This window comes from Patella vulgata, chromosome 3 (assembly GCF_932274485.2).
Source record: "Patella vulgata chromosome 3, xgPatVulg1.2, whole genome shotgun sequence".
Classification (NCBI taxonomy): Eukaryota; Metazoa; Mollusca; class Gastropoda; family Patellidae; genus Patella; species Patella vulgata.
The window spans coordinates 79,637,168-79,781,346 of record NC_065881.2 but is presented as its reverse complement, the minus strand read 5'-3'; the positions used below and the strand labels follow the sequence as shown (position 1 = coordinate 79,781,346).

Genomic DNA, 144,179 nt, shown 5'->3' with positions numbered 1-144,179 from the left:
TTATTCGGGGGGAAGCACTGTAGTCATGCAAGGATGAACCCTATCAATATTAAGCGACTTTCCGTTCCACAGTACCCTTCTCCCCCATCCCCCAGGTCCCTTTGTGAACAAGTATAAACGGGATATTACTCCACGTGGGATATTAAATGAGTTGTGTTTCTATTTTACCATTGTGCACACTCTCTATTAAAGATCAATAAACCATTCAATTGGCTGCAGTCCTTGGTTATTTATATGTCTCTCCCTCGCGGTTATCGTTGTATTAAAGTAGCTAAGTCTCTAACTCAAAATCATCCAATTAAGTCTTCGACTTTGAAATCCCGAATTATATGTCAGTTTAAATCGACATTGATGTTGTGATCTTACCGGGAAAAGGTGGGCTTTTGATATCCAATATTTAAGACAAAATAAACATTTTACCATTGGTACACGAATCGTGTACCATAATGCGTTCCAGCGCCATATGTACCAAGGGACTCGAAGAACAAGGCAAGACATATTCCACAAGTCATGTCAAACAGTGACGTCATATTCTTATCCGGAGTACATGCGCAATAAATACTATGAGTGTAAGCTGGAATAATCAGGCGCTATAGAGGTTGCCATTCAATTGAAACTTCTGCCGTATTTCGCCGAACATAACTGATCAGAAATTACAGTAAAAACAAAAACGATTGAATGTAAATCCGTTTATATACATTCATATTACATTATATGCGTTGCGACCCATTTGTGTCAATTTCTAGATCCCAAAAATTAGCGATTGAGCTCCTTTAAGCTTGTCGTCCTTTGTAACAGTTAATTTGAAGTAATTGAAGTCATTGACACATTATTTAACTTCTAAATAGGATCTTTGATATAACTTTGTTATTGCAAATGATTGGATATGTAGAGAGAGAGAGAGAAAGAGCGAGAGAGAGAGAGAAAGAGAGAGACATTTCGGGACTAACATATGGTTCAATTTTATTTCAAGAATTCGCTTACGCGTAGGGGTCATTAGCAGTGGGAGGAAACCGGAGGACCAGGAGAAAAACCCTCAGGTTGGACAGGCGACCCTACTCCTTGTCACGTACAAACGGGGAATCAAAACTACGCCACTTGACTCAATGACAGACTCCATGATACAGCGCGCACGTGCTAACCATTCGGCCATCCAACCACCCGTGTAAAGTAGAGAGCAAAAATTCGACCAGTTCATTAATAGGCTTCAAAAAGTGAAGTATGTGCACTAAAATATTTACAAAATATGCTTAAGATCGCGAACTATTTGTATTTACATACTTCTAGAATGTTTCAGGGTGCCTGCTTATAATCTAATTTCGAGCTTGACCCCACCTAATATTTATATTCTGCTTCTTGGTTTGATGAATAAACGGGCCCAGGACTGTCGGGATATATGTAGGAATTACACGTCGTTTCCCGAATTAGAAAAGTGTGACGTTATCGATATTCGCTTCCGGACGAAGTTTTTCGGGGTAATTCATCGCATTTTGAAGAGTAAATTCCCAAAAACCCTAAGTGGATTTCGGTGGATGTTTAGTATGGTGTACAGGGAAAGGTCATCTATAAGTTGGTATCAAAAAACCTTCTAAAGGAATTTGTGGTGGGTCTTTCTGTATTTTGATAAGACTGTTATGATTTTATTGATATTAGACTCTCTATTTCAAAATCCAAAACCAAATGGACAATTACACACATGTCCAAAAATGCATATGAACAAATTTACAGGCATTGGTAAATGGTGTGCATGCGAACAGGTTATATAACATTTAAGGCATAAAGAATGACCTAATATAGGCAGATTTAGCTCTTGAATAATGCATATTTATGTATACAAATTTTATTATTAAGAATCCGACAGTCAACACTTTTCATAAAAGCAACGCATATGGACAATCAGTGATTACCAACAAAAGATGAATTAGTGCAATAGGACGTGTATATTACAAAAAAGCTAGGTGTAGCCAAACCCTCTCATTTATGTTTAAATATTTGAGTATAAGAATTAAAAATTAGACAGTAAACACTTTTCATCAATACCAATCATGAAAGCAGCACACAGTAGTAATTACGAACAAAGGATCGAGTAGTCTTATGTTTAAATAATTGAGTATAAATATATTATTAAGAATCACACAGTAAACATAAAATGTATGCAGTTGAATACCTGAATAAAATGAATGGTGAAGAGTAGACGGATCGGTTATAAATTTTTAAATATCAGTTTGAATGAAATCTGAAATGTATGGTGTTCTATTTAAGCCACTATTCGCTTCGCGTTTACAAAGGCGACCTAGGACGCAAATGGCGACACCGCCTTCTGTGTGCGCTTTTGTCAGTCGTATAGTTTATTTATAGATTGACGTCTTATGCTTTTTAAGATTAATAGCACAAAACCACCCCCCCAATAACCCAAAACGTCATTCAGGCTTTCATCGTAATTAATTTCGCCATGTTTCTTACAATAAGAATAGTTTTAAAGGCGTGCCATCAATGAGCTGAAAGATGATAATGGTTTCATCTATGGATCCAACGTATCAATGGCAACGTGCCTTTCAGGTTTCCGTTCCATAATTTCTTCAATATGGATTTTCATTGGAAAAGCATAGGGCGGGAAAAATGGTTAATAATGCCCAGAGTATTGAAATTATTGACCAACAAGGAAACTCTTATGTTATAGATATGCATATTGTACATTTCGTGTGCAAAATTTAAATGATTTTAAATTTTTTTTGACAAAGCTGTGAAATACCGATAATTATGAACATTGTTTTATGAAGACTCATTATTCAAAAGATAAATCTGCCTTTTGCGGGTTTTTAATGGTGGCTTCAAATGTTATATATATTATTATTTAGACATTCACCTGACAAGCCTATAATAATCAACTCTCTAGACCACCCGATGGCAGTGATTTAAACTTATTGTAATGCGATCGCCATAATTTAATGATTTAATTTATAAATGGAGAAGCGAGGCTGAGCCTCGATTGACAAGTGACGTTGCTACGGTAATAAACAATATTTGCCAAAACTTCAAAAAGTGATAACTTAGCCAAAAATAATGTCATATGAATGAAAGTTTCAATATATTAATTTTGAAATATCTATTTTGGACATATTACAGAAAGAAAGACGGCCAACTCTTTATCTAAATCTTACATAATGCATCTATATGACTCCTTGTCGGTCACTTTTGTTTGCAATACTGTATACGGTAACGACTCAGTTCGTGTGACACCGCACTGAGATACGTCCGTTAAGATTTCAGCCCCTTGTTTTCCTTTTATTGTGCATTTTGTATTATAGGCCCGTGATACAGGTAACGTGAATATTTATTTTGGAATTGATGATGTCACAATGACATCAAGAATCTATTTTTAGACATAGTTCGAAATGCTATAATGATCAGCAAAGTTTTATACTTGTGACATGGAAGTGATACGTTTTGACGTTTTTATTTTTAAAAAAAAAAGAATTTCCACTGACTACCGGATATGTAGCTTAGAAAATCATTGTAATCTTCACACTCTCATCAATTAGAAAATTGCCGAAAGGAAACATTGTGGGAATGGAATTTCCTGCAGAACTGAAGTCTTTAAAACGTGTACACGATCAATGCACCCCCCCCCCACCCCTATATAGTTCAACATTGGCTGAAATAGAACACCATAATGTTGGCGTTTTGGGTATCATGTAGGTCAAAATCATCACAAAGCCCATACCCGGGGTTGTTTTCATTCAGAGGTTTGTTGACCTGTCTGACTTTTTGTCCTTTTTGAAAGAAAGTTGAACACAATATGATCGTAATTAAACAATGCACGGAAGTCTGCAAATGATTTTGAAATCGTGAAAGACAACAGAACCCGCTGCACTACAAATATGGTTCGATTTAGTATGCATATAAAATGTATACGATTTATTAAATGCACTAGCCAGTTTAACAACGAACATAGTAATAACGTGTAAAGAGACATTGAGACTAAAGACTAACGGTAATTGTATATAATGCTAGTTTGGGCTACCATAATATGTCCCTTATCTAACTAAAATCATTTCGTTTTGGTTGCATAGTTCTGATTTTTTACACTATATACCATTTAACGGTATATGAAAAACGACAACCGTTCAATGGTCTGTGTTAGGTACGATACCATAGTGGGTTTATAAATAGATCTGCGGTTTATTGTCTTAACGTGTACATTATAACGTCTACAAGAGTACACTATATACCATTTAACGGTATATGAAAAACGACAACCGTTCAATGGTCTGTGTTAGGTACGATACCATAGTGGGTTTATAAATAGATCTGCGGTTTATTGTCTTAACGTGTACATTATAACGTCTACAAGAGTAAACTTTGTGTCCTGTAAGATATAAACTACGGAGCAGAAGGTGGCAAAAAGCCGAATTAAATCAAATATACGGTTAATATAAAATATATAGTTATCAGTTGACAAACAGAAATACCTGTGTTATTTCTTTCAATACCGGTAATAATTACATTATTTATAGTCTAACGCATGAAATGAGTTACTTAAAACTTTATTTCTGGCGACGTTTCGATAAAAGTTCTCTCATCTGGATCGGGAGCCACAGTGGCGGAGTAGGTAAGGCGCTGGCTCGCTAGCCTGGAGGTCGGGTGTTCCATCCCTGCATTGGTCGAGCAAGTTCATCGGGATTTTCCGACGTGGTTTCCCCTTGTCAGTGGTACAGGACGGAGGGCCTGACAAGGACAGCTGTCTAGACACAAAACCGAGGTCCCGTGTATATGTTGAGCGCAGATTACCCTCCTCGGACAGATTACTCCCGCGCATGCGCGAATCTCCGCTGAGTAATCTGCGCGCGCGAAGTGAACTTTGTCCGGACTAAAATGGATTACCGCAATGATAATCCGCCTAATCTTACTCGGTATTCACTATGGATCAGTGAGTTAGTATTAGTCATTTTAATGATTACATTTTAATGAATTTTGTGACCGTCAGTTTACTGGTCGAGCAAATCCGAGCAAATCGATACGGAAAGAAAAGTATCACCGCATTTGACTACCAGAAAAGATGAAGTAGTAGAAGGACGTTTGAGTTATAAAGCAGTTTCCGTCGAGAGGTATACATGACTTACTTTGTGAACCTACATACGGGTCTCTAAGACTTCGTTACTAAAGTAACTACGATCGGTCAAACTATTATTACACTACAGCAAATATTTTTGACATTCAGTCACGTGGTCAGCACCGATTATGAGATACTGCTGACTAGAATTAAACATCTTATTTTCTAAGCATACACGCTAATTATGCAGTTATTTTGAAAATTATTTCACTACAAAGACCACAGAAGGCAGATGATATATAATATAATATATAGTTGCGTCAGACACACTACAATATCTCTAAAAACATCGTGGGGTAATCGGCGCAAAGTTGGCAATCTGCGCGCCAGATTGCAATCTGCGCGACGGGTGAAGATTGCGTCTAACAATTCGATATAAGAGTAGGCCATAGTGCCGCTGCTCTGCCAAAATGTCCCTCATAGCACACTGTATGACCGTCTTCATTAGCCAAGTTGGAGCAGAACAGTGGGAAGTTAAACCCCATTTCATTTCATTTCTCATCTGGATCAAACAAGAATCGTATTTAGACATATTGTATGTTAAGGATAAATTTAGTCATAATTTAAGTTAAGGTACACTTTAGAGCTTCGAATGAGGAACCCAATTTATTAACCCCAAGGAAAGATATCTTTTAAGCGGGGTCTATAGGTCGCTAGTTGTCAATGTTTGCAGATTTAAGCCATGTAATTATAATTTATAATTGGGTTGGGCCAGCACACATAATTTTTATGCATCACCTGGACAGTCCAAGAAGCTTTGTAACTTCTTATCCGTATTAATTCAAAATTATTGTTCCTTTTAACCGAGTTAGAGTTTAGTTAGATGCTATAAAATACACCATAGTCTTCATTATACCAGCTTTTCGTTATTTTTTCATTTTCAATAATACGCTTTTAAATCGATGATTTGTCTCTTTTATGTTGATAACTAGACAAAATGCTCGCTGTATTTCGTTAGATACCTTTAGATCATTGGAGAAATGGGGACTCTTTTAACAGGAATTGGAGCTTTTCTAGTGATCCGAGGTAAATACAATGTCTGGGGTTTTTTTAAAAAAAAATAATTCGTGACCATATCCATAATGGTCTAAAAGCATACTAAGGTGAATAATGTGGATAATAAAGACTAAAACAATATTGCAGCTTTAAATACGTGCACGAAAGTGGAATCAACGTTTCTATGAAAAAAACAATCTTATTCAAAAGTGTATCTGGAATGTTTTTGTTTCCGGGAGTCACCATGCCTGCGATAATCACAATAATGTAAGGAGGTGATGATTTCTGAGTGGGCAAAGGACACGTCCATCTAAGCGCAGATGCATTCGAATTTGAACGAGATCCGGTAATCATTCACCATTCACTGCCGTTGTAATAAAATGAAATTTCGCATGTGGATATTGGTGTTTTGGAGTTCGCGCGCTTTTCTTCGTTTAACGTCACAGTTAGCTTTGGAGTTCGAAATATTAAACAAAGTAATCATTATCGCTGGGGACTAACTTTGCCCCTGATTTAGGGATGTTTCTTTTGCAAATCTGACTTTATACATTCGGTCTGAAACCTAAACCACCAAATAAATAATTCCAAATTTAATGCTAATTTACACTAAAGAGTTGAGGAGTCAATTACGAAAATCTCCAAAATGACATCGCGGCGTCTTACTTTCTTCATACATTAAGAATAAGTCATGTCCTTTGAAAATGCCATTGTTAAAATTTATATGCAATTTTAGCATATAAAATATAAGAATATCGCTCCAAGGTCTTAAATCTGTAATGGATTCTTCCAATATATTTAATACGATTCAATCGTTATATCGATATCTTCCCAAAACAGGGGCTAAAGGTTTACGTATAAAAATAGTTTCTGACAACCTTCTATCTAGTGATAGATTTTTAATTCAGCGCGATTAATTCAGGTGATCATAAAACAAGCACAATGACGGAAACAATATGTCGTTCCAATTAGTAGACAATAAGTACATATTTTATAAACAGTATAAATTATTATTGAATATCTCCTATGGTTAACTGTTACAGTTCAGCAACTGATATTTCTTTTAAACGTGGCGTATCTATATTCCAACCCTTAACATTAATCGCTTTTTTGTTTTCAGTTTGTTGTTGTCTACGAGCTTACAGTCCTGATAACAGTTACCATTTTGTTTCACTGGCTAGTAAGGGGTTTGACATCACGAATGTTAGAAGCCTTAAGTTTAGATTAAGGGCTTGTGCAAACGCTCACGTGGTCTTACAGGAAGGCAAATTACCTGCTTTAAATACCCCAGGCACATGGATATTTGTGATTGGATCTTACGACAATACCAAAAATGAAATTGCAGATACGCTTGCATCGGCAACGACAAGATATGCTGAACACACAGAAGCTCTCCTTGACTGCACTGAGTTTCGAACGTTTTGGATCAGTTGGGAAAATGGGTTGTTACAGTTAGGGAAAGGTGATAAAACTGATCGCAATGTGGTATCGGCTCATCAAATCTCTCCTGTAAAACAGTTCAACTACGCCTTCGTATTTACTGGATGGGGAAGCTATGGTTGTTGGGATATAGGTAGGTTATTTACATAACACAGTCAAAAGACTGCTTTTCTAATGTCATCGCCTATATATCCATAATAATTGTAATTAAGATGGGGCGTTGACTCATTGATTTCAAACTGCCAGTGGATTTTTTTACGTGTGTTATCAATTGGTTTGCAGGACTTAGGCTCTTCATGCAATCCAAACAAATAAGTGAGAAGAGGGGTTTAAAGATCTAGAATTGTTCTCTCCTCGCCACCCAACCCAGCGCAAATATTAGTTACGATATACCACATTGATCAGCAGTGAATATTCGCTAGGCCGCTACAATCACTGATCGGGATGACATCGGTACGGGTTACTAAGCTTGCAATATTAAATTATAGAACGTTTTTTAGAAGAATTAGAAAAAGAATAAAGCTGTTTTAAGTATATGAGGTAAAAAATATGTCATGATTAGTGTAAATGGGTATATAAAATTAGTAAATGGCACCATTCTTTCCGGACTGTAGTTTTATACTACAACATCTTATGTTAACACTTTACGCGCCATTGAGCCAATGGTGGGCGACCGTGGTGTGACGTCACATGTAGAAACTAATCATCTTATACAGAGTTATAAAAAGACCATCGCAACACCTCTGTGAAACAGATTGATGATATACATGTAAATATTCCTGAGTTCCGTGTACATCACCATGACATGGTACAATCCACAAGCCTCTATAACTACCTCACCGTTTTATTAATTTATATTCACAAGTGAAACCTGTCACCAAGAAGTTATAGTTATTTGCGAAAGTTAACGTCGGGAGCACATGGTTATTTCTGGACTATTCATATTCAAGCCCGACATTACATGTAAGCTGTTTAAAGACAACTAAAGAGCTTGGTGAAGTGCTTTGGGCACTTACGATTGTGGAATTGAACCCATTGCTTGCACTGATAACAGACCTTCGACACTTTGATGATTCATACATAAATTCCGCTTCTCATGTAGATAGCCAGATGGCCAAAATATAATTAATACAGGAGGGTGGGTTTGGGTCCACGTGGGCTTACGTGTGAGCTTTAGCTCCCATGTGCATGGTTTCGACCAAAGAAACTAGTTTGTGATTAATGGGCGTTAATCCCTATTTTCTATCTTACGAATACTTACAGATATTGGGTCGGCTGTTCTTGACACCAAATGGATAAATTTACCAGGGAACAAGAAACTGCAGGGATTAAAGGTGAAGAGTTACCAAACCAGAAGCCAAATGGAATGTAATCTTAAATGTGTGACACCTACTGAAGATTTACCATGTGGTTGTGTAGAATATAGTTATAATAAGTTAACTAAACAATGTTTAGTTGTTGATGAGGGCGATGAAGGCACCGTGGTGGATGCAGCAAATTGGAAAACCTGGAAACTAATCTAAATACAAACGTAGTCGAACGTATATTTTCACATGATGTTATTTTGGAGTTGCTTTCATTAATCAGATCAATGCGAAACATGCATTTCATGGGAAAACAATTTCATTTATGCCATATTGAGCTTGAATGATGTGATAAAAACAGTTTATTCCTTGTTATTAGCCGCGCTATTTAATAGAAAAACACACATTTTTAACAAGTTTGTAAAAAATTACAAAATAACACCTGACTAAATTTCATTTATGCCAGATTGAACTTGAATGATGTGGGAAAAAACAGTTACTTCCTTGGTAGAAGCCGCGCTATTTAATAAAAAAAATCATTCATTTTTAATGATAAGTTTGTAAACTTTACAAAATAACACCTGATTAAATTTGTAATGCTGTTATCTCCCACCCCTGTGTCGTGAATATTCACCAAAATCTGACAGAAAATTAAAAAGATTTCAACTATTTTCACCCATTTCAGGCCAAAACGTCATATCAAAGGGTGGAAAGAGGCAGGGAGGGAAATAGAAGGGCAAAGGGAAGTAATTGGTTATCTGTACGTGATATAGTTTGAAAAATTCATATATGAGCTAACATTCCAACACTAGTTAAATAAAACAATGCCAGGTTTAGAAACAAAAAAGCGTTCTGATTATACCAAATGCTACGTTTTTAAGCCCAGCATCTCTCAAAATGTGTTTGCATAATATCATGTCCGAGAACATAACATTCTACAAGCCGAGAAATTGCAAATTGGATGCATTAAAAGTAATGTTCTGGTACCTTACTGAAACGTGTACGTAGCGCATTTTTAAAGCGGAATCTGAAGGACTGGAGCATAGGTAGACTAAGGGAGATTGTCTCCCTGTGGGCGTGAGAAGTCTTTTGAAGTTTATTATAAGGAGTTAGAGGATGTGAACACTTTGTACTTTGTATTACATGTGTGATGCTATTTTGCATCTCTCAAATAGTAATTAAAGCGTGTGATTTTCATTTGACACCATCGATATTATGCAGGCCACAATTATATGGCTTACAATTACTTCTTACTGAGATACGTTATTGGATACTGTTATTAGCATTACCCTTATCAACCTTGATCACTTTCATACATTACTTTATATTTCCTTCAAGGTAATTAAGGGGATGTCTCTGGTATTGTTGTTTACATGTATATACGGTCTTGTTAAATACCATATTTTATCATTGCTAGAGAAGCCTAGCCGAACGTCGCTCGGTAATAAGAGCTGGTAATTGTATTCCATAGAATTGCGACCTGTATATTCCAGTTCATTTGTAGACCGGCGGCTCAATGCGTGGGCGGCAGGGGTGTCCATCAAATGGGCACAAAACCGGACCCAACTTTTCTATAGTAAAATTTTGCGTAGAATACGATGCCGAGTGATATTCAGTGTCAAATGAGGTCATTTTCACTGAAAGTCAATGCGCAACCATTCTTGTATCATGAAAATATGCTGAAAATGATCGAAAGTAATCACTTTTTCCATAAAAATGTAAACTTGCTAAATTCACGTTCATTCTTAGTGATACCGGAGGTCAAAAGGTCAAATTTTCCGTTTTTGCACTAGGAAGATTTAAAGTAATAAAATGTCAGCGTTAAATATAAAAACTAAAGCGAAACCTGTTCTAATTAATAGTAGTAACATTTAAAACTTATTTTTAGGTGGTCTTAGCACCGTACATTTACTTTGGAACGTCTAAAAAGATCTTTCATAACAGAACCAAAACACTTCGAAACCTGTTTCAAAAATACGTAAAAACTGTCAAATCGAAATCTCCCCGATTTAGTTTAACAATGATTGTTTATCTATAATGAAAACTAGTTGTCCGAAAAACAATTGAATAGTTTCATGGTTGTACAGACGGCCTGACAAGGGACAGCGTAGAGTTGTTCAGATGGGACAAACAACCGAAGTCCCGTGTAGACATTGGCGTGCATTTAAATCATCCTTGGCAGTTGGAATTCGATATAATAGTAGGCCGTCTGTCCGGGCAAAAATTCCCTCATAGCAGACTGTATTGCCGTCTTTATTAATTCAGTCAGAACAGAATAGTAGGACATTAAACCCCATTTCATTTCAATTCATTTGTTATTATTTGACATAGCAGTGGGGCAATATTTTTCATATGCCCCACTATTTTCTATTCTAAAATGTGCGCTGCGTGTATGCACAATCCATAAAACTGCCACTGTCTAACATCAGCGTGTAATAAATCACTAAAATAAATCACTAATGGCTATAACTAATACGATATAAACACTATAAGGCATTCGATTAAACAGACTACAAAAGACTTTATTTTAAAATTTATGGGAATATTGAAGTGTTTGAATCTGTATACCAGTCTACTGTTAAAATGAAAAAAAGGTGAAAAAAGCAGTTACGACAAAGTTCACAGTGCAACTAACTGGTTTACATCCAGGATGTGCAACATTAATCTATAAAACAAACACCATACATACAATAACCCGAACTAAAGTAATGACCTGCCCCAATTGAATACGTGTAGAGTTACATCCCTTCTACGACAATAATAATATTCAATCTAAATAAGTATGTGACCAAAATGTCTTCTAATAACCCCTAAATGTATATATTAACCCAAAACTAACAAAATGTATTTTACACTCATACAATTTTAAAACAAATCCATCTGTTTGAAGGATATCAGAATACATTCCCGGGTACAAACTGGGTGATTTGGTGATATATTTGGACCAAAAACATATTTAAACTAATTAGTTTATCATAATTTTGCTTCAAATCATGTTTGTGTCACGTGACTTACCTCTCTCGGTACCTAACAACGCAAGCGAAGTCGGAGGAAAATTCATCGCCTACACAAGACGATGTTGTCTTTAATCGCTGACTATTTATTACAAATATCGAAGCCTAATTAAATTTTCGGATTATCCACTGCCCGCGTCTTTTTCAGTGATTTTTTTTATCTCAGAAAGTGTTGTACGTCTAATTCTTCATGAAGTTTATCAAAATGTACATCAAGCGCTCAATCTCCGCGTGCAACCTTTTGAAGTCACGCGCGTCGGGCTGTTGATTAGAAAACCCTTACATTTTTATCTTGTATGCGCTCCATGTGTGTTTTTCATGAATCCAGTACTTTTCTAGTAAGATTTGATATTTCTACTTTCCATATATACCAAAATTGCCATACTTTTATTGGAAATAACAACCCGATAAATACTTTTCTGGGAACGTAGCTTTAAGTATTCATTTAATTATATTGTTAAAGTTATTTATAATTTATTACTTCGAAGTTATTTATAATTTATTACTTCGGGCCATATTTTCGGGGACCCCTAAATTCGTGGGACCCTGTGCAGCTGTAGTGGGTGTACTGCATAACATTTAACATGCTACAGCGCATCTATTGTTAACAACAATCAATAGCGCAACACATATTCATTTGTATTTTGTGTCATTTATTGGGCTATTTGAACCATTCAAATTCATGCAGTTCAATTTTATTAATCTCGAATCAAATATCAGGAATATGACACATTTAAGGATTGATTTCGTTGATCAATAAATCCTGAACATAACACACCAAGGCTACACGAAAATACCAAATCTAATTCGCCCATTTCCGGTACTGAACACATTTTTCATTATAGCAATATTTATATATATTTTGTACTTTAGTTGTAATAGATGCCGCCATCGTTAAGACAGTACTTAAAGTCGGTCCAATACTACTTAACTCCTAGTTATTATATTGATACATTGCCATTTATAACTATTTCTGTTTTACTCTCTGTTTGTATGGACTTTGTGGCTTCTATGATACTTATTGTGATTTATAAAGTACAATTTTTTATAATAACCATAGCGGCCAGGATGGTTGAGTGGTAAGGCAAATGACCCGATGTGGAGTAGCTAAAAGATTTGTTTTTTCAATTTGGGTAGTAAGCGTATGAACCCTATCGATTTCCAGTGTTCCATGACCTGCAATTCCAGCGAAAGGGAGTTGGGTGGTCTAGTTGTGCGCGTTAAACCATAAGGTCTGTCATTGAGTCAAGTGTGTAGTTTCGATTGACCGCTTGTACGTGACAAGGAGTAGGGTCGCCTGTCCAACCTCGTGGGTTTTTTCCGAGTCCTCCGGTTTCCTCCCACTGCTAAAGACCCCTACGCGCAAGCGAATTATTGAAATAAAATTAAACCATATGTTAGTCCCGAAATGACCCTGTTTTTGTCGAGTGGACGTTAAACCCATCTCTCTAAATTATTTCGGTTATTCGTTATTTCGTTTAAACGAATTAATATTTCGTTTAATCGAATTAATATTTCGTTTAAATGAAATAATATTTCGTTTAAACAGATTCATATTTCGTTATAACGAATTAGTATTTCGTTTATACGAAATAATTATATAAGTGTGGAATCGTGCACGAAAAATGTATATAGGAGTTGAATGGTGCATGCAAGGGGCTCCGTACACTCGCAATCTTCTACTAAAGCGTTATATTAATTTGAACAGTTTCTGATTTTGACCATGGAATTATTTTGTTAGGTATTGCACGATATTATTATTATAACCTGGACAATCAAAGCTAAGATTGATGAGAACAGACTTGTTAATTCAATTGACACCCTGTTAGAGCTTACTGACCCTTATATCCACCTTTCGCGTGAGAATATTGTCGCCTCTTTACATCAGTAAACCAGCATCACCGACAGGACGATATACGCTTCATAACGTCAACAGGGCTTTTCTAAGCTGGCTTTCGATTCGGTGATGTGTCTCTTTAAGATGAATGGCATGACTAAGGAAAACGCTCACAGTTCTCCGTCAGATGCTTTGAAAATAGTAGCGAAATGGGTATACTATTAACGGGGATTGGCGCTTTTCTACTAATCCGAGGTAAATACAAGTATATCTTTAATCTAATCCCTGTAGCTCTTTATCACATTCAGACATATTTAAAACCACACATACTAATTAATGATACTAATTTTGTTTATCTGTTAGTAGTAGATTGTCTTTTATTTGCCGAAAAAGTACAAAAAGCATTGCAGCTATGGAAAAGATGTCAATCACAATAGTTTAAGAAACAATCATTTCAAACAGGGAAATAAGTATTTGCAAAACTATTTGCCGCATTTCAATTCGACACTTTAATGAAACGTGTAATGTGAATATAGATCCATTTAATCTTGGATGAATGCGAATTTGAACGATTTTCGGCAATTGCCTTCGACACAAATACTTCTTGAATGTCTATATTTCTATAAAGCTTTATATTCATCAAATAAATAAATATGCATTGATTGTCAATGATTTTAAATTGCTGTATGGTTCAATTTTAATTATACTTGGTATCTTCAGAGATCAGACATTTCATCAAGTAATGAGTTTCGAAGCAGTTACTAACTGCGCCCTTCTACTGAATTATTGTTTTATTAAAAGTCGGGGAATCACAATCAAAAATATATCTTTATGTTTTATCAAATTTTGACACAAATCATAACTTTATGAGGGATGTTTTTAATTGAAAATGTTTGCTTTGAAAGTAGAACGTAATCAAACAATGTAAGAAGCCATCTTCATTAACCCGCTTGGTTAACCCATAAGTGCATGGCTACGGCCTACGCCGTAGAGTAAACAAAGGCTGAAATTGCATGGCTACGGAATTTCCCGTATCGTTTTTAACCGCTTGAATTTACCGCGCTACGGGTGGTTACACGGGATATCCGGTTGTGACGACATTGTTTAAAACCAGCATGGCCGTCCTGGCAATGTTTTGAGTAAAATTTCTGTAATTTTTCGCGAATTTTCTCCGATTTAAGACAAGACTTGTACAGGATCCCATTCAGTCATTCATAGTTGCCAAGGACTACTGTGTGAGTTGGATTACGCTACATTTGTGTGTTAATTTTACGCAAAATAGCGATATTTTGTCCAGTTTTCTGCTTCACGTAGAAATCGTAGATATTTAAAATTTGTGATTCAGTTTAGTTTGATGAGTGTTCAAAATGTATAACAGCAGCAGCAGTGACTCGGATGATGATATCCCCTTAGGCCTTTCCAAAAGGATTTATGACCAGAATAAGAGGGCTGCTACTTCTCTGAACCGGGGAGAACTTTCTGGGATATTCTCAGATTCAGGTTCTGATTTGCCATCAGATGACGATATTGATAATGATATAGGCCTAGACCACGATTTTGATAATGATGATATCGCCGTAGACCAAGTAGCTGACAATACTACTACTAGGCATAATACTGATAGTGCCAATCAAATGTCACCCACTGAGGCGTTGAGTACGGGACTTGTGGGTGGTCGATCATACCGCAAACACTCTGATGCCGCTCCACGTAATGATGACCAACGCCGAGATCACACTCTGCAACATGCCCCTCAAAAAATGACAACTTCTGTAAATTGTAGAATACACATGCAACGTTGTGAGACATCATATATTTGCAGGGTATGTCAGGTTAGAATGTGTCCTGATCCCTGTTTCTTTAGATACCATTACTTGGACACGTTCGAGTATGATGATCCAAATCGACGCAATAAACCAAAAGTCCGTAAGAAAATGAAAGTATAAGTAGTTCTGCTTTACTCATGATAATAACAAAGGAACCATTCATTCATACTTAGAATATAAATTAGTTAGTGCATTGTATTTTGTGTATTTTGTAAACGTTGCTTTTTGTGAATGGTGGAGGATTTTTGTTGTGCTTTGGCTAGCTGTGTCGTCTATTCTATTCGTTGTTCTATGTTCTTACATGTAGATTAGTGGATATTTTTGTAGCATCACAATTATCTTGGAAATTTGGATATCACACATTAACATTTATCAGTTTTGTAATTATTCACTTTGGATTTGAATATGTAGTACCAAAAGTCAAGATTGGGTGAGTTTTTTTTAGTTCATACCATTTATATTACATTATTTCAGATTTTGTTGATGCACAATTGGTCAGAATGCATTTTTTTATGTCATTTCATTGTTATTCATGTATTCAAATGATTTTGAAAGTGATATAGCCTTTTCCAGAATGGTTGCCATGCATTTTTATATCAGTAACTAACTACATGTAAATTTGACAATTTATCCAGAAAAATTTGGACCACCATATATTTTTCAAAAGTCTGCTGTTGTAAAGTTATTGTATATTTTCAAAAAAAAATTACTGTATTGTTGTCCAAAGAGATGCCTCTGACAGTAGCATACTTCATTTCTATCACTCTGCATCAATAAATATTTTTTATTGCACTCAGAATTGGGAACTTTTTTTTTTTTTTTTTTTCCTGATTTCAAGTTGTCAATTCTACCTCCACCTACATTCATGTAAAAAATATTTCCCTTATTTTCTTTAGAGATTCAGAAAGCCCTTTTTATACTCTTTCTAAATATATATACTTTGTAGGGTCTGTCATTGTCAGAAAATACTTTTTTCCTCAATTTTGTATTTGGCACCAATTTCCGCTGCAATGCCAGGAATAAGGCTTATGCCCGAAAGGGGTTTGGGAACCAAAAATGGTTATGCACTTATGGGTTAAACACCATTTATTTTCATTTCTTTCAAATACACAAATTATTTATCTACGTACTGGTGTTACTTTATATTTGTGTTGCATGTAAAATTTTACAACAGTTCTACAGAGAATAGTTATTACTGAAACTATCATATTATGAAGATTTCCCACAATCTATTTATATATCTGTTTTCAAATCAACGCAAGTAAATGGAAATTTCCAAGGTATCTAATACACTTTAATCGTGTTAGGCGGAATATTAATCTTCACATTCTCTTTACCAACAAAAGTTTACTTGGTAGATAAACGTTTATAATTGAAAACCCAACGGCTTAAAAACTTTAAAGTAAAATGTGCAAAATACATATAGGTAATTGAATTACATGTTGTTTCTTTGACGGTTTATCCATGGTAAATGCTATATCGTCTCCAACATGTATTGTAGGCGGATGTCTGCCGCATGGTTTCAGTCCTCCACCGTTTTGAAAATTTAAATCTGTAAGACAGTCGTTGAATATATTTAACATGATTCGATCATTACCTCCTCAAAAGTCTTATTAAAAGTGCTAAGTGCCATAGTGACATTGTGCATTTGGGTGTCATTTTATACGTAATCATAGAATATAAACTCAATTTTAGATATTACATGTCATTCCAAACGGACAAGCCAATCTTTGAAATTGATTATTCAATGTTTCCAATTGTTTGCTTTTTCGAATTCAAAATGTGTGGCTTATCCGATATCATTATTCATATTCTTTAGGTTTATTATAGGCTTTCTTTTGGTTTTCAGTTTGTTTTTGTCTACGAGCTTACACTCCCGATGACAAGGATCATTTGGTTTCACTGGCTAGTAAGGGCTTAAACATCACACATTTTCAAGGCCTGAAATTACGATTAAAGGCGTGTTCAGACGGTCACATAGTCCTACAGGAACGCAAAGTCCCTGCTTTACGTACCCTAGGCACATGGATATTTGTGATTGGATCATACGGCAATAACAAAGGTGAAATCGCAGACTCTCTTGTATCGGCGAGTACAAGATATGCTCAACACACAGAAGTTCTCCTTGACTGCTCAGAGTTTCGGCAGTTTTGGATCAGCTGGAAAGATGGACTCTTACAATTAGGGAAAGGTGATCAAATTGGTCTCAATACGATATCCGTTCATCAAATCTCTCCTGTAAAACAATTTAACTATGCCTTCGTATTTACTGGATGGGGAAGTAATGGATGCTGGGATATAGGTAAGATACTTAAACGATAAATAATTTATTGGCAGTATTGGGATTAAAAAAAGAAACATCATGGCGGGCAGTTCTAGTTATTTTGTATTATCTACTCTAATTATTTATGTTCTCACGCTTAACACTCGATGATGTACTATAGTAAGAGAGAAATGGGGTCATTTCGGGACTAACATATAGTTCAACTTTATTTCAATAATTCGCTTGCGCGTAGGGGGTCTTTGGATGTGGTAGGAAACCGGAGGACCCGGGGAAAACCCACGAGGTTGGACAGGCGACCGTACTCATTGCCAGATACAACCCGGGAATCGAAACCACGCCAGTTGACTCAATGGCAGACTTTATGATACAACGCACACGCGCTAGCCATTCGACCCCCCCCCCCGTACTATAGTTACTTACGTTTGTTCTTGAAAGACGTCATCAGTACGTGTAAGTCATTTCGGGACTATTCCTTTTTTTTATTACTGCATTCACGCACAGAACACGTCAGCCACGTGCTATAGTGTGGGACTAAACCACACTTACACTGATGACAGATCGTCGATGATTTGACCATTAGGAGACTGACCGACCTCATATTGGGATGAAGTTGTTTCGTGTCATTCTTGCATTTGTCATTTTTAACCCATATTACCATACCATAGCGAGAGCCTCTAGAAGAATGAGAGAATGGTTTCGATCCAAGGTTTGTGCGTCACAGTCACCGTTTTGTATATAACCACATGGGTGTTCTTTGTGTTTTCCAAAGACAACTGTGCACATACTAATTATCAAAATACAGATATGCCACATTAGTTTGTGCTTAGTGGACGCTAAACCCCATTCCACCCTTTCTTTTATTGTTACAGATAGTGGATCGTCTGTCCTAGCCACCAGATGGATAAAATTACCAGGGAACAAGAAACTGCAGGGATTAATTGCGAAGAGTTACCAAACCAGAAGCCAACTAGAGTGTGGTGTTAAATGTGCGACACCTACTGAAGATTTACCATGTGGATGTGTGGAATATAGCTATAATATGGTAACTAAACAATGTTTAGTTGTTGATGAGAGTGAAGCTAGCACCATTGTTACAGCTGCTGGCTGGATAACCTGGCGACTGATGTAAACAGAAAGTTAAGTTAACGAAACAATGTGTAGAATATATTAACAATAAGTTAACCAAGACAATTTGTAGTATATAGTTATAATTATATAGAACCAAACACTGTGTAGATTATATTTATAACAGGTTAACTAGTTACACCACGTTAATCAAACGATGTTTTGAATATGGTTACAACTGGTTAAACATACATTATGCAAGAACTAAATCTGTCAATTGCAGGTCTTTCTTTATGCCTGAAATGTTATATAAATTATATAAAGTAGACTTTAATTAACTTATCCAGACCATAATCAACTCTCGATGACATCGCTAGCCTGCGATATTTACTGGATTAGAACCCGGTCTGCTGCTTCTGATTAAATAAAAAACTGGAGAATCGAGACTATGTTTTTTATCGTACCGACTTAATGATGATTGAGGCTAAGCCCATAATTCAATCGCTAAATTCCCGATTCAGGGTGGATCAATTTGACTGAAATTTTCAGCAAATTCCCTTTACATTACCTAGTTTTTTCTAACTATTATAGTAAGAACTACCTGGTCTTTATCTAACAAACAATGTGCAAAATATGGTATCACTATGTGTTGAATATAACTACAATAAGTTAACCAAACAATGTGTAGAATATAGTTACAATAAGTTAACTAAACACTGTGTAGAATATATGTACAATAATTTAACCAAATACTATGTAGAATAGAATAGAAGTTTACGAAACAATATGTTGAATATATAGTTGCAATACCATAACCAAGCAAATTTGTTGAATATAGTTTCAATAACTTATTCAAGCAAATGTGTTGAATATAGTTGCTATATCATAACCAAGCAATGTGTTGAATATAGTTTCAATAACTTAATCACGCAATGTGTTGAATATAGTTTCAATAACTTACTCAAGCAATGTGTTGAATATAGTTGCTATAACATAACCAAGCAATGTGTTGAATATAGTTTCAATAACTTAATCACGCAATGTGTTGAATATAGTTTCAATAACTTACTCAAGCAATGTGTTGAATATAGTTTCAATAACTTAATCAAGCAAATGTGTTGAATATGGTTGCAATAACATAACCAAGCAATGTGTTGAATATAGTTTCAATAACTTAATCAAGCAATATGTTGAATATATGGTTTCAATAACTTAACCAAGCAATGTGTTGAATATGTTGAATAAAGTTCTAATAAGTTCATCAAACAATGTTTAGTTGTTAATAATTGAACTTTTAAGTTTATACGCTACCTTCTGCCCATTGACCCATTTCTGAACTTTGATTCCTTTTTACGTTAGTTAATATTTGAGTTTCAAACAGGTAGCGTCAAATGTCAAAAATACTGGTATCCGTGTAAACATGGACTAAATCATCGCAACCAACTTCATAACGCCGTTATTTTTCCGTCCATAAATCACGAATATTCACCAAAATCAAGTGAAAAATGTCAATTCACACCCGCCTCTTTGATTATAGACCAATAAAATCAACCAAAATCACCAAGTAAACTTGTCAAGACAGAGGAAGAGCGTTGCATAACATTGCCTAAAATGTTGATCAGACCACACTTTCCACACAATTATTATACATGACAATGATAATATTTCAACTCTTGTATCATCCCGTCATTCTTTAAAAGACAATGTGTAACGGACTAATATCTTCTATATATATACTAATATTTGTGACTGTCGTTTGTCTGCAGTGCCGGACTGGTAGGCCGAAGGCCCACCTGTCAGGTCATTCACCAAGGCCCACCCAAGTACGCACCGAAGGCGCGTTACGAGCCCGAGGGGGGCTTTGGGGGATCTCCCCCCAGGAAAATTTTGAAAATTGACAACTGCAAAGACATTTTCCAAGCATTTCAGACCAAAGCAGATGAAGGCAAATTTCTGATTTCCTGATACAATTAGATAACAGAATGACCTAAGAGCTCTATCATTAGATGAATTTGAGAATTCTCGTCAGTGTCAAAAACAAAAGATGAATTACACGGTTCTCAAAGTTCTTTCCCTGTAGTACACTTCTATTTTTGTGTTGTTTGTCAGTCATTTTTTTTCTATCTTTTCTTTCTCCTGTCCTCTTCTTCCTGTTCTCCCCCCCCCCCTCTCCTTTCTTTCTTTTTTCCTTCTCTTCTTTCTTTTTTTTTTTACAGGCTTAGGCCCACTTTTTTTAATGAGCTTAGGTCCACCTGTCACCTGTGCCCAGTCCGGCACTGTTTGTCTGTCTGTCTGTCTGTTCGGGGTTGGCGGCTACACTAGGTCTGCCCCAAGTCTGAAATTTGGGTTATATGGGTAGCTCGGACCGGGGAGTAACATAGGCCAGGTGGCGTTAGTCTACCACTTTCGGTTTCGGAGTTATGACCCCTGAGCGAAGCCGGGTATCCTGCTAGTATCTTATATTAAAGTCTGAATGTCACTTGAATACTAATGATGATAACACAAGCGAAATTACCAACAATCAAGCTTTATTTTCCATAGCCTACACAATGCTGGAAAACAAAACCCACCTATTAGAGCATATAAAGGTCCCTGTAGTCTCCGTAAATCTCGAATCTTAATCAATCCGATCTACTGTGACCTATTTAAATCTTGCGTATAACTGGACGTGCCTCGAGGAAATGGAAATTTTATAACGATTTATGTATAACGATTTATGTGCAACGATTTATGGACATATAATGGCAGCCCAGTCGTGCGGACAATTTGTACTGTTCTGGGGGAGAGAGAGAGTGGTTAACGTCCACACGACACATCTAGGTCATTTTGGGTCTAATTACATATGGTTCAATTTTATTGCATTAACTCGCTTGGCCGTAGGGGTCTTTGGCAGTGGAAAGAAACCGGAGGACCCGGAGTAAAACCCCACGCGGATGTACATGCGGGGAATCGAAACCACGCACTTGACTCAGTGACAAATCTTATAATGCAACGCACACGCGTTAACCATTTTTGGGAGCCATGGTGACTGAGTAAGACGCTGGCTCGCTAGTCTGGAGGTTCCGTTTGACTTCTGAGATACACTTGAACGATCGGACATGAGGTACCTTTAACATTTAGTTACTGTTTGTTTTAAACTGTAATGCAGTAACAAGTGTTTAATAATAAAATTTCGAAGACCAATGACATTTTCGCATATTTAGTATGCCTATACAGAATGTTGAATCCATTATAATCATTCCCGCCTTTAAAAGCCGAATTCACTAATAAAAATATATAGGCAGAACACCACAGCTAACCCTACTATTTGTGATTCTCGTCAAGCGAATCACCGTGGCATATAACAAACAAAAAGTTTTCAATCCAACCAGTAATTGATATTTTAAAAAATCCAGACTAACAGTGACACAAATATACTTCATCAGAGATTCTGGCGGCAGGTCCACATACCCAAGTTCCATCGAGGTAAATGAATATTTTCTGCTTTGGTTAAGAATAAGTAATTTACTCAATACAATTTAAAGATGACACGTGTATTTAGTCTGGGATTATGATAGGGGTCATCAGGTGCATTGTTGTCTTGGATATATTTGAAAAATTGAAGCGTTCCATTATCATAGCTTGTTAGATATGTTGATATTCGATCAAGATATATTTCCCAGTAGTTTGGTGGATGTTGTCGCCAATCGATGGCCAAGTTAGTAGGTCGTCGAACGTTTAATGATGTATTCCCATTTACAAACTGTCTGAGTTGGTGATATATTTGGATTAAAACATAATATTGAAACCTATTTATCTATCAAATGATTGCTTCAAATCTTTTTTTTAAAAACATTTTGATCGCCCCATGAGTGTTTGTTCGAGAATCCAATATTGTCCTAGTAGAGAGAGGGAGGAATGATGTTTAACGTCCACTCCACACAAACTAGGTAATTTCGGGACTGAGATATGGTTCAATTTTATTTCAATAATTCGCCTGCGCGTATGGGTCTTTAGCAGTGGGAGGATGGACAGGCGATCCTACTCCTAGTCACGTACAACCGGGGAATCGAAACCACGCCAGCTGACTCAATGAAACAACGCACACGCGCTAACATTTCGGCCATTCCCCTCCCCCCATTTTCCTAGTCAGTGTGTGAGTCTCTACTTTTCATATATACCAAATATGCCATGAAAATAACTATTCTAATACTTTCGTCGGAATGCATCTTTTTTGCCCTTGGAATCGTCATATTAGTATTTTCATGGAAAATATTCTGTACGTAATAGTTGTCGATTTTAATATTTATTCTTTAAACAATGTTTATTTCGTAAATATTTTGCCATTTAAAACTATTAAGAATAGTATAGAAAAACAAAGGATATGCTTTCAGAATAAAAATATTATTTGTTTGAATAAAACACACAAAATATCTATGTATCCAATATTAAGCTTTACCATACAGGCTCAATGTAATCGCCATCATATGCAGTGTTGTCGTAAAAGTTGGTCTGCGGCAAACATACTGTTCCCGATTTTTCGTTGGTTCTATAATGGCCAACACACTGACCAAAAGCATGATTTTGTAATGGAGATTGTTCAAGTGAGACTACCATGTTCAGTTTTATATAAACCAGTGTTTGTATGGTTAAACGCATAAATAAGTATCGCTGTGTAACCTTGGGTGCCGTGCAAAATTCTGGTCATTAATAGGGCCAAACAAAACATTGCCAACGGAACTTCCGCTGACATGCAATCTGATATCTGATAGTTGAGTACCTCGTGACTTTGGTTATTTCCTGAAACGAGTTGTCCTACACATCACATAATGTACTTGTATAGAGTCAATTTACTAAAACAAAACGTAAAGAAAGTTAGTGCCTAATTCCGCTTATAGAATGTATATATCAAGGGTCAAAGGACTAAAGACCGAACATATTTTTGATTGTTTTATTTGATTTTATCGAAGATAAGATAATAGATATTTTTAAGAACGGATATACTGCTGAGTAGTTTAAATATTGGGATTTATTTAGGGTACATGACAAGTATAAACCTGTACAATTGTTTGGTATTATTTTCAGTACTCTGACACTAAACATTTACCGCAGAAGAATGCTTGCTCAAGATGATAAGCATACAGGCCTAGATATTGTTTGTTTATATGGACTAAGACTAGTAATTATAAATAGACAATTTTTCCCTTAATTTTTTTCTCCCCTCTTCCTGCATTTTTGGGTTGACGTTTTGGTCTAGAATCGGAGAAAAGGGATCAAATTTGCAATTTCATAGCAGTTTTGGGTAATACTGGTGATATTACAGCGGAGGGATAGGGGGTGTAAAGTGTCTTTCTGCAGAGCAATCATTGTGTCGGAAGTGAGATTTTCACCCCAGTCAACTTCAAATCCGTGTAGCAAAACATCTAAACGGTCAACCCCCTACAAAATTATGATGAGGAGATTGCCAAATGTTGTCCCCATTGTGCCTATAAAGATTGGAACCAACGGAATGTTAAAAAAAAAAAGCTACAGCCTGTGATGTTACAGCCATTTAACATTGAAGTCAATGGGCAAATAATTGCTAGTCTGAGCCCTGATAAAGTTTATTAAGTGGGAATTACCTCCCTTTAGTATAAAAAACATAGGGCGTACTCGATTGAACGTTCCGGAATTGAATTCTCTCAACCCCAAAAATAGTGACAATCGAGTGAAAATGGGTACTTAGGGCTACAACGCATGCGTCGACTGGATATATAAATATCTCATCCAACCATGCAGCCGAAACCCGTTCGTCGTGTTTAATTACGTCACAATTCTACTCACACCACCTCGGGACTGACAGAACTTAATTCCGCGTCACTCGATTGCAATTCTGTCAATGCGGGACGTTCCGGACTGTGAATCGAGCATCCCCAATATGTTTGGGGGTGGATCATTAGTTATTCGATTTATATTATTATTCGAATAAATAAAGATATGGATATTCAATAAAACTACGTATTTGATTTCGTGACATGTATATATTAGCTAGCACACGTTCTCAATTCCTCCCATAATTGGCTTTCTAAACACCGAACGTTCTCTTACCCGCACCGCACTAAAATAGACGGTGAAGCAGATGCCAGACATGGAGAAATTTTTGACGGGAATCGTCGCTTTTTTTGTGGTGCAAGGTAAATACATATTATTCATTAATCCAATACCGTTGTTTCTTACCGGATATGGGAATGGCATAATTATCGTTATTACTCTTATTAAAATTCAGTTTTCAGATATTACATTATAAAGTAATGTTATAATCTTTGAAAAAGAAATATAAAACCCCTATATTATGTAGTCAAGTTTACCCTGTTAAACAGAGAGAGAGAGAGAGAGAGAGAGACGGGGGGGGGGGGGGGGTGACGTCCACTCGACACAAACTATGGACTAATATATGATTCAATTTCGCATAGGGCTTTAGCTGTGTGAGGACCCAAAGAAATCCCACTGGGTTGGGCAGATTATCTTACTTCCTGTCACGTACAAGCGGGAAATTGAACTAACCACTTGACTCTATGAAACGCCTTCTGATCTAACCGAAGTGGGGATCACGGTGGCTAAGGGGTAAGGCGCTGGCTCGCTAGCCTGGAGGTCGGGTGTTCGATCCCTGCATTGGCCGAGAAAGTTCATCCAGATTTTCCGGCGTGGTTCCTCTTTGTCAGTGATGCAGGACGGAGGGCCTGACAAGGACAGCTGTCTAGTCATTCGGATGAGACGAAAAACCGAGGTCCCGTGTACACATTGGCGTGCACTGAAAAGATCCCTTGACAGTTGGAATTCGATATAAGAGTAGGCCGTAGTGCCGCTGTCCGGGCAAAATTACCCTCATAGCACACTGTATGGCGTATGCCCGTCTTCATTAGCCCAGTTCGGAGCAAAACAGTAGGACGTTAAACCCCATTTCATTTCATTTCTAACCGAAGCCATCGATTGTTGCAAGAATTGGTAAGCGCAAAGTCCGATTGCAAATTGTGGCACTGTGTGCATTGGATTCATTATAATTTTAATACGGATACTGTCGAAGACAATTTATGTTAGAACATTTTATACATCAACTTTCGATTCTTGTAAAAAAACACTATAAAAATCTGAGCAATCACATCGAATCAACCAATGGGAAAACATCGACCATAAAACGAATCGCGCAAAAATGTTACAGTATGAATGATTTGGGTCGAAATGGAATTAGTCTGGAGGCTCAGCGCGGGGGGGGGGGGGGTCCATCAAATGGGCACAAAACCAGACCCAACTTTTCTAGAGTAAAATGTTGCGTAGAATACGATGCCGAGTGGTAATCAGTCCACCGTTGGGGCGTTTTCGAGATATTCGGGGTCAAATGGGTTCATTTGCAATGAAAGTGAATGCGCGGTCATTCTTGTATCGAGAAAATAAGCTGAAAATGATTGAAAGTAATCACACTTGCTTCGGAGCCTGTTTCAAAAATACGTAAAAACTGTTAAATCAAAATCTCACCGAATTACTTTTATAACAAATGTTATACATAATGATACTAGTTGTCTGAAAAAAACAATTGAATAGTTCCATGGCTGGACTCCAGCCTGCAGGCCGCGTCACAAAGCCTGCCAAAATTTTCCCCGCTAACATTTACCAATACGACATATATACCCTGTAAACTACTATGTACAATGCATTCGTCGGTTTTATCTGCGTCCATGTTCCGGCGAAATTCGTAAAAAATTTCCAAACTTTTAATATCGTCGTCAGATACGTGTTTTACCGTCACAGATTAACGTCGGTTTTCCTAGACTGATTCTTGGAAATCCACGCGGCCTGCTGGCTGGAATCCAACACTGAAACTATTCAATTGGTTTTTATATAACTAGTATCATTATGTATAACAATCGTTGTGAAAATATATCGGAGAGATTTGGATTTGACAGTTTTTACGTATTTTTGAAACAGGTGTCAAAGTGTGTTGGTTCTGTTATGCAAGATCATTCTCGACGTTCCAAAGTAAAAGTTCAGTGCTAAGATCACCTAAAAATAAATTTTAAATTTTCCTATTATTCATTAGAACAGGTTTCGCTTTAGTTTTTATATTTTATGTTGATATTTTATTGCTTTAACTCTTCTTAGTGCAAAAACGGTAAATTTCACCTTTTGACCTCCAGGGTCACTAAGACTAAAGGTGAATTTAGCAAGTTTACATTTTTATTGAAAGTGTGATTACTTTCGATTATTTTCAGCTTCTTTTCACAATACAAGAATGACTGCGCATTCACTTTCAGTGCAAATGAACTCATTTGACCTTTGAAACCGAATATCTCGAAAACGCCCCAACGGCGGACTGATTACCACTCGGCATCGTATTCTACGCAAAATTTTACTCTAGCAAAGTTGGGTCTGGTTTTGTGCCCATTTGATGGACCCCCCCCCCTCCCCCCGCGCTGAGCCTCCGGTCTAAATGTGAAATGAAATGGGGTTTAACGTCCTACTCTTCTACTCCGAACTGGGCTAATGAAGACGGGCATACGCCATACTGTGTGCTATGAGGGAAATTTTGCCCGGACAGTGGCACAACGGTCTACTCTTGTATCGAATTCCAACTATCAAAGGATCTTTATCTTTTACGTGCACTCCAATGTGTACACGGGACAGATGTTCTTGCCCTGCATCACTGACAAGGGGGGAACCACGCCGGAAAATCTTGATGAACTTTCTCGGCCAATGCAGGGATCAAACACGCGACCTCCAGGCTAGCGAGCCAGCGTTTTACCCACTTAGCCATTGTGATCCCCGAAATGGAATGTAAGATGAATTATACAAATACGAATGTTGATATGTATTAAACTGCTTTTATATTTTACAGTTTGTTTTAGTCTACGGGCTTACACTCCTGATCATATGGGATATGCTTTTCCACTGGCTAGAAAAGGATTTAACCTCATCAATTTAACCAGTTTCAAATTTAAATTAAAAGCATGCTCTAACGGTCATATAAGTTTACAGAAAGATGGTTTAGTTGATTTGTATACGGAAGGGAACTGGGCTTTTTTAGTTGGGTCTTCTGGAAACACCAGAAGTGAAATTGCAGTTTCTGTATATTCATCAAAACCTCGGTATGACAACCATTATGAAGCTGTTCTTGATTGCTCAGAGTTTCGACCATTTTGGATCAGCTGGAAAGATGGATTGTTACAACTAGGGAAGGGAGATAAAATTGATGTGAATGAGATATCAGCTCATCAGATACATGGACCAAATGAATTCAACTATGCCTTCATATTAACTGGATGGGGTAGTGATGGCTGCTGGGATATAGGTAAGAGAGAGAGAGAATTGCTGTCTAACGTCATTTTTAATGACTATTTTCCTGAACGTGCAGGGTTGCTCGGCATAATATGTTTTAGGTTTCTTCCCACGTTAACCGTTTTAGCGGTCAAAGTTTTCAACTTTCGTTTGAAAATTGATTCGAATGACCAGCTTGACACAAGGAAGATGGCGCTGAGTCATGGAACAAATTCGTGTTATACTCATCACTTTAGTTAAACAATTTAACACAGTGTCTTTCTTGGGTGCATTGACAAGGTTCCTGGTGGACGAATATTCACTATATTTCAGTGCTATGTTCAAAGATAGTTGAGACATTTCGCGTTATATCTATCCTTTTCATGTATTTTACGATCACAAATTAATGTGAGAATAAACTTGAATTATAAGTATCACGATCTTTCTAGGAAGCAGTGTCGATCGACTGGAACCAATTTCCAAACCATATTTAACTGTTTGGCAACGACACGTTTCCTCAGATCAAAGCTTACAAGATATCTGTTTGGACAATAATTCAATGGATAAACTGGTCGTAGCGCGAAGGGCATGCCATATGGGTGGATTCAAGGCATCATCAATGTACATATTTATTATCATTATGTCCCTCCCTTGTGTGATCTCTACGTACAGTATCTCTGAATTCGGAGATAATATTTTGCAATAAAAGAGTCAATTTCTTCTGTATCAGTAGAGTAGATATATTTACATTAAAATCGATTTCTTTCATATGGGTGTTTGTCTTACAGATACTGGATCGGCTGTGATGGCTTCACAATGGAAGGAAGTACCAGGGAACAAGAAACTGCAGGGATTAAAGGTGAAGAGTTACCAAACCAGAAGCCAATTAGAGTGTGGTGTTAAATGCGTGACACCTACTGAAGATTTACCATGTGGATGCGTGGAATACAGTTATAATATGGTAACTAAACAATGTTTAGTTGTTGATGGAGGTGATGAGGTCAACCTGGTGGATGTGCTAAATTGGAAAACATGGAATCTTGTGTAGATAGACTCAGTAATATGGTTTAAAAACGTTTCGGAAATTGTTATTCTGTTTCGTTCAAATGACTGCATGGCTCATGGCTATTGAATTATTGTTTAAAAACGTAAATTTAATATGTCTGACTCCCCGAATTATCCCAATACAGATCTAAATATCGTTTCTTTACTTTCGTTGGCGGAATGTGGTGCGCTTTGTTTTTTCTGGGGTCAATCTGAATGAATGGCGTAAACTATTTTATATACTATTCAAAAAAAGTAGGGGATATTTGATTTTTAAGTGTTATTAAAGTCACCTAATGAAACTGACGAAGAAACAAATGACAAAATGAAATGAAGTTCACATTCATCGATTTATTCCAAATGATCGTTAGACTAAGTAAGGCACAGACTGACCATTATAAGGGTAAAATGATACCCGGGGTCAAACAGCAAAGTTACCACAGCATCACAACCAAGTCAGTAACGGGTAAATCCTCCTCTGTTTGCCAAACAAGCATTGATCCGACGTGGCATACTCCTAATGAGACGTCTAAGGTCATTTTGGTCCAGATTGTCCCATTCCTGTTGCAACGCAGCAGCAAGTTCTTGGACATTGGCAGGACGTTGTTGACGTTGACGTAACCTCTGTCCAAGCATGTCCCAGACATGCTCGATGGGGGAGAGGTCGGGACTCAGTGCTGCCAAGGTAATGTGGTGATGTTCTGTTGTTGGAGGTAACCTGTAACGATCCTGGCCCTGTGACATCTTGCGTTGTCATCCTGGAAGATGAAACGGGGGCCATGACGTCGTGCGAACGGCACAACATGGACTGCCAAGATGTTGTCCCGGTAGTACTGGCCTGTAACACGCCCTGCAACAACATGTAAAGCCGTTCTTCCAGCAACAGTGATGCCTCCCCACACCATAACAGAACCACCCCCAAATCGATCATGTCTGATGACGTTAACGTCTTGGAAGCGCTCGTTTCGACGACGCCACACCCTCCTACGTCTGTCCAAAATATCAACAGTGAACCTTGACTCATCTGAAAACATCACATTGCTCCAGCGTCGATTATCCCAGTGTTGACGATCCCTACACCAACGACGTCTTGCCTGAATGTGATGATCTCTCAAACAAGGGATCACACGAGGACGTCGGGCGCGAAGGTGACCCCTATGCAGTCGATTCCGAATCGTCTGGCCACTCACTCTCACACCAGTGTCTGTTTGAAGACGAGCGCTGATCTGATTTGCTGTGATGACACGATTTCTCAAGGCCAAGGTACGGATAAATCGATCCTGGGCTTGAGTTGTCGCCCTTGGTCGACCTGAGCGTGGTCTGTCCTGTACAGATTGTGTATCACGGTATCTGGACCATAGCCTGCTTATGACAGACTGAGAAACATTCATCGTCCGCGCCACAACCGCCTGTGTTGTGCCGATCTGTAGCATGCCAAGGGCACGTAACCTTTCATTTTGGGTAAGCCGACGCATATCAAAATTTGTTTACTGGTCACTAAAACAATTAAACTGATGTTTCCACCCTGGAATTCAATGCCACAATGACTGTAACATTCAAAGTCAGAGTCGTGCAAATCTTGGGTTGGACCCCCATGATGATCCCAAGCATCACCTGCATTCCATGCGGTAGCTATTGGTGCGTTTGGGCGTCACATGTAACTGGAAATGTTTCTTCTGTTAGGTCCTATAGTGACTTTTTTCGTAGTCATTTGCATATTTTAGTATTATGCCCCCAAAATCAAATATCCCCTACTTTTTTTGAATAGTATATTTAACTTTTGTGTAGCTTTGTTCCCCGTGGAAATATATAGCTCGACTAAAGACACAAAAGATCCTAGAACTCGGTTTATTTTAAATTCCGTCCAGATCCGGAAGCAGGGGCACATTGGGCCATCGGGCGATCGCCCGAAGGGCCGGTCGGACAAAAAATGAAAAAAATAATGTTGTCCAATTCGTCTAAAAAACCTTTTTTCTGCTGAACATTATATGGGGGGGCGGGGGTATTGGACCGGCCATGGAGCGATGATGATCATGTTGTATGTGGCCGGTGGCTTTAACGGGCCGCCACGCCATCACTGGAGTCTGGAATGGGCTGGTATAATAGACTTTCTGGGCGGGGTGTGCTGGGTGTGGGCCGGAATTCAGAATCTTGCAATGGGGATTCCGAATTTCATCCGAAAATTTCATCGGATTCACCCGCAAATTTACTAATTATTAAGTCAAGTGCACCCTGTTTGTGGGGATACGCCAGACCTCAGCAAAAATTGGTGATAGCTGGTCTGCTGGCTGAATTTGACAGAGATTATAATCAGATATGCCACCAAATCGCATATTTGGGGTTCATTTTTCAAAATGTTTCCGCGGGAGAGCAACCGATACCCCCCTCCCCACCCCAATCCGCCCCTGCATGGGGTCAACACGGTAAGCTCCGCTCTCACTGAAGAACTGTGCCCACGCCTGTAACACGAAATATTTTAGGGCATTTCGGGTTCTGTCCCGCTAACTGTTATCGAACTTGTGCGCCTAAGGGCATTTTTCAGCATGCGACCGAGTTCCGATTCTAGCGCCATGGTTAATAATTGGAAAAGGTAGTCCCCCAATTTGTTGTATAGGTGACCAATGTTTTATAGTCAGCATAATGGTTAATGGCTGTTACACATGGTTCAATAATTTGCTTGCACTGGGAGGACAAGGCAAAACCCCAAGAGGTTGGACAGGTAACCCTATTCCTTGTCACCTACAAGCTGGAAATAGAAACCACGCCATTTGATAACACACGTTTTTACAATACACAATACATTATGGCGTGCTAAAATAAACCTTTCCGAAAAGGATATTTTTAAATATTGCTACATTAGTATGTTAATCATAATAACTGAAATCACAAAAATAATCTTTTTTGTGTATAAAATATCATTTCTATTAAATATCACCCTAAGGCAAAAATAAATTATAATTTTGGGGCAGCTGGTGACAAAGGCTGTGCGACTTTTCTTGAAGAATTCGAAGGATGATGGATTTCATGTAAATTGATCAAATTCATGTTGACATCAACACATGTGGGTAATCCCATCTGAATACCATGTTGTGCCCAGTTATACAAAAAAACAACTGGGTGAGTATGATTATTCCCAGCATGGATACAATATTGACCTCAAATTGACACATTAATAAGGTCGGTTCATAAATATGATTTAGTTGTTCTCTATAATACTATTATATATGGCAGTAAAGTCTATTTGCCTATATAGTGTTGTGTTCGAAGATCATATAGGTCCAGATATGGGAACTTTATGGTATTGCCGTTGCCCACATCCCATTTTGTCGTCGTTGTATATGGTTTCCATACCTGTAAATTATCAACTGTGTATATAGACAAGCACAATTTTCGTCTTAATTTAGTGCCCATATTCCAATGTGGGGTACCTATAATTAATTATTAAGTGTGTCTTTAGACTAGTACAGAAAGGTAGGAAGTTACGCCCCATTTTATTTATACTGTATATAGGCTATAACTATTGAATCAATTATTCAAAAATACGTTTTGTTCTAGAAGATCCGTAGGATTTGAAGATTCTGAACATTTTCTCCGCTGGTGCACATTGTATTCAGATGCACGAAAAAATGCAATACATCTTTTACCATCACACTAGCAATCAGTTAAACCACTTTTTTTGGCATAGAAAATCAGGCTGCATCTAATAACATCTTTAAAATAGTTCATGAATACTTCGATGTTACCAGACGCTTCAATATCTGATTCTATTTGTAGAACCCTTTTAATTATCATGTTATAAAACAGCACTTCCTCTTTTTTTTCATTTGTTTTAAATAGTATGTATATAAATTATTTAATTTATATGATTTTCACCATTATGTTATAATATGTACATAGGAGATCTGTATATTATATGTTTTATATTCCTTGTATGAGGAGAGGGGTGATATAGGCTTTGCCTGTTCCCTGATCCGTTTTCATAAATTTCTGAAATAAAATATTGTTTACACAAAAAAATCCGTAGGAACAGAACAATAAGGTTAAACCCGATTTAATTTATGTTCTGCAAGATAAAGAGTTTTTGTTCCTTACAATTTTTTCGATTGTTGATCGAATTTGAAAGTCTGTTTAATTATTCTGTAGAGATCAAGTATATAGAACAAATTTGTAAAGTAAAGATATAAATAATGTATATTTTATATTCATTACATCAGACATGTTTATTTACAGACCTTGTTTTCAATTGATTATTGAATTCCCAGATGTGCATAGATGTTCTGTTGGGATTAGGTATTCAAAAACACAAAACAAATATCCTATTGTATGTAGCACAAGTATCAGTTCTATTTAGCATACTTGTATTACAATCAACCACATCATTCTCTGTGATACACTCAAGGAAGAAAGGTGGACATGGAAACACCCTGGACGGGAATAGGCGCTCTCTTTTTCTTTGAAGGTAAATAACTCAAACAATTTCTGATTTCGATTTACAAAATAGGTTTTATGATAAACTTATATATTAATCTAATAGTAATCATGAATTTTCACACTTTCCATTCGTTCGTTCTATCTTACATGCAAGAATTTACTTAAAACTAAGAAGTGAGCAGATTTATTATTTAAGGAGCTTTAATCTTCAAGAAACATAAGTAATAATTATTTGACGTCGAACTGGTTTTATTAACTAATGAACATGTCTAAATACAATAATGATATTCGAGGCACCGTACACAGATTCTTGTCAAAAATTTATATCTTTATGAAAGCTTCTAGTGGAATTTCATGGTATTTCTCAATCAAATTTTAGGATTATTTTATAAGGTTTTTAAAATATTTTTAATACATTTCATGACTTTTAATGTTTTTATACGCCCACATTTTCATGCGGACCTATATTGTCGTCGCCCCTGTCTGTCCGTTCACAATTTGTTAGAATGTTTATCCGAGTTTGACGAAACTTGAAATATAGGTCTATCTCCCAAAGATCTCGGTTCCGTTCGAAATTGACATGTATCGGGCCCCTGATTGTGCGAAAAATCACGGTTTCAGCTTGTGGACCGAAACCGCCGGCCAAAATGGTCATTCCCATACGCAAATAGTGTAAAAGAATGAATGCCAAGACTGTGGACCCACTAGAGTTGTCCCATTTTGATGAAACTTGAAATGTGTGTTTATAACCCAAAGATCTTGGTTCCTTTCGATCTTCGAGTATATCGGACCGTATTACCAAATTCCGCGGATATCGGTTATAACTACCTGAATTATGACCCCTGAGTGTAAAAAATCAAGGTTATGGACCCTCTAGGTCATAATTTTGATCCGATTTTGATGAAACTTTTTAAATACAACACCGTTAAACCTTTATGGAGGTTGAGTTCGAATTTCGTAAAAATCCTACCGAAACTGCCGCAGAAAATGGCCAATTTTGATGAAACTTGACATGTACGCTTATAACGGAAAGATCATGGTTCCTTTCGATATTCGAGCATATCGTACCGTCAATTCCTGGATTATGGCTCCTGATTTTTAAGCTTGTAGAACCTCTACGGGTCACGATTGTTATCAGATTTTAAAACAAAACGTTTACATATATCACTGTTACACCTTAATAAAGGCTGAGTTCGAATTTCGTAAAAATCCTACCGAAACTGCCGCAGAAAATGGCCAATTTTGATGAAACTTGACATGTACGCTTATAACGGAAAGATCATGGTTCCTTTCGATATTCGAGCATATCGTACCGTCAATACCTGGATTATGGCCCCTGATTGTACGAAAAAATCGCGTTTTTTAGCTTGTAGAACCTCTACGGGTCACAATTGTTATCAGATTTTAAAACAAAAAACGTGTACATATATCACTGTTACACCTTAATAAAGGCGGAGTTCCAATTTTGTAAAAATCTGACCGAAACTGCCGGGTAAAATGGTCTCTCCCTGTACGCAAATAGCGTAAAAGAATAAATACCAAGGTTGTGTGGACCCACTAGAAGTCACAATTTTTAACCGATTTTGATTTTAACCGATTGTAAAACAAAAATCGCATTTTTTCTTTAGTTTGTTCCCTGTCCATTTCTTGCAAAATGTAGGCGTATCTTGCCTGACAACCACTACTGGTTATCATTATCAAATATTATGATTTCTTTTATATAACTGCTCTTAAATGCGCAAATATCAAACGGGACTGAGCCTTTTGGAATATAAAGATATATTTTAAGTTTCATCAAAATTGGATAAAAATTGTGACCTCTAGAGGTCTAAAACCTTTGTATTACATACTTATACACAATTTGCGTACAAAGAGCGGCCATTTTGTCGGGCAGTTTCATGTCGATTTTCCCAAAATTCCAATTCAACCTTCATTATGGTGGAATGGTGATATATCTAAATGGTTTTTAAAATCAGAAAAACAATTGTGACCTCTAGAGAATCTACAAACTAAAAATGCGATTTTTCGACCAATCAGGGGTCACAATCCAGGACGTTACGTTCGGATATATGTGATTCTCAAAAGGAACCAAGATCTTTATGATAAAAACATATATTTAAAGTTTCATCCAAATCGGATAAAAACTGGCCTCTAGAGGGTCCACACCCTTGATATACCATATATTTACACTATTTGCTTACAATTTTTGTCCGATTTTCACGAAATTCTAACTCAATCATCAATAGTGTATGATTGTGATATATTCACACGTTGTTTTTGTTTTTAAATCGGATAAAAATTGTGACCTCTATAGGGACCAGAAGCTCAAAACGCGATTTTTCGTACAATCAAGGGCCATAATTCAGGAAGTTACGATCCCATATACGCGAATATAGAAAGGAACCAAGATCTGTGGGGTATAAACATGCATTCCAAGTTTGATCAAAATCGGATGAAAATTGTGACCTCTAGAGGCTCCACAACCTCGATATAACATATTTTACTCTATTTGCGTACGAGGGGTGGCCATTTTGTCCGGCAGTTTTGGTCCGATTTTCACGAAATTCGAACTCCACCATCATTAGGGTGTAACGGTGATATATTAAAACGTTTTTTTTAAATCGGATAAAAATTGTGACCGCTAAAGGGACCACAAGCTAAAAACGCGATTTTTCGTACAATCAGGGCCCATAATTCCAGAAGTTATAATCCGATATGCACGAATATCGAAAGGGAACAAGGTATTTGGGTTATAAACATGCATGTCAAGTTTCATCACAATCCGATCTAAATTGTTAACTCTAGAGTGTCCGCAAGCTAAAAACGTGATTTTTCGTACAATCAGGGGCCATAATCCATGAAGTTATGGTCCGATAATGCGAATATCGAAAGGAACCGGGATCTTTGGGAGATTAAGTCCATTTATGACCTTGTCTTATTGCAGTTTGTTTTGCTCTACGAGCTTACAGTCCTAATGACCACTATTATGCATTTCCATTGGCAAGAAAAGGATTCAACACCATGAATGTAACCAATTTTAAATTTCTAGTAAAGGCCTGCAGCAACGCTCATGTAGTTTTACAAGACGATGCTGTGGTTAATCTGACAACTCCAGGAAACTTGGCATTTGTAATTGGGTCTTACGAAAATAATAATAGTGAAATCAGAGCTGCTGTATATCCACCAATATCGTCATATTATTATGCCTATCATGAGGAAGTTCTCCTTGATTGCTCAGAGTTTCGTCCATTTTGGATTAGCTGGAAAGATGGATTGTTAAAACTAGGAAAAGGAGACAAAGTTGATATAAATGCGATAGCAGACCACCTGATGAATTCCTCAATCGAACCCAGCTATGCCTTTCTATTATCTGGATTTGGTAGTGATGGCTGCTGGAATATAGGTAAGATAATTTTCATGTTGGTTTGATAAGATATTTAATGCAACTCAATGTTGTTATATGGCCACTTATTAATAATGTCGTGCATTGTCGGTGGAATCACACTTCGGATATATTGTAATGGGCGCATGTGTTGATTTGTTGAGAGATTTGAAGATCCATGCGTTAACGCAGACTGTGGTGATATGTTTATTGTTAAAACTTAAATAACCTCTGGTCCCATGACTAAAGAGTATCAGCATATGGCGTGACTTGTTTCAATAAAATAATACCAAGTACGAACAATCCAAACCATAAGACAGAATTCGAAGTCCTAAAAAACGTTATATGCAAAATAGTAGTCTGATCTCTTATGTATAGTGGTGAATGAACGCCCACAGACTCGATACACTGAAGGAAGTATATGAATCGAAACCTTTAAATACTTTTAATTTCGGATATGATGAAATGTGGTGCCAGTGTGCAACTGTTTTTATACGCCCACATTTTCGTTTGGACGTATATTGTCGTCATCCCTGTCCGACCGTTCACATTTTCTTTATGGACACTTTGCAGGTCACAATTATTATGATGAAACTTGAAATATAGATTTATCACCCAATGATTCCGGTTCCTGTCGATATTTGCGCATTAGTCCGTAACTTCCCGATTTATGGCCCTTGATTGTAGGAACAATCACGTTTTTAGCTTGTGAACACTCTATCCGATTTTGACGAAACTTGAAATGTATGTTTATAATCCCAAGATCACCGTTCCTTTCGATATTCGCGCATCTCGGACCGTAACTTCCTGGATTATGGCCCCTGATTATACAAAAAATCGTGTTTTTAGTTTGTGAACCCGTTAGACGTCATAATTTTTATCCGATTTAAAAGAAACATTCGAAAGTATCACCGTTAATCCCTAATGACGGTTGAATTCGGATTTCATGAAAATCGGACCGAAACTGTCCGATGCTTGTACGCAAATAAGGTAAAAGTATGTACTGGTAATACCAATGTTGTGGACTCTCTAGAGTCACAGTCTTTTTCCAATTTTGATGAAAGTGAAAATATACGCTTATCATAACAAAGATCTCGGCTCCTTTCGATAATTGCCCTAACTTCTGGATTATGGCCCCTGATTATGTACTAAAATATTGCTCTTATTTTAGTTTGCTCTCTGTCCATCTCTTGCAAAATGTAGGCATATCTTGCATGGCAGCCGCTGGTTATTGTCAGGAGCTGTTATAAGTTTTATTTGTTGTATTAGTTGATTTCATTGCACATTTAATTGTTTTGGTGGTGTCAATGTACACTGTCAAGCTTAATCCAGTGGACGTACTCGCGTTCACGAAAGTAGGTGCAACAGTTCGAAAACGGCCTTGGGTTGATTTGAGTCAAGAGTTGCGTAAGGGGTGGGTAAAGACGTCAGTGGCAATGCAAAGTCCTTCTCGTTCATTTATTTATGTATATAATGCTATTTCACAGACACTGGTACGGCGGTGCTGGCTTCTTCATGGAAGGAGTTGCGAGGAAACAAGAAACTCCTTGGTACGAAGGTGTTGAGTTACCATACCAGAAGCCGGGTGAATTGTAATCTGAAATGTGCGTCACCTACAGAAGATTTGCCATGTGGATGTGTGGCATATAGTTATAATAAGTTAACTAGACAATGTTTAGTTGTTGATGAGAGTGATGACGTCACCATGGCGGATGAAGCAGGCTGGAAAACATGGAACCTAGCGTAGAAAGAACAATTGTGACGTGATGTCCCAGTTATAAAAACACATATGCTTATGCTTAAATGTTGACAATTAGTTGCTCGAACAAGAACACATGTGCACTGACATGGTGGACATTTCCCAAATCAAAACACAAAGTTTCGTTTTATTTCCTAATTTTAACTTTTTAGTGACTGCACAACTCACAGAATCCATAATCTATAACCAAACTGAATTGTTGTGCTACCACACAAGTCGACTAGCTTACAACGTCACAAGATATAATATGACACTGATCAGCAGTGAATATTCGCTAGATCGATAATGTCGATGTGCAGGTTAATGAGGTCACAGAATCCATAATCAAACTGAATTGTTGTAGTTTCAAATCGATTCGTACTCTTGGTCACCCAGAACCTCCTAGTCTTTAACGTACTGGGGGTCTGGAACCGTTGTCAATATTTGACGAAAAGTCCATTGCCCATGCGTAACCGGGGGTTTTGTTTTTAATGTGGTTGAGTATCCAGTATCTTTGGCCAAGTCAAGTTGCGCCCCTTCCTACTATAAATCCCATAATTCTTGCATTAATATAAACAAACATGAATCGTGACGAGGAATTAGGATTAATTTTTTAAAAAACCTATATTTGGCCCATGAACAGAAAAAAATTTACAATAAAAGAATTAAGAGTTTTGTTTATTGATCTGGCAATGCAATTAAATGGATTTTTTGCCATAATTCTCAAATGTTGACAACGCATCCAGACTAATATTCGTAGAATATTTCTCTGGATGGTAGAGACTAATCGATTCGGAACACTACGACTCAAGATATAACACGACACTAATCAATGGTGAATATTTGCTACACCGCTAATATCACGGAGAGGGATTACGTCGGTGCTGGTTAATGAACTAATAATATTAACCCTTTTCCTTCTTCAAATTTAATTCTTTGAAGTAATAGAAACATAAATCAAGGTGTATGAAGTATATCTGGATAAAAAATATTTACTAATAAGTGTAAATTAGTATATGTAATGATTAAAAGACACTATTCTGTCCAGACCATGTTAGGTTGTGTAAACACTACACGTAGAATGCATATGCGCTTTATAAAGGTCGGCCATCTTACACAGAGTTATAAGAATAACACTGTAAAACGTTAGAATTATCAACAAATCAATAGATAAAACAACCCATATCAATTTCAACAAGCCAACAGTGTCTTGATCTCAATACAAGACACCCGGTAATTATTCCACATGTATTTTTTAATAAAGGTTGAGCCATGTAATTATGTAATTACTATTCAAAAAAAGTAGGGGATATTTGATTTTGGGGGCATAATACTAAAATATGCAAATGACTACGAAAAAAGTCACTATAGAACCTAACAGAAGAAACATTTCCAGTTACACGTGACGCCCAAACGCACCAATAGCTACCGCATGGAATGCAGGTGATGCTTGGGATCATCATAGGGGTCCAACCCAAGATTTGCACGACTCTGACTTTGAATGTTACAGTCATTGTGGCATTGAATTCCAGGGTGGAAACATCAGTTTAATTGTTTTAGTGACCAGAAAACAAATTTTGATATGCGTCGGCTTACCCAAAATGAAAGGTTACGTGCCCTTGGCATGCTACAGGTCGGCACAACACAGGCGGTTGTGGCGCGGACGATGAATGTTTCTCAGTCTGTCATAAGCAGGCTATGGTCCAGATACCGTGATACACAATCTGTACAGGACAGACCACGCTCAGGTCGACCAAGGGCGACAACTCAAGCCCAGGATCGATTTATCCGTACCTTGGCCTTGAGAAATCGTGTTATCACAGCAAATCAGATCAGCGCTCGTCTTCAAACAGACACTGGTGTGAGAGTGAGTGGCCAGACGATTCGGAATCGACTGCATAGGGGTCACCTTCGCGCCCGACGTCCTCGCGTGATCCCTTGTTTGAGAGATCATCACATTCAGGCAAGACGTCGTTGGTGTAGGGATCGTCAACACTGGGATAATCGACGCTGGAGCAATGTGATGTTTTCAGATGAGTCAAGGTTCACTGTTGATTTTTTGGACAGACGTAGGAGGGTGTGGCGTCGTCGAAACGAGCGCTTCCAAGACGTTAACGTCATCAGACATGATCGATTTGGGGGTGGTTCTGTTATGGTGTGGGGAGGCATCACTGTTGCTGGAAGAACGGCTTTACATGTTGTTGCAGGGCGTGTTACAGGCCAGTACTACCGGGACAACATCTTGACAGTCCATGTTGTGCCGTTCGCACGACGTCATGGCCGCCGTTTCATCTTCCAGGATGACAACGCAAGATGTCACAGGGCCAGGATCGTTACAGGTTACCTCCAACAACAGAACATCACCACATTACCTTGGCCAGCACTGAGTCCCGATCTCTCCCCCATCGAGCATGTCTGGGACATGCTTGGACAGAGGTTACGTCAACGTCAACAACGTCCTGCCAATGTCCAAGAACTTGCTGCTGCGTTGCAACAGGAATGGGACAATCTGGACCAAAATGACCTTAGACGTCTCATTAGGAGTATGCCACGTCGGATCAATGCTTGTTTGGCAAACAGAGGAGGATTTACCCGTTACTGACTTGGTTGTGATGCTGTGGTAACTTTGCTGTTTGACCCCGGGTATCATTTTACCCTTATAATGGTCAGTCTGTGCCTTACTTAGTCTAACGATCATTTGGAATAAATCGATGAATGTGAACTTCATTTCATTTTGTCATTTGTTTCTTCGTCAGTTTCATTAGGTGACTTTAATAACACTTAAAAATCAAATATCCCCTACTTTTTTTGAATAGTATATCACAATTCATCTCTCTCGCACGTTTTACCTTGCTTTATAGCTAGCCGACAATGAATGAATGAATAAATTAACATGTAAATTCTGCAATCAGAAGCTAGCTATAAATTTCTTCAACCTATTTGTTTAAAATATTGGGAGAAGAAGGGTTTCGTGTATAATTGTCCTATCATATGGAAAAACGTGTTTTGTACTTTAAAAAATCCTAAATGTATTGACCTCGATTTTAAAATTGTACATAATATATTAATGGTCAAAGGAAAAGCTATTTAAGATAAGTAAGTGACGAATAATGCCCTGTCTGTAAATCAATGCACGATGATATTGAACATTTATTCATTAGATGCTAACATTTGACAGATTTTAAACTTTTGATTAAAGCTATACTAGTTGATATATTGAAAATAAATATAAGTATTAATCATATTGTGGTCAGTCGGTTCATAAATGTAATACCATTATATATGGCAGTAGAGTCTATTTGCCTATATAGTGTTGTGTTCGAAGATCATATACGTCCAGATATGGGAACCTTATGATATAGCCGTTGCCCACATCCCATTTGACCTATGTTATGTTCGAAGATCATATGGGTCCAGATATGGGAACCTTATGATATAACCATTGTGCCCACATCCCAATTTTTCGTCCTAATTTGGTTCCCATATTTCAATGTGGGATACCTGTAAATTATTGACTGTATCTATAGACTAGTATAGAAAGGCAGGAAGTTATGTCTCATTTCATTTATACGGTATATATAGACTGTAGTGTTATAACTGTCTGTATAAATCCAGCAGACACTTAGGAATAAAGTTGAGTATGCGTTGATTTAATTATTCAAAAATACGTTTTGTTTCGGAAGGTCCATATCGATTAGCCGAATTAGAACAGTAGAAGGAATGTTACCCTCCACTGCATTTCTTGTCAGGGAGATAATATTTTTTGCGCTTTATAATTTTTCGCGATTCTTCATCCAATTTGAAAGTCTTTTTAAATATTCTGTAGGTTTGAAGCAAATAAAACAAATCTATAGCTACAAAGAATATCAAATGTATATTGTATTTCTATTATTGTTCGGTGTGTTAACAAGAATTTGTTTTTAATTGATTATTGATTTCCCAATGTGTAGATGCTCTGTTGAAATTAGGTGTACAAAACAAACAAATATCCTATTGTAAGTATCACAAGTATCAGTTCTATTTGTGATATGCTCAATGAAGAAAGGCGGAAATGGAGACACCCTGGACTGGTATTGGTATAGTAAAAACTTACTATTTACAAAATAGGTAAATACTGTATGATTTATGTAAATAATGTATATATTTCTTATTCATTTATATTTAATTGTATTATCAAAATCTGTAATATGTATCGATAATTTCAAATATGTCTAACATCTATTTGTTTGACTTTTGTTATTATTATTACTATTCGTTCTTTGTCTGAAATGTTGTATTAATATTGCTAGAATTTTTGCTCTTATAATTAATGATAGCATTATATTGTATTAATTAATATCTCTCGCAAGCTAGTAGATTCACATATTTGTACTCAAATCAAGTTAGCGAATGAGTGACAGATGGTTACATAAAAAAAGAGTAATAATGTGGTAAACATTCAATTCTAGGTTGATAACAGATATCTCATGGGAAGTTTCTCCGGTAAATTTACCAATTTCTTTGATTATTTACATCATATTTGACCAATTAGATAATTGAAGGTCCAAAATCCAAAACTAGAAAACTATCATATTTGTGAGCAATCGCCAGACAACAGAGAGATTCTAGAAGGGAAAAAATGTAGCAATTTCTATCAGCAGACTCGCCCATCGACTTTAGTATTGTAATCTATACTATGCTTGTATCCATGTATCCGGCTATGATATATAAAATGTAAAAACGAACTGTTGCATTGTTATTCTTGGAAAGATAAACGTCTTAATAAAACAGTAAGAAAGTAAATACACACCGTGAAGGGGAAGCAAAGACAGCTAGCGACAAATTCTAGACGATCATAAGGCTACTAAGATATGTAGTAAGAAAAGATGCATGGGTCGTACGTAGGATGTGGCGACCGGTTTGAGAAGTTCTGCTCTAACAGAAGACCCATGGTGCTACAATGTTTCATTCTGTTATGTTTATTATTATTAATAAAACCCTTGTACCTTAAAAAAAAGGTAATCTTGAATATTCATACTTTCCATTCCTACGTACTATCTTAAATGGTTGTTACTCTGAAGTATATTAGGACCTCTTATGCTGGGTGCGCGTTGTTCTATAAATACGTCGAAGCGGAGCTTTCTCACACTATTTATTATTCAATGAGCTTTAATCTGTAAGACACATAAGTAATAATTAGTTGACGTCGAACTGGGTTCATTAACGAATGAACATGTCACAAATAAAATACTACAAACATATTGAAAAATCACCATTAAAACATCAATTACAAATTATCTATTATTATTCAATTAATTTAAAAAATTAATATTAGCATATTTTATGTGAACAAGTGTAATTATGAGTTATTTCATATTATATATTATGCATTAAAGAAACATACATTAATCAATAATTGAATATAAAGTATTATCATACTATGTGAATAAGTGTAGTAAACTATTTCACATCATAATATTATGCATAAAATAAAACATATATACTCAATGAATTATTAGGCGACACAATTATAATCTAACTCACCTGTAAGAAACAAAAGTAATTATTAATAACCTGGGTTTATTAACGAATGAACATAATTGTCCGTATTTCGTCTCTAATCTCTAAGAGACATTTCTTTTCGGAAAAGGTAACAGTTCGTTGGGATTAGAACGCTCAAGGTTCGAAGTAAAGATTAACTTACCCGCTTTAAAGCAATTAGTCAATTTAGATACGTTATATGTAAACTAAAATATGTACTATTAACAATAATAAAAAAGAATTCATTAAAGAAAATAGAATACCAAGGTTTGTTTATTAATATTATGGTTTCAATCAGTTGTTCCAGCGAGATATCTTCGTTTTTCGAATTGCTCAGCATAAGGCCCTATATACTTGAGTCTTGAAGGCATTCAATCCAGCAGTTGGTGAAGGGCATCACCAGATCTGCACACGCCACTGCTTCGAGGCATTGACTGGCGAACATATATATAAAAGGTGTTGTTTTGATAGAGAAGGAATTCACTAATTTGACATCATTCGCAGAACTGAAATAAACCACGTCGTTCCACAATTACTGCAAGTTTTTGTGGTTTTACGGTTTATGGGTGAGGTAGTTTCGAGCAAGTGCAGTAATATCGTTGTTGCGACATTGTTTTTAAATTTATAGACAAGGAATAGAGATATAGGATGGTTAAAACAATATTTGTATCTTTACAAATTATTCTCTATTGTCGGTATATTAGTTTATTTAAAAAGCAAATTAATTGTTTATGAAATAGCGTGAGAATAACAGGAAAGGGGGTCTAAGTTCAAGGTGAATTGTGTCAAAAAATGTGACTGGAAATTTACCTATTGCGTCATTTGGTTTCGTTTGACCAATCACATGATTAATTACATCATAATTAGCCAATTGAATAATTAATGGATGTTAATCTGAGAATATATAATTAATAGAATGCGCGTTCTACGGTAGACAGCCATGTGGTTCTTGTAGGGAGATGTAGGAATTTCCATCAGCAGACTCGCCGCATGAGAGCGACTTAGAGAGAATGTCTTTATTCTACTACGCATTGTACCATATGTAATCAATGGTATATAAAATCTAAAAACGAACTGTTGCATTGTTATTCCTGGTAAGACAAACGTCTTACGAAAACACTAAGAAGTAAATACACAACGTGAAGCAGAAGCAAAGACAGCTAGAGACAAATTCTAGACGATCACAAGGCTACTATGATATGTAATAAGAACAGATGCATGGGTCGTGGCGACCGGTTTTCCCACGCCTGCTCTCCACGTCTGACGAAAGGCCCATGGTGCAATCTGATCATAAAACAGATTGCACCATGGGCAAAAGTTATTATTAGCATACAATATGAAATAAGGATTTTTTAGGGGAGGTGGGGGTAGAGAAAATGTTCAAACTACGTCTTCAAATCGGTTTCAGAGACTTCACAGCGCTTTGCGTTTCAGGTCGCAGTTTGAATGCCAGTCTGATTGCCCGTGGGTGTTACAGGGGTTCCAAATATTGAATAATGAGAATGTTGAAACAACAAACAGTACCTTAAAATATTACCGTCGTATATAAAATGTTCAAACTAGAATGTAGAAACAAAATTATAATATTGTTCCATTTGGCCTTCTGTATTCAAAGTGAACGGTACAATAATTCAACAGCCCCTTGTCAGTGGTGCAGAACGGAGGGCCTGACAAGGACAGCTGTCTAGTCCTTCGGATGAGACGAAAAACCGAGGTCCCGTGTATACATTGGAATGCACGTAAAGGATCTCTTGGCAGTTGGAATTCGATATAAGAGTAGGCGATAGTGCCGCTGCCCGGGCAAAATTTTCCTCATAGCACACTGCATGGCGTATGCCCGTCTTCATTAGACCAGTATAGGAGCAGAACAGAAGGACGTTAAACCCCATTTCATTTCATTTCATTTCAATAATTGAAAAGGGACATAATTCTCACAAACTACTTCATTGATTTTAATTAACCTGCACGGGCTATTAATGAATACTGTTTAATTTCTAAACATTGTCTATACATAATACACGTTGCTTAAGAGCAATGCTAACGTATAATCTAATGGCAAAAAGTTTAATTAATAAGAGACCTAGAATTTCGTAAATAAACGGTACCAGTTTAACAGTGTTAAATGCAACCCATTGATCTACGCTTAAGCCCATTTATGTTTTTGTCTTAAACGCAACTTAAAAGACAATATTGATGGGTTAAACACACTCAAAGTATAATTTTAACACAAAGATCATCGCTACGGTAGATGCGTAACCAAGACTTGAAGAAAGGGAATGGAAGATTAACTGAAGTGACAGTGATAACAGATACACGGCCGAATTTCTGCTCACTGACAGGGGCGGATTGGGCCATCGGGCGATGGCCCGAAAGGCCGGTCGGACAAAAAATGAAAAAATTAATGTTGTCCAATTCGTCTAAAAAACCTTTTTTCTGCTTAACATTATATGTGGGGGGGGGGGGGGGGGGGGCGGGGGTATTGGATCAGCCATGGAGCGATGATGATCATGTTGTATGTGGCCGGTGACTTTCACGGGCCGCCACGCCATCAATGGAGTCTGGAATGGGCTGGTATAATAGACTTTCTGGGCTGGGTGTGGGCCGGAATTCGGAATCTTGCAATGGGGATTCCGAATTTCATCCGAAAATTTCATCGGATTCACCCGACACTGTCGCCCGCAAATTTACTAATTATTAAGTCACCTGCACCCTGTTTGTGGGGATACGCCAGAAACGTCTGCCAATAGTTCGTATATCCCAAAAAAATTCAATTTTAAGACCTCAGCAAAATTTGGTGATAGCTGGTCTGCTGGCTGAATTTGACAGAGATTATAATCAGATATGCCACCAAATCGCAAATTTGGGGTTCATTTTTCAAAATGTTCCCACGGGAGAACACCCGGACCCCCCCCTCCCCGTCCGGGCTCCGCGGCCAGTAAAAGGGGCCTCTCCGACACGGGAGCCCGGACCGGTTCCCGGCCCCAATCCGCCCCTGTCCGGAAGACTACTAAAACGAAATCTGAATTATAAAAACGAAACGAAATACGATCAGATTGTGAAAGTCCAGGCAATGAATTTGCAGATTTAGTCTAGATTACCTTGCTCGATATAACCGTCAAATCGAAATTTAATTCTATCTCTAAGATCTTAAAAGCACTAATATTTTCTTTAATAACACAGCAATTTCTATTGCTAAATATTTATGTTGCTATTGTATGGTTATTTGTTGTATCGTATTTATATGGAAATATCAAATGATAATATATCTAATTACATGTTTATGCTATGTGTTGGATTTATATTGAAATAGCAGCCAATTACATATATGCTTACCAAAACAAATGATGTATTTATACTGCCATTATATGTTTATGCTACGTGTGGTATCAATATGGAAATAGCATCTAATAACATACATACCTTTTAAACCAAATGTTAGTTTGTCCAATCACTAACAAAAAAACCCCATTTACTGTTCCGTCAATTAATCCAGCCCAATGTAAGACACGCGCCTCATCCCTGCAAAATCTAGACTTTTAGCTCACACCATTTCTAATTTGCCTTCATATATAAAACTCAAAGACAAATAAGTGTATTTTTTATAAAGCCAGAATGAAAGGTGTGTTGGATTCCGGGGTCTACTATGGTATTTGAATGTTCTTTTGGATTACAGTAGTTTCTCTTTAAAACGCAAACTTCACAAATAAGTTGAAAGTACAATAATTATTTGACCATTTTCTTATCTGTAAAACTTGGTAAAACCTACAAATATAACATTGATCTTTTACAAACAGAATAAGATAGTAATACAAGGATAAGGATAAGGACATGTACATGTATATAAGTAACCATTCTAATGAGAATGAAGATAAGCAGCTGTCAAATTAAATAAAAGGAAAGTCGTATAACAATTCTTACTAAAAAAAATAACTTCACATTTTACGTTATTATTTTCAAAATAAATGATAAATATTGGCCTAAACATTTTAATTACTCACTTTTCCTGGTAAATACAATTTAAGAGGTAGATAGATATAAGATAAATTAGCAGATTATTGAAATAAGCACATAAGCAATATCAGAAAACCGAATAGACAATTAGACAATGACTCAGGGTCATTGTAAGATGCAAGTTCAAGGCCAGGTCTATTAATAGACCACAATATTTTACCTTAAGCATACACATAACATTAGCAGTGAAATACAATCATAATACAATAAATGAGTCTGTCAATAACTTATTCCAACTCAACAGTGCAAGTCTAGCCATATATTTCAATAATGATATCTTGTTTTGGGGTTCTAATCGTTTTCATTTTTACAATGTTCCAGATATGTCAGAACTATCTAATAGAAATATTGATGGGGGTTTGCGGCCTGAAATGTTTAACAAATCAAGCCGGGCTGTACTACTGCTCTTGCCGTCAGTTGTGACACAATTTCCAACACACTAATCCTTCTGGCTATCGGCGAAACCCTGATCCCCACCAAACCTACACCAACAAATCAAGAAAAAGGAAGAAGAAAGATCCTTAACATATATTCGCAAGTTCCAGAAGAGGTACACATCGCGGAAATAAGCGTTGATTGTTGGGCTACTATGGTGCAGTGAGTAATACGCTGGTCAGTCAGGGTTTTACAGGGAACAACGTATAGTCGTTAGGGTAGGACGAAAATCGAGATCCCACGAACACATTGTCTAACGCATGAATTCAATGGAGAGTAGGCGGAATTGTATGACGCATGCGCGACTTCATTATCTCGGTTAGTACAGTCAATTAGTATGTAAACCCTTGTTTTATTTACAGTCTTTTAAGCAATTTGTAATAAGTCGTGAACTTTAAATGTTTTTGGATACTCTGCAATCACTACATATCATAGCGTGAAAAGAATTGTTTTTAGAATTATTAACGTTCGGTTAATCTCGATAACGGATTTGTTATTTGTAAATTCGATCTCCAGATTCCCCTTTATCTAATATTGGTTGTTTGTCTCATTAAAATACAAGTCAAGTACATTTAATAACAAGAGTGTGGCACGTGGAATTTAACTGAAAATCGTTTATTTTGAGTGTCAGTTATTTGAAATGTAAAGGTTCATCAAACTTTTAGCCTATTACAATACACTGTATCCATTTGAGTCTTAAATATACTATTCTGTATATTGTGCTTCACAAGATTTTGCGTCCTTTCATCAAATTTTCGGTCGTTCTGTGAAATATAATTGCAGAATGCAGTCATTTCATCCTCCTCCCTCTGCTCATTAATTGGTTCAGATAAAGATTTGGCTAAACCCTAAAGCATTTCAAACCAAACTCCTGTTCTTCTCGTTTAAGTTTTGCAATCTTAGTAGGTACTTTCTGTGAAGTGGGTCGCCTTGTTGATCGCTTAGGGTCTTCAAAATCACTCTGGCTGCTAGAATTAAGTGTGTCATTCTCAATCAAAGAATCGTCACATTGAATAGCATCTTCATCAGATTTCGATTTACATGATTCAGTAGATAACTGAAATATAAATATGACTGCATAAATAATTTCAGTCGCCAAATACTGAAGACGAATGGAAATTTGTTGCTGCGAAATTCTCCGATAAATGGAACTATCCTTGCTGTGTAGGCGCACTTCCGTTTAATATATGTTGATGTTGGGGCAAGTGACCGTTGTGGCGATGCTGTGGTTTTTTTCCAGTCATCTCTTTAAGAATGTTATGGATAAAAATGTCTTGAATTTCCCTAGCCGCAAAGAGCTTCCTGAACACAGGATAAATGAGCATTTCACATAATTGGTGATGATGTCTTCCCCTTGCGAATTGATGTTATGAAACCTCTCCCTCATCGTAGACAGACAAGAGAGGGGAAAATGTTTAACTATAGAATAAGCAGAGCAAGGTATGTAGTCGAAAATTTGGCATTTTGGCAAATCGATTTCGTGTGTTTTTGACTACTATCGCAATGGGTCCCAAACGTGCAGACATTGATTCTTGCAGTGTATTGTTTGCAAAATTATCTCATTGAACACCAATCCCGTCATTACACGTCGTCTGGAATTATGGATGTCAAAATGCACTGAATATAATGACATTCCTGGTGTATGGAGAAGTGATTCAGAACTTACAGGTTTAGCATCTACAAATTGCAAAAATATTTCTTAATGTGCAAGACAGCAAAGATCTACACTGATGTCTTATTTCGTGTCTGAAATTGGGTCGGTTTCATGGCAAGAACAAATGATTGGTTAGAGTGATCACATTTAAACGATTCAATTAAATATTGATCTACTGTTTTGGTCTATACTTTCTTTCAAAATATATTACAAATATTTGGAATGGAGTATAACGTTCTGCTGATCTGCACCGACTGGGTTAATGAATACGGGCATACTCCATACTGCGGACAGCGGTTTTACGGCCTACTCTTTTATCGTATTCCTTGCCAGGCTAGCATGAAAATCTCTGTCAACACTGGGATCGAACGAGGGACCTTCAGGTTAGCAAGCCAATGCCGTACTCACTGAGCAAGCGTGGCTCCCTTATTTTACAAATAGGGTGGACAATTATCTACCCGGGGCCATTCAAAGGGTATTGTAAATGACTTCCACTAATTGAATACATTAAAAAACACATTAGCACCCCCCCCCCTCTAAGTTAGAGACCGTGGATCTAATTCCAATAAAAACTGAAGCTTATCAAGTCACATGCCTCCTAGGACTCCCACTGCTTGCTGGCTTTTTCAATTTTACATACTATACTAGGTACGAAGAGATTTCATGCGCCTTTGTATTTCCACAACTGGACATTAATTAGAATTCTAGCTATATCAAAGATTTAATTTCGGTACAGAAAAGATCTATTGTGACTAATGTATCACAATATACCTTCAAATGTAAATACTATTTTATCAAAAATACATGACAGCTAGGCTTAACGAGAATAGTATGCCTACTTGGCACCCAGAAATAATATTAGAATTGTAACTACTAGGCGGCATGTTGATCAGAGTGACATAATAGAGTAAACTATAACTTCTTTTGGAGTATACTCCGGACAGCTAACCTTGGTGATATACAATCTAGGCCTAGGCCATCTCGGTTGAATAGAGGCAGATTATCGCAAGCCTAGGCTATAATAACTTAGACTATGATAATTTGCAGATAAGCCTATCTTGTCGAATTGGCTGCGATCAAGCAATCTTCACTTTGGTGGTTGGGATGGGAACGGCAAAGTCCAGTGTCAGTACAATGGCTTGGCCTGCAACGATCGACGAATTTTACCTGATATTTCCAACCTATCGGCTATTTCGTCCAGAGCACTTGTCTTCACAACTCTTTTTGAATTCCCTGGACACGCAGTGTCGTGCAGGCACGGTTCCTGCGACCACAAATCAGTCAATAAACTCTCTTTTTCATCTGTTCAAACTGCCTCGTTTTGCAAAGCCATATTGTGTGTTTATGTCACATAAGACAAATAACCCAAAATGATTCGTTATATTGGTGATTTGGGTTTCTTGACTGTCGCAAAACCCATCGCCGAGGTAACCACACTACAAGATTGATCGCCGACGAAACGACGACTTCAGCGATCATATCACACGTGTCTGATGGTCACTGGCGACGAAAAATCGGTTGCGATCAATGCGCACGCTAGGCTAGTTTTTGATTTTTCATCGTCGTGTTATATACACGATTTCCTCTACAGAAAGTCTCATATAATGTTTTTTAAATTTCCCTAAAATGGCGACACATCTTTAAATTTTGGAGTTAACTTACCCTATTCACAAAGTTATAAAAATATTTCCCCTAAAATGGAGACATTGGGGATACTCGATTGAACATTCCAGAATTCAATTCTCTCAATTCCGAAAATAATGTCAAGCGAGTGAAAAGCAGTATTTCGGAGTACAACGCATGTGCAGACTGCATAAAAAATATCTCAACCAATCATGAGAGCTGAAACATATGTGTTACTTAAAATACGTCACGATTCTACTCACACCACCTCAGCTGTCGGGACTGGCAGAACTGTGACAGGACTGGATTCCATATCACTTGATTGCAATGCTGTCAATTCGGGACGTTCCGGACTGACAATCAAGTACCCCCAAAGCTTCCCCTGGCCTGATGGTACGAATGTAGTGCGTCTATATAAAACAATTTCCTCTTTCTCCTCTTGTGCGTGGCATTTCTTGTTGACCTTTTAGTCTAGAATCGAAGAAAAGTGCATGGCATTTGTCACTAATCTTTTAGTCTGCGATTGAAAAAAATGCGCTTGAAGGTTAGTGCTAAATGATAAGGCCAGCTCAATTTTTCGTCATAGGTCACGAGATGTAAACAGGGCTAGCGCTAATCCCAACCCTAACGCCAATGCGTACCCTACCTACAATCTCACCAACAACCACGTGCCCTAACCTTATTTACATCTGGGCGACCATGACAAAAATTGAGCTGGCTTTAACAGATTTAGCCGTGCTTGAATGTATATGTTCTTCCAGGATCAGGAAGTAAAGAAACATGAATTAGGGGAATCAAAATTTGCTATTAGAGGATTGTGCCATGTTGGGTTCGTTTTGGGCTTAAAGATTAAGATGATTGGAATGTCAAAAAAAAAATGTTATAGCACAAGAGATGTCATGGATTTATGGATTTAACATTGAAGTCAACGAGAAAATTACTAACATTAATTTTGAAGTTATCTCCCTTCAATATCAGATGGTAAGCCACCCGCTTCCTAATATAGCTGATCCCCGTTATCCATTCTGTAATGAAACAAGGGTCTACGGATAGATACTTACACCCACATACAGTTTTGTCGTCTTCAGAAAAATTTCACAATACATGTATAGCTGTCTGTCTAAAACAAGTATGATACTGCAAATAAATATGAACATTTCTATGTCCGCGAAAAGTGTATCATGTAACTAAGTCATCAGATCTGTACGGGATTTGTATGATAAAGAGAGAGAGACGAGAAATGGGGTTTAACGTCAACTCGACACAAACTAGGTCATTTCGGGACTAACATATGGTTTAATTTTATTTCAATAATTCGCTTGCGCGTAGGGGTCTTTAGCAGTGGGGGAAACCGGAGGACCCGGAGAAAACCCACGAGGTTGGATAGGCGACCCTACTCCTTGTCACGCACAACCGGGGATTCGAAACCACGTCAGTTGACTCAGTGACAGGCCTTATGACACAGCGCGCACGTGCTAACCATTCGGTCATCCAACCCCCTTGTATGCAGGTCGCGTTTCACAAAGCACATGTAAAACTGAACATTCTCCTATGCAATATAATACCGTTGATTGCCGAACCGCTATGGCTCAGTGGGCGAAGCGCTTGGTCTCAAAACGGGATTCCTTCGTTCGAGATAGTTCCCCCTGTCTGAGGTGTAGGGCGGGGTCTTAGCAATGAACAGCGTTGATCGTTCGGGGACACACTGTCGTACACGTACAAGACCATTGGAATTCGAAATATACTCAAGTAGGTTGATATTCAGAAACAATACAAAACTGCGGAAATGCACTTCTGTTTTAACCAGTGTATGCTAATAATAGGCCAATTGCCTACACATGAACATACACAGTTCATATGGGCGGCTTATCTGACGGCACCATTTCACTCGCAAAGAGATACACTGTCAAAAGTGAAAATGGACGTTTTTGATTTTTGTCTTAATAATGAGCAATTGCTCCACCAATCCTCAGACATTCAGCAATTCGTTGTGGCATGCTCCTAATCAACCGTCCAATCACGAGATGTAAACAGGGCTAGCGCTAATCCCAACCCTAACGCCAATGCGTACCCTACCTACAATCTCACCAACAACCACGTGCCCTAACCTTATTTACATCTGGGCGACCATGACAAAAATTGAGCTGGCTTTAACAGATTTAGCCGTGCTTGAATGTATATGTTCTTCCAGGATCAGGAAGTAAAGAAACATGAATTAGGGGAATCAAAATTTGCTATTAGAGGATTGTGCCATGTTGGGTTCGTTTCGGGCGTAAAGATTAAGATGATTGGAATGTCAAAAAAAAAATGTTATAGCACAAGAGATGTCATGGATTTATGGATTTAACATTGAAGTCAACGAGAAAATTACTAACATTAATTTTGAAGTTATCTCCCTTCAATATCAGATGGTAAGCCACCCGCTTCCTAATAGAGCTGATCCTCGTTATCCATTCTGTAATGAAACAAGGGTCTACGGATAGATACTTACACCCACATACAGTTTTGTCGTCTTCAGAAAAATTTCACAATACATGTATAGCTGTCTGTCTAAAACAAGTATGATACTGCAAATAATTATGAACATTTCTATGTCCGCGAAAAGTGTATCATGTAACTAAGTCATCAGATCTGTACGGGATTTGTATGATAAAGAGAGAGAGACGAGAAATGGGGTTTAACGTCAACTCGACACAAACTAGGTCATTTCGGGACTAACATATGGTTTAATTTTATTTCAATAATTCGCTTGCGCGTAGGGGTCTTTAGCAGCGGGGGCAAACCGGAGGACCCGGAGAAAACCCACGAGGTTGGATTGGCGACCCTACTCCTTGTCACGTACAGCCGGGGATTCGAAACCACGTCAGTTGACTCAATGACAGGCCTTATGATACAGCGCGCACGTGCTAACCATTCGGTCATCCAACCCCCTTGTATGCAGGACGCGTTTCACAAAGCACATGTAGAACTGAACATTCTCCTATGCAATATATTACCGTTGATTGCCGAACCGCTATGGCTCAGTGGGCGAAGCGCTTGGTCTCAAAACGGGATTCCTTCGTTCGAGATAGTTCCCCCTGTCTGAGGTGTAGGGCGGGGTCTTAGCAATGAACAGCGTTGATCGTTCGGGTACACACTGTCGTACACGTACAAGACCATTAAAATTCAAAATATACTCAAGTTGGTTGATATTCAGAAACAATACAAAACTGCGGAAATGCACTTCTGTTTTAACCAGTGTATGCTAATAACAGGGCAATTGCCTACACATGAACATACACAGTTCATATGGGCGGCTTATCTGACGGCACCATTTCACTCGCAAAGAGATACACTGTCAAAAGTGAAAATGGACGTTTTTGATTTTTGTCTTAATAATGAGCAATTGCTCCACCAATCCTCAGACATTCAGCAATTCGTTGTGGCATGCTCCTAATCAACCGTCCAATCACGATCTGGGGCAATCTGACCCACTCATCTTGCAGTGCCACGGCCAATTCTTGCAATGTTGTCGGTTGACGTTGACGAACAAGTCTCCCGATCATGTCCCAGACATGCTCTATAGGGAAAAGGTCAGGACTCATGGCTGGTAAAGGCATATGGACAATATGGTGACGCTGCAAATCATTCACGACACGAACGCGGTGGGCACCGACGTTATCATCTTGAAAGATGAAACGTCGACCTGCACGTTGAGCAAAGGGCAGAACTATTGGTGCCAGGATGTGGTCACGATACTACACATCAGTGACCCTTTCTAGAACAATAAGCAAGTCCGTTCTGCCAGTCATGGTAATTCCTCCACACACCATAACAGACATATGCCTGAATCTGTCATGCTGTCTGACGTTAACGTTAGCATGACGCTCATTTACAGGCCTAAACGCGAGCAAGCCTATCGGTGAAATCCAGAGTAAATCTGGACTCATCTGCATCTGTGAACATTACACGCGCCCATCGACGATTACCCTGCCTACTAGTCCGGGGGCTGAGGGGGGTCCTGTGTGCAATCATATGCCCCTAATTTTAACTCTTGATCCCTGTAGGGTACCCATAGGAGATTGAAAAAAACTTGGGTGGCATTCCAGATATGGGGCAGAAAGGTGTAATTCAAGATGGCCGCCGTACCCTTATACCCGATATAACTCCATCTGGATTTGTCCTAAAGTGATGAATTTGGTGTCTTTACCTAGGTTTTTGGGGTCAAGGAATCCATTGAAATCATTTTCAGAGTGAAAAAAGTAGCGGGTAATGGTGAATTCCAAGATAGGTGCTACGCCCTTTCGGCTAGCCTGTCAAGGTGCATAAATGAGCGAGGAGAATAAACTTGGTGTCTTTTCTAGGGTTTTAGGGGTCAGGGATTTCACAGACCATTCACTCTGCCGGAAGAACAATTTATCATTGTTAATTTCAGTATAGGGCAGCCAGTTGATCAGGATACTGGTTTTACTCAACCAAATTGTCAGAAGGATTTGTCTGACTATGTGACAGAGATTGGATACTTTATTAATATCTAGAGATATAAACTATCGTTTTTTGACAAGCGTTTTTATCTTGAACAATGCTGTACACAATATTCACAAATCTACAAATGTTCACCGTAAATAAGTATTACAGTTAGGATCACTTTTCTGACTATCATTTTTTATGAACCACACCTACTCCTGTACCATCCGTATGTCACTTGAATGACTTTGGGAGGGCGCATACGGATGTACAGGTTTGTGTGCAAAACACTGAGAAGTTCCTGGTACAAGTGATGAACAGAGGGAACCATGGCATTGAAACGATGGATAATTTACGTTTCAACTGGTACCATCACAGAAAGTCAATGGCAATTATTGACCTTCCCCCAACCAGTTATGCTACAGAAGGTCATATTCAGAGGGCATTCTATGCAACCTACATCCAAGTCAATTGCCTGGGAGTCTTTTCACTGAACCCACAAGACTATGGGTTTACCATGGAAAACGAATGTCTCGTCCCAAAGAAATACCATCGTAATTTGCCAGATGAAGTGTCTTTGAAATGTAACTGTGTGAAATGTGCCACTCGCTCCTGTCCTTTTAGAGAAAGTAACATCTGCTGCTGCATATTCTGTAAATGCCAGGCAAACAGTCGGTGCAACCAATTGACAGAGTAGGTGTGGTTCATAAAAAATGATAGAAAAGTGATTCTAACTGTACAACCTATTAATGGTGAACATTTGTAGATTTGTGAATATTGTATACAGCATTGTTCAAGATTAAAACGCTTGTCAAAATATGATAGTTTATATCTCTAGATGTTAATAAAGTATCCAATCTCTTGTCACATAGTCAGACAAATCCTTCTGACAATTTGGTTGAGTAAAACCAGTATCCTGATCAACTGGCTGCCCTATAATGAAATTAACAATGATAAATTGTTCTTCCGGCAAAGTGAATGGTCTGTGTGAAATCCCTGACACCTAAAACCCTAGAAAAGACACCAAGTTTATTCTCCTCGCTCAATTATGCACCTTGACAGGCTAGCCGAAAGAGCGTGGCGGCCATTTTGGTGGCCATCTTGGAATTCACCATTACCCGCTACTTTTTGCACACTGAAAATGATTTCAATGGATTCCTTGACCCCAAAAATTAGGTAAAGACACCAAATTCATCAATTTAGGACAAATCCAGATGGAGTTATATCGGGTATAAGGGTACGACGGCCACCTTGGACGCCATCTTGAATTACACCTTTCTGCCCCATATCTGGAATGTCTACCCAAGTTTTTTTTCAATCTCCTATGGGTACCCTACAGGGATCAAGAGTCAAAATTAGGGGACATATGATTGCACACAGGAACCCCCTCAGCCCCAGGACTGTACACCATTAACGCATGTTTGCCTTGTGCTGATGTGTTAATGGAGGCACAACACGCGGTCGTCGCGCATGCAAATGGGCTGCACGTAACTCGAATTCCTGTAACTTGGTACAAGTTTACAGAAAGCTGATTGGCCGTTTGTCCTCGCAGGACCTGTGTACGAATGTATCGATCCGGGACTTGTGTAGTGGCTCTAGGACCTGAACGAGGTCTATCATCAACACTGTGTTTGTTGGTACCGATTCCACAGATAAACTGTGACACATTAAGCATGTTGGCTACTGCTCGCTGTGTAGAACCGGTTTGAAGCATGCCAATAGCACGTAGATGTTCATCATGTTGAAGACGTCTCATTGCAAATGAAATGAAATGAAATGAAATGGGGTTTAACGTCCTACTCATTGCAAATTAAACATAACACACTAAAGTAAAGATATGCTTAACATTAAATCTTATGCAAGAACCGATAGGAAAGCAAACATGGATAGGATAAACAAGCACGCGGCAGTCTTCATCAACCCTTCCTTGAAGAGTCAAATTTGACAATGAACCCCTTCCTTGTGCATGGCGCTATTGCGTGTCGCACGTGCAGCTCAGTGGTTCTGATGGGGCAATAAGTTCTTCATCCGTGAACATACTCTTCAAGTATGTCAAGTGGCCATGACTTTACACACTGTATGGCGTACATGGCAGTCTTTGTAATCCGATTATGCCGAAAAGTGGGACGTCAAACCCCATTTCATTTCATTTCATTGACCCCCGGCCTTTCGAAGAAAGCAGGGGACTATTAAAATGGGTTCGTCTGTCTGTCTGTCCGTCACACTTTTTGAGTCACAGTAACTCTTCTTCTAATTGAGCTAGAATGTTCAAACTTGGTGTAGGTGTTTATTATGTAGACGCCTTTATGGAGTTCAAAGATGAGCATTTTCTATTTAGGGTAAGCAGAGATAAGCAATATTATTGGTTGATGCTTTGGGACACAATAACTTTAGTTCTCATTTAAAAGTGAGAATGATCAATCTTTGTGTATAGTTTCATTACATCAATACCTTGACTAAGTTCGATAATGAGCATTTTCTGCTCAGGGTAAACAACAGAGCGATAAGACATTTGATTGGCCGAGACTTTGGAACACATAAGGTCTCCTTCTAATTTAGCAACAATGTTCACACTTGGTGTAGGTTAGGAGAATGCCTTAATGGAGTTCGAAGATGAGGGTTTTCTGCTTAAGCTAATGAGCGATAAGCAATTTGCTTAGTCAAGACTTTGGAACATAACAACTCTGCTTTTAATTGAGGTAGAATGTTTAAACTTGATGTTGATGTTCATTAGGTGAATGTCTTAACTGAGTTCAATAATTAACATTTCCCGCTAAAGATAAGCAGAGCTAAGCAATTTCTTTGACTTTGCTTCTATCTGATAGGGAGTGATGAAACTTAGTGTACAGTTGATAATCAGTTTGATTGCTCGATTATTTTCAAGAAAATAAACATGCAATTAATTAGTATGTGTCATCTATTTATATCAGGATTTCGGCGGGGTACACCAGCCTCACTGTGGGCTTGTTTATTTTCAGTGAGTATAAGTATATTAGAGTGTTATTGTTCTATTATTAGAAAAATTGAATCAATAGATAGAGTAGCTGATATCTCACGCTCCGTTAATCTTGATAACATTACTCCAGTTGGTCGACTATTTATAGTAACTAGACTTGACTCACGGTTACCAGAGACCTCTACCGACCAAATTGATCAATTGTAAAATTACTTCCCACACCGCTGCGGGGGTGGAATTGATTTCTAATTACTAGGATGTGGTGTATGGTTTTAGACACACACATTCTGTTATCATCGGGGTGTTTACTTCCGTGAGACTAAATCATATGACTAACGAACGTTCTACTATGTTATCCGCCATCAGTGTTATTAGACAAGAAGACCAAGACCAGATGAGCGTTTCTGTGACCGAGTGGTCTAACATGTGCACTTTAGATCCTGGTTTAGATCTCTGGCCAATACGTGACGATTAGTAAGAGAGATAGAGAGATTTAACGTCCACTCGACACAAATTAGGTCATTTCGGGACAAACATATACTTCAATTTTATTTCAATAATTCGCTTGCGCGTAGGGGTCTTTAGCAGTGGGAGGAAACCGGAGGACCCGGAGAATACCCAAGAGGTTGGACAGGCGACCCCACTCACGTACAGGCGGGGAATCGAAACCGCGCTACTTGACTCAATGACAGAACTTATGATGCAACGCGCGCGCGTTAACCATTCGTCCACCAGACACCCCACAATTAGTAAGGTCCCTTCTCTAATTTATGGGGTTTACTCGGGTTTCGTATCACTACCATGGAAACAAAAACATACCATATATTAGTTATGTAAGTACCCAGTATGTAGTTGAGTTGACTTACCCCCACCCAACCCCCACTCTCAGGATTATATTAGATCGTTAATCTAATTCTATTCAGTAATAACGTTTCATAACTTTACAAATAATTTCTAGGTGCCCCCCCCCCCCACACCTTCCTCGATCTCCTACCACCCACCCTCATAATGACACATGAAGTGTCGATACTAGCAGGGATGCCCCTGTCACAGTATTACTTAATGCCTTCCACAGTGACATTTGGTTTCTTTTAAGCAGTACATGCAATAGATGCCGGGAGTATTCTGATACAACCTTTGTCTTTGACCTTCTATAACATCTGTCACTGATTACTGAAATAGTCAATCTAATCCATCAAGACTGAAGAAAATGAGACATTTAAGGCACCCAGACGGATAAATTTGAGTGTAGTTTAATGGTCCAGGGCACGACATTAAGTTATATATTGATATTGCACAAGTGCGTTAGCACGATGTCTACATCTATATAGTACGCAATGTCTTACGTGAGACACCATTAAACAACTTAAAATACAGACACTATGCAGCACATGCATTTCAATGAAATACCTTCACGCGGGTTCAATATTTCCACCAATATAAATAATGCATGCTTGCCATATTGCTCGTAGAATTATTTGAAATAATAGTACGCCAACATCAAAGGATGACGTCACATCTGTATTTTAAACAGACTTAAATACCCGGATTTACGTGCTTAGGGATTTATAGACACCATTACGAACATCTTTACACTAATACAAACATCAAAAATCTTAATTCAACAACACTTGGCATAAATATAAGCTCCTCACTATACGAGTAGGAGAAATAAATTGATTACAGTCTAATAATCGAATTAGACAAGAGACAAATTCTTCGAGAACCTTAAGCAACACTTGTCATAGTTGATAGAGCAGGCTCTTTACAACATAATCTGATTATTGTATGTCCTTGGCCCTTGTGCAATCTGGGAGTTTGCTGGAATTAAAACACGATGACAAGGATTAAGTAGTTAAACAAAGTCTACTTCATATAACAAACAGTGCTACTGGATAAGCTATCTATTCAGATTTTACGAGGACATCTGCTTATTAAGTGTAATTGTGTTTAGTACCGCCATAAACTCATCGGTGAACCTCTTTCAACCGACAGAAGAAACTTTGAGACATTTAAAATTACAACAAAAATTGTGAGTTATACAAAATTATCATGTAAAGATCACGGTAGAGGGGAAATGTGGGCGGACTGCAATTCAGCAATGTCTTAAGCGAAGTGAGGGGGCGGGACATCGATTTATGGACTTCACAATTGGAAAGCCTTTAGTTCGGATGACCCTATAAAGTGAGGAAACGGGGATTGTTTACAAAATAGAAACAATTTATTTTATCTGAAAAAATACTGTTTTGAAGAATTGTGGGGAGCCGCTGTGGCACAGTGAGTAATGTATTGGCTCCGTAACCGTATCTTCCAGTGTTCGATCCTGGTGTTTGGCCGAAAAAGATCATCTGGATTTTCCGGCAAGATTCTTCCTTGTAAATGGTGCTGGGCGGAGAACTGACATGCACGTAAAAGAACCCTTGACAGTTGGAATTTCGTAGTGCTGTCCGGACAAAATTTCCCTCATAGCGTTGTTCCAATTGCTGTATGCATTAATGTAATTATGTACGAATATCATAGTGCAATCAAAGAGAGAGAGAGAGAGAGAGAAATGGGGTTTAACGTCCATTCGATACAAACTAGGTCATTTCGGGACTAACATATGGTTTAATTTTTATAATTCACTTGCGCATAGGGGTCTTTGCAGTGGGAGGACCCGGAGAAAACCCACGAGGTTGGACAGGCGACCCCTTTCCTTGTCACGTACAACCGGGGATTCGAAACCAGGCCAATTGACTCAATGACAGGCCTTATCATACAGAGCGGACGTGCTAACCATTCGAAATGCCCCCTTCCCCTCCCCCCCCTCCCCCGCAATCAAAGACAATTAAATCCTCCAAATATAAACGAAAGGTAAAATGGAGATAAAAGTAAAATGACTTCCTAATATTAATATTATAAGCGTTATTATACTGAACAGACACGGGGGAACCTATTTAATTAATAGAATACTAACAAAACCATGTCATATACAAACTGAAGTAGATTATTTGTATGTGATAGGAACACTTCCTCTCTAGATATTGATGTTTTATTGAGTGATTGTTTGTAATAAAAACAACCGGTCAATTAAAAACCTGACCTGAGGCTACTTCTTTCGCCGATCAATAAAAAAGCAAACACAGACCTTCAAAATAACTTGCTATCGTCCATTCGTCGTGACTGTATCTACTTAAAATTAGGTATAGCTCATATTAACCTTAAGACTAGCTCGTGTCAAAATAACATCAACAAAAACCCAAACTGATTTCAACAGCACAGTGCATATAAACTCCGTTCTCGTCGACCCGAGTTAATTATTTTGTAAGCTCACCTATTGGAAACCCGCCGATTCCTATAATAGTCAACTCGATTCTAAGATCCTATCTATAGATATCCATCTATTATTCCTGGGTAATTCTAATCATGTTTTTTTCCAGATTCCAAATCCGTTATAAATCCGGCACAGGGTTACAATTTATGGTCATGTTTCATCTTGAAGGGCCAAAATCATACTCCCCATTCTGTATGCTTTCAATATTTTTAAACAAAGCCCAAAGTTCTCTTACCTAACAACAACGTATTTTGACGGACAATGTCGTATGTTGCAGCCCTGGGTCCTGTTTCTCGAAATCTTAACTAAAGATAAAATCCAATTTTAGTAGATACTTCAATTTTGATTGGCTAAGCACTACAATCAATCTACTATTATCCAATCAAATTACTAAAATTTGGATTTTATCTTAGTCAAAATTTCGTGAAACAGGCCCCTGTATCGCAATATTTAAAGATATGCACCTCAAATTGGTTGTAACATTTGTATTTAACCATAGCCACCTCAAATTGAATACAAAATTGAATGTTGAGCTGTAGATTAGATAATCGATAGACTAGCATGACGTTAAACCATTTCACAGCACACACACGAGTGTTGATTGTAGGATTTTGTGAATGAATGAGAAAACTTTCATTAACAAATAGTAAATGCAGTCATTGTTGATACAGGGGCTTATTGAAATGTAAAACAGCATGCGAAGGGGGATAAAACGTGAAATGAAATGGAATGGAGTTTAACGTCCTAGTGTTCTGCTCCTAAACTGGGCTAATGAAGACGGGCATACGTCATACAGTGTGCTAAGAGGGAAATGTGACCGGACAGGGGATCTTTAAAGTGCACGCCAATGTGTACGCGGGACCGCCGTCTTCCTTCCCATCCGAACAACTAGACAGTTGTCCTTGTCAGGCCCTCCGTTCTGCATCACTGACAAGGGGAAACCACGCCGGAAAATCTGGATGAACTTTCTAGAACACCCGACCTCCAGGCTAGTAAGCCAGCTTCTTACCCACTTAGCCACCGTGATCGCAGGAATAAAACATAGATTGCCACACAACAAAACATACTGTCACCCACGGCGTATTCGTCCGTGATGTTTATAAATGTTGTCACAGTTATTTGTTTGTGTTCTGAATAAAATTGGCCACGAATTTCAGAAAATGTAGCTCAATACATCGCCCCTGCTGAGACTAAGGCGTAATTATTTTAATCTTTACGATCACGTACACGTGGACAATGCTAGTGGGCAACCCAACTGTCAAGGGTTCATTTATATAGGTAAACCTCGTTTACTTTTGTTCTAATCCATACGACAATCCGCAAGCCCTGGCATTAAAACATTCATTTCTCAATAAATCGGAAATCATTTATTTTTCATCAATTAATGAAAAAATTATTTTTCATCAATTAATCAAACATTTGTTCATTTCTCAATTCATCAAGAATTGTTCATTTCTCCATTAATAAAAAATTGTTCATTCTCAATCGAAAATTGTTCAATTCTCAATCGAAAATTGTTCAATTCTCAATCGAAAATTGTTCAATTCTCAATCAAAAATTGTTCAATTCTTAATTAAAAAGGATCCATTTCTCTATCAAAAATTTATACATTTATCAATCAGAAATTATTCAGTATACAATCATTTATCAATCAGAAATTATTCAGTATACAATCATTTATCAATCAGAAAATTTTAATTTCTCAATCAATCAGAAATTACAACTCCCCTATCAGAATATATACATTTCTCGGTAAGAGGTTATGGGTTATGCCTTTCTCAGTAATAAATGTCGCAGTTAGAAACCCCAGAATATCCTGCCACGTGTACCACCCCTTATGTGTTATTACTCTAATTGTAAAGTGTGGTCTTTTAGTTCATTAGTAAGATAAAATCAATAGCTGATCTTATTTATTTAGCTTCCATGCAAGCCTCTCTCCTGGATGGTAATTGTAAATTTCAGTGAATGAAGAACGAGTGTGATGGTGTGTTGGTGTGAAGTACTATAAGAGCACGTGTAAAATACGCTAGTGGATTCATCAATAGATAACGGTTGCTTGTACATATATCTCTTCATGGATCAATACAAAACATAGTCAGTGTTTCATTCAAACACAAAGCCGGCTTTCTATTAGTATGAAATATAGACTTGGATAACACCGCCAGATGATATATTGATATGAGAGCGTTTTATGGTATTAATTTCCGTGCCACGAGGTTGTCAATTTCAACAACTGTCACAGTATGTATTCAAAGCTGACCAATGATAGATTTATACTGAAATAATCGGCACTATATTAACATCATCGGACATAACATATGAAAAGTTCAGTAGGAGTTGGGATTTTAGCCTGTGTACACCGACAGTAAAATTTTGAGGATTTGGCTTTAACATCTAGTGGACATCCATTAATAACACGTTGAACACTTATGTTAGAGAACTTTTCAACATTTCGTGCAAAGGCCAAACAGTGCGATTGTTTGACCTTTAGAATAATTTGCTCAATTCTATTATCAAGTGTTTGCAGCATCGATAAAGATTTTGAATGAACAGTTACAGAAGAGGATTGGGTGAGTTAGTAAAATAAGTACAGAAAAACAAGTTTGTTAGACACTTTAAAGTGTAATTGTCATCTTCTTGGTAAATAGTTCACGAACTGGATTGGTCGATTGGTGAAGTTATCGTAGAAGAAGTTCAGATTACAAATTAGTTGACAATTTGTTTATGGAATTGGGATAATATTCGATACTTCGGATAGATTTGATTATAAGATAGCTGTGCAAGAATACATAATTTAACATAAAAAGCATGTCATGTGAAACATGATGCTAAATAAGTTAACTAGTCAGATATAATGTTTCATAACTACCAACAAGTTCAAAGCTTGAAGCACTGGTACGAAACGAGATTGCAATCTTACTAACGATTTCTTGATTGTCAGACAGAAGATTGTTTTTCAAGAGTAAACCGATTGCTGATTTGTTTTGAGGAGAAAAACATTCTTGAACAGTAACATTTCGTTATCGACCAAATTTGTTTTTTTTTTCTTCCCTTTTTTGTTTCCAAACCAGTTTTATAAACGGATATGATGTAGTCGACTTTTAATTAAGTGTAAAGGTTATGTTCAAATATAGTTTCTTACTTATTGACTCCACAGGCTTGTGACCAAGTTAACACAGTTGCCGTTTTCCAGAGAGAGACTTCCATGTTTTTAATTGCTTAACAAAAGACTGAACATTTTATAAACAGGGAACTCACTGTTAATGTTGGAGGAGTTATTGGTTATGGTTCGTGTTCTGGTAAAAGAAATGTGTACCTGATGTAGTCCTTTATGGTCTTTATCGGTAGAGGTAAGTTCGTGTTCGATGTCAATGGCTGTTATTCGTACTTATTGTCTATCATACGTAGCTTTATATTGTATTTCTAAATAATAATAATGCATTTTCCAAAAAAGATGACAAAACTGAATTTGCTTTAAATCTTTTGATTTCCCAAAATTTCTTAGATTTGAATCCATAAATAAGTTGCATGTTGAAAGAAAAATGAAATAGTCCAATAAAATTAGTCATTTTGAAAATCTTAAAGGGATGCAAACAATCTTTTAACGAAGTTTAAGTGGAGGTACTCTACCTTTTACGATCAAATCAGAATAGTTATTCTACATGTAAACCCTTTACATGCTGATTAGACTACATTTACATTTTGAACTTTGCTTCCGGGTGTGGGGGGGGGGGGGGGAGCATGGCTCAATCGGACTGGTCAATCTTTCACAGAAATTTAAAATATAAGGTGGATGTCAGGCCAACATTGTATAAAACTTAAGAAACTACGTATCTTCGAGTCGTTTTGTTTTAATTTTATGTATTTCATTTTCTGTAAGTTCGTTTGAAATGATGAGACGTCAACCTCTTGGGCTTTAGTTCTATATGCCTGTTGATATTGTTAATTGATGGATTATGTTGATCCACATCGAGAATTGAAACGACGAGACAAGGGTGTCCCGGGAATTATATTGAGAGTGGGTGAGTGGACCGGAGAGGAGACGGAGAGGTGGTGACAGGTGGGAAGGCGACAAGGGGGTGGGGTAGGGAAGGAAGGGGACTATAGTGAAGATCGAAGTTAGGACTTTTTGGTTGTGATTTCTCTGTCCTAATCAAAACTACATGATCGTAGAGAACCGGGTCACTCATATTGACATATTCTTTCTTTTTTTTTCCTGGACTAATATTGCAATATTTCGCGTATTGACATTTGTGTGTAGTGTACCATCTGTTCTAATATAGATTTACATTCGTATGTAGTACTACGCAATTTATATTCTGAAAAGGGCACATTAAATAGAGTTAGCACCCCGCCTATTAGGTCTCTAAATGGCATATCGCGCATTATTTATTTCAAGAAATTATTTATCACAAGATACCAATTTATATTTAGAAAAGGGCACATTACAGAGTTAGCACCTCGCCTGTTAGGTCTCTAAATGGTATATCGCGCATTATTTATTTCGAGAAAATATTTATCACAAGTTAACAATAAATCAAATCAAAATAGACTGATGCTGATTGATTAGTACTTCTTGTCCTTTAATGTCAGAAAAGCACAAATCCTATATTTTTGCTTTATAGGAGCTAAATCGTTAATATTTGGGACCTAGAAATTGACACAAATGGGTTGCAACGCATATTAAAATGTAATATGAATGTATATAAACTGATTTACATTCAATCGTTCCCGTTTTTATTCTAATTTCTAATCAGTTATATTCGGCGAAATACGCTAGAAGACTTAATCGAATGGCAATCTCAATGACTCTTCATTCAAGTCTACACGAATAGTATTTATTGCGTATGCTTTTCAGATAAGAATATGACGTCACCGTTTGACATGACTTGTGGAATATGTCTAGACTCGTTCTGTATGTCCCTTGTTAAAAATGGGCTGAAACGCACCATGGTACACGATTCGCGTACCAATCGTAAAATGTTTATTTTGTCTTAAATATTGGATATGAAAAGCCCATCTTTTCACGGTAAGATCACAACATCAATGTTGATTTAAATATTTTCAATGTCGAAGACTTTGGATGATATTGAGTTAGAGACTTAGCTACTTTAACAATACAACAGGTTCTGTGTTATTGTTAATGAAGAATTTAAGATATATAAGAAATGTGATGTGCGAAACTTATTAGCAGGTGCTTGAGTCGGGTAAGTTTCACCTGACGAATCGATAACATCTGATTTTTGTCTATATTTCAATTAAAGGTGTGATATTGCTTTCATGATACTAATTGGTAGCAGTGGTATAATATTGCGGTATATTAGATTTCGTGCTATCGTCTAACTCCTATTCATTAAATTTCTAATCTAAGACAATCTATATTCTAATCTTTTTGATTTGTTTCGCTTAGATGGGGCTTCTAATCTTGCAATTTTTATTCTATTTCATGTTATTTCTATTATTGTAAAGAACACTTTTCTTTTCAATCTGGCTTTACATGTTTAGAATAAACATCAAACAAATTTAGACATCGTTTAGTGTTACCACTGGAAGCGATTCTATTCGCGCAATTACGGAGAACTCAAGATCATTGATATAAGCGGCTCATGCATTCGGAGTTTTTCGGTTAACCGAGTTGAACTTCCCTGAAACTATAGGCTTATAATTTTGTGCCATAATATAAATTGAAAAGTTGTCTTTGAATAGTCTTAAAACAATATCAGCTCCTACCGCATGCAAAATTGTAATTTTCTCAGGATCAAAGTCAGCTATTAAGTACCTGTCAAATTCTAGTCATACAAAAATGGATTAGTTTAGTAATAGTATGATTACAGTACCATGAGAACGTATAGTCGTTCGGGTGGGACAAAAAAAACCCAACAAAACAAAACAAGGTCCCGTGTACACATTGGCTTGCACATAAAAGATCCGTTGGTAGTTGGAATTCGATATAAGAGTGAGCCGTAGTGTCGCTGTCCGGGCAAAATGCCCGTCTTCATTAGCCCAGTTGGAGCAGAACAGTAGGACGCTAAACCCTACCACTGAAATTTAATGAGAAAAACATACTGTATAAAGAAACAAAAGTAACGGAATGGGGCACAAAGTTGCCCTCCCAGTCCCGTCAGTCTTTTGTTAAATTTGGTTTTTGATGCAACCAGAATAATCCCCATCCAGCCTGTCAAAACCCGAGACTCCAATCTATATCACTTGCTTCAGCATGCTAAAGATCCGCCGACATTTGGAATTCGAAATAAGAGCAGGCCGTAGCGCATGGGTTATGTCCGTTGTCATTAATTCTATCCGCAATCTAGCATTTTGCTTTTAAAAGTAACTATAATAGCTGTGTCCAGTCCAGCAGAATAATTGTTAATAGCAGGTTGTTGGTACCAAAAAGCAGCATTATTTTTATAAGTCAAAATCACGCTCAATATCAATATATTTTTAACATTTGGTCAACCAAAGAACTCCGCTTATATCAAGGTAAAGCCATGAAAATGAAATGTGGTTTAACGTCCTACTGTTCTGCTCCGAACTGGGCTAATGAAGACGGGCATATGCCATACAGTGTGCTATCGAATTCCAACTGTCAAGGGATCATTTACGTGCACGCCAATTTGTACACGGGACCTCTGTTTTTCGTCCCATCCGAACGATTATACAGCTGCCCTTGTCAGGCCCTCCGTCCTGCATCACTAACAAGGGGGAAAATCCCGTTGAACCTTCTCGGCCAATGCAGGGATCGAACACGCGACCTCCAGGCTAGCGAGCCAGAGTCTTACCCACTTAGCCACCGTGACCCCGTAAGGTAAAGCCAATACCTGAGCCGTGATTGCGCGATATTATTGTGCATGCAGTGGGTGGCGACACCAAGCGACGTCATAATGATGGTTGCTAAGCTAGATGTATAATAATTCTTAATTTATGCGACGTTCATAATGATGGTTGCTAAGCTAGATGTATAATAATTCTTAAAATTTATGCGACGTTCATTATAAACAAGTAAAGCTTCAATGAAGAGAACAAATATCATGAAAAATAATAAAAATTGCAAGATTAGATTATACATTGTCTTAGATTAGAAAGCACATGAATAGAAGTTAGACGATAGCACAATATAATTTTTAATCTAATATACCGCCTTAGTGTGAAGGGTGTTTTACTTGCAAGGGCTGAGACAAAATATGGTTTTCACAAGTTTAAAATATATTTTATTGCACCAACAAAAACAAATTTGGATACAATTAGATTAGAACAAGGTTATTAAAAACTTACAAAAGTCCTTTCACAAGTTTTTAATTTAAAGTGTAAAGAAAGGCCATTGTAGTAGGCCTATTGACACTGCTGTTAAAGTGAGTCGGACCACGGAGAATGAAAACATCTTCAAAGATGAAGAAAGAGTACCATCGACCATGCATCCACTGTTTATGGAAATAGTAGAGATATAACAGTACTTTGTCCGAGGCGAGCAATCTGATTAAAACACAGATCATATTTTGTTTCGTTTTTATAGTTCAAAATTTCGTTTTACTTCTCTTTACTACACTAGGATCTGGAAGAGTTGTTATCATTGACGTGTTCTGAATGGTGTGAGGAATTAGCCAATGAAACGGTCTGTTACGGCGAGCTTTAATTAGGCGTGTTTTGCACGGAACTTTGGGTAATCCACTAGTAACATCAATGCTGATTGGTTAATCAAATGTCTGACGTCATAGGGTTAAAAGCCGCTCGTATGACCTCTGACGCGACCTATCGCTACAACCGGTCAGATCTTCATGTAGTGTAGGCCATCGAAAGTAAAAAAAAACAAAACGAAACGAAATATAGATCTGTATTTTAATTAGATTGCGAGGCGATCGTATCAATGAAAAATGATTTTTGGAAATTAATTTTTTACTAAGTTAAAATCACAAATTTATATACACTGAAACGCCATTCAGGAGACGACCATCGGATCGCATTATTTCTAGTGTGTCTTTCTTGTAAATCATTGCTAAGTTTGGTTTGTGTGATTACATTCCTGGGACTGGACAGCGCAATGGACGCTAACGACCAGTCCCCGGGTCCGTTCGCTAGATTTGATATTATGTTGTTTATTGCTTGCATGTGTGTAGTGTGTGTCTTGTCCATGCACTTCAATTGCCTTAAACGTTTGTTATACTAACGTGAAATATAAGAACCAGATTGGGGTTTTAACGTCGATTCGACCCAAACCGGATAATTTCAAGACTAACATATAGTTCAGTTTTATTTCAATAATTCAATAATGTAGGGTTAAGGGTCTTTAGCAATGGGAGGAAGCCGGAGGACCCGGAGAAGACCCACGAGATTGGACAGGCGACCCTACTCCTTGCCATGTACAAGTGGGGATTCGTAACCACGCCACTTGTTTCATTGATTTGACAGATCTTCTGACCCAACGCCCACGCGTTAACCCCCCCCCCCCCCTCTTGCCCCAAAAACCAAATTGGATTGTTTAATAAAGTTTGTATCACTAAAGTTGGACGGACTCAACTTGCCCTCAAGCTTGATGCTGAGAAAATAAGGAAAACTAATCTTGATCTATACGGGGGCGTTCGATTGAATTGTCAAGACAATATTCTGTTCAAGACAATTGCTACACGATGAGTATATAAAAAAATAATGGCTTCTTTTTAACAACATTTCCAATCCCAGTCACGTCAGGTATTGTTTGTCATAATGTCGTATTTTATTCTTTTATTGAAGAATGTAATCATAAACAAGATTGAACGGCTTAACCGTAAAAAACGTGACTGGGTTCATAAAATATGTGTTAGATATAAGCTAAAGGACATCGATATAACCAGACGATTTACGCATACTCTTACCAGAGTGCGTAACACAGAGCGATGATTATCCTCGGTATCTCCTGTTACTCCACTATACCCTGGATTAATCCACAAGGTTTCCACGATTTCAAATTATCTGCCCTGGCCTTTATAGTAGCTAAAGTCTACGAACCAATCAAAAAACAGTTTACAAACCAGTCGTTTCGCCTTCGTTTTTATAAGGGTAGATAACCATATTCATGTCCATTTACTGAATGGTTTATGTAAATAATGTATATATTTCTAATTCATTTATGTTTAATTGTATTACCAAAATCTGTAGTATGTTTCGCTGATTTCTTTGTCTGAAATGTTTCATTGGGTTATGTTTATTATTATTAAACTTATACTTGGCAATTTGATTCTCAATAAATTGTTACGCTATCACGTGGACGTAAAGATCCGGGAATGGACGAACGATTCTCAATAAGACTCTTGAACCCACATCTATAAACGCCCGGTCTTCATTGATATAATGTTATGTAATTTCTTGTTAATAAATACGCATTTAGAATAATTTGGACTTCTCTCATTTAGGGTAACTCCTAACTTTGTCCGATGAGAGTCACTTCACTTGCCAACCTCCTTTATTGCAATTACCGATTTATGGGATTGGTCGATAAATATAGCACAATCATCGAGGGTGGATAACTCGAAAGTGTGCCCCCCCCCCCCATAGATTAACCCAGGCGTAAGTGGAGTAGAACGGAATGAAACGACTGGGGATACTGAGGATGGGCGCTGATCTGTTAGTCGGAAGTCGGTGTCAGGGTTCATAGTGGTTCTGGATATAAGCTACAGTTGGTGCTGAAACGTGGGACGTTAAACCACATTTCAATACAAACTAACGGCGCAAAGGCTTGGTATAGATCCCTAACACTGCTTACCTGTTACTCGGAAGTCGGTAGATATTAAATCCATTGACAATCCAGACAAATGTCGTACATGTGGCATGATAGAGAGGCTTACTTTCGTTTTAAGAACCTCCGATACCCATTCTGTAAGAAATTAAACTGTCTCCATTGAACTAGCTATCTGACGCGACATTGCTCTCGGTAGATTGTGTAATTACCTTTCATATACAAACACTTACTAGTTTACGGCACCCGTAAAGATACCTTGGGCGATATATAGGAAATGGATTTCAGATACCGAAGCTACTTGCTAGAAAGTATCCTCAAGTAAGTTCAACTGTATATATAAAAAGAAATTGTTTTGTGTCATTACATATACATTTTAGTTTGATTCGGCTTAATTCTATTACTTGAGGCATGTCGTTGTAAACGCTTGATCTTTAACTTTGACAGTGTGTATTGTATTGGGTGTTCTGTGTTTTAACGCACTACCTTTCTGTACCTCGCTAGACTGGAGGTCGAGTGTTCGATCCCTGCATTGGCCGAGAAAGTTCATCCAGATTTTCCGGCGTGGTTCCCCCTTGTCAGTGATGCAGGACGGAGGGCCTGACAAGGACAGTTGTCTAGTTCTTCAGATCAGACGAAGAAACCGAGGTCCCGTATATACATTGGAATGCACGTAAAAGATCCCTTGGCAAAGAGAAATCGATATAAGAGTAGGCGATAGTGCCGCTGCCCGGGCAAAATTCCCCTCATAGCACACTGTATGGCATATGCCCATCTTCATTAGCCCAGGTTAGGAGCAGAACAGTAGGACGTTAAACCCCATTTCATTTCATTTCATGTATACCTTTCTGTACCAACTGGGCTTATGAAGACGGACATGTTCCGTCCGCCAGTGTGCTATAAGGAACAATACGCCCCGAAATAGCGGATCTACGGCTTACTCTTATATCCAATTCCACATGTCAATTGTTATTTTACGTGTATCCGAACGACTAGACAGTGTTCCTTACCAGACCCTTCACCCTGCATCACTTTCTCGACCAACAACGGGATCGAACCCGGGATCTCTAAGTTAACGATTAAGCACATGATTCAAAGGGGCGTATAAGGGAAGAGAGTGAGAAATCGGGTTTAACGTCACTGTACACAAACTAGGTCATTTCGGGATTAACATGGTTCAATTTTATTTCAATAATTCGCTTGCACGCAAGGGTCTTTAGCAGTGGGGGGGGGGGGCGGAAGACTCGGAGAAAACGAACGAGGTTGGACAAGCGACACGCGACACTACTCCTTGTTACGTACAAGCGGGATTTAAAACCACGCCACTTGACTTAATAACAGACCTTCTAATCTAACACGCGTTATCCTTAGCCCACCCACCCCTCTCATGGGAAGAGGGGACAACGCACAAATTTGCCATTGCCGGATTTACCATTGATCACCATACCCAACCCTCTCATGGGAAGAGGGGACAACGCACAAATTCCCGGCTTTACCATTGATCACCATACGTTGCAAAATTAAAAATGGACTGGTTCACGAAAATCCCCTCCGTTGAAGTATACTATAAATTTCAAAATAACGATTGGATACCACGTAAACATTTTACGTAAACTTAGTTTGGCGGATCAGATCAAAGACTTTACAGTTTTAAAAAAAAGTAGTTCTAGAGAGCATGAACATAATCCACCTCGTGCACGACTATAATCATAGCTTAATGAAGGTGATGGTTATACATGTAAGAACGATAAAAATGTATAAATAAGAGAAATTGGAGGAAATGTGGGAGCCAATCTAAGTAGAATCCTGGCTGATAATTCCCTCCTCATTACACCAGGGACGACCTGCCAATGATGATATTAACTAAATTATTATAAAGCTTCCGACTTATTTATCAATTGACCGGCTACTACTAGTCGTCAGCTTTATTGACTTTCCGTTGAGAGTAAAAGAAGTTCATGTTGTTGGGATTTGACCTGTACTATATTATCTAAAAGCCAGTTTAAATTACCGTGTAGCTCTCCAATTAACTTGCTACTTTATCATGGCATGACATTACACGGAGCTTAACATGGTATTGAGTAAACGCTGGGATCAATTTTACAATATACTCTTTCTCAATAATATCTCCTGGGCGCAGGTGTGAAGTGGTGCATATTTTCCATTTAAGCTCTGGTCCCTAAAAACCACTAAGTTTAATACCTTATGGCTCCATACTTTTTCATATTTCTATTTCTGCACAAATATATGTGGCAACATTAGAATTATGTTTTTTATAATATTTCTTGGCTACTTTACAAATATATTTCATATTTAAAGTGCATCTTTTTTCCGTGAGCAGTGGTACATGTCTTTTGGGTGCGAGATCACAGGTGGACATCGAAATAAGAGTAGACTGTAACACCGCTGCCAGGGCAAAATTTCGCCATAACAGGCCGCATGACACATGCCCGTCTTCTTTAGTTCGCTCGGATTCATAAAAGTAAGACCTTATTTCCTTTAATTTTACGTAAACAGCATGGCTTCAATACCACAAGTGAAATGAAATGAAATGGGGTTTAACGTCCCACTGTTCTGCTTCGACTGGGATAATGAAGACGGGCATACGCCATGCAGTGTGCTATGAGGGAAATTGTGCCAAGGCAGTGGAATTATGGTATACTCTTATGTCGAATTAAAATTTCCATGGGATCTTTTACGTGCGCGCCAAAGTATACACGGGTTTTCGTACCATCCGAACGACTAGACAGCTCTCCTTGTCAAGCCCTGCGTCCTGCACCACTGACAGGGGGAAACCAATATCAAGATGAGCTTTCTCGGTCAATGCAGGAATCGAAAACGCGACCTCCAGGCTAGCGAACCAGCGTCTAACCCACTGAGCCACCGTGTGCCCCAAGTTACGATGGATGTCCCTGCACTGGTCCAGTATCTTGACTGTTACAGCATCGCGGGTATGTCACCCCGACGCAAAATTGGACACTACGTGACTACCGAACGGTACATATTCATGCTCTGTAGCAGTTGGAAGGAACCTGAGGATCCATAGAAACTCCACGAGCTTCGACAGGCGAGCCACGCCTTGTCATATGTGACAAAGTACTCTATAACTTTCATCAAATTGAACGATCATTTAGGTGCTTAGAACTTTATGACATCTGCTGGTTTTTGATAATATATGATATTGACGTTTCAACTCTGTATAAATTTCTGTTAAGGCACGGGCTGGCTATGATCTAATTAAATACGTAATTAATCCCATATGTCATTACAAATTACATATGATCTGTGAACACGCTCCGCATTACTTCAAAGGGATACACACTGGTCAGTAAGCATGCCGTGACGAGATAACAGAGACAATTGCATGTATGACCATGTGTCTTATCTATTGTCCAGAGGTATATAACGAGGAGTTTGCTGACAGTTAGGAAGACGACTAAAGAAGACTAGAGGCGAGCTGAGACGGAGTTCAGCCGCTGCCTTGGCAGAGGGGCTGAATGGTGGATTTAATATTGTTATATGTGTTCCTGTCGTAGTCTAGTTCCTGTATATTAGTTTAGGTTCCTGTATTGTTTTGTATGTAGATGTGTTCTATACCGGATGTAAATAAATCATATATTTACTAAACTGATCTCTGTTATCACTAAGATAGTGCTACACGTACACGCTTGCGATTGAAACCACTCAATGCTAGAGTCTATTGCCTAAACCCCACGGGTTAGACCACGCAACAGAATTAAAGATGCGCTATGTCTGCATTAGATAAAGAGCTGACCGTTCTTGCCATAATAGTTCAAAAGTAGATAATGAAAAATAATGAATATATTGAAAATTTCTATCAAACTACATTATTCGGTGCGATGTTATGAGTGTTTGAATTTTTGACAAAATGCAGAGTAGATTGTTTATCATCGTAACAACGGTACTTGGCAATCGAGACTATTATCTATTTTATCACTAAACTTTTAAATGGTCGTGGTGTTCTAATCTATGTAAAATTGGAGCCATCCGACGACCCAGAGAGTTGATTATGGGCTTGTCATGTTAATAAATGTTTAATTAATATGTGTCGAGTAGACCTTAAACCCCATTTCTCTCTCTCTCTCTCTTTAATTAATAATTCATATAACATTTAATCCCTAAAGAAAGACCTACAATAGACAGATTTAGCTAATACACACTTCCTCTTTAAAGAAAGCATCCATGCGAATAAATAACAAAAGATTTAATCAAATACGCAATCCAAAGTTTATACTAATAAAAAAAAGATCACATAAAAATAAAGGGGTGTATTTCATTGTGGTTGTGTATGAAATATGTTTATGTAATGTTCCCTTTCACCGAGGTAATATGCAGACAAAATGTCGCAGGCTTTCGTGAAATCATATCATAATTCAATCATTGTGTACTTTAGTCATTATTATTTCATATTTCGTTTCCATCAATTCTTTTCTTATCATGAACATGTCGGTTTTTTAGAATAAATAATAAATAACTAAACACCTTTGGATGTTGCAAATCACTCAAGAGTCTTACGTTACGTAAATGAAACAAGGGGATAAATCCCTCCGGATTGACAGGAATAACCACGCAAAGGGGCCCTAGCCAAAACAGGTATTTTTTCTGCTGTAACCCCTTGGTAAAGGACCCTAGCTAGACCAGGGATCATCTGCTGTAACCCTGTGAGTATGGACCCTAGCCAAATCAGGTATATTCTGCTGTAACGATGAATAAGGGCCCTAGCCAAACAGGGTATCATCTGCTGTAAATAAAAATTCGAATAGCCCATTTCATTTAATTTGGGAGCATAGATATAGAAAAAATTTATTATTCGCTTCGGAATCGATTACACACACCGAACTCTTAACAACCTATGTGATCATTATTGGACCGACCTGACCCTTGAAACAAAGGTCAACACAATCTTGTTATGAAGTGATGATCCCATGAAACATCACTACAAAAGAGTTTGTAATATTGAAGTAGATGTCGCTTATTGGTATTTCCCGATCATTTGTATTACGTAATGACGTTATAATTTAGCTGGTATAAACTAATAGTTTTGTGAATGAAATATCTGTAATTATATATAGTGATATGATTAATTTCATTAATAAGTCGTCAGTGATTACATGGAGCGAAGAATTGATAGAATGTTATTGATTGGTGATGTCCAGGCTGACCAGTTACCACAGAGGGCCAGCGGTATTTAATTCAGTAGATGCCATGGAGTACAGTAATTAGCTGCTAACTAATTTCCTCATTTTACAAGATCTATAATTTTAATATTATTGTCCGTCTGAATATTTAAAGCACAGGTCTATCTCGGACCGCTACTTTAATATTTCGTTTTTTCAAATTTTGGATGTCATGGAGTACAGTTATTAACTGGTAACTAATTTCCCCATTTCCCAAGATCTATAATTTTACTATATAATATTATATTCAAATTTTAGATGTCATGGAGTACAATAATTAACTGCTAACTAATTTTCCAAGATCTATAGTTTTACTATATTATATTACAGCCCGCCTTTTCCAAGATGTATAATTTTACTATATAATATTATTGTCCGTCTGATTATTTAAAGCGCGGGTCTATCTGGAACCGCTACTTTAATATTTCTTTCACTTGTGATATTAATGTGATATTTGTTGTCGTGGGATAAAAACACATAAGTGCTCATTATACAGACAAATAGAAATGTTGACAATTTATTTTTGTTTTTCAGCCTCTAGTTATTTGGTTCTCGCAAACAAACTCTATTTATGTGGTACTTGTTCCCTTATTCAGAATGTCGATACAACTTCCTCGAAACAAACGGTAGATTTTAACCTTTTGAATTGGCTCTAAAACTGTTTAAGTGTTTTGCCTTTTTGATATCGGAACTGAATTTGTAAGATTGTTGTAATTTTGAAGTCTGGATAATAAACAGTATATTGTGTTGTACTTTTGGAGACTTTTTGTCTGAAATTGTTTCTAAACATAATCTGGACAATTAGCGATGGTTCTAGACATAGCATGATTACAAAGCCTACCGGGTTTAAATTTGCTCCTGATATTTTTTCTGACTTCTTAATGATTTTGAAATTATTGGTGTTCTGTGGAAGCTGTGCTTTTGTAAGTGTCTAGATGTGTGGGTGCGGATGGGGGTATATTTGTTATGTCAAAAATTCAATACTGAAAACAGTTAACTACTGTCGTTTAAGTAGTTGGTTGAAACTGGAGACCTCGGTGAAAACCTCCACTGTATAAGGCTGGCAAACCTAGTCCTTGTGACCTGTCTGCGGTATCGATATGGTGGAAGCAGACCCTAAACGTTTAAGGCACTAAAAATAGTCCTTGTTCCACTACACAATCGTGGGTCAGACGACGACGCTATAGTATTGAATTTCATGATCCAAAGCGCTCTTGGGCGCTTATTCTAATAAACTGAAATATTTCGTTGTTAATTTAGAGAAATTCACAACCGGGGAATCAAAATCACACCAGTTGACTCGTTGACAGACCTAATGATACAGCGCCCCCCCCCCCCCCTCCCACAGATGTTAATTTACAAAGGTCGCCGATAGATAGGTTGAATATAATGTGTGGCATGACATTTATATTGTTGTTATCGGGTATAATTAAATTAATTAGGTTGATCTAAAACAGCAGAAAGAAACCCCATATTATGAGATCGCTCACAGCTGATTACTTGGTGCGTAGAAATTTTAACTAGGTTTTATCAGTTCCACTGAAGAAATATCCAACACGACGGAATGAAACCCCATATTATCGCCATAGAGATCGCTTAAAGCTCAATATTAGATTAAGAGACAATGTTCAGGATTGTCAAGGTTTTAGCATTTCCCTTGACTCAAATTATGAATGACACTGTAGATTCGTCTAGTTTACCAAAAGTCCAAGGGCTGATCTTATTAAACATAGGAAGCCTTTCTTATATATTGAAAGTTAAGCGACTGTATCTCAGCCGTAGGACGTTAAACCCCCATGTCATTTCATTTCATTTCTATATCTAGACACTCAATAGGCTGGCTTATCTCAAATTGTGCAAGAGTTTAGAACACATTCGATTGATTTGTGATGATCATGTTAAATCGAACATTATTTTGTTGTTAAATATCGGTAATTAACTATTGTTCTGTCAATACGGGGGTCTTCATTGTGTTTGTACCGATTAGACGTCGTAGGATGAAATCATACATTTTATTATGTAGGAGGAAAGGTGATTAACCCAACGGCGGACATCTACGGTGTTTTTACCGCTTAGACATTATGTGATGAAAACATTCTAATTAAGTGGGAGCAACAGAAAAGGTTACTTTTTAACCCAACGGCTGCGATCTCCTAGGCGTTTGTACTGTTTAAAGGACGCGATGGCTCTATTCTGTGAAACCTTAAGATACTTTAATGTAATACGAATACGTGATTTTTATTCAATTTTAAAATTTAAATGTTATTTCTAATTAATTATGTTCAGTGCAATACGTGAATAGTCGAAACTGAACGACAGTCGTGTTTATGTTTTTTTTTTTTGTGAGTCAGCAATCACTAATACTTCAGCATTGCCTTGTAGGATATGATTGGTCTTTGGTCTTTGTTCATAGAATACACGACTCGTGTACTGATTTTAAAATGTTCATTATGTCTTAAATACTGGACATTAGGATCCTTTTTCACGGCAAGATAACATTAATATGGATTAAATGGACAACATTGAAATTTAATTCGTTTTTTTTTTTAATTTCGATTTTTATGGAAAAATATTTAGTTGGAGGTTTAGCTCCTTTAAGCTTCGTAGGATACATTGTAAAAGTAGATAGAAAAGAATGGTGCCTGTGTCAACCTTTATTACATAGCCAAATGACCTACAGATAGTTTCATAGAAAATTAACAATGTCTGTAAGGTAGGGTTGCTGGCATAAAAAAAAGATCACCATGCATGGCCTTAAGTGCACTGTCTGCTCTTTTTGCCGCGAGAAATTATCATAATGGCAACATTACAAGAGACTGAATTTTCGAATTGTCAGCAATTTATGTCACAAATTTTCTGAAATACGTAGTATTGAATTGTGGAAAATAGTAGAAAGACCAAAAACATATTTCCTGCATTTTATTTTAGATATTAATATTTGGTTTGGTGGTATTAGGAAAATAATAAAGATCTCGTTTTATAATATCTGGTCAAAAGGCAAAACCTAGTAACTCACTTTTTCTTTTTTTTATCAAAATTGAGTTAGGTCCAAATTTGTAGTTACTAGCGTATGTGTCTCCTGTTGTTGTACTAGATATTCCAATCTTTTGGTTTTGTAAGCAGTTACACCCATGCCACAACCTAGCAACTTCCTTCATTTGCCTAGTATACCACAGCAAAACCTAGTAACTCAATAGTCAAATCAATGGATGAGCTGGCGTTTAATATTCATTCAATACGTTTTCCTTTGTTTTCTTAAAGTAAGAAAAAAGTGAGTTACTAGGTGTTGCCTTTTGACGGGAGATATGAGCATAACAGAGAATATAGACATATTGATTACTATGGGAACTTGGGATGGTTTATAGGACATACATTTTTAATGAAAGAAATTTGAAATTCTGGTCATAACCTGACTTGTAAATTGAAACTTAACTAGATTTCAGCAAGGAACAAGTTGACAATTTCATCGGAAAGTTAAAGAATAATTGAGACATTTAACAGAGTGACAAATCCAAGTTTCGAACTTAGCCCAGACAATCATTCATAATTAACGTTTGGTTAACCGGAACCGGTTATAACCCAGCAGGAGGATAGAACTTAATAAGGTAATCACGTGACGTCTCTCATCACCTTCCGTTGCAATGGTCATTAAACATCAATATATTATAAAATGGTTAAATTCCAACTTGTCATAGTTCAGCAAAAATCATAATTAATGATAGTTCAAAGACAAATGATTATTTGATCCAATACGTGTAAATTACACTTACGATAATTTTCATTAGAAATGAGTTATAAATGAGATCATGTGATATAAACAACGAAATAGGTTGCCATGACAATGACCCTGCTATTATGAATTAAGACATTAATATTTGCCTTGATTATCTTAACAACTCTGGCAATTCCAAAGTATCTTAAAATCTAACCCGACGTGATTTTTTCATCCAGTGAAGTGGACGCCATTTGCCACCACACCACAGATCAAATGTAATTTATTCCAACGTGTATCTAAATCATTGTGGGGTTTTTATGTGTAATATGGGGATTTAGAAACTATAACCCGTCCTCAGCAAATTGTTTTGTATAAAATGATTGAGAATATTTAAGAGAAAATCTAGACGTTTTAAGGTTTGGAATTGTGTTATAATGAGATAATGCTATATACACATATATACTGGACAGTCTCTACGAAGACGGTTTTATATCACTTTTTGTGATTGGTAGGTTGATCTGGAGTTGACTAATCACGACTTACTGAACTGAGCAAATTACGAAATGTCTTCAGACCAAGATAAAATATATTAAACAACCGAAAGCAAACGGAACAAATAATTTAAATAAAAGAAGAAGAAGCAGAGTAGAAAGGCGTCGTCATAATTTACGAATATTAAATATCAATATCAGCTTTAAAAATGAAAATGGTGTAACAACCAATGCACCAAAGCAGGTCAATTTAATCACAAAAACTCAGAATTGCATTATTAATATAAAAAAGTCGCAAAACACAAACATATTAAAATCACTGGAATGGAAGACAAACTATCTTGTATTTTCAGGGCATGATCACTTGAGATACTCAGAATCGATTTTAATGTAAAAACATAAGATGAATCATTCATTTTATAAAGTCATTTATGGGCAAAAGTTATCAAAATCATTTCAAGCTTCAGATAATTTATGATTGTCTTTTTTTAAATATCGTTTTTAGGATAATATTTCGACATTTTCTTTACAGCCTCTTCAGCTTATTGAAGATTTTCTGTTTAATAGACATCACTGGGGTTTTTTTTGTTTCTTTTTTATTGATTATGAATAAATAATTGGTTTGGTGATATTTGCTGTGATTTAAAATACAGTTACAACCGGGTTGTTCAGAACTGATTCGATTATATAAAGTAGAAATAAAATGAAAACGGGGTTTAACGTCCTACTGTTTATATAAAGTCGAAAACAAACCGACCAAACCATCACTACGGTATAGACGTTTTTAAGTATCGTACATATTTTTAGTGTTTTCAGTGGGTTTAGCAAATGCTCCCAGAAAATGCTTCATCCCATGCAAGCAGACAAGTACTAGAATTTTTTACAAACATCCACTGACGGCTGAAATTTCCTGTTTGTGTCACTTTTCATTATCTATTTTTGAACTATTATAGAAATAACGACCAACACTTTATCTAAATGTTACATAATGTCTCTTTAAAAATATAATTTCCGAGAAAAAAATGGAGAAAAATTGTTATCCCTTTAAACCTCTTCAATAAATCATCTTTAGTCGAGACACAAATCTTTAAATCGACATTTATGGCTCGAGTTGACTGCAGATATTTATTAGGTGTAATTTCGTAGAATCAAAGTAACACGGGTGCAATTTTTGAAATGAAATGAAATGGGGTTTAACGTCCTACTGTTCTGCTTTTACTGGGATAATGAAGACGGTGCAATTTTGGAAGATCGTTTATTGTATAAAATCCCGTATTCATCGTTAAATTAACAATAAATATTTATGAAGTACAAAGTATGTAATTGGTAATTATTCAATAATTATTCAGATTTGTTCTAAAAGTAGTGTATCTATAATTAGATTTAAAAAGAACGATGAATTTTGTACAGCATTGACGAACGTTTTTGTGTTTTAAATCAAATAACTGATGCTAAATCTAAACTGAAACTTCCGCTATTATGACCATCATTATTCTCGTTAATATATCCACGACATATGCGTGACCCTTGAATTGAGATTGAAATTTACCCAAATATGCACCAATGTGAGTTTAGCTTTCAGACCACGATACATAATTCAAGCATAATTCTTGAAATGATTGACAATTAAATTATTTAAACATTGATAATTTGTATGTATTGAAATTGCGTTTAAAATACGATAGAAACTTCACTAAAAATATGTCATCCATGATTTCGCGTTCAGACAATACATAATTCAAGCTTAATTCAGCTGAAATGCAGACAGCCGCTTGTCGAGTTTGGAGATCATCTGATTTCTTCTTCACAGAAATATCTGACACCCAAGACGTACATCAATATTTAACGTTTACTTAAATATGTATTATGTAAGATTTAGGATAAAGACCTGATCGTTTTTGCTATATTAGTTCAAAAATAGATAATTGAAAATGAATATATTGAACAGTTCAAGTTTTGACTGTTTGAAGATGTAGGTTAGATTGTTTATTATCGGTACTTGACAATCGAGGCTATAAATCAAACTAAATATATTGAACATTTCAAGTTTTGACTGTTTGAAGATGTAGGGTAGATTGTTTATTATCGTAGCAACGGTACTTGACATTCGGGGCTAAGTCTCGAGTTATTAAATTTCTCGTTAAGACTTGTCATGTCAATAAATGTATATATAAGAATTTATATAACATTTGAAGCCAACATAACGACATCCATTCCAATAGACAGATTAAGCTCTTACATAATGCATCTTTGACAGTGAAATGTCCATTACAAACAGGGGGGGGGGGGGGGGTAGCGCGTGCGCGTTGTATCACAAGGTTGTCATTACGTCAGCTGGCGTGGTTTCAATTACCCGGTTGTACGTAACAAAGGGTTGCATATCCAACTTCGTGAGTTTTCCCCGGGTCCTCCGGCTTCCTCCTACTGCTAAAGATCCCTACGCGCAAGCGAATTATTGAAATAAAATTGAACCATGTGTTAGTCCCAAAATGACCTATTTGTGTCGAGTGGACGTTAAACTCCATTTTTTCTCTCTCTTTCCATTACAAACTAGATTGAAAATCTAATTTCCCCTCAAATATGTCAATCCGCCTTTGACTTTGAGACTTCATTTTAGGCTATAATTTTCATTTCAAACACAATTCTTCTAATAGACACGCTGAGAAAATCTAATTATTTCGTTCCGTATGTTTAATGGATCTGGTGCTCTACAACGCATAGAAGGGTCGACAGCCTTTTATCTATTGCAAAACATCCAGTTTGGACAGCATATACATAAACAAAATAAGATAATAACGGTACTTCGAAATGAAATGGGGGGGTAAACATCCTATTTATTGCTAACATCACAAAAGTAATAAAACTGCACAATGATAAAGCGGATCAGATGTTGGGTAAATCTGAGCCCGGTAAAGTATAACATCAGCAAAGGAAAATGAAAGAAAACGAAAAACAGTTTGGTAGAATTGGATCAATATCGTTATCATCGCCTGTAAAAAAAAATATGTATATTAAACTATATTTCTGAATCGATCCACAAACTGTCTAGGGATGTCAATTTTGTATGTGAAAATACTAATTTAGGGTACCAATATAAAATACTTGCAGCTTCACCGTGGTTTGAAAATACAATATTATGCGTGTGTATAAGAATCCCCCGGGATATATGAAACAGTTCAATATCTCAGTCGTTATTATCGAGATTAAACTACATGTAATTTGAGCAGGGTTGTAAATACGATTAAATCTGTTATAACTTTGTAGACTTACAGAACATATTATGTTACCTGAAGCCACCTACTTTATCTTCACATCTATCATCACGTGACTAAATACAGGTGTTCAAGGTCGGGACAATAAAAAAAAGTATGTTTGGTTTCTGCATCTAGACAAAAAAAAGTTTATTATCGTCAATAACCTAATCATATTTCTAGTAAAAAATGGTTAAAGGGTGTATGGCTTTATTTTTTTGGAACAAAGACATAGACGAGAGTTGTTCTAAAGCACATAATAATGTAATATATATGTACGTAAAGAGATTTATATTCAATTTATGAAAAAGATATTGTAATTACTGATCAATATTATCCAGTTACGCCTGCTATAGTTCATTCTACACGTTGTTTTTTTTAAATTATCATTTTTTCGTTTGTGAATCAGCCTTTATTAATTACATTGTCTTGTAGGATACGTTTTTATTTGTTTATTAAAAACAATCACCCGAAACCAAAGAATATACGACTCGTGTACTGATAATAAAATCTTAAAGATACATTATGGGAGAAAAGATAAGGAGATGGCAGTTCTCGCTATAATAGTTAAAAACTAGATAGTGTAATGGTAATTTGCTGAAAATTGCAGTCAAATTGATCCACTATGAGCCGAGAACGAAGCGGGTGAAATTTTCGCATAGTGTCGGTCATCATTACTAAAATCATTAATATAAACAGCATAGTGTCGATTATCTACGGTTTTGATTTAATTATCAATGGCCATGAAGCGGCATATAGGAATCTAATCCAGCCAACATTGAAGGCTAGCCTTGACATCGAGAGTTTATTATGGTCTGGATAAGTTAATTAATGTCTAATTGATAATTTAGATAACATTTCAGGCCTAAAAAAAGACTTGTAATAAGCAGATTTTGCTCTTGCATAATGCATGTTTAATTGCGTCTTAAATATTGCATATTAGGATCCTATGCTATTTTTTCGCTGAAAGATAACTACATCAATATTGTTTGAAATTGACCAATATTGAATTCAAATTTGTGTTTTTAATTTCGGGTATATTATGGCAAATATTGAGTTAAAGATTTAGCTCTGCGTAGTTTGGTGCGCGTACTGAAGCCAAAATGGGGCCTCTGGGACTGGTCGCCGGGTCAATTACAGGTGTGTGTGTGTGGGGGGGGGGGAGACATGAAATGAAATGGGTTTTAACGTCCTACTGTTATGTTCCAACTGGGCTGATGAATACGGGCATACGCCATACAGTGTGCTATGAGAGAAATTTTGTGCGGACAGCGGTGCTGCGGATTACACATATCGAATTCCAACTGCCAAGGGATATTTTACGTGCACTCGAATGTACACATGGGACCTCGGTTTTTCGTCTCATGAGAACGACTACGTGCTGTAAACGGTAATTAATTTTGTTGTGGACACAAAACTCGACATTTTTTGTTGAATTGTAAGCAGAAATGCAATCTTGGATAATGGTGCTAATTATACTAATACTTCTAATAATATATAATAATAATAAAAGAAGTTCGGCCACAAATCTGCGATTTGTAAGATACTCAGTGAAGACAATTAGCATATAATGAATGAAAATGTACAAAATTAACAATCCAACGATGTCCATGAATTCCTGGAATACGATACGGATATCAGGTGCATGTTAAATTGCTTTGTTGATGTTCATCATCTGTTTACATGAAAACACGAACCCTTACACCTGTGATAAATATTAATCACACGACAGCCGATAGCCTCGAAACATTACAGTTTTTCGGACACAGGTACAATAAAATTATCATGAATGACAAGTCGTATCAGGTGTTCTTGAAAGATAAATAATTTGTTATAGTTCGTGCACACCACGAGACTCTTAAATGAAGCGATGATTTAGTCTTACATCGGTAGCTTTATTGGTCGATAATGATTCGAAACCTGGCGTCTTCGGAATGGCTAGGACTGAGTTAAAGATGCATTCCTGCATTCCCATGAATGTATTTGTAGTTTTTTTTCCAATAAACGAATGATAATTGTGTTATATATTATGGAAAGTAGAGACATCCAATCTTACTAGGAAAACACTGCATTCCCTGAAAAACACCCAAGATTAAAATGTAAGTGGAAGGCAGTTTTCAAGTGTGGCGTGCAGCTTGCACAGGTTACGTTTTAACCGAATGACTAGCGGTTGTCAGAACAGTAACAGACAGACGGAAAAAGAAACTGGCAGATGATAATCCACGAATTTTCCCAGGTTTCGATATTTATAGTTAATGGACAAAACAAGGAAAAATGGACCTTGCCTCAACTTGGCTGGTTGTCGCGATAAGCAAGTCACGTGGCAAACAAGGCTGCTTAAAATAAATTAGAGTATTCCCCAACGAGTAAGAGGCTTTGAATGGGGTTTGTAGCAATACTCAGTTTGGATATGTTTTTAGTTCAAATATATCATCAAATCACACAGTTTGTCCATGGGGAATAATAATCTTATGTCATTTAGCGATGGAACAGAACACAATTTTTATGAAAAATCCATTACTGGTTTTATTTTAAAAGCACGACTGTTTAATGTATATGGGAAGGCATCTTTAAGTGATTTGGCGAGCAGGAACTGAAACGAAGTCTTCAGGAATCAAAACCTTACTTGAATTATTTATTCAGAAAGTGTCTGTGTTTTGGGTGCCGAAACAGATTTAACTTGTTGATGAACGTATTGAGTATACACTGACCTCATGTAACTGATTCAATCAGCGTTTATGTTTGTTTATATATACATACTAGGTAATTATAACCCGATTTGATACATACATGTCAGTAAATAAACCAATTATTACCCAAAATATAAACATTAATAATGACCTGTTTAACCTGTTGCTGCTATATAATAACAACATCTTTAGATGTTTATCTATGACCCGAAACTGTACTATAATTATAAATATCTTCAGACCTGTACGATAGGCATGGCGCGGTGTATCGACGACACACCCAAACGTAAGAAAATTGTGTATTGGTGCATACAATATCACATTGACCGCAATCACCTGCTGCATCTAACGTACTATTTCACTCAACGGATTTAATTGACCACTTTATATTTCTTGCTGTAGCGCCACCAGGGCGAACTACTGGGAAGGAGTGAAATAAAATGAAATGAAATGGGGGTGTAACGTCCTACTTTTCTGCCATGTGCTATGTGGAAAATTTTGCACGGACAGCGGCGCCACGAACAACTCTTATTTTGAATATTCCAGGGTTCTTTTAGTTGCACACCAATGTGTACACGGGACCTCGGTTATTCGTCCCACATCACTGACAAGGGGAACGCCGCCGTAAAATTCGGATGAACTTTTTCAGTCAACACAGAGCCACCGCGGCTTCCGAAGGTGTGGCCCAGGCTTCTCAGACACTAATTGGGATCATACAAAAATAGCGACATGGAAATACTTTGCATATCTTCTAACCGTTGATCTTTGACGGTAGATAATAAATAGCCAGATCTTGACAAGTGCATCCCAATACATTAGGTACATTGTCTATAATTACATTAAGTAGAACTAGAAATAACCTTAGCAGAAATACCCCTCCTTTGTGTATACCTATTCACAAAGTTGCAACACTTGATCTCATATAAATTCGGTGACCCGGAAGTGCCTTGATTTGATAATACAAGGGGGATCACGGTGGCTAAGTGTGTAAAGATGCTGGATCGCTAGCCTATAGGTCGGGTGCTCGATCCTTGCATTAGCCGAGAAAGTTCATCCACATTTCCCGGTGTGGTTCCCCCTTGTCAGTGATACAGGACAGAGGGCTTACACGTAAAAGATCCCTTGACAGTTGGAATTCGATATAAGAGTGTCCGGGCAAAATTTCCCTCATAGCACAGTGTATGGCGTATGTCCGTCTTCATTAGCCCTGTTCGGAGCAGGACACCATTTCATTTCATTTCATTTTGATAATACAAGGAAGACAAATGCATGGAATAGGGTTTAAATAGGCTGTCAAATATTCAATCATGAAATGAAATGAAATGAAATGGGGTTTAACGTCCTACTGTTCTGCTCCTATACTGGGCTAATGAAGACGGGCATACGCCATACAGTGTGCTATGAGGGAAATTTTGCCCGGGCAGCGGCACAATCGCCTACTCTTATATCGAATTCCAACTGCCAGGGGATCTTTTACGTGCATTCTAATATATACACGGGACCTCGGTTTTTCGTCTCATCCGAAGGACTAGACAGCTGTCCTTGTCAGGCCCTCTGTTCTGCACCACTGACAAGGGGAAACCACGTCGGAACAAATATTCAATCATAAATCGGTGACCGGGAACTGCCGTGATTTGATGATACAAGGAAGACAAATTCATGGAATAGGGTTTAAATAAGCTGTCAAATATTCAATCATCCATAATTTTATCTATGTTTTATGAAATCATTTAAATTTTGGATATGATATTATCATAACACATGACACAATTATATGGAATACAAGTTACTTGAAGAGTTTATTTCAGCGACGTTTTGACAAGGGTTCTCCCGTCTTTATCAAGCAAAGAATGACAACCATCGTGCAATGAAGATACTGTATATATACAAAATAGGGAACAAAGACAAACATCTATATACAATCAGAGATAATGATAAAAAATACTGTTAGATAGGGTGGTGGTTATGCTTGCACAAAACGAGCCCACTAAGAGACCATATAGAGAAGCCATATTGTGATTTTATCTACAGGCAAGCGAATTATTAAAATTAAATTGAACCATAACTCTCTCTCTCTCTCTCTCTCTCTCTCTCTTTGTCGGTAAATATGTGCAATACTATAGAAGCTTTTGACCAAAGAACGCTCTTGTCTGTGATTAATAGCACCCCATTAACTTAGATTCCACAGTCAGCAAACGTTTGTAGGGTTGCTTTATAATAAAACATACATTTCAGTAGTGTGGCTGTCTTTATCGCCAAGCATACTTCGGGGAAGAGTTATTATGACAGGATTGTGCGGCCCACAGGCATTTATCGTTGATATTATCTACATTTCAGTAATAATGATATGTAATGAATATAGCATCCACATATATAACTAACAATAATTTCAATATATCATAATAATTCTATACAATTATCTTTGATATGAATATTATCTGCCTCAAAATTGTATAAAGATTCCATCGATACAGAAACGTTCTCCTACTTTGAATATTTATTGGAACATAATTATATTAATATAGACAATTCCTCGAATAATAAATAGATTTAATTATACAATTATTGAAAGAGAGACAAAGCGTCATATAGGAATCAATATAGAAAGGATTAAAGAATCAGCACATGTAATATGAAGTTAAAGATAGCATAAAGATCATATTTTTTTATATGGAACTTATTTACATTAATTCAGACCACTGAAAAGATTCCCAGATTTTATATGTTTGAATTGTACAATATATTTGAAAAAGAGAGAGATGGGGTTTAACGTCCACTCGGCACAAACTATATATAGGTCATTTCGGGACTAGCACATGGTTCAATTTTATTCCAATAATTCGCTTGCACGTAGGGGTCTTTAGCAGTGGAAGGAAACCATAGGACCCGAAGAATACCCACGAGGTTGGACAGGCGACCTTATTCCTTGTCACGTACAACCCTGGAATCGTAACCACGCCAGTAACCGCGTCTGGTTATTCCAGTCAACATCGATAGTATTTATTGTGCATGCTCTACAAATAAGAATATGGCATTACCGTTTGATATGACATGTGGAATATATGTCTAGCCTCATTCTTTGAGCACCTTGTTACAAATTGCACTGAAACGCATTATGATACACGATTCGTGTACCAATGATAAAATGTTTATTTTGTCTGAAGTATTGGATATCAGAAGCCCATATTTTCAAGGTAAGATCACCACACCAATGCTGATTTAAATTGCAAAAAAAGTCGTGTTTTCAATGTCGAAGATTTTGGATGATATTGGGTTACGGACTTAGCTACTTTAAATTAGAGAAAAAAAAGAGACTAAATGAAATGGGGTTTAACGTTCTTTTTTCTGCAATGTGCTATGAGGGCACTTTGGTCCGGACAGCGGCGCTAGTCTTCTATTTTTATGAATTATAAGGGTCAATGGTTCTTTAACGTGCACCCAGTTTGTGCACGAGAACGTGTTTATTCGCCCTCACCCGAACTACTAGACGCTATTCCTTGTCAGGCTCTTTGTAGTGCATCATTGTTAAAGGAAACCCGAGGAACTTTCGTTGTCAAGATCGAACTCGGGAGCACCAGATTAGCGCGCCAACACATTTAGACACTGGGCCACAGTGGCTCGCTATATGGCTACATTTAGAATATTAAAACAAAACATTAGATAGGTTAGGAGCAATTTGGATTTTGGACCTACAAGCATTTTGGATTCTATATACTTCTTGAACTTTTTATTCGACCTTTATTCTCTAATGTTGTACTTTTAAACAGAAGGAAGACATACAGTAGTACATATTACAGAGTTTAACTGTTCCATGTATTTCCCAATATGACAGTTGCCTGAAGTCAATTACAACCGTGTCATTTGTTGTAATCGAATACTGTAATTAACCATGCCACATTCTTGTATAAAATCATTATTTATTAATAGACGTAAAAAATTATGCAGAAAATGGCTTCCCGTCAATATCACTGAAATATACAGCTAAGATTTCGTCGAATTCTTAAAGAATTCTTTATTTTGTCTTTCTGGTAAATATTAATTACTTTGATGTCAGAACGACCTCTCCGTCGACCCTGTTCATGGGAGATACGAAACGACTGGATAAGCAAGTCTAGTATTTACCGCTGTAAATGTCGTATTTGTTAGGTGATTTCGAATTCCTGAATGTTATAAGCGCTTCATTATTACTCGTAAATGCCCCCCCCCCCCCGATAGAGTTAAACCTCTTTCAGTAATGCTACTAGTGGTGATTTGATTAGAAATGGGACAAGACCTTTGCGATTATAGTTTTGAGCTCTATACGATTATAGTTGTGAGCTCTATACGATTATAGTTGTGAGCTCTATACGATTATAGTTATACGATTATAGTTTTGAGTTGTGAGCTCTCTACGATTATAGTTTTGAGGTCTCTACGATTATAGTTGTGAGCCCTGTACTGTTCTGGAAACGGGATAAAACCTAGAATCTTAAAAAGAATGTACAATTCGGTATCTAGTATCTAAGGATGGAAATTAAATTTACTCAATTAACAAACGTAAGCAACAATGAAATTACATATAATGGTAATAATAAGGATTATGATTAGCTAATCCAGAGTTAATCCTAGAACAATGGCGTTATAAACTATAGTCCATATCTTTTTTAAGAATAAAACTGTATTGATTTTAACAAACTTAACTTTTATTAAATAACATTAAGTAATTTACACATATAAAATTGTATTGGTTTTAACAAATTTAACATTTATTAAATAACATTAAATAATTTACACATATAAAAATGCATTACGATTTACACATTTAACTTTTATTAAATAGCATTATATAATTTATAAATAAATGCCTTACAACATAACAATCATTTTACAGCCCCACTAAATAGGAAATATTTGTTCCATACTGATTTACACTTAAAGTGCCATTTAATAACTGTGTTTTCAAATGGTCAATTCTTGTATCAAGTTGTCGATATTTCTTAACTCGAGGCCTTTTGGTACCACCAAATAATATCTGTGAATTGGTGATTTCGACATAAGATTGTTCTTGTTTTATTAAGTTAATGAACTGTAAATATTAGGATGGCATGCTGTCATTGTATTCAACTTAGAATGCCAACCTTCTACGTGGTTGGTACAACGGAGCCCTGTTGTATCAAAATGGCTCCACTCATTACGGCCATTGTTATCAACCCACTGCTCCGTCATATAATCAGCAAACCGCCCTACTCGTGGAATGTTTAAATCTACAGCTTACAAAGCAAAGAACCAAAAGTGGCTACTTTAAAACAGAGTATAGTTTTAAGATCAATTAAAGGATTAACAGTCTGCCGGCATAGTGGGAACACACCGTCACCAACCATGTAGCCATATAAGATTAATGGCTGCAAGTGTAATTGGTATTAAGTGAAAAAAATGATATTGAAATGGAAATAAGGTTTTATAACACCACATTGGACATTAAAAAATTGAAGGAATTAATAAAGGAACGAATAGATGAATGCATGAATTATATTTCCATTACAATATACTCCATAAATCGTGAATGTTATTCAAATCTTAAAGACAATCCCTTTGACAAGCTGTGTCAAAAGCAAAACGAACGTATCCTGTATACATCCGAAGACATCCTGTTAGCGGTAGACTACTACGTGTTTCTACCTAAGTGAGCAGCTGCACCACAACATCCATCGGTGTCTCACAACGTTATCAGAATCTATTTAATTCTCTTATTGGTATTTGTAGCGATTCGTGCTTTTCGGTCAAATTGTCAGTCAAACTGAGAGAAGTCTTTCTGAACCTTACATGAAGAATTGTAACCTTGGTTTTAATACAATACTAGTGCAAACTGCCTTAGATCAATCATGACGATATTTGAAAGCATTCCCCATACAGCGATTTACTGGTATTTTGTATTTATGATATTCATAGACATTTCTTGGTGAATGTTTTACAAATTACGACTTACTCTTGTTTTATTACCCCGGTTGTACGTGATAAGGAGTAGGATCGCTTCCAACCTCGGGATTTTCTCCGGTTCCTCCGGTTTCCTCCCACTGCTAAAGACCCCTATGCGCAAGCGAATTATTGAAATGCAATTGAACCATATCGTGAACCATTTTGCCGCTGTCTTGGCAAAATTCCCCCAATGAGTTCGATTTCCATCAAAATTCATACAAGGAATGATATTGTATTACAATTTATTTAAAACAAACTTAAATGACAAATTGTACAGTCAACCGGTTCATAACATACACCACATTCAACATGGAACCATTAGAATCTTGTTTCCGAATTCGTACACTAATTCCTGTCACTTGCATTTGCGAATCTGTATCCCACTTGTGCGGTCTGTTTACTTGCCCAGTGTATATAATTTTACGACCATATTTAAGGCAATGTAATGGATTGTGTGATCGAATGGCGGTACAATAAGCCAGAAAATAAATCTGAAATGTATAGTCAAATCAATATTAATCGTATAGGGCTTGTCTCCCAGAACTTATCGTATAGAGCTTGTCCCATCACTAATTGTATAAAGCTTGTCCAACATAGATTTTGTCTCATCACTAGTCGTATAGAACTTGTCCTACATCACTAATCGTATAGAACTTGTCCCATCACTAATCGTATGGAACTTGTCCTACAACACTAATCGTATAGAACTTGTCCCATCACTAATCGTATGGAGATTGTCCTACATAGAGCTTGTCTCATCACTATATACTAGTCGTATAGAGCTTGTCTCATCACTAATCGTATAGAGATTGTCCCATAATCGTTTAGAGATTGTCCTTAGCGCCTTTAAAAGGACAATGCAATATTCTGTTGTATAAAAAAATACAATAGACCTAATATACGAGACAATATTCAATCAACATAAAACACATTATATTTACCAAATTCAACACTTTATTTTAGCTTAAAATGAAAAGTTTATCTCCTTTAAAATGTCAATATAATATTATGATATATATCCATGACAACGGACACACATATATATATATACAATATCAGAATTCCAATAAGGATTCTTTTAGTGACGTATGTTTGAATCTGTGACATTTTCATTAGTGATTTATTTTAAAAGATTTCCCATTAATTTTTTGAAGCCTCCGAATCCAGTTATATAAAGAAATGGTTGCTTTTGGACAATTAATGAAACTTCTAGAAACCAAAGACAAATATTAAATTTATATGGTTTTTATATTCAAACAATGAAGTCCATTTTTTATGTTACTTGTCCCGGACGTTTAGTTTACGCATTAATCAACCAGGAAAAGTAAAAATTGAGGCCATGTGACGATATATTAATGATGTTCGTGATACAATTTCCATCTGAGTCTCTCTACAAATTGAATGTCAAATAATTATTTTTTAGTCTTGTTATTGTTCCAGATGATAAAAAATCAAATTTTCGAGCTAATAACCCATTATGATCTAGATGATGAAAAATCAAACTGTTGAACATATAATCCATTATGTTCAGTTTGTAATTTACATCAGTTCAAGCGTTTTTTTGTTGTTTTTTTGGTGGGAGGGGGGGTGTTGTTTTGGGGTTTTTTTTGGGGGGGTGGAATAGTTTAAAGTGTGCGCGTTAGATCATTTGGTCTGTCATTGCGTCAAATGGGATGGTCCCCCCCCCTCCGCTTATATGTGACAAGGGCTAGGGTCGTTTGTCCAGTCTTGTCCAGATTTTCCGGCGTGCCCCCCCCCCTGTCAGTGATGCAGGGCGGAGGGCCTGACAAGGACAGTTGTCTAGTCGTTCGGATGGGACGAAAAACCGAGGTCCCGTGTTCACATTGGCGTGCACGTAAAAGATCCCTTGGCAGTTGGAATTCGATATAAGAGTAGGCCGTAGTGCCCCTGCCCGGGCAAAATTTCCCTCATAGCACACTGTATGGCGTATGCCCGTCTTTATTAGCCCAGTTTAGGAACAGAACAGTAGGACGTTAAACCCAATTTCATTTATTCATTCATTATATATTCGATGTGTATTCTAGACATCAGAATGTAAATCAACGATGCGATTAGCAGCTACCCTGGCGACCTAACTCTTCTGTCACGTTTACAACAGCTCTATTCTTTTTGACACTTAATATCAGTAAACAAATAGTTTATAAATGGAATGAAATGGGGTTTAGCGTCCTACGTCTCTGCACCGATTGGGCTAATGAAGGCGGGAAATGATTTATAGCACCCTTGCCTTTTCAAATGGCTGCCTACTGATAATTCCCCAATGTCTATATTGTTCACATGCAGTCTGGCTGATAATGTCATCGGAGATATTCTTTTAAAATTTAATTTCAGAACCGAAGAAGGCCTTTATGCTCTAGGTAGCCACGATGAACCCTTTATGGAAATGAATTATACATGTAATTAAATGAAGGATAGCTCACCAGTGCTCTAATGACTTTATCCATTACTTAAACGTTATTAGAATTTAAAATGTGTCAGAGAATCGTGCAACACGTGTCAGAGATTTAACGTCCACTTATATTCCATTCTTCTGTGGAATCTAATTTATTACAAGATCCCAGTAACCGTTATCAATTACGCAATGAAGTTAACGTTCGTTTGTCCTTATTTACAGAACAGAAAATGTTATTCTCCTGGGACGAAATGTCAATGCTATCAACGTCTTTACTCTTGGCTCACGCGTTGGGAGTAATTAGAATATAGTTATAAAATTCTAAACAAGCAACCAAAGTATTTTCTTTATTTAAAGACCCACAATGCACGGTATGTTTATTCTTTCAGGATTTCACCCCCTCCCTTCTCTGTGAACAGTTTCCACTTCTAACCAATTTCTCGTGCACGTTTTTGCCTTTTCAGATAAGGTTAATTATTGTTTTTGAGAAGCTGATAAATGTAAACAAATACAAAGATCAGGTGTGTTTAATCGACACGGGTTTGAAAACCTCTTAATATGACCTTTTAAATTGTCTTTGCTCTGGTCGTGTGGATTTGATGACTTCTTAACCAGCATGCTCAAATCGGTAAGGTAGATTGGGTGTAGGAGTTAAGAAAGGTGTAAAATGTCTTAATTGGCCCATTTTAGGTGGATATTGTTTTAAAACAGGGTTTGAAACTTTCCAAATTGACCTTTTCTGGATTTTCTCATCCCATCCCTTTTAGATACATTATTTGCATAATAAGCGCCACCTAGCTTTGTAGACAAAGCAGTCGATAAGACAAGATCTGAACGACAACCACCATATTTGGTTGAAATAAATGAAGCAATTCAGACGAAAATACCAACTGTTGATGGATTAACGTGGTTTACGAGAAAAAGTAAAATGTTAACAGACGGAAAGACGAACGGCTTACAAGTTATATAACACGTTCTCTCCGCGAGAAAATATTTTTAAAATCGACTGTGATTGGTGTTTTCTAGGGAATAGCCCGAGTACCAAATCGGCATATTAATCCATCAAAAATAAAAAACCGACGTAAATTCCAGACTAAGGAGGGTACCCGTCTTAGTTCACATGTTGGATATGATATACGGTTGATGAGCTCAGAAACAAGTACATTCCAGAAAAGAAATTTCAACCGGCATGGCGATAATAATGGCGATGAAGTTGTCATTTTATCAGTAAAACATTTAATAATCCTAGAATGTGACAAGAGCTTTTAGGATCGACTGTACATTTTATTTTAATACAAGAGCTTTTATAACTTCAAATAAAAAACAATATAGTTTGACATTTTCTTAATTTGAAGTTCCATTAAGTTCTTTAAAATCGAAGGACAGAAAAAGGATTGGTTTGAAAATTCTCTTGAAATTATTGATAATTGTGCTAATGTTGTTTCATAAAGTTCAACGACAAAACTTCCTTTTCTTTTTAATCATGGAATGAAACACGTTAATGCGTCATAAGTTACTCTTCAGCATTAAACTGGCAAACGCCATACAGTGGGATGCAAGGGAAAATTTACCCGGACAGCCACATTACGGCGTAATACTCTTAAATGGAATTCCAACTGTCCAAGGGTTATTTTGCGTACAACGGGACCATAAACAAAAATCCCCTTTATACACAAGCTCTCGAAAAATCTACGTTACTTCGAATGATTACTTCATAAAAAATCTCTGACCGCTGTCAGACACTATGTAATGTTTGCAGGAAAGCAAGGTTGTCCGAATTTCGCGGAACTACACCGCTGCCTTTATATTCAAATTCCTCCCCATGTCCCCGACACACGGTCGAATGCATCCATGTCTTGTATGTATTTACTATCCATATTGAAATTTTACTTTCCATTAAAGGATGATGATTACCGACTCTTTATTTAGTTTAAAGATGTTTTGACAAGGGTAGACATAAAGGATGTAAGGTAAAAATCGTTGATTAATGTACTTGATTTTTCTGGCGAGCTTTTCGTCAATAATTATGAATATTTGATGAAGCACGTTCCTTGGATTTCTTATACAAGATTTTTATTGACAGAAAAAAAACGATGTGTTCAAGCATCATTGAACCCAATAAACCGAACTTATTTCTTACTGTAACATCCTGATAAGGGATTTAGAGATGCTTAAAGTTACTCAAGGCAAAGAAAAACGATTTGCAAATTGATTTTTTATGCTACGTCGTATTTTGAACTAGATTTCGATTCAAACATACTGTTATTAGATTTTTAAAAGCACTAGTGTAGCAATTGTTTTTGGCCATTGAAAAATGTGAACGATTATTATTAGTCTGTATTTAATTAGGTTTCCAAACATAAAGAAACTCCCATACCTAACATGTGACAAAAGTCCAATAATATTTATACACGTAGGTATAGATTTTAATAATATGAGACAAAGTCCAATAATATACACGATACGTGTAGTTATAGATGTAAAAAGTAAAATAATATGTAACAAAGTCTAATAATCTGCATTACACGTAGTCATAGATTTACAAAGTACAATAATATGAGACAAAGTCCAATAATATGCACTACGTGTAATTATAATTTTAAAAAGTACAAAAATATGAGACAAAGTTCAATAATATGCATTACACGTAGTTATAGATTTACAAAGTACAATAAAAATGTAAGAAGTGGTATCTGGTGTTCTAGAAAGAGTAAACATCACGACTAAAAAAGGTTTTCAATTATGAAATAAAGAATTGCTATTTTTATATCCCCTATTTCAAAGAGAATTTATGCTTTTAATTACAATTTTGTATTAGAAAAATAAAGAAAACAAATATTTTTGAGTCGATAAAGCGCCTATAAAGGTCTGGAGACCAATTGCTAGGCTACAAAAATGTTTATCATTTATATTTTATATATTGGAACTGTCTGTATACCCTGGAGCCATTGTTGGTAGACCGTTTCCCCTATAATATGTATTTTATGCTACTGCCATCAAGGTTTTATTGATTAATGTCATCATCAGTCGTTAGTTAAGCAAACGCAACGGCATTACTTAGTCGTGCTTCTTGTTAACTTGGTAGTTGGGTTTTGAAATTAGTCAGAAGTTAGAAGATGAAGACGAGACAAATTACTTCTGTTGGAAGATGAAGATTACCCGTCTTAACTTCAGTGTGTTTGGATATCATTGGAAATATTTAGGTTAGTCGGAATCTTGTTTGTTTTGGGGAAAATAATTATTTATTTCTTAAGTACTACTTTAGCTTTGAAATTAATTAGCATCTAGAGGACTAAGATTAGGAGTCCTTCTTCCGTAACATGACATGTCATTGGAGTTGTCGCAAGGTTTTGGTGAGGTCAGTTATTTCCAATTTTCGAATAGCTAACAAACGTTCTTTACATGTAATTTGTATTTTAATTTCTTAAGATATTAGGATTTAGAGGGTGGTTTCTGGATTCTTATAGACCACGTGTTTTTATTCGTTGTCAGCTACTGCATTAAAGCAATTCTACGGTGCCATTATTACCAATGAGTACTATTTAAAAATATAACAAAATTTTGTAGATCCATTCAACGATTGGGTTGATAAACAACTATTTGGAGTATACACATATAGCACGACGTTTCGACAAGTCTTGTTCAAGTACAAGAGAAATGTGTACATGACAACCATAAAATAGTATGAAATGGGGTTTAACGTCCTACTCTTCTGCTCCTATATATACTGGGCCAATGAAGACGGTGAAAACGATAAGAGAATACTTGTGGAAACGTCATGCTATATGTGTATAAACCAGTGATTGTTTTCCATATAAATTGTGTTGTGTTTGTTAATGTACCCAATCGCTAAATGCCACTCAAGGATTATAATTATTTGGATGTTTAGTATTGGAGTATATAAACTAGTGAAAAGTAGATAAATTGGTAAATAAGTCATTAAATGAAGTTTGATGTGTTCCGTTTTTTAACATATTCTTTTAATTAATAACTGAACTTTTTAAAACATAATACATATTACATTTCAGTACGCTTAATATATTATTATTTATAATATATTATTTCATTACTTTATGATTATTATGGCAAAAATATTAGCTGACATTTACAGACTTTACTTTCATGAGTTACAATTCAGAATCACATGTCTAGTTTCAAATGGGCCATAACTCTTTTTTCTTGCACACGTGTTAATATCTATATTAGAAAAGAGAAACATCAAATTTTCTATCTCCTTGTTAGAAATTCCACACAGTATTTTTACACTATGCAAAGTAAAGTATAGCAGTGATAAACGTTGGGGTAAATACAACAAACAATTGTTAACTAATGAAAGTGGTATCAGGTGTTCGTGACAGAGTGAACACACACAGCTCCGTACATATAGAGTACTTTTATATAATTTCTACATCCAACAAGTATATATTATACATCTATTGTTTCTTTCAAACAGTTTATAATAGAATATTTGGCGCGATCTGTTTCTGGTCATTTTTAATTCATGCGCTGTGTTGTTTTTGTTGTTTAATATGTGCTATGAAGAATGAATGAATGAATGAATGGAATGGGGTTTAACGGTCTCATTGTCTACATCAACTGGGCCAATACGTTGCATGCCTGGACGCAGAAGGAGCCAGTGAGTATGGTAGGTTTGTGGCCCCCTGAAGAAGTTAATGGTCTCACGTAGAATTAGGCCCATTTTAGACCCGAATTTACGTAGTTTTGGATGAATTTTATTTGGTATATGCAAAGCAGTCTCTGGGGATATTGTACTTAGAATATACTATAGAACGCGCCATTTACAGCCAGTTTTTCAAATATTTTCACGCGCTCCAGGGGAGAGAATCCCTTGAGTGGGTGGTACTCATGCGGGTCAAGGGCTCCCTGATGCTTTGATGAAACCGAGCTGGATAATGTGGTGGCATACGAAGTGAATCGTTATAGTGACCACGGCTAACACGAGATATATCGTGCTTCAACCTGTTTGAATGTATAACTTGTAATTTACATATAATGGAAGATATCATGTGACAGGATCAATTGCTATGTAGACGTGTAACCTTACAGAACAATCTTACAGCGGCAGTATAGCGAAATGAAATGGGGTTTAACGTCCTACACTGAAAAAACCCTTGTGTTGGATCTCAACACAAGAACTTGTGTTAAAAATATTTAACACATGTTTGTGTTGTATTGCATTGCAATGACACAAGTTTGTGTTCTTTTCAATGTCTTAACACAAACTTTCGTACATTTATAAAATCTTATGTGGTTTTTTTTTCCATATAATTAATTACGTCGACATTAAAGATAACATTTATTATGTTCCTTTATCACATTATGTTTTTTATTTATTGAGAAAATCTGAATGGGATTGGGGAACTGGATTAGGGATCTGGCCTAGCCTATATGTAAAACCGCTCTTCCTGAATTTGAATGTCGAGTAATTCACTTGATTTATTTCTAATTATCTAAAAGGATATTATATTAATTATTACAAACATTAAGTAGAAATCGCAATGTATGTATCGTGCGATGCATTTAATATCTCTTTTAAAACAACGTATTTTATATACTATTCAAAAAAAGTAGGGGATATTTGATTTTGGGGGCATAATACTAAAATATGCAAATGACTACGAAAAAAGTCACTATAGAACCTAACAGAAGAAACATTTCCAGTTACATGTGACGCCCAAACGCACCAATAGCTACCGCATGGAATGCAGGTGATGCTTGGGATCATCATGGGGGTCCAACCCAAGATTTGCACGACTCTGATTTTGAATGTTACAGTCATTGTGGCATTGAATTCCAGGGTGGAAACATCAGTTTAATTGTTTTAGTGACCAGAAAACAAATTTTGATATGCGTCGGCTTACCCAAAATGAAAGGTTACGTGCCCTTGGCATGCTACAGATCGGCACAACACAGGCGGTTGTGGCGCGGACGATGAATGTTTCTCAGTCTGTCATAAGCAGGCTATGGTCCAGATACCGTGAAACACAATCTGTACAGGACAGACCACGCTCAGGTCGACCAAGGGCGACAACTCAAGCCCAGGATCGATTTATCCGTACCTTGGCCTTGAGAAATCGTGTCATCACAGCAAATCAGATCAGCGCTCGTCTTCAAACAGACACTGGTGTGAGAGTAAGTGGCCAGACGATTCGGAATCGACTGCATAGAGGTCACCTTCGCGCCCGACGTCCTCGCGTGATCCCTTGTTTGAGAGATCATCACATTCAGGCAAGACGTCGTTGGTGTAGGGATCGTCAACACTTGGATAATCGACGCTGGAGCAATGTGATGTTTTCAGATGAGTCAAGGTTCACTGTTGATTTTTTGGACAGACGTGGGAGGGTGTGGCGTCGTCGAAACGAGCGCTTCCAAGACGTTAACGTCATCAGACATGATCGATTTGGGGGTGGTTCTGTTATGGTGTGGGGAGGCATCACTGTTGCTGGAAGAACGGCTTTACATGTTGTTGCAGGGCGTGTTACAGGCCAGTACTACCGGGACAACATCTTGGCAGTCCATGTTGTGCCGTTCGCACGACGTCATGGCCGCCGTTTCATCTTCCAGGATGACAACGCAAGATGTCACAGGGTCAGGATCGTTACAGGTTACCTCCAACAACAGAACATCACCACATTACCTTGGCCAGCACTGAGTCCCGACCTCTCCCCCATCGAGCATGTCTGGGACATGCTTGGACAGAGGTTACGTCAACGTCAACAACGTCCTGCCAATGTCCAAGAACTTGCTGCTGCGTTGCAACAGGAATGGGACAATCTGGACCAAAATGACCTTAGACGTCTCATTAGGAGTATGCCACGTCGGATCAATGCTTGTTTGGCAAACAGAGGAGGATTTACCCGTTACTGACTTGGTTGTGATGCTGTGGTAACTTTGCTGTTTGACCCCGGGTATCATTTTACCCTTATAATGGTCAGTCTGTGCCTTACTTAGTCTAACGATCATATGGAATAAATCGATGAATGTGAACTTCATTTCATTTTGTCATTTGTTTCTTCGTCAGTTTCATTAGGTGACTTTAATAACACTTAAAAATCAAATATCCCCTACTTTTTTTGAATAGTATATAACAGTATACTGATATAAGAGATCAAAGTTTTAGTCAATTATTATCTAAATATAAACTATTTATTTAATTAGATATAATAAAAGATTATTCTGATTCTACTCTTTGTTTATTTTCACATCTTGTCTCAGACAATATACAGAGACAGGTTATTACAATGTCTGCATTTGGAAGTGTCTGATTGATATCGCCCCAATAAACTTGACACATCAAAGACAATAACAATTGTGTTATATCTACGTTTTAAAAAAATGTTTGAATGGGCGTGGAAATAGTCGAGTTAATCTTTTTATTTAATTTAATTGGTTCATTAATCGAAATTGGAAATTTATTCTTACCTGTAAATGACCAATTAAAATGAATTACTCTTAAAACAAAGAAAGAAATATTTATTGAAGTAATTTTGCGGTATTAAACCCTGTGGTACTGCAAATGTTAACTGTATTATTAAGCATTAATATCGAAAAAAAGTGATATTGTTGTGAAAAAAGTTTGTTCAGAAAATAAGAACATCAGGTTTGTGATTTTGGTATTTTTTAATACAATGTATTTATAACGCAAATTTTTCGTTTCGGTTAAAACAAAATATACGTCCATTTTAATTGGCCGAAGGATGTGTGACTAATAGAAATATGGCGGGCGGACAAACTGACCAAACAGTATATTTCGAGGTATTTGAGGTAAGCTAATTTAATATTATATCATAACTGCATGTGCATAATTGTGTTCTGTTTGATTAAATATTCAAAAAATCATTCTTAGGATACAACCTCGACACCAGTCCGCCCTGAATTGCAATTTTGAATATTATACAATCCAGCGATAGTGTAGTCTAATTCCTTTAAAAGGGAATCCGAATTTGTTAATTTTCTGCAATATCACTTCGGTGGAAGCGGACGTTAAATAAAGCTATTTCACGTACAAAGACCTACAATAAAATCCAGGTGGATTGGGAAAAATATTCATGTATTTTCTTGATGAAGAGTAGCTATTTCAATTTGTAAATGCCCAGTCATCTTAGACAAATAATAATTCCAACTTCAAATCAGTTGTATTTATTCAAATCATACCATGAAGAATTGTATTTTTCCACTTGAATAATAATAAAAACTTGACTTTTATTATTTTATTTCTTCAGGCCAAGAGCATGGAAAATTGGTAATTGCCTTGTATCACTGCTAACTATAAATCACAGGGAGCCTTGGGCAGAAATGATAATATGGTTCTCAGATATGTTACTGTGTACAGACTGAACAGAAAATATTTATACACTTGTTATTACAGTACTGGCCAAATTAATAGCAATTTTTTCTAAAAACGTTGCAGAAGTAACTCACTAAAATTGAAGTATGAATAAAATCATACACCGTGAATATATTGAACTGAATATTCTTACACATAACCATAGGCGTACGGGGAAATTTTTGACTGGGGGGCGGTGGTGGTTGGTGCCCCAAAAATGTAGTTAGGTTCTTAGTATGTTACATAATAATAATAAATTCGCTGTTAAATTGGACACATTCAAGAACACAATATTTTTTTATACAACTTTTACAAAGTACAATTGTGTGCCCAAATTTTCCCAGCATTTGGTTCCCAAAATAGGGGGTGGGGGTCGCCGCCCCCAGCCTCCCCCCCCCCGAGCTCGTACGCCTATGCACATAACCATATTGACATCTACTTCACATTGCATGGTTGGTCGACGCAACGCCGTGTATAGATAAAGTTGCGACAACTGTGAAGCCAGGAATTTCATATGACGTCATGCAAACTTATTATCTATTTATATGACCTATTATATTGTTGGATGTCATAGATTTCAGCGAATAAGTGTATATAGGACATAAAACATACATTTTTTAAACGAAAAGTATAGCTGAACATACTATTATTAGTATTATACAACAAGAAGCGCACATAATTGTTATATAGCCTTATTCTATAAGAAAAATCAAAATAAAAGATACACTAGATAAAAGTACTATTAAACCAGGGGCGGATCTAGGAATTTTGAAAAGGGGGGGGGGCTGCAAAATGAAGGCATTAACCGCGGAGACGGGGCTTGCCGCTGGGGGGGGGGGGGGGGTCCCCAAGAAAATTATCCGTCATTTCCTTGCACCTGTAGCCATTCCAAGAGCTATTTCCCAGACTGGTGTGTTTGAGTCGATGGTTCGATCCCTACAACGGGTTGGGAACTGACATATTTGAGTCTGAGAAAAGGCACTTTCAGCCGTAAAAAAGGGCACTGTTGAAAATTAGGGGGGGGGGCGCCCCTCGCGCCCCCCATTGAATCCGCCTCTGATTAAACATATTTAACTTGCATTCGCTTTTAAAGGAGCTAAATCGCTAATATTTGGGAACTAGAAATTGTCACAAATGGGTCGCACTAACCTTGATGTTCACAAATACGTAAGACGATATGAACATCAACTAAAAAGATATGTAATGTGATTCAGCTGCAAGGTGATATATGCATATATGCAGCATAGATAATTAAAACTTCTATTCAAGTTAAACCAACTGTATCTATTTATGTCTTACGTCGAGCTGAATACATTTTATGATTTATTGTCATTAAAACATCTATTGGTGGTTAACAGTGTGTAACTAAAAACTAAAATTGGATCTTATTATTGCCAATGATATAATGTACCTTGAATTTTTTATCACGAAGTCTATCGCATCCAGATATTTAAAGCGCGTTTACAATATATTCATTTTTTTGTATCGTAAAATTCATCTTCATTTGACGAACTACACCCAAACTACAGTCAGTGTAAACACGGTTTGGAGACTGTATCTGAACTACAGGGTACATCGAACTACAGTGTACATCATGCTTAAGAGACACTATCTAATATCCAACAGGAAAAATGACGATTAATTTAATATCCGCCAATTGGTGTTGCTGCTATTTTGTATTTTCAAAATTTATCTTCAAATTCAGAGACATCGAAAACCATATAAAGGACATTGCAAAAGTCATATCTTACGTATCTTAAGAGATGCCCTTTTAGTCTACCAAATTTATGTTTTTTTTGTTAAATTGCCTTATACATGTATTACCAAATTCGGTAGCCCTTTTAAAAGAAATGCCCGGCACCACATGGAAAATACATTTCTTTAATTGATGTTTGTCAAATTCGATTTCCGCACATTTCGCGTACATAACCACGATATAATGGTCGAATATTACGTACATCAGATAAACTATTTTTAAAGCCCAAAACTATTCAACTAGTCTCTTTTAGTTATCAAGCACCTGTTTTATGGGATAATCTACCATTTAGTTTAAGATCTTCTACATCTCTATATTCTTTTAAAAAAACAACTTAAATCACATTTATTTAATGAGGCTTTTAACTGACTCTGTATACAATTGTTAACATGTCCATAATCTTGTTGTTTATTTATGATTACATTGTCACTTTGTAAAGTGCCCCTGAACATGTTTTATGAAAGGGCGCGCTATAAATATGCTGTAATAATAATAATAATAATAATATTACCAAATTTGGCGGCCATTATGAAAGAAACGCCCGGCACCATATAACAAATACTTCTTTTTTTTAATTTGACGTTTGTCAAATTCGATTTTTCGGCACATTTCGCTTGCATAACCACTCTGTGTTTGAGGAATTTAAAAAGAAATCATTTATAATCCAACGAGTAAATAGTAAAACACACTGATTACGAGATATCGCTCTCAGAAAATTCCCCGATTTTGGGTATGATTTTGTTTGATATATTTATCACTGAACCAAACTGCATTGGTTTCTTTTGCATTTTTTTTTAGGGTAAAACGTTATATTATCCCTCAACGCCTAATACTGCAAGAAAAAAACAAATTTTGGTATGTAAACCTGTATGAAGCCATGACGTCATAGCTTTTATGGCGTCATAATTGGGACCCAAAATGGCGCCTGGAAATGAGTTGTCGTAACTTTCCCACAGTCTACTCACTCATGGGCTCATCGTTGTATACCAACTATCGTTGAAAAAATCAATTTACGTCGATTTTTGAACATTTTAAAAGCCGTAGTTCGATTCGGCGCCCAAGAAAAGATATAAATCTACACCAAAAACATGGCAATCAATCAAGTTGAAGCGTTTTGGCGTAAAACATCTGTTTAGGCGAGATGACGTGTTTTTGGTGTACATGAGTAAGCAATAATGCTACCTGACTAAAATACCCCCCCCCCCTCTTGCATTCGCATGTAGTCATACATATGAGTCTCAAAATAATATAATATAGTGTTAAATTATGCTCTTTTCAACTCTATACCCATGACTGGTGTACCAAGTTAAATCCACATCAAAACCCCATTTGTCGATAAGTGTATTTATAATAATCACTTGAACATCCTTGGAGAATTATATCTATTTAGTGAATATTAATACCAAAGAAAGAAAACAACTCTAAATTCTGAATATAAAGTCATCAAATTCTTTTACAGATCTTATTGTTAAAACCCAAAAGTTATATGTCACCATTGCCTTTTTAATCACATTTTTGTTTTTAATGTCAAATACCAAACCATCTCTAATATTGTTTCATTATATAGAATGCAGTGTAATCCTAAACACTAAAGATTTGGCCTGAAAATTTGAAATAATATAGAGGGATCATCAATAATTAATAGTAACATTCGATAATTATAAAAATGTATTATTGTAGGATGAAATCAACCTTTATTTTTAAACATTTAGTGAACATTTCGAATGTTAATGCCTCTTTTATATAAAATGGTTTTATTAATTAATCAATTTTTGTTTTACAAATTTTTAATTTTCTCCATTTTGTTTGATTTTTATGCTATATTTATTTTATCTATCTATAATTATTTGCCTGTGCTTTATCTATTAGTTCCCATTTATATACTGTAGAAAATTTTGAATACCTAATCTGTTAAAGGGACTATTTTTTCTTAAAATTATTTCAATTTAGTGCATTATTAATGTCTTTAGTGCTTGGTTTGGTTGATATTAAATTTAGATATATTTAAAATGTATGTTTTGGGACCATGGGGTGGGGATATTGTGAACATATATATTATATTCTCAGTTCTTTTTAAGGTTAATTGTAAAAAAAAAATTAAATAGCTTTTTTTGAGGGGTGGGGGGATATTGTTATTATTGAACACAATTTTATTAGTATTGAAATTAACTTTTTTGATTAATATTCCAAATGTCTCGGTGCTTTATTTTTCAATTTAAATAGCTACTTTTTATTTAATAATTGGGAATGGGGGGGGGGGGGTATTTTTTCATTGTATAACACAATTTTATTAGTATTGGAATTAACTTTGTTTATTAACCTTCGAGATGTCTGTATTGGTATTAATTAGGCATTAATTTATTTTTTCATATCATTTATTGAATAAATAATAATTTAACAAACAAAATTATTATGTCATTTATCAATAATTACAGTTTAAACAGAACGAATGGAAGGGGTTGCATTCGAAAGGTTGTTATACTGGATATAAATTGGTAAAATACAACACAAGTTTTTGTTATACACAAGTTTGTACGAAACAACACGAGTTTCAGAAATTTCAACACAAGTTTCAGAAATTTCAACACAAGTTTCAGAAATTTCAACACAAACAAGTTTCAGAAATTTCAACACAAATAATGTGTAGATTTTCACACAAGTTTTGTGTTGTTTCAACATTTAACACAAGTTTTGTGTTGTTTCAACATTTAACACAAGTTTTGTGTTGTTTCAACATTTAACACAAGTTTTGTGTTGTTTCAACATTTAACACAAGATTGTGTTGTTAAATAGAGACACCTAACTTGTGTTGAAAATAACACAAGTTTGTGTTGTTTCAACACAAGTTTTTTTTCAGTGTACTTTTCTGCGCCGAAATGGCCAATGACGACGGTGACAGTATCACTCGCAAACTAATTGAAATAATGTTTGAATAATATAATAATTAGATAAAAATCAAACACTGATTAATTTGAGTAGAATGTTTGTACAGCCCGATAGTGTCAAAGTTAAAAGGTTAGTAGCTCGTAGAAGTCTAAGCTGATTGTGCGAAATCTATTTGTTAAGGCCAGCTCAATTTCTATCAAGGTCGCTGAGATGTAAATAAGGTTAGGACACGTGATTGTTGGCGAGATTTTAGGTTAGGGTAAGTATTGGGGCTATGGCCAAGGTTTGGGTTGGGATTAGCGCTAGCCCTGTTTACATCTCGTGACCTATGACCAAAAATGGAGCTGGCCTTATCATTTAGCACTAATCAGCAGATTGTGAACATGATCTAATATCAGCAACATACCTGATGTATCTAGAAACCCAAATCACTTAAAATTGATCATCGCATGTTTTTCCGATCCTTTAAGAAGATCCTTCAAAATCGACTTGAAGTAGGCGGTGATTGCCGCTTAGGACACACGTTTCAGAGGATTATTTTACTTGTGTATATCAGGTTTTGATATAAAAATCGTCTGATTAATGATAGTTTCAGAGATCTTTCCAAACGTTGATCTGTAAACTTCAAGTAGAGCCATTAGCCACATTGTTCTTTAACATTCTTTAAAATCGGGGAACAGGTAATCATAAACATTTAAATCGTTGTTTAAGGGCCGTTGCTTAAAGTAGCAATATCATCCAAAGACTTCGACATCTTTTTATTTTCTAATGCATGGAGCATTTTAAATCTGTAATATGTACTGCTGTAGCTATGTCTCTAACTCAATATCATCCAAAGTCTTCGACATTGAAAACATGGATTATTTGTCAGTTTAAATCAACATTGATGTTGTGACCTTACCGAGAAAAGATGGGCTTCTGATATCCAATATTTAAGACACAATAATTATTTTGCGATTGGTACACGACTCGTGTACCACAATGCGTTTCAGTGTCATTTATAACAAGGGACTAAAGGAACGAGGCCAGACATGTTCCACAAGTCATGTTAAATTGTGACGCCAAATTCTTATATAGAGAGCATGCGCAACAGATATTATCGGCGTAAACTGGAATAACCAGACGCTAGAGATTGCCATTCGATTGAGATTTCTGGCGTATTTCGCCGAACATTACTGATTTGAAATTAGAGTAAAAAAGGAAACGATTGAATGTAAATCAGTGCATATACATTCATATTGCATTAATTATATGCGTTGCGACCCACTTGTGTCAATTTCTAGGTCCCAAATATTAGCGTTTTACTTCCTTTAAGTTTCTCACTTGAACCGGGTGTTGAGTTCATTTGTCTGGTTTTCTTAAAATGCATGCATAAACACAAGAGAACGAGTAACATTAAAACTTAAATAAAGTACGTTGCTGTGTGCAAGACCCTTACCGCTACCTATTGTTAAACGGGTTTGGGGTTGGGTAACATTGGCAAATAATCCACGATTAAACTACTGGTGGAAAATGGCAGCGCTGTTTTTTTTGTTGGAATTTATTTGGTGGTGGTGGTGGTGGGGGGGGGGTGACCGAATGGGTAGCGCGTGCGCGTTGTATTATAAGGTCTATCATTGAGTCAATTGGCTTGTTTCGATTACCCGGTTGTACGTGACAAGGAGTAGGATATCTCTCTCTCTCTCTCTCTCTCTCTCTCTGTTGTTTTTGATTAAACTTATAAAATTAGTACGTTTAACAGTTTTGAGTAATGTGAACTCAGTGTTTTTTGCCATTTATAACTTACATCATCTTTACTCTCAGCTTAGTTGACAGATTACACTTATTAGATGCCCCACAAACCCATCGACCCCCCCCCCCCCAATTTAAAGAGAGAGAGAGAGAGAGAGAGAGCGAGAGAGAAATGGGGTTTAACGTCCACTCGACACAAACTAGGTCATTTCGGGATTAACATATGGTTTAATTTTTATTTCAATAATTCGCTTGCGCGTAGGGGTCTTTAGCAGTGGGAGGAAACCGGAGGACCCGGAGAAAACCCATGAGGTTGGACAGGCGACCCTACTCCTTGTCACGTACAACCGGGGATTCGAAACCACGCCAGTTGACTCAATGACAGGTCTTATGTTACAGCACGCACGTGCTAACCATTCGGCCATCCCCCCCCCCAATTTAAAAGCCAACTTTTTTTTAAGAAACACCGACAACTGTAAGTAATCTAGAAGCTTCCAATGATTTATGTCCGACAGAAATCCATTATTTTCCCACTTTCAGAAATACTGGCGTGAGATTTTCGATTGTTGTAACCCAATTGTATATCTAAACCAGGCGTTGATATATTATCGGGTTTCACTGGCCTAGACAAATAAACGATTTTTGATGAAAAGTATTTTGAAAACAGAATATAAAGTAGACAAAAACTACAGCTTATATTATTTTACAATACTATGCTACAGATTGATTTGTCATTAGATTTGTAACGAAATGCTTTAATTTGAAAGTAATATTTCGTTTTAAACATTGATTAGTTAATTTGAATAGAGGATCTGTTAATGAATGTTAAACTGTCAACGAGATAAAGTCTTTCATCACAAACAACTAATGCGTAAACGTAATAATGAAACTGATGATGATGACGATGTAATCGGAAATACACCGTTCAAAAATGAATTGGCGTTTAAAGTCCCACTTTTCGGCTCCGACTGGGCTAATGAAACCGGGCATACACCACACCGAGGCGCTACGGTCTACTCTTATATCGATTTAAAACTAACAAGGGGTATTTACGTGCACACTAATTTGTACACGGGACCTTGATTGTTCTTATCACCCGAACAACTATACGTTATCCATTCTGTGTGAGCACAAATGGGTCGTTTGATCTACTCTTTGTAATATTTGAATCAGATGTAAATTGTCCTTTTCTTGAACCACACAGAATTGCGGACCTTAGTGCATCACCCATTCGATTGTGGGATTGACTCCACGAGCCGGGATACTTGCAGAGGTTCTCCGTCTTTCTCCACCGCATGAAGCCATGTGCGAATAATTTGTGCCATTCTCCAAATAACTTAGGGGTGTGGCGTGGGCTTTAAAACCATTTAAACGTAAGAAATATCCCAGTGATATATTGTAGGGTGACCCACCATAAATAAATATCTCCATATATCTCGACAATTACGCCACAATATTTATATATATGCCAAGCCTCAAATCAGTTTCACACAATTATAGTCACTAAATAAACGATCATGTTGTACTTAATTAGCTATGACCATTAATCATGTATAAATAATAGACTGAAAACTGGTTCCAAGAGTCGTCCATAACATCCAGACACTTTTGAGTAAAAGATAGGTTACGTGCCCTTGTTTTGAAATTAGTCTCGCTTAACCAGTCTATCGACCATTCTACGTCTGATTGACAGGTCGGGATAATCAAGACTACTTTTTTACGAAACGTATCAGAAAGCTAGAACAAGAAATTGAATTTAGAAATAAGCTCGTTAGGTAGCTCAACAATCGTTTTAAGAAGCTTGTAAAAGTAAAATGAAACTACTGCTAGTATCATGTTCCTGCCTAACCCGAGTGATTCAGAGATATTATTTGTACTAAACCAAAAGATACCGCTCTTAACGGTACAGTTAATGATAAAGCGATCTGCTGTAATAACCAAGAAGCTTAATTTAACTGCTATTCAAAATCGTCAACAATAAATTTTTTACGGCTGTAATAGTTGATAGATTTGTAGAGAATTGCACGTGCCATGGCTATTTATAGTATCATACTGTCAGAAAGTTGGTCTCGGCACGGCGAATGTGCACGCTTCAGTGGTAGTCTCGAACTATCAGCGGTGGACTGTATTTCTGTGAGTACATGGGTCACCCTATATATTGCGTATATTCTTACTTGCAATAATCTTTATTCATTTCAGGTTGGCGTGAGGCTAATACAGACAGAATTAAAACTGGTAAAGGTTCGCGTTAACCAGATGAATTGAAATCGACTAAGCTACAAAAAAGAAGAAGAGCCACCAGGAAAAAGTCATTTAGATAGCTTCGAGTGACTTTCTTATAAGTAACAGTGAAGGATAACTGTACAACAAAATACAGACAGAGCTAATGATACAGGTACGCAGCTAGACACAACAATTCGTACGTGTTAGTTTTCCAAAAATATATTCTACAAAAAATAACTGTGTTGCGGCTGTGTTAGTTGACACTGGTTTCATCGGATGAGAAGCTATTCGGACATATTGAAACGACAAAAAATCTTTGGTTGGGCTGTACATATTGGTTGACCGCCATCTTGATCTTTAGAAGAGCAGGTTAGAGAAATCTGACTGAAATATATCCTACAAAATCGCGAATCTCAGACTAAATTATGTACTCAAGGGTCATAAGTAGCGCGTGTTTATGTTTAAAGTCGATTGTGTTCAGTATATCATTTTGAACATTAACATTGTCTTGTGATCAATTACTCGACTTACGATAGACTGCCAATAACAATAACGAAACACGACTCCATAATTGATCTGAGAGGAAGGCAAAGTTACGTTTTAAAAAAACGGTATTAATAAAAACTGTTTACATTACGAAAATGGCGTAGTTCAAATAACCCTTTTTTAAAGAACCACTACCGCCGTGACACTTGTATGGTCAGAAATGATTAGGTGTGTTTTATACCCAGATAACAATATTACGTAAATACAACGATGTGGCTGCGTTATGAGTTAGTTTCAATTAAAGTTGTGTTACGTATATCCATTTAGCGCACAAATTAAAATAGAACTAATAGTCAATTTATAATGTAGTGAAACTGGTGAATGGCATTTTAGAGTGACCTATGGAAAAGTTTAATTTATCTGTCACGAGTGAGCCGAAACATACGGTAACAGAAAGCGCTACGACGTTTTCTAATTACAGTTTAGACGACTTCCTGAATGTGGCCTTAGAATATCAGGAGTTAGACCATTGGTTCCCTGCGGATCAGGAACTGTATCTCATAATAAGTTTCTCCATTGTTATGATTTTAGGGTCTATTGCTAATCTGGTTCTGTGTTGGATTATTTGTCGTCGCGGATTCGCTCAATCAAGCCGTAATTGGTACATTCTTAACCTAGCCATTTCTGATATCCTTACTATTGTGCTTTGTCAGCCATTTGTGGTTGTGCGGATTATCTTTAAAAACTGGACGTTTGGGGTGATTTGGTGTAAAATAGTACCCGCCGTTCAGAGTACATATGTTTTTGTGTCGACGTTAAGTATTTTAGCCCTAGCAGTGGATAGATATAAATCTATTATGTATACGTCCTCAAAAACAAACAACCGGAAGGGGGCGTGTTTTATTATATCAGGAATATGGTTCGTCTCGTTAGTGCTGTCATTTCCGCTATTTTTGACTCATGAAATTGATGCCATATATGGACTAGAAGAGGTCATTCTGTATAATATATGCACAGAAAGGTGGATGTCTCAGTTGTTTCTTACCTTATATACCGTTATGGTTCTTGTCATTCAATATTTATCACCAGTCGTTGCCATAGTAACATTACACATCCTTATCTGTCAATCACTTAAGTTTAGAATAAATTCACGTGAAGCCTGCCAAATGGACATGCGCAGAATACGAAAGAAACTGTTACGTCATCGAAAGAATGTGATGTTGCTAACGAGCATGGCGGCATCGTTCGTGGTGACTTGGTTACCGTTAACATTATTAAATATCATAGCTGACACGAATCATAACATTTTTAAACAAACAAACTTTCCACTTATACACGCTTCATGTTTACTTGTTTCTTTTACGTCTGTTAGTGTTAATCCGGTGATTTATGGATGGTTTAATTCCAACTTTAGAAAAGACATCAAAAACGTGTGCGAAATCAATGCGCCAGACAGGTGTCCGTTGTATGCGTTGATATGTCGCAGACAAGCGCGTCAAGTTGATGCCGGTTTACTGCTGTATTCAACTGTACCCCGTGACCCAGTAAGAACGCACACATCACGTGACACAACGGTTGTTTGAATAAAATGTTTATATCAAATCGTCTTCTGTCCATTATTCAAAAGGTGTCAGGAAGTTCTTCTCTAATGTGACATAGCGAACACCTAGCCTAGACTCGGTTATCCGCCGTCCTATCTAACCGATAGTTTCGTATGCCAAATGCGCATGGTGCCAAAAGTAATCAATCAATGATTTGACACCAATCACAATCAAATCGAGCATATCTTTAAAGCGTCTAGGTAGTCATCAGATAAAAATGTGTTGGGGTCTGTAGCTAAGGCAAATGAAATGCATGACCTATCATCACCTTTGAATTCTTTGCACTGTCCACTGATGTTATCAACCTTTCAACCTTTTGGGATGAAGTTAGTCTCGATTATATAGTAATATAACATCAACTTTATACCAACAGTTGATGAAGTAACCCAAACCAGATTGTTATATACTGAATGATCGAGACTTGTAACTCGTTTATGGCGTATAATAGCATCATGATAGGTAATTCAACCCTCCCTGGTAGTGAACCGAGGTGATAAAATCCTACAACAGACACCAATTCAATTTTCTCTTTCCGACTTAACCAAAACAGATCTCACAGTGCCGAAAATTGGAAATACGAAATCTTTCATTGAAATTTATTCAGATGACTCTTATCTCCTATCTGTTTGAAAGACGGGGCCACGGTGGCTCACTGTGTAGTACGCTGGCTCACTAACCTGCAGGCCCCGTGTTCGATTCCTGCGTTGATCAAGAAAGTTCATCGGGATTTTCCCCTTGTCAGTGATGTGGAACGGATGTCCTGGCAAGGTACAACGTATAGTCGTTCGGATGGGACGTGAATGAGTCCTTGACAGTTGGAATTCGAAATAAGAGTAGGCCCTAGCGCCGATGTCCAGGTAAAATGTCTCTCATACCATACTGCATGGCGTATGCCCGTCTTCATTAGCCCAATAGGAGCAGAACTGAAGGACCTTAAACCCCATTTCATTTGAAAGACTGGGAGTGGGTTTTCGAATTACTTTAAATTTAGGTGGTGTGGATAAAAGGTTGAACTTGAAGAGGACAGTAATTATGATATAACCAGTTAAACAATCAAACCTAAATCTTCTAATTCCAACCCCGACTTCCAGCACTAACTTGTAAGTTCTATCATTTTTATATTGCATTATAGAGTGTCTTGTTAACCAGGGCGCTACGCATACAGCAAATTAATGTCTGCATAAGCAAGCTTATTTAGCAAAGGCTCGTTCTCTTCTTCTTGTGAGCCAAGGTAGAATAATTCAGTTTTACATTCATAAGACGCTACACGATTCACTATGTTTGTATAATCCCACTTGCATAGTTCCGACACCTTATCTCGACATAAACCTCCCTCGAGATATCTGCACAACCATTAATACATTAACGACTTGCTACAATCCATGTTATCAATAATTACATCGGTTAATATAAACTCCAACACTACTTATAGAGATACTAGCCCATACGGTCCCCAGAGTCCATTGACTTACGGTAACCTGTTTTCCAATGTTTTCTAACATTCAAAGACGAAGCAGATATTTTCAGTATTTTTTTGAGTAAATGACATTTGACATAAAGTGTAAGTGATTTCGAGACTCGCATGGACGTAGGGGTCTTTAGCAGTGGGGATAAATCGGAGGACCTGCATAAACCCACGATATTTGGCAGGCGACCCCCCCTTCTCACGTACAAGTGTAAGATCGAAACCGTACCATTTGACACGACGACAAACCAAAGCGCACCCATAGACCACTAGACCGACCAACCCCAATCAACTATTTTAAACCAACGATGAAAATTTAAAACACATACGTAAATCCCAGATACATCCTCAACTGATGTCGCTTACATTGGTTATAAAACAAATGGATACATATGGGCTTTAATGACCTTCTGTTCTGGTCCGACTTGGCTAATGAAGACGGGCATATGATTGTCTCCTACAGTGTGCATGAGATAAATTTTGTCCGGACAGTGGCTCAACAACTTACTCTTATATCAAATTCGAAATGACAAAGAGTTATTTTATGTGCACGCCGAAGTGTAAACGGGACCTCGGTTTTTCGTCCCATCAGAGCTATCATACGTTGTCCCTTACCACACATTCCGTACTGGACCACTCACAAGCGTGAACCATGTCGGAGAGGTCCGATGAACTTTCTTGGCCACCACAAACGGGGGGGGGGGCAGTGTCAACATCTGTTATTATGACACCATGCCACAAGTTCGTGTCACACAGTGTGACTATAATTAATGTCATAATAAACACAATACAACTGGTTTATTATGAATATGGCGCGGCGTGTATTCTATTATCGCTAAAAATGCTATGAGAACACCTGTCAAAACGTCGCGCCATATGCATTCTAGCCAGTAATTATATTCCATATAAATGGTCTCTGTGCTCTAAATGTGACTAATAATAATGATAATAAACAATCGAACCAGTTGCCGCACTACCAAACCGTAAGGTAGCTAACCCCAATCCATCTTAATGTTTAGTAGGTAATCCTTCGATAGTGTAAGAAGGCTTAATGAAACTAAAACATTCTAATCTTAATAAAGACATTTCGGGCGAAAGAGAACCACATAATACCATCACTGGTATGGACTACAATTATTATTTAGTGCTTTAGTACTGAGCGACGATTCGACAATATGCTTCTCTAGTAACAAGCAGTTATTGTAGTCCATAAAATTGCACCTATGTACCCAAGTTCAATTACTAAATGCCATTGAAACAATTTAATATAATATCAGTACACCATTTAATGACATAATACAATATTTTGTTGAAATAAAATCACGTAGAAATTAACCATATTTTGATAAAAAAAAAGAAATATATATACAGATATTTTGCCAAAATGATTTTAATATAATTAAATCGTGTAAGTTAATTTTACGATCACACCCCACCACGATAAGTAGACGGATTTCACTATTTCTGACAGAAGGTATGCTAGCTTCCGGTATGATATGATGTAAATTGGCGCTATTAACATTGATGCAATAACAAATCATATTATGTCACATTTACGATGGTACCGATTCATCATCATCGCTGAAATAATTTGACAGCGTGAATTTTACTAATTTGTTAACATCTTCGTCATCTGCGTATTGCGTGAAATCTTCTACGTTGTGCCATCTGAATTGAATATAAATTCGTCTTCGGATAGGAGTCTGTCCTCGTCATATGGATAGGGTATAAAATCGTCATCCACAATACATCTAGGCGGACAATATGATGGCAATATGTTCTCATCAAGTAAACACGGTGTAAATTCATCATTTGTTGGCAATATATCCTCATTATATGAATACGGTATTAAACCATCTGTGTAGAATTCATCTTCATCACCATCATCAAATGTGGCCCCTACTTTGGTAACTTTAACAGTTGCTTTTATTCGGAAGTTGTAATTTTGGTCTAAGAAACCATACCGTGCATCCGTAAGCGTCTTCCAATCTAAATACGATGGAACATCCCAATTGGGCGTTTGTTGGTTGAACGTCCGGTTAGTATTAAAAGTTATGGACTGACCATCAGTATTATTTATCAGTGTGCACATAACCTGTACAGAACAGTTTGTGTCGTGTGTCATTCTCCAGTACAAACCAACTCCTAAAGTTGAATTATCATCTTTCTTTTGTTTTCTAACCCATAAATACCACCCATGTCCGTTGATATGGTAAACAGTACCGTAAACCCCTTTACCTTTCTGGGGCCTGTTTCACGAAATTTTAACTAAGATAAAATCCAAATTTTAGTAATTTGATTGCATAATATTAGATTGATTTCAGTGCTTAGCCAATCAAAATTGATTCTTGTGTATTGTATGTCTAGTACACTCATTCATTAAACGTTATCAGTAGGTACGGTATATGAGGGAACTTTTCAATTCCACATAACTAGAATACCATGTGTCCGAATTCCACAATTCTTGTATGGGGTAGAGTATGCGTTACATTTCTAAAATATAAAATACCATTTTGCATTTAAGGAGTTGACAATTCGCAAGTGATCATTTCAGGCATCCACGAATCTACGTTACGGATCAACCATATCAAAAGTTTATTTCCAAATCTATAAATCTATTTATTTGGAATCTATTTAACCTCTATCACAAATGTAGACTCTATAACTCGAGGTCACGAATCAACCATTTCAAAGATTTTTATTTTTTAATATTGTATATGGTATTCAGTCCAGGGGAGGATTGGGGCCGGGAACCAGCCCGGGCTCCCGTGTCGGAGCGGCCCCTTTTACTGACCGCGGAGCCCGGACGGGGGGGGGGGGGGCTCTCCCACGGGACAATTTTGAAAAATGCGATTGAGTGGCATATCTGATTATAATCTTTGTCAAACCCCGGCCTGCAAGTAATTTATAACCATCAACCTATGCAATTATGATATCGTCATATTATTAATTAACGTATTATCATAGTGTCGTCAAGAGTCAAGTCAAGAGAATTTAACTGGTTAAAAAATGGGACAAGTTGAGAAAATTTTGACCAATCACTCTTTTTTCAAAATACGTGTATTTTACACCCGGAATATCCAACTTTCTCAAACAGCTCTTTTCTTGTTCATCTTGAACTCGCGGAATTCTGTTGATTACCTGAACAATAGATTTATCGTTTAAAACATCTGCTGAAGATTTTACACTGGCGTTTAAATCACCAATTGATGTTTTCATTTCTCCAAGAATCTGCAGCAGCTTTCCGGTTTCTTCAACACGGGATTTCCCAATCTGACATTTGACCTCCTCTCCAAGTTCTTTAATTTCACAACAGATTTGTTCAACTTGTTTATCAACAGTTTCGCAAGAGGTTTTAGCTGAGTTGTTAATATCTGCTATAACTTTTTCTATAGATTCGCAATATTTTTCAAATTCATTTATTCGACCCCCTAAAACGTCTTTTAAACTTCTCAATTTTTCTCTGAATTTATCTACGTTGTCCCTATCCTGCAAGTCAATGAATTTGTGGGAAATATGGCTAGTCACAAAACAATCAGAGCAAACAGCTATTGAACAATCTTTACAATAACATCTGGCTTCTCTTCCTTGGTGATTTAGACAAACGTCCTTAGACTGTTGATCTGAGCATGGATTCACAATAACATCATCCATATTTACAACTACATGATCTCGACATCCTTTAAAAGAATCATGTGTTTCTTTGCAAGAACTGCACAAATGTTTTTGACAGTCCTGACACCTAAATTTAGAATTTACACAAGTTTTACATACATCACATGGTGGAATTTCATTTATACGTATTAATATCTCTCCTATACCAGAAGTAGCAGGGAATTCACCTATACCACCTTCGGGTACCTTCACATATTGACGGCACAATGGACATGGAAACCGATTGCATGTCGAGACCCTGTTGATATAATCTTCTAGACATGCCAAGCAGAAGGAATGTTGACAGTCGATTAGTTTCGGTTGTTTAAATTCGTTTAAACAAATACTACATATCATTTTATCTATTCTTTCTGCCATTTTGATACGATATATTTCACTGTAACCCCCCAATACGATTTTATACAATATAATTCACTATATTCCCCTGGTACAGTACTCAGTAATGCAGAGAAAAGCACAATGTTCAGTGCACTACATACATGTATATAGTTCAACGTTATTCCTAAAGTACAGTGTATTGTCACATGTAATAATCCAAGTAGTTTACTGATATTCACACAGCGGAATAGTGAATACCATTCACTATACAATCAACAACCGTGTATATATTTACTTATACGTTGCCCTTTATGCCTTAAGTTATAAAACATACTTTTAAGAAAGCATTTATATGAACGAAACGCCAATATTGTTGGTAATTCTTATGTGCAAGAAAAATAAACTAGGTTATCCAGGCTGTAGCTAAGTAGGCTACTATTATTGTATTACCTAACGATAATGCATTATAGTGTTATGCAAAGCAAAACCTATTTAGCGCATTATCATATAGTAAACGACCATTTAGATTAGATTATTAAACGACCATCTGGATTAGCGTATTTTCATACATTAAAACACATTTTCTAAACTACTGGGCTTAACGTTTGCCATGACATAATTAATTGCGCTAAATTATAATTGAAGCGCCCGGTACGCTAAATTGGTTAACAGGATACCGTTTAAATCTGAAATAGACGGAGCTTTGCATAATCCACTACATAATCATTTTTATTAAACAAAGGGCTCGAGCCGTTGTAACTACTGACACTGTATGGACAAATGGCCACACGAGAACAAACTTTGAGAGATTTGTTTTGGGGACTGTTCTATCCCTGACTCCGTTAATACCATTACCTCGTACTATGACAAAGGATTTATTAGGGGTCTCCTCCGAGACATTTTGCATAGTGTCAATTGTGATTTGTAGCGTATATTTATCTCACAAAGTTAACAGGCTAGTATTATCTCAGTTTAAACCAAAAGAATTGAAATAGTGAATGTCTCATTTTTATTGTATAGAATGCTTGTTACCACCCTTCTCCAACCTTCCCCAGCAATTTAAAGGGGTGTGTTGTGAATTTAGAACAAGTTAGAAGCATATTATAGGAAGTGTATTGAGAGCTAATTTATCAAATTGTGACGAGTAAGATGGATGACAGAGTAGTTAAAGACAGGAACTACCTCGCTCTCGCTGATTTTGTCCGCAAAAAATCTATTTCTGAACTCTTTGTTAATGGGGGGTGGGGCGAACGGCCGAATGGTTATCATGTGCGCGTTGTATCATAAGGTCTTTCATTGGGTCAACTAGCGTGGTTTCGATTCCCGGGTTGTACGTGACAAGGAGTAGGGTTTTCTCCGGTTTTCTGTTAATATCAACATGGTACGTTCTTGCACAGTTCCCTGTGTATCCTCTATACCACATGACATTGGCGTGAACACGATTTCCAACACGAGAGTGGGATTCTAATTTTAAATTTTTCAAAATGTATTTTTGGGCTTCTGATATCCAATATTGAAGACCAGGGTTAAAATTTTAAAATTGGCACACAAATCGAGCACCAGTTGTATGAAGCGACTCGATGTATGAGTGACCGGAGATCAAAGATTGTCATTCAATTCTGACTCTTCTTGCATTTTACCCGTAACCTCGAGTGAAAGTTATGAGTACTGATATTTGTGTATTTTATGCCTGGTCTTCATAATTTTATGCTCATGAATGGAATTTTAGCATTCCGGGTGACTAGAATCCCCAGTTTCTGAATTCCACAATTAACGTTTTCAGTGGGTACTGAAATGAAATTTTAGCATTCTGGGGATGATTAGAATGCCTTAATTCTGAATTCAACAACGAATTTAAAGTCGCGCTTAATGTCTTGAACGAGACATGGTGTGCTTAATATAACACTTCTCATTTTCAGGAGTTGACATAATTAACCCATTTTTGTTAAGTACATCTGTATATTTTGTTGCACTGGTTTATATTTTTCGAATACCACTTGATTATTTTGTGCAATTCTGACCATACATATATAAAATTCGCCCCTAATCTGTGGCGTGGCGGGGTGGGGGGTCCACGGCAACAGCCCCCCTCCCCCGCCTCAGACTTTGCCTACGGCGCTCGATTCTATTCTGTCATCTTTATTCCACTCCGCTGTGGTCTTATACTATATCATCTCTATCATATTCCCAGTTATAGTGAACCGCCAAGTTAGCAGTACCACTGCGTCGAGCGACAGATTGTACGAATGTTCTGTCAACTGTCACAAAACGGGCAGAATTTTCAGGCATATGTCTCGCGATTCTGTCCCATTTCTGTCCTCTAGTTAACAAGAATTTGCTCTGAGCAATGACATCAAATGCCAGGATATTAAACTCAAATTTTCAAAATATTCTCGGGGGTGTATGTGGTGTGGGGCATATCCCTCTCCAGGTTTTTCGCTATATTTACTTGCATAAAAGTGTCTAACTATATAGACGATGCGATCTATGTTGATATTTATTGTGAAGGGGGGGGGGGGATGGCGCCCTAGATTTGGAACCGCCCCCTCCTTTTCGTAGCTTTTAGATCCGCTATTGTTCCAATCATCCATGAATCGAGGTAGGGGTCGATCATAAAAAATATATTTATTTCAAAATTATATATATAATTTAATCAATATATACATATTTAATCAATATAACCACACAAGTAAAATCTATGAATCGAGTTTATGGATCAACCTAATGTTCAGTATTTTAAAAATTTTATATGGTATCTCTTCTGTCACATATGTAAAATTTATGGGCGCTGGTATTGTCGTACATGCAAGTACGACGGGCCAGGCTTTTAATTCGCTTATATAGGTTTATATTTCTATCAGCAGAAATACGTCCCTATTCATTTAAACAACCTTAATTTACTCCGCTATTTAGAGGATAATTACTCTAGTGGTAGTAATAAACCTACATGTAACTGATCGAAATGTGCAACCGTAAAAAAGACATTGTCAGTTGAAAATATTCAATATAACATCGTTACAATATTTAATGATGTAATAGAACATAAAACGACCCAAAAGCAGGATTAGCAGACATTTCTTGCTATTTCCGACGCAGTTATGCTATCTTCTGATACAATATTACATAATTTTGTGCTCTTTGGCATTTGGGAAATGTTTTCAGAAAAGATACCAAAAACATGTATACTAGTCATCATCATCATAAGTATCATCATCATCGTCGTCTTCATCATCGTCATCATCATCATCATCATCATCACCTAATTTGGTTACCCTAATAGTTGTTTTAATTATGAAGTTGTTATTTTGGTCCAGGTAACCATTTTGTTCATCTATCAGCTGGTTCCAGTCTATAAACGAATCCCATCCCCAACCAAACATTGCTTTCGCTCTATAAGTATGCTTCATATTACGCATTACTGTCTTAGCACTAGTTATATTCACCAATGTGAACTTACATTGTGCAGAACAGCTTTTGTTGTATGTTTTTTGCCAGTGCAAATAAACTCCTAAAGTTGAATTATATTCCTCGCTTTCTTTTTGTACACCTAAATACCACGGCTGTCCACTGGTGAGGTAATCAGTACCATAAACAACTTCCATGTCTAAGTCTTCCAAATCAGCCAAGTTAAAAGTACTCGTAAAGCTCGTTTCCTCTTGAATCTCTATAGTTCCTAGTTGTTTTAATATAATGGTTTTATCAATCACCCCTTTCTCAAAATACGTGTATTTTACACCCGGCATATCCAACTTTCTCAAATAGCTCTTTTCTTTTTCATCTTGAACTTGCGGAATTCTGTTGATTACCTGAAGAATTGATTTATCGTTTAAAACATCTGCTGAAGATTTTACACTGGTGTTTAAATCACCAACTGATGTTTTCATTTCTCCAAGAATCTGCAACAGCATTCCGGTTTCTTCAGCACGGGATTTCTCAATCTGACTTTTGACCTCCTCACCAAGTTCTTTAATTTCGCTACAGATTTGTTCAACTTGTTTATCAACAGTTTCGCAAGATGTTTTAGCTGAGTTGTTAATATCTGCTATAACCTTTTCTATAGATTCGCAATATTTTTCAAATTCACTTATTCGGCCCCCTAAAACGTCTTTTAAACTTCTCAATTCTTCTCTGAATTTATCTACATTGTCCCTATCCTGTAAGTCAATGAATTTGTGGGAAATATGGCTAGTCACAAAACAATCAGAGCAAACAGCTATTGAACAATCTTTACAATAACATCTGGCTTCTCTTCCTTGGTGATTTGGACAAACATCCTTAGAATGTGGATCTGAACATGGATTCACAGTAACATCATCCACATTTACAGCTACATGATCTAGACAACCTTTAAAAGAATCGTGTGTTTCTTTACAAGAACTACACAAATGTTGTTGACAGTCCTGGCACCTAACCTTAGCATTAACACCAGTTGTACATACATCACATGGAGGGATTTGATTTATACAAATTAACATGTCTCCTATATCTGAATTAGCAGGGAATTCACCTACACCACCTTCAGGTACCTTCACATATTGACGGCACAATGGACAAGAGAACCGATTGTTAGTCGAGGTCTTGCTGATATAATCTTCTAGACATGCCAAACAGAAGGAATGTTGACAGTCGATTAATTTCGGTTGTTTAAAATCGTTTAAACAAATACTGCAGATTATTTTGTCTATTCTTTCTGACATTTTGATACAATATACCTCACTGTAACCCCCAATACGATTTTTGACAATATAGGCCACTATTCTTCCCCTGGTACAGTACTCTGTAATGCAGAGAATATCAGAGTGTTCAGTGCATTACATTCATGTATATAGTTATTCCTTGTGTACAGTATCCAATTTTCCCAGTAGTTTTCTGTTATTTCCACTTTTAAACACTATACAATGCACACTTGATCAACTGAGTACATATGTGGCCCTTTATGCCATAAATTTTAATACATACTTCTGAGAAATCATTTATATAAATGACACGCCCTTATTCTCGGTAATGCTTAAGTTCAAGGAAGATATACTAGGTTATCCAGGCTGTCGTTAAGTAGTTAATCATTTATATAAATGAAACGCCCTTATTCTCGGTAATGCTTAAGTTCAAGGAAAATATACTAGGTTATCCAGGCTGTCGTTAAATAGTTAAGAGGGCTACTATTACTGTATTGAATTACGGTAATGCATTATTGTGTTATGCAAATAAATCACAAGATAACCTATTTAGCGCATTATCATAATATTGTAAACGAATATTTAGGTTATTATCATATAGTAAACGACCATCTAGATTAGGTCATTGTCTTATATTAAGCGACTATCTAGATTGGATTCAGTAGCGGATCTAGAATCTGTAAATATTGGGCGTGCGGGGTGGCGAGGCGGTCCAAACGTATGGCGCCATCCGCAATCTCACCCTACAATGAATGTCAACAAAATACTAGCTATAACACTGCCCGGGCGCCCCGGTTAAACATAGATTGTATTGCTTATATAAAGTACAAGGCCACAGATCAGGAGTAGAAGAATGATGATACAATGGAATCGAGCGCTGTAGGCGCGAAAAAAATTCAGACAACTACGTATAATATTTATGTAACTCAGGGGGTGCTTACCTGCCCTGATTATGTAACTGTGTATCTGAGTCTTCAGGTAATATGTAATTTAGGACTAGGGGTACTGACTTGGCTTCGGGGGGGGGGGGGTCTCTAAATCTGCGTCTGATTAGATTATTATCATATATTAAACAACACTGGTTGGGCCAATGGCCCCACAAGAACAAAATTCATTGTTAAAGACCACTACGCACAAGCAAATGATTGAAATAAAATTGAACCATGTTAGTCCTGATATGACCTTATTTGTGTTGATTTTACCATGGATCTTTTTGTTTGAAAGTGGAAATATCCCTTTAAAATGTCTGCGATTCTTGTACACTTGGCTTAATTGATCAATTTAAAGTGGATGTGATGTGAATTTAGAAACAGGTTGAGTTGTAGGTGTATTGAGAGCTAATTTATCAGCTTGTTAAGATGAATGACAGAGTTAAAGACAGGAACTATCATGTTGATTTTATCCGCTGAATCTATTTCTGAACTCATCATTAGTCTTTGTTAATGGCAACATCGTACGTTTTTTGCACAATTTCTGTAAGCTCTTAAATCATCGCCGTGTATCCCCTATGTCATGATTCCCAATACAGAGAGTAGGCTTCAAAGTTTTACATTTCTTAAATATACATTTTCTAGGGTATTGTGGTTCATTTTATTGAAGTTCCTATATAAATACCCGCCTTACCCAAACCCCATAGCATTGATTAAGTCAATTATTGTCCATCTTTGGTAAAAACTATTTTATGAGTGATCCGCATTGTCGTGAACTAGTCTCTATCGATAGGTATCATTTAAAGGAGGCAATTCTATAACTCAAAAAAACACGACATATTGGTCAGTTTAAATCAACATTAATGTTGTTATCTTACCGTCAAAAGCTTGGCTTCTGGTATCCAATATTTAAGACAAAATGAAAAATTGGCACAAGAATCATGTGCCAGAATGCTTTCAAGCGCTAGTTGAGTGAAGCGATTCGATGAACGAGAATACTACGGGTGTAGGCTGGAATAACAAGACGCCAAAGTCTGACATTCAATTCTTCTTGTATGTCTCCGAACATAACTAATTAGAAATTACAGTAAAAACAAAAACGGTTGAATGTAAATCAATTTTATATACATTCATATTACATTATTATATACATAGTTGCTACCCATTTGAGTCCATTTCTAGGTGCCAAATAATAGCAATTTAGCTCCTTTAAAATCATGATTTCGTGTTACAGGGAACCTAACATTACCCGTAACCTCGATTCATAGATTCCGGATGTGAAGCAAATGTAGGAATTTAGCTGTTGTTATTAACTGAATTACATGTATTACCTCTTTAAAAAAAATCAAATGAAATGGGGTTTAACGTCTTACTGTTCTGCTCCTAAACTTGGCTAATGAAGACGGGCATACGTCATACAGTGTGCCATGAGAAACATTTTGCCCGGGTAGGGGCCTACTCTTATATCGAAATTTTGCAACTGTCAAGGGATCTTTAACTTGCACGCCAATGTGTACGGGACCTCGGTTTTTCGTCCCATCCGAACCACTAGACAGCTATTCTTGTCAGGTCCTCCGTCCTTAGGATTAGAGGTCAGTGCATCACATAGTTTGTGCCAAAATATGAATTATTCCAATAAAAATAAATCAAAACCATAAATTGTCAAAAATTAAAATACTGCAATACGACGAACACGACTACGATTTGCTATTTACAGAAACGCTGTTGTAAATAGGGTAGCATTCCCAGAGTGGAAGTTACGATTCCTGATATTTGTGTATTTTATGCCTGTTGTTTTTTTTTTTAATAATTTTATACTCATTAATTAAAGGGATAACGTTTACAGTGAGAACTGTACATGAATTAAATTTCCGCATCTCACAACTAACGTTTTCAGTGGGTACTGTATGTGATGGAAATTTTAGCATTCTGGATGACTAGAATACCCGAGTTCTGAATTCAACGACTGGCTTAAAGTTGTGTTGAATGTGCTTAATATTTTTAAAACGCAAAATACGATTTTTCATTTTTTTATGTTCTTGTACCTGTTTATATTTTTTCGAATGCAAGGGAAATTACCATTTGTATATTTTGCGCAAATTTGACTATACATACCGGTATATAAAATTCGCTCCTAAACAGTGGCGAGAGGGGGGGGGGGCTCCCCAGCCTCTGCCCACCAGAAATACGTCCCTATCCTTTTAAACAATCCTAATTTACTCAGCTAATTAGATAATAAAATTGAACCATGTGTTAGTCCCGAAATGACCTAGTTTGTGTCGCGTGGACGTTAAACCCTATTTCTCTCTATCTCTTTCTATTTTCGACGCAGTTATGCTAGATTCTGATATAAATTTCTGCTGTTTGGTATTTTGGAAATGTTTTCAAAAAAGATACCAAATCTATTGTTATCCAGCATTTACAGCGACTGTGCGAGTCAACTCACTTTAGTTTGGTAATACCAGTGTAGTGCGGGTGTAATTTGTTTGGTTTAGGTCTAGTGTTATTCAAATGTGAGTCGTCTGTTGATAGTGCCCAACCTAGTCATCATCATCAGTATCGTCGTCATCATTATTTTTATCTACTCTTGTAACTCTAACAGTTACTTTAATTCTGAAGTTGTTATTTTGGTCCAAGTAACCATTTTGTTCATCTTTAAGCATCTCCCAGTCTATAAACGATGTGAATCCCCAACCTGGTAATCCTGTTGGTGCGTAAGTATGGTTAGTATTACGCATTACTGCTTTGGAACTATTTGTATTCATCAACGTCAGCTTAAATTGTGCAGTGCAGTTTGTGTTGTGTGTCTTTCTCCAGTACAAACAAACTCCTAAAGTTGAATTTTTCAACTTGCTTACTTTTTTTTCTACACCTAAATACCACCCCTGTCCCGTGATGTGGTAATCCGTACCGTAAATACATCTCCTTTTATTGTGTTCCAAATCAGCCAAGTTAAAACTACTCGTAAAAGTTGACTCCTCTTGAATCTCTACAGTTCCTAGATGTTTTAATAAAATGGTTTCATCGATCACCCCTTCTTCAAAACACGTGTATTTTACATCAGGCATAACCAGCTTTTTCGGTTGGGTTTCTTCCTTTTCTTCTTCAACTGTCTGTATTCTGTTTAAAACTTGGACAATAGATTTATCGTCTAAAACATCTACTGAATATTTGACACTGGCTTTTAATTCATCAATTAATATTTTTATTTCGCCAAGATGTTTCGTCAGCTTTTGGGTTTCGTCAGTACGGGATGTTTCAATCTGAACTTGAATTCTTCACCAAATTCTGTAGCTACGGAACAAATTCTGTCAACTTGTTTATCGACAGCTTCGCAGGACGTTTTAGCTGAATTGTTAATATCTGCTATAACTTCTTCCACAGATTCGCAGTATTTTTCAAATTCACTGATGTGATCCCCTAACTCTTCTTTTTAACTTTTGAGTTCCCTTCGAGTTTGAGCGTCGATTTCATCGCTATGCAAATCAACGAATATATGTGAACTGTGGCTGGTCACAAAACAATCAGAACAGACAGCTAATGAGCAACCTTTACAATAACATCTGACTTCTTTCTCGTAGTGATTTGGACAAACATCTTTAAAATGTAGATCTGATTCGTCGGAGCTGGGATCTATAATAGCATCATCCATATTAACGAGCACGTGATCTTGGCACCCTCTTAAAGAATCATGTATTGTTTTACAAGAATTACTCAAATGTTGTTGACAATCCTGACACCTGCACTCAGAAATGACACCAGTTTTACATACATCACACGGTGGAATTTCCATTTTACAAACTGGCCTCTCTGCTATATCTAAATTAGCGGGGAATTCACCCACGCCACCCCCAGGAACGGAGACATAATGACAACATAATGGACAGGGAAAGCAATTGTCTGTAGACACCTTGTTAACATAATCTTCTAGACACGTCAAACAGAAGGCATGTTGACAGTCGATTAATTTTGGTTGTTTAAATTCGTTTAAACAGATACTACAGATTAGTTTGTCTGTACTTTCAGCCATTTTGATACGAGATAGTTTATAGCGTACGGACACCAGTCTTTATTTCAGTGGTATTCTTCTATGACATGGAAGCATAAAATACAGGTCACTGCTACATACAGTATTTAATGGTTAATTATAATTCCACTCTTTCAATATGATTGATTTGATTCATTATAATTCACTACTACATGGATTTCTAAAGTACTGTAATTCAACAGATCACTACAATATAACTAGTACAGAGTGAGTTTAATGTATTCGCCACAGCAATGTTCACTATTATTTCCGAGTATAATGTATAATTCACATATACTATTCAAAAAAAGTAGGGGATATTTGATTTTTAAGTGTTATTAAAGTCACCTAATGAAACTGACGAAGAAACAAATGACAAAATGAAATGAAGTTCACATTCATCGATTTATTCCAAATGATCGTTAGACTAAGTAAGGCACAGACTGACCATTATAAGGGTAAAATGATACCCGGGGTCAAACAGCAAAGTTACCACAGCATCACAACCAAGTCAGTAACGGGTAAATCCTCCTCTGTTTGCCAAACAAGCATTGATCCGACGTGGCATACTCCTAATGAGACGTCTAAGGTCATTTTGGTCCAGATTGTCCCATTCCTGTTGCAACGCAGCAGCAAGTTCTTGGACATTGGCAGGACGTTGTTGGCGTTGACGTAACCTCTGTCCAAGCATGTCCCAGACATGCTCGATGGGGGAGAGGTCGGGACTCAGTGCTGGCCAAGGTAATGTGGTGATGTTCTGTTGTTGGAGGTAACCTGTAACGATCCTGGCCCTGTGACATCTTGCGTTGTCATCCTGGAAGATGAAACGGCGGCCATGACGTCGTGCGAACGGCACAACATGGACTGCCAAGATGTTGTCCCGGTAGTACTGGCCTGTAAAACGCCCTGCAACAACATGTAAAGCCGTTCTTCCAGCAACAGTGATGCCTCCCCACACCATAACAGAACCACCCCCAGATCGATCATGTCTGATGACGTTAACGTCTTGGAAGCGCTCGTTTCGACGACGCCACACCCTCCTACGTCTGTCCAAAAAATCAACAGTGAACCTTGACTCATCTGAAAACATCACATTGCTCCAGCGTCGATTATCCCAGTGTTGACGATCCCTACACCAACGACGTCTTGCCTGAATGTGATGATCTCTCAAACAAGGGATCACGCGAGGACGTCGGGCGCGAAGGTGACGCCTATGCAGTCGATTCCGAATCGTCTGGCCACTCACTCTCACACCAGTGTCTGAAGACGAGCGCTGATCTGATTTGCTGTGATGACACGATTTCTCAAGGCCAAGGTACGGATAAATCGATCCTGGGCTTGAGTTGTCGCCCTTGGTCGACCTGAGCGTGGTCTGTCCTGTACAGATTGTGTATCACGGTATCTGGACCATAGCCTGCTTATGACAGACTGAGAAACATTCATCGTCCGCGCCACAACCGCCTGTGTTGTGCCGATCTGTAGCATGCCAAGGGCACGTAACCTTTCATTTTGGGTAAGCCGACGCATATCAAAATTTGTTTTCTGGTCACTAAAACAATTAAACTGATGTTTCCACCCTGGAATTCAATGCCACAATGACTGTAACATTCAAAGTCAGAGTCGTGCAAATCTTGGGTTGGACCCCCATGATGATCCCAAGCATCACCTGCATTCCATGCGGTAGCTATTGGTGCGTTTGGGCGTCACATGTAACTGGAAATGTTTCTTCTGTTAGGTTCTATAGTGGCTTTTTTCGTAGTCATTTGCATATTTTAGTATTATGCCCCCAAAATCAAATATCCCCTACTTTTTTTGAATAGTATAGTAGACGAATATAGCTCACTATACGACCAGGATATACAACATATGCATAATTCACGATATAACATTTTACATCAACATTTTGACCCCTTTAATCCAGCGTCTTTAACGCAGGAATGTATACCTCCACGTAGCCTTTTAAGCGTTAACATCTCCATTGTGTGTGTCTATTTTAAGTTTGACCAGGTAATTCTTAGAAATCCTTTGTATAAAATGAAACGCGCATATGCCCAAGTCAGCTATTGTTGCGTTCAAGGTCGATAGACTAGGTTATTCAGTCATTTAAGTAGATTTACTATAGTAACGACATATCACGTATGATATATCTCTGTAACTAAAAGGCATACATCATTTCTCGACATTACCCGAGGTAAGAATACTGGGGTCGGCCTGGAATTTTCATGTCAGGGGTAGCTTCTGCGGGTCCCATGAGAACAGCGATGTCCGATCATTCGGTGAAACGATATATCGCGGTACATTTAGCGTGCATATAAAATAATACCCCTAGACGGCTCAAATTTCAGTAGGCGCAACATCACCGTCGGGTCAAAATCCACTTTTCACGCAGTGTATAAAATATAATCGTAAATTAATTTCAAAATAACTGAATTATTGTGTTGACAAGAAACACTTTAAACTTCGCCCAGTCATTTGATATCCGGTGATATTTAATATTTGTCATGCTCTGGTGCTTTAAAGCATAACTAACACGAATAATCTTAATCAATCAGTGTTTTTGGACTTGGTTATTCGATATTAAAATAAAATGAAACAGTGAAAACGTGATGTCTTTTTGTAGTTCTAATAACTATACACCTGATTCTGCTGCAAGGATTCTTTCTGTTCGACTTTACGTGCGCTACCACGTAATATCACACACACGGCTAAAATCATCGTCCTGTATTTCATTTAAGCTGCAATTGGGAGCTCGCCGTGTGATTAATATTTTCCTTTGTAAACCTGTTCCTCTGTAGTTTGACACAAAGTATAATTTTTATGTAGCATTTCGAAGAGGACACTCCCATTCTTATTAAGCAAATAGGAGTATCTGCGTCGATACGTTCCATAGTAATAAATGCGTTAATTTTTATATCCATAAACATTGTTCCCGTGTGTCAACATGTCCAATTACTCAATGCCTCCGTAGTTTGATTTTAACAAAATTTATTCATAAAAAATGAAATGTAAGTAAAATAAGACGCGTGTAAGCATCATATGAAATACATTAATCATACCGAATAAGGATATCCCTAATAAAACAAAGTAATAATGAAAATATATGTTAACTATTTAGAAATTATTTAAAAAAGCATTATGCAGAAGCATTATAAAGATCGTTCATTATCTTAGCAACGGTACTTGACATTCCTGGGGGGGGGGGGCGAATGGTTAGCACATGCCCCCCGTATCATAAGGTCTCTCATTGAGTCAACTGAAGTGGGTTCGATTCCCCGTTTGTACATGACAAGGAGGTAGGGTCGCCTGTCCAGCCTCGTGGGTTTTCTCCGGGCCCTCCGGTTTCCCCCCACTGCTAAAGACCTCTACGCGCAAAGCGAAATATTGAAATAAAATTGAATCATTTGTTAGTCCCGAAATGATCTTGTTTGTCTCGAGTGGCATTAAACCATCTCTCTCTCTCTCTCTCTCTCCCTCTCTCTCTCTCTCTGGCGAGCCTCGATTGTCCATTCTATCGTTAAATCTGGCGGATGTTTAAATCCATTTCAATCTCGACAATCCGATGGTCTAGAGAGTTGATTATAGGCTTGTCATGTTAATTAATGATAATTCATATAACCAATGAAGCCAAAAGAAAGACCTGCAATAGGGGGATTTAGCTCTTATATAAAGCATCTTTAATATTAACAAATAATATAATTATCCATACACAAATCCAAGAATAGCTGGTCAGGTTTCTAATAACTTTATAGTTAGTATACATCATAACAAATACATTAGTCATTATACAACCCCGTCTTCATTATTCCAGTTCCATCATAATAAATATACATAATATATATTGAATATCAAATGCAATGGGTTTAACGTCTTGATATTCTGCACCAGTCAGGCTAATGGCGTTTGGCTTACGCTATTCAGTTTACTACGAGGGAAATGTTGCTCGAACACGGGTGCTACGACCTACTATTATTTCAAATTCCAACTGACAAGGGAACCTTTACGATCACTACTAATTTGTACACGGGACGACAAGACCTGCTTCTTTGTCAGGCACTACTAACAATGGGAGCTAGGTTGGAATATTCCAAAGGGACAACACTAGGGTCGAACCCTGGAAATATCTAAAGATAAATTAAAGTAATCGATGGAATTAAAAAATATTAATCGATGGAAATTACAAAAAAAATATTTAAAAAAACAACAAAACCATGTCCACAAATTAAAAAAAATAGTAACCAATACTGCGAACACGACTGGGTATAATTTTACATCAACGGAAACGTTATTACAAATGGGTTACTGCAAATATAATCGCCTTCCCAGGGTGAAAGGTACACTTCGTGATTATTGTGTATTGTATGTCTAGACTACCACATGTCAGAATTTCACAAATCGTTTAAAGCAGTGACGCGTGTCGTCTTGTATGAGGTAAGGTATGCTTTACCTTTCTACACAGTTAACCTTTTTCGTTGTAATTTTATTGCACTTGTTTTGTGCAAAATGGACCAAAAATCATAATTGTAATCTATCTGAACAGTTGTAGCACAAATGTAACCATCACGAACCAACCATTTCAAAGATCTTTATTTTAACATCTCATCACTAGTTGTGTTCATCAATGTGAGCTTAAATTGTTGGTACTGGGTTTCTCCAGAACAAATGAACTCCTAAAGTTGAATTATTAAGCTTGTGTACTTTTTTAACACATATATACCACCCCTGTCTGGGGATGTAGTAACCAGTGCCTTGAATATTTCCCCCTATTTGTGTTCCAAATCAGCCAATCTTTACAGCTCCTAGATGTCTTAATAAAAAGGTTTTATTAATTACTCCTTTTTTAAAACGCGTGTATTTCACATCAGGCATATCCAACTTTCTCAAACTGCTTTCTTTTTTTTCTTCTTGAACTCGCGCTATTCTGCTGATAACCTGAGCAATAGATTTATCGCCCAAAACAGCTATAGAGTATTCGACACTGGCTTTTAATTCATCAATTAATACTTTCATTTCTCCACGATGTCGCGCCAGCTTTTGGGTTTCGTCAGCACGGGATGTCTCTATCTGAACTTTGAAATCTTCGCCATATTCTTTAGCTTCGCAACAGATTCGTTCAACTTGTTCGTCGACATCTTTGCAAGACGTTTTAGCTGACTTGTTAATATCTGATATAACGTTTTCTATAGATTGGCAATATTTTTCAAATTCAGTTATTCGATTTCGTAAATTTTCTTTTAAACTTCTCAATTCTTCTCGGGATTGATCTGCAATTCCCTTGTCATACAAGTCAATGAATTTGTGTGAACTATGGCTCGTCACAAAACAATCAGAACAAATAGCCCTTGAGCAATCTGTACAATAACATCTGGCTTCTCTCCCGTGGTGATTTGGACAAACGTCTTGAAACTGGTGATGTGGGTTATCCGGATCGGGATCCACACTGGTACCATCTACATTTATGAATATGAAATCCCAACATCTTTGAAAAAAATTCTTGCATCTGAACGTAAAATTAACCCCAGTTTTACACGCACCACATTTTGGAATTTCTTTTTTGCTAACTAACCTCTCTGCTATATTCAAATTAGGGGGGAATTCACCAACACCACCTACAGGAACGGTAATATGATGAAAACACAATGGACAAGGAAACCGATTGTTGGCCGAGACCTTGTTGATATAATCTTCTAGACACCGTAAACAGAATGTATGTTGACAGTCGATTAATATTGGTTGTTTAAAATCGTCTAAACAGATGCTACAAATTATTTTTTTCGTCATTTCAGCCATTTTCACAGGGTATACTTTAATGTAACTCCCCTTGTGTGAAGCACTAATGTTTACGTCACTGTTTTTCTCCTAGTACATTATGTTAGGCTAAAATATAGGTCGCTGTTATATATTCCACTTGATTCAATATAGTTTACTATTACACGTGTTTCCGATGAACTGTTACCCATAGATCACTAAAATTAACTAGTTCAAAATGGTTTTCATGCAATGGTCCAACGCATTCTCCACTTGATACGGCACTGTTCTATATTATTTCCTATTAGAATTTACTGTTATTCACATAGTTAAAGAATATGGCTCACTATACGATAAGTAGACATGGCCCTAATTAAAGATATAATGTTTTACGTCAACACTTTAACTTCAAGTGTGTCTAAGTCATATAGTCTTTTAAGCGTTAAAATCATCACTGTGTGTGTCTATATTAAGTTTTCCTATGTGATTCTTAGAAATCTTTGTTTAAATTGAAACACCCATATGCTTAGTCAGCTATTGTGTATTTGGGGGTGTAACACAATGGTGGTAGAACAAACAAGTTAATACACAAAAATCATCTCCATTAATTGTATTCTGAGAACCACACAAAGACATAAGTTATTTACAGCAAAATCACAATCACATCTTATTCGAGCGCTTCAACGACACAGCAAGAAAAACAAAAACTCCTGACTCGAGAGTTATCTTTCCTCAACCTCGATTTCGTATTAATAAGGCCATACCACTTTAATAGGCCAACACATAATAAAATGTATGTGAATACATAACACAGCCATGGTTACTTTCAAGGAAAAGAGACTTGATTATACAGACATATTTACGTAGACTTACAATTGTAACTACACATCCTTACTAAAGGTTATTTTGACATAACTTAGGCATTTTAGTATTATGAAAAGCTATATATAAACATATTATAAACATCCAATTTAGTGTATACTTATCCACTAAATAAACATTTAGACAATTTAACAGAACTCTTTTAATATAAATATCTGTATGAAAATAAGAGCAAAATCCGTAATGCCCGGCCTTTGCGTTGGCTACGAATCGCCCCAAAAAGTGGCGAATCGAAATTCGTGGCGATTCGGCAAAAAATCAAAAACGATTGTAGAGAATCTGGATCAGCTACGCAGCAGTTACGAATGCTTTACGAAAGAGTTACGATAAACCCTTGTTAATCGGGTGGAAAATATGCCGAATGGCAAGGTAGGGTTGTACGAAATGAAGCAGTGACAAATAGTTTACGAAAGAGTTACGATAATTCGTTGGTAATCTGGTGAAAAATATGCCGGATGCCAAGTTAGGGTTGTACGAAATGAAAGATTCATCTATACGAATTGAAGCGATTCAGTACGAATGAGTTGCGTATATACCGAATTGCCTACAAACTTACCGAATTCAGTTACGAATACACTGAGGTCTCCACGAATGATGCAGATAAAGCTACAAAAAGTTTACGATATTTGGCACTTTTCATCTAAGAATCGAATAGAAATCGTTTTGACAAACAAAAACTTTCATGGCCGAACTATGAACAATACGAATGTGTAAGAACCAAATAAGAATCACTCTTACGAACTTTATCAACGAATCGGAAAAAAAGTTTGGATTCGCCGCGATTCGTGGCATTCGCAGCCCACGTGAAAACTTGGCATACACCTGATCTACTTAATTTGACATTCATTTATTAAACCCGTATTATGTTAATACTATTTGAGCGGTGGACCTACAATTCGTCAAACAGTCATGTGACATATTAATGATATAGGTACCCTACGTTTTGAATTATTCCACTTTAAATAGTGTACGGGTCTCTTTCTGGGCCAGCTGATAAAAGGGTGCAATTCAAATGGACATTGATGCTAAAAGTAAAATTTGAATAATATAAATTATATTTGCTATCTGGGCATTTATATAGATATAGAAAAAGCGGTCCTTGTGATAATCTGAATTAAATTGAGTTACAATTGAGTTACCTTTCCTCTAGAAATCCCATTGTTATATATTCGGACTAAAGCATATTCAAACTAATTTATCTATCAAACGTTTTAAGTAACAGCTACAAGCTGTAAAAGGGTGGCGGTATTATTAACTTGTATTTGTCGTTGCACGCTGTCCATTTACAATTGGGGATCACGTGGCTAAGTGGGTAAGACGCTAGCTCGCTAGCCTGGAGGTCGGGTGTTCGATCCCTGCATTGACCGATAAAGTTCATTCAGATTTTCCGGCGTGGTTCTCCCTTGTCAGTGATGCAGGACGGAGGGGCTGACAAGGAAAGCTGTCTAGTCGTTCGGATGGGACGAAAAACCGAGGTCCCGTGTACACATTGGCGTGCACGTAAAAGATCCCTTGGCAGTTGGAATTCGATATAAGAGTAGGCCGTAGTGCCGCTGTCCGGGCAAAATTTCCCTCATAGCACACTGTATGGCGTATGCACGTCTTCATTAGCCCAGGTTAGGAGCAGAACAGTAGGACGTTAAACCCCATTTCATTTCATTTCCATTTACAATTAATATCCCCTGTTAACGTCTTTTTTCGCCGTTCAATAGCAGAATGTGTTCTACATGTAAGGCTACCTATGTTCTCACAACCGCTATCCAGTCAATCGAACCAACCCACCGACAGACTGATTAAGATTCTGATAATCATTGAAATGTACTAAAATAAAAGATCTACCAGCTCACAATTTTCCACAAGCGCGCACCCCATCTGGAGTTTTTCAGGAAACACAATATTTTTCTTGTAAGGTTGTGTGCCTCTTCTTTACATGTTTTTCAATACTTTTATTGGAAATGACTCTCCTATAAATATTTTTATAGGAATGCATCTATAAACAACGGGTTAACATTTTCGATTATTTGTATACTTCGATTGGCGTGATAATAAAATCTACTGTTGTGAAGAGATACATTCTTTAGTCTGAACTTTATATGGGTCTCAGATCTTAGCTCTTCGTTTTTCTTTACATCAATCTCAGCAAAAGTAAAACGATGAAGACCCAAGACTTCAGTGATATAATCTGTATGTCAACAGTCTTTTCATCGAACCATGTCCGCAAATCAAGATGCAAAAAAGTGTGTGTGAAATAGCTTTGATTTACGTCAATTGTAAGGGGACGCTCCTGGGGTTCCCACAACGGACGGACGATATAACAAGGTACCTCCGTGTACATTGTGGCGTGGGGGATCACGTGGCTAAGTGGGTAAGACGCTGGCTAAGTGGGATAATTTAAAATATAAATTCAAATCTACTGCAAGGTCATATTCAAAACATGTTAAAAAGAAAGAAAGAGAGATTTATTGGGATATACAAAGAAAATTAAGTAACGAATACGCAAGAATTGAAAGAACAAATAGTAAAGAGCTAGCTAGAATTATAGAATTAGAAAATAAGCTAAAGGAAATAGAAGATCAAATTTGTAAAGGAGCAATATTAAGATCGAAATGTCAGTATGCTCTTGAAAGTGATAAGAATTCCTCTTTCTTTCTTCATCTAGAGAAATATAAACAAAATAATAAATGTATTAAAGAATTGTGTGACGATGATGGTAATATTATTAATGATGCTTGTTCTATTTTACACCGCTGTTCTTCTTTTTATGGTAAACTGTATAGCAAAGATGTTGACAATATAGATGATATTAATAATTTATGCAATAATATAACAAATACTATTTCTATTAGTGATAAGAACTTATGTGATAAACCTATAACTCTTCAAGAATTAACTGTGACACTGAGTGATATGTCTAAAAATAAGAGCCCTGGTTTAGACTCACTCACACCTGAATTTTATCTGAAGTTTTGGAACATACTGGGACCCTTATTTTTAAATGTTGTGAATCATATATATACCAATAATATTATGTCTCGCTCTATGCGAAAGGGTATTTTATCACTCATTTATAAAGATAAAGGTAATAGGACAGATTTAAAGAGTTATAGACCTATCAATTTATTAAATTGTGATTTCAAATTATTATCTAGATGTTTATCCTTAAGATTAAGAAATGTTGTTTATAGTATTATCTCCCTTGAACAGACGTGTCCAGTCCCAGGAAGAAACATTTTAGACAATATATAGCTTCAGTAAGAGATGTCATTAATTATACCGACGATGAGGATATAGACGGGTTTATTTTAAAATTAGATGCTGAAAAGGCCTTTGATAGAGTTTCTCATATGTATTTATTTAATGATTTAAAGTATTTTGGTTTTGGAGAAAAGTTTATTAAATGGATTAAAATTTTATATACTTATATATCGAGCACCGTTAAATGTAATGGCCATCTATCGCCCTTTTTTAAGTTAACTAGATCTGTTAGACAAGGTTGTCCTTTTATCTGCCCTATTATATGTTTTTACAGCTTGTTGTTCTTAGCGTTTAACGTCCACTTCCACCGAAGGTGATATCGCAGACAAGTTCATTTTAATGATCTTAGCGCACGCGCAGGGGTCTTTGCTGTGGGAGGAAACCGGAGTACCCGGAGTAAACCCACGAGGTTGAGAAGGCGCCCCTATCTCCAAGCCACATACGCTCACACCTGGGATCGAAACCACAGCCGCAAGCCAGAGGTGACCGGCCAACTAGAGGTCGAAGCATGACACTCTAGACCACTAGGCCATCCCAAACCTTTTAATTAAACAGTCTCCCTTAAAGGGTATACCTATTGTAAATTCTAATAATGTATCTTTAATTTATCAACATGCAGACGATACCACTTTAACCTTAAGTGATATAGACTCGGTAAACTCTGTTTTTAATGTTTTAGAATTATATTGCAATGCATCAGGGGCGAAAATCAATAAATCAAAATCAGAACTCCTACCTATTGGCAAAAGTGAATATTTAGACTATGAATATAATGTTGATGCAAAAATTGTAGCTAACTCCATTGAAATACTTGGTGTACATTTAGGATCTAATGCGAATCTATGTAAAAATTTAAATTGGAATGTGAAATTATCGAAAATTAATCAACTTTTAAGATTATGGAGCAGACGAAAAATTACATTGTTGGGTAAAGTAACCGTTATACAGTCACTACAATTGTCAAAACTATGGTACGCATCCAGCGTGGTCCCTTTACCTAAAGATGTTGAACAAGAGGTCACAAAGTCAGTTCTTGCCTTCCTCTGGCGAAGAAGACCACCCCGTATTAAACATACCACTCTTGTTAATATAAAGAATGAAGGGGGGCTAAATTTACCTAATGTCAAATTAAAATGTCAAGCTTTATGTTTAGAATGGTTAAAAAAATTCTGTGATTCCAACTACAAGTATATATGGAAAGATATACTGAATTATTACATATGTAAATATACTGGGTTAACTACTCCTACAGATATATTAAAACTAGATTAAGATAGTAAGCTTTTATCAAATTTACCTGTATTTTACCAATATTTGTTCACTGCCTGGGATGATTTAAATTGTAAAGTTAGACCTGATCCTCTAACTATTGAAGATATATCTATACAGCCAATTTTTAATAATAAGTATATCAAGGATAATAATAAAACTTTAGATTTTAAACTGTTTAAAACAGTAGGAATTAAGTGTATTTATGATATTATATATTTTGTACAACCTGGGTTTCTACCCAATCATTCTATAATTGACTATATAGATAATATGGATGTAGATTATGACCGAGATAAGATTATTAATTTGTATGATATTGCAAAATCATCAATTCCTGAAAGATGGAAATCTATTATTGAAACTCAGACTTCTGATCTGAAAAATAAAGATGTTATCACTTTAAATATTAATAATGGGAACATTAATTCAAGTGAACTTACATCCAAATTATGTTATAGTATTTTATTAAAGAATTATGTAAATGAACCTACTTCCTTTGAATATTGGGTGAAAACCAATTTTACACTTAATACTAATGTAATATGGGAAAATGTATTTAAGAATTACAAGAATCCTAGAAGTATAGATCTAGACTATAAAATATTACACAACATTATCTGGACAATGGAAAAATTATGTAAAGTTAAGATAAGAGACTCAGATATATGCCCAGTTTGTAAATTAGACATAGAAAACATTATTCATATGTTTGTAGATTGTGATAAACTTGTTAACCTAAAATCACTACTAAGGGAGATAATTCATGATATTTTGAAATTTAGTATTGATGACTGTACTTTTAGATCCTTCTTATTGTTTGGTACTTATCATAACACAAAGAAACTCCCAACCGAATTATGCAGTATTGTTTTATCATCTGCTAGAGAATCTATATATAAGCGTAGAATGATTATGTTAGATAATGAACATGCAATTGTGAATGTTATAACCCTGTTCAAAAATATACTTAGAAATAATTTATATTACATAAGTATATATGTAGGTAATAGTAAGTCTAGATTTGTACAAACATTTATTAAACCCTCACTTCTATTTATTTATAAAACAGATGGATCTATAACCTTGGATTTTTGATAAAATCCCCCCCCCCTCTCGAAACACTCTATCGAGACAACCCCTCCAGGGTTATAGTTATTTTCGGGCATATTTATGTTGCCAGGATGGTCACCCTTTTAAAACCTTACAACTGTTTGGTTTTAAATTTCCGCTAATCTCTTCGAGACTTTAGGGGTATAAGCTAACACATGTATAAGTCTAGTTTTGTTTCTTTGTTACAACACCAAAAATCCTCTAAAACATGTATATAACTAACATTTATGGAGATAAATAATATTTAATATCACAACAGAAACTAGTCAGTAAGCTAAGATTTGAAAATTTATTATATGACACTATGCAGTCAATGTCAATGAAAAAAAAAATTACGACAAACTTTAATTTAAACCGTAATCTTATATATAGTTCGATATATGGAGATTTTAAACCTAATTATAATTTTAAGAACAAACTGTTTCAAAGTAATAATGTGAAGAGAAAATTTTATATAACGGATAGAGATAATTAATATTTTTGATGATAACATAAATTATTGACGGTTTCCCCTTGACAGTGGCGCGGGACATGCCTAGTCGTTCGGATGGAAAGAGCGGCTGGGGTCCTGTGTGCACCTTGGCATATACGTTAAAGATTCCTTTGCAGTTGAAACGCATTATAAGAGTAGGCCGACCAGTTCGGAACAGAACAATAGGACGTTAAAGCATATTTCATTTCATTTCCTTTTCCTGAGCTAATGGGAATGGAGCATTGAGAGGTTAAAACCCATTACACTTCTTTCAAATATTAATATAAGAACCTTACTGTTTTACATTTTAAAGATAAATTCTAATCACACAAATTTGGTGACATTAAACTTAAATAGCAATAATGTGAGAAAAATAATAATTATATTATGAAATATATTATATTATGACAGTATGACCAGTCAGTGTCAACGAGAATATGTGCTTCACACTTTAATATAAATCTTAAACATATATGTATACTGTTTTTTTTTTTTGATGACTTAAAGCTAAAATATAATAGTGCCAAAATAGAACTATATTAAGGTAATAATGTGCAGAGAAAATGTTATATACATGTTAAGAATCAAACATTTTCAATTCATAATCTCCTTAGAGTGACAATTGTTGAACATTGTTCACATGAAAATAGGCTTCAAACTTAAATGACAAACCTCTATGTCCCAAAATTTACTATATTTAGTGACTAACAAACAAAACAATCAAGATGTAGGTAAGATAGTGGTGTTAAATTATTTATCTACAGAGAATTCTGCCTTAACAGGTTTACAATAGCCCTTTTCAGTGTTAAATTGTAAGAGCACTGGAAGAACAAGACTTCTATGATGTATAGTGTTAAAATAGAACTGGAAAGTAAAGGCTTGTATAACTGGCACAGTCTATAGTTAAGGTCATTAACTGAGACACAGCGTCGCGCAGACGGCAGAAATCTAGTCTGCTACTTATTGTGTAAAATCTTATCAGCTCGTAAATATAAGCTAAGCTTTGTAATTGTTAAAACACCATAAATCCACTATTAAATATAAATGATTAGAAAACGATAAAGTAACTAATTTTTGATTTTTAACTATGAATTGTAGTATTCGTATTGACTTAGATTACCCTTACTGAATATCAGATTAGCAACAATAGCTTTAACATCATATATGTACATACTATGTAAATTTGTGTAATTATATCTTGATTGAAG

The 144,179-nt window shown here is 36.8% G+C and overlaps 3 protein-coding genes across 3 annotated transcripts; 1 reads left to right on the top strand and 2 right to left on the bottom strand.

Annotated features, from left to right (window-relative positions):
* The first annotated feature begins 65,704 nt into the window (after positions 1-65,704).
* LOC126814408 (neuropeptide Y receptor type 6-like) lies at positions 65,705-115,133 on the top strand. Its single transcript, XM_050539511.1, has 2 exons — positions 65,705-66,046; positions 113,035-115,133. The coding sequence occupies exon 2, from the start codon at positions 113,946-113,948 to the stop codon at positions 115,125-115,127; it is 1,182 nt and encodes a 393-aa protein (XP_050395468.1). The 5' UTR covers positions 65,705-66,046; positions 113,035-113,945; the 3' UTR covers positions 115,128-115,133.
* Positions 115,134-123,312: 8,179 nt separating this feature from the next.
* On the bottom strand, positions 123,313-125,530 carry LOC126814402 (E3 ubiquitin-protein ligase TRIM56-like). Its single transcript, XM_050539500.2, has one exon. The coding sequence runs from the start codon at positions 125,298-125,300 to the stop codon at positions 123,789-123,791; it is 1,512 nt and encodes a 503-aa protein (XP_050395457.1). The 5' UTR covers positions 125,301-125,530; the 3' UTR covers positions 123,313-123,788.
* A 1,839-nt stretch (positions 125,531-127,369) lies between these two features.
* LOC126814414 (E3 ubiquitin-protein ligase TRIM56-like) lies at positions 127,370-130,811 on the bottom strand. Its single transcript, XM_050539519.2, has one exon. The coding sequence runs from the start codon at positions 130,236-130,238 to the stop codon at positions 129,642-129,644; it is 597 nt and encodes a 198-aa protein (XP_050395476.1). The 5' UTR covers positions 130,239-130,811; the 3' UTR covers positions 127,370-129,641.
* Positions 130,812-144,179: the final 13,368 nt, after the last annotated feature.

Excerpts from the sequence above, each read along its gene's own strand:
- LOC126814408 (XM_050539511.1), top strand. The coding sequence starts at position 113,946 with ATGGAAAAGTTTAATTTATCTGTCACGAGTGAGCCGAAACATACGGTA.
- LOC126814402 (XM_050539500.2), bottom strand. The coding sequence starts at position 125,300 with ATGTCAGAAAGAATAGACAAAATAATCTGCAGTATTTGTTTAAACGAT.
- LOC126814414 (XM_050539519.2), bottom strand. The coding sequence starts at position 130,238 with ATGGCTGAAAGTACAGACAAACTAATCTGTAGTATCTGTTTAAACGAA.